A 144,179-nucleotide genomic window follows, 5' to 3' on the forward strand; every position below is an offset into this window, starting at 1 on the left:
TTGAGCCGCTCTATATTGAGCACTTCTGTCCTGTTGCATTTCTCTTTAAATCATTTTGTTGCTGATGTTACTGTATGTTTGCAGGCAGTGGAAGATTATTTCCATGTTCTTTATCAAATGATCATTTTGTTCAAGCTCTGATCGGATCATCTTTTTCTTCCTGTTAAGCTCCATCACAACAGATGCTTCCAGGCAGAATTTGAAAGCCTAATATTACAAGAGCTTAAAAAAAAAAATCATACTTTTTAAATAAGTTCTGAAAGTCTTTTCTGAAGAGTTTTACATCATAACATAATGTTAGTGTTATACCATCATTATATTGGTCTGTTATTATGTAATGTGTTTACAAGGATTTATCAGAAACATTTTCTTGATATTCTGGAGGGATATATATGTATATATACAGTCAAACCAAAATGTATTCAGACACCTTGAACTTTTCATTCATTAATACAGTTTATTCACTATAGTCTAAAAAATGGTAATAAAATATGACAAGATCTCAGAGTTAAACTGTGTCAGAAAAAAATAATCTTAATTATGTCAGATAACATGGTCAGATCAGTCTGAATAATTTTTGGTTCCAAATTTGTATCAGTTTTACTGGTAATGCACTGTATGAAGAATTTTTGGGTATAATATGTCACAGTTTACTTTATTTTGCTATCCTCACTTACAGAAATGAACTATAGTGTCCTGCACACACTAGTAAAAATATATCAAAAATGTCTGAATAATTGTTGGGTTGACTGTATATATATATATATATATATATAAAATGTTTATGGACTAACATGAGAGCTAAATGAAGCAAAAAGTTCACGTGTGACTGTATAAATAGATGCAAGGAGAGAGAAAATCTGCATCAGAATATCATGACATCACATTGGGCTGCAGTGGTGCCGTTACTATGCCAACAGTCATCTTGGCAAGTCTCTTCATCTTAACAAGAGCGTGCAAAGGTTTAGCAGCCCGACAATGACTGAGCCATCTGCAAGACTCAAGTCTTCTGGCTCCATCTCTGGTGCCGCTGAGATCACGGGCCCTTCTCCTTCTGCTGGGAGAAGTACAAACACGGTCTGTCTCATACTGTGTTAAACTGAATTTCAGTTGTAAAACGATTAAATGTTTTGCAAATCTAAGGGAAGAAAAAAGACAAAATAAAAAGACTGAAAATTATATGAAAGGAACAAAAAGAAATATGTGAAAAAATAAATAAGAAATAGAAAAGTAGCTTAGAGCTACTTAGAGCGTGTAGCAAGATCAGGAATCGTTTAAGTGACATTAATCTGCAGGCAGATTCAGAATCGGGGAACTCATATGTATTGTGCACAATGTTTTATTAAAGCTGCAGTCCGTAAGTTTTGCCTCTTTGTCGCCATCTCTGTTTGAAACCTGCAATTGCAGTTATTTGCGGAATTATCATCTTTACGTGGGTTGTGCATCAGCACGGCTCCTCAGCGTGGATGAATCTAATGTAATCACCACATTGGTGTGGATACTGTATATGAATATAATGTCATTTATTACTCACCCTCATGTCATTCTACACCCGTAAGACCTTCGTTCATCTTCGGAATACAAATTAAGATATTTTTGTTTAAATCCGATGGCTCAGCGAGGCCTGCATAGCCAGCAATGGTACTTCCTCTCTCAAGATGCAGAAAGGTACTAAAAACATATTTAAATCAGTTCATGTGAGTTCAGTGGTTGTACCTTAATATTATAAAGCGACGAGAATATTTTTTGTGCACAGGCTTGATGTTTCCGGTCCCAAACGCACGGCAACAAGGAGAAGATGGAAGAGAGATTGGGAACTGTGAGGGGGCTATTTTTTTAACCTAGGTAGATAGATAGATAGATAGATAGATAGATAGATAGATGATAGATAGATAGATAGATAGATAGATAGATAGATAGATAGATAGATAGATAGATCTGAATGTCAGACTCACAGTTCAGAGCTTGACGGATCCAATCTCTTATTTAATTACAGATTCTCATCCATACAGATTGGATTCATGTTTGTGAGGAGAAGACAGAGATGTTCACGGTCTGCTGTTTTGTAAATTTAGCCATGGAAACCCATTAGGATGATGAAGAAGATTAGCTGAGACGGCAATGAAAGTGCTGTTGACCGCTCACATTCACACGTGTCCCTGCCTGACCAGCGGATCTGAAACACACGGACGGGACAATTAGATGAACAGAGGGATTTATTTGAATGAGATCACAGTAATTAGCTTATCAGGACCCAAGAGTCAAGCACAGCCTCAAATGAGATCTCAAATTCATTTCCAGATCAGACTGCAGTGAGTTATTAGCATTAAGACATTAAGTTATTGGTTAAGGCGAGCACCACAACTATTGCACAAAAAATCTGATACGTTAAAGGTTTATATGTATATATATATATATATATATATATATGTAAATCTAAACTAAACTAAACTAAACAGATTTAACCGATTGTTCAAAATCAAGATCAGCGGTCGGAATATTCTCCACATTTATCAGAAATATCTTGATGTTTACATGTGATTTTTGTAACTAAGGTCTCACTTTCATTGAGCTTCATCTCAGCTGGGCTGAAATAGATGATAAAGATATTTCGGTGCTGTGATTGTGTGTCCATTTTGATAATCTTTCACAAATGATCCGAATTTTGAAGCATAAATACAAATGCCAGTAAAAAGCTAAAGTCAGGCAATAAATTACTAAAATCCACAACCATCATATATGAGATCTTGTTAATGTCTCAATTGTTTCTCCTAGAAAACATGGGGTTGAATAAAGAGCAAAAATCTCATGAGCAATGAAAGAGTAACATCTGAGCAATAAGTATCTCCAAACTCAAATGTCAAATTCATCTTTCTGAATCCTAGAGTCATAAGTGTTTCACCGTCAGTGAATTACTGCATATTAAAGTTATCAATGACTCCTCTAGTGTTGTTCGATGGTAATCATAACTGTATTTATACACATATTGATTTTGAAATCATTAATTTCCTGACCTGTACATTCTGAGCTTTGAAGACATTAACAGCCTAAATAAATGATCAAACACTTCAGTAATAATGGACATGATAAATGGAAAAAGAATTCTAAACAAAAGTGCAGTTATTCACTTAATTGTGGCAAAATATTCTACAACTTCATCTTGAAACTGAAAGTCAAACTGTTCAACAATCTCTCTCCTAAGATGTTATGAACTATATAATGCAGCGTTCTGGAATACTGGATTCTGATTGGTTAATCACAGAACTGGTGTAATTGCCCATAATAAAACATTTTACAACCAAAATCAACAATTTCAAGTCCATTTAATGATTTATTTGGCAAAAAGCCATGTAAGTGAGATAATGTTGTCAGCCCAGACATTAATTACAAAATAAACTCCATGATTTAAGATGCTAAAGCGTCACGTTTATTTTGTGATTATGACCAGCTGACCGGACACGATCGGTTACATGCAGAACTGAAGATGATTTTCCCATGATTTCATCTCGTTTCACCCAATGTCTTTCTGTCTGGTGTAACACACTCTTTTTCTCCCTCACGCTTTATTTCTCCTCATAAACATTTCTCTTGTGTGACTTTAAGTGCCTTATTAATTATTTATCTGGGAAGATGGATGGAAAGATCCTGACAGCTCAGACTTACAGACCACAAGATCAGAGCACTGGAGAGCTCAGTCTCATTCAGACTGCTCAGAAAATACATTACGAAAAAAGACTCTTTTTTGCTGTTATTGCTTGAACTTAAATGTACAATATCCTTGCAGATATGTCTGTTTAAAATGACATTCAGCTATTCAGTACATACTGTTCAAAATCTTGAAGCCACTAGCATTTTCTTTTAATACTTTCATTCAGCAAGGATGCATTCATTTGTTCGAAAGTGAATTTATAGACATTTATAATGTTACAAGAGATTCTATTTCATATAAATGCTGTTCTTTTGAACATTTTATTAATCGAAGAATCCTGAAAATTGTATCATGGTTTCCACAAAAACATGAAGCAGCAAAAATTGTTTTCACCGTTGATAATAATAGTGTTAATCGAGCAGCAAATCAGCATATTAGAATGATTTCTGAAGGATCATGTGACACTGAAGACTGGAGTAATGATGCTGAAAATCACAGGAATAAATGACATTGTAATATATTTAATATATTCACACAGAAAACAGTTACTGTTACATTAACAATATTACTGTTTTTTCTGTATTTTTGAACAGTCTTGGTGAGCATTAGAGACATCAAAACATTTAAAAACCATACCGACCCCAAACTTCTGAATGGTAGTTTGCTGTTTTATCCAACAGTTGTGGTCAAACCTCACAGTGACATGACATTCAGATCACATGACCAGCTTAAGTAAGGAATAATTGACTCTGAGTCGTTGAATTATTAGAAAATAATGCACATCTGAGGTCGTTATATTCATTATTTTCCAATAATCCAATAGCCCGGAGTCAATTATTCTGCTTATACTACGGTTACCACACCTCAAGACACTGTTCAGATGTTGTATGTCAAGATATTTGTCAGGTTTTTGTCTTTAAAACACTCTTGTGTGTGGCACTAATTTCACACGCATCTCATCCTAAGCCTCTGTTGCTAATTCCAAAATTTGGCGAAGTGATATGGAACTGTAACGAGGTCAAGACATGCCTGGAACTACTTTAGCTGTGTGTTTTCCTGAAAATAATTGCACACTTTAGAATGTTGGTCAACCAATCAGATTTGAGCATTCAACAGCCCTTGTGGTATAAATAATAATAATCGGGTGTTAAATACATGTATAGAATATGATTCTTCACCACATTTAGTGCTCATTTAAAAGATCCTATAAAATGAAAACTGCAGTGATTTAATATGAACAAACGCAATAAGTGTGCCGTCTCTGAAACATCACCTTTGTGTTTTCTTGTGTCAGCAGTTCCTGATGTCCAGATGCAGTGATTATATAACAGCTGAAAGCCTCATTTATCTCTCAGGTGCCGTTAGAATAACATGACGTGACCTTGAGTCTATAATGACACTGAACTCGCTGCTTTAATCTCAACTACACATATTCACAGTGAAATGAAAGGATTTGAGAGTCCTGGGAAATCTCCTTACAGCGACCTCACGCCTGCAGATCACTGACCTGCTGTCATCAACAAACACACGCTCATGTCCTCTTCGGAGGTTTTAAGCTCTTTTTATGACCTGCTGCAACCCTCAGCAGTTTCTCAGATACCATATTTTTGAAACCATATTCGCAAAATGTTTGCAAATGTTTTTCAATTTAGTCTCTTCTGTTTTTATTCTTACAATTTAAAATCGCTCTTTTCTACTTGAATATATTTCAATTATATTTATTCCTGTGATGCATACAGTACTGTGAAATACAGTAATATTGTGAAATAACTAAAACTATTTTTTACTTAAATATATTACAGTAAAATGTAATTTATTCCTGTGATCAAAGCTGAATTTTCAGCATCATTACTCGTCTTTAGTGTCACATGATCCTTCAGAAATCATTCTAATATGATGATTTGCTGTTTAAGAAACCTTTCTGATTATTATCAATGTTGAAAACAGCTTCATATTTCTGTGGAAACCATGATGTTTTTTTGTTGTTTTTTTTCCAGAATTCTTTGATGAATAGAAAATCCAAAAGAACAGCATTTATTTGAAATAGAATCTTTTTGTAACATTTTAAATGTTTTTACCATCACTTTCAATTCATTTAATGCATGCATTTTTTTTTTTTTTAAACAAATCAATCACAAAATCCACTTTTTTTTGTAAATACACATTCAATTTATTACCAATTTAACACTCTATCATTAGACATCTGACAGTGACTTCATTTAAAACATTCATCATTTTTTTCTTGTTCCTCCAAAGAAAAGAAACATCTGAATTCATAATAACATCTATACAAAGACCAGTTATAGGTACAATAATGGGCTTAAAAAGTGTTCTTAATTGTGTCAATGTAAATTCAATGGTAACAAAAAAAAATGACACGAGCCGTCACATGCTGTGAACGGCAGTGTGTGTGTGTGTGTGTGTGTGTGTGTGTGTGTGTGTGTGTGTGTGTGTGTGTGTGTGTGTGTGTGTGTGTGTGTGTGTGTGTGTGTGTGTGTGTGTGTGTGTGTGTGTGTGTGTGTGTGTGTGTGTGTGTGTGTGTGTGTGTGTGTGTGTGTGTGTGTGTGTGTGTGTGTGTGTGTGTGTGTGTGTGTGTGTGTGTGTGTGTGTGTGTGTGTGTGTGTGTGTGTGTGTGTGTGTGTGTGTGTGTGTGTGTGTGTGTGTGTGTGTGTGTGTGTGTGTGTGTGTGTGTGTGGTGGCTTACATTATGAACTTTATCACAAGGTACAACAGTGTCTGAGTACATGCACTAAAGTGCTAGTGTTTAAAGGCATGCATATCAAACATGATATCTGCACAACTGCTGTCCAAACCCGTGTCAACACATCTGGAAGAAATGTGCGCAGGATGCATAGTGGAATTTCGGTCATATTTGGAACCAATCCTAAAGCATTCTAATATGAAACTTCTTATTTGTTAAGAACATATTACAGAACTGACTGACTTACTGAATATTGGATTTGATCTTTTTATCAACTTGTTTTCTTTCAATTAATTAAAAGACCGGCCATTTTTGATAGAGAACACCAAGTTTCAACACAGCACAAGGGTTAAGAAAGTAAATAGGGTCAAATTTAATCCTGGGTCTGTCTTTTTAACCCCAGGTTAAGGTTCATTTTAAACCTGCGTTGAGCAACACTGCACACTTGTCATTGTGAAAGGGTGTTTGCAGCACTTTTAACCATTTTCTGGTCATTTTCTAAGCAACAAACAACCAATCATAAACTGCCTCAATGGTTCTCTTATTAAATATTCATAAATTTAAAACAGTTGCATATGCTTATAAGTGTTTTCAATCAGACTAGATTTACAGATGAATAATTAAAACTCCTATAGGTGATAATGCAACTGATTTTAACTGTCCTTTATGATTGGTTTTAGTTATGACAGAATTCCCAACTAATCCCGTGGATATTTCTTTCAGGGTTTTGTATGGAAGCTTTTTTCAGCTACTAAATAAAAAAATAAAAAAGGTAATTGCGAATTTTTATCTCATAATTCTGACTTTTTTTCTCAATTGCAAGTTTTTATCACACAATTCTGACTTTATATCTCGCAATTGAGTTTATATCTCGCAATTCTGACTTTATAACTCGCAATTCTGACTTTATAACTCACAATTCTGACTATATAACTCACGATTCTGACTTTATATCTCGCGATTCTGACTTTATATCTCACAATTCTGACTTTATATCTCGCAATTCTGACTATATAACTCACGATTCTGACTTTATACCTCACAATTCTGACTATAACTCGCAATTCTGACTTTATAACTCACAATTCTGACTATATATCACACAATTCTGACTTTATAACTCACGATTCTGACTTTATATCTCGCAATTCTGACTATATCTCGCAATTCTGACTATAACTCGCAATTCTGACTTTATATCTCGCAATTCTGACTATATATCACACAATTCTGACTTTATACCTCACAATTCTGACTTTATATCTCGCAATTCTGACTATATCTCGCAATTCTGACTATAACTCGCAATTCTGACTTTATATCTCGCAATTCTGACTTTATATTTCGCAATTCTGACTATATCTCGCAATTCTGACTTTATATCTCGCAATTCTGACTTTATATTTCGCAATTCTGACTATAACTCGCAATTCTGACTTTATATCTCGCAATTCTGACTATATAACTCACGATTCTGACTTTATAACTCATGATTCTGACTTTATATCTCGCAATTCTGACTTTATAACTCACAATTGTGAGTTTATACCTCACAATTCTGACTTTATATCTCAATTCTGACTTTTTTCCTCAGAATTGCAAGTTTATATCTCACAATTCTGACTTTATATCACACAATTCTGACTATAACTCGTAATTCTGACTATAACTCACAATTGTGAGTTTATATCTCGCAATTCTGAGAAAAAAAAGTCAGAAATGTGAGATAAAAAGTCGCAATTACATTTTTAATTTTTTATTTCATGGCGGAAACAAGCTTCCATAGTTCTGTGACTTGGGAAATGTGCACAAGTATAATCAGAATCAATACACTCTCCTGTCATCGTGTACAGAGTTGAACATTCAGTTTTACATTGGGTTTTAAAATACATTGTTATGATTGACATCATGTATATCATTCGTCCCTGTCGAACTAGAGTGTGTGATTTTCTCCTTTAGTTTTTATCTAATTCTCTTTACAAATACAACTGAGTCTTTTTAAATTCAAGCATCAAAGGTTTCCAACAAAATGGGATGTACGAGGAAAATAAGAAAATAGTTTTATAAACTATATACACAGAACATAAATTAACAAATGATATTTAACCCTCCGAAATAGAGAAAAAAAAAAAAAAAAACATAAAATACATGTAAACTTTTATGCTGTTCTGACAAATATTATTACTATCCAGTTATATTTTTCAGAACATCTGAAAAGAAGTTCAATGTTTTACGACCAACACATATAAAGTCATATGTATTGCATACATGTACATTGACACACACACGAGTACGGGACCGTAGCGAGGTCACGTGTGTGTAGGCACCTCTTATGGAACACTTTGCGGTGTTTTGCGTCAGTACATTCCAGGTCCGTGATAATTCCAAAGCGGAAGTTCTAGAAGGTTTTCCGAATGGTTCAGTTCAGCTGGTGCTCACAGAACTCTGCCCTCTAGTGGCAGTTCAGTGGTTCTTAGAAAGGTTCTCGATGGTTCCGTCGCTCCGGCGGTGTGCGTACGTGTGGTCAGGCTGGAATCGGGGATAGTAAAGGAAAGTGAAAGCATAAAACAGGGGTTTCGCTTTCTGCTTACCTTTTTTTGGGCATTTCAGAAGTGACACAAGAATGCCTTCTAAATTCTGTGGGTCTATTCAATTCATCTTCACACTTGACAACTAAAAGGGGTTGTGATAAACAGGTTGGTTAAAAGAAAGTGCAAAAGGATGTAGTTTAGGCTGGTTAAGGGTGCGGGGAAAGCTCCTGACCGGGCTCCTCTATTTCCGGGATGGTGTGAACCGGTCTGATGGGCGAGGGGAAGCGGAACCTCTCTGTGCGCTCCTTGTAGTTGGGTGAGGATGACGGCGAGTGGGCGGCCCAGCGGGACGGAGGTCGGCGGTTGGCAGGACGAGCCGGACGCAGGAAGCAGGAGTCCAGAGGTGGAGCCACTGGAGAACGTGGCAAGTCCTACAGCCAAAGAAGAAAACATATTGGCTTTCAAACTCTGTGGCTCTGCAGGAACGTTGTTTTAGTCAAGCTAGCTGGTGGTAAGTCTGCAACACTGGTGTTATTGTTAACTAAAATAAAATAAAAAATTTAACATTCTGTTAATTGAAATAAAGCTAAAATAAAACAAATATTTACAACTAACTGAAATAAATAAGTTGAAGTTGAATTATTAGAATTACTAAAATTGAAAAAAATAAAGCTAAATAGAAACTAATAAAAATGACAAAAGCACATAAAATTAAAATGAAAACTGAAAATCTACAAATGAAAGCTAATTTAAAATATTTAAAAAAATCATATAAATAAAGCTAAAAAGAAATATAAAGAACTATAGCTATTAAAATCATGTTCATTATTTAAAATAAATCTGAAGTAAAACAAAATATTAATATTAGCTTGAAAACTGTAACTTAAAACACTTAATCAAAAATAGAAATGTTGACGGCAACTAACTCAAATAAAATAAGTTTAAGTGAAGTACTAAAATAACAAAGTAAAACTGAAATAAAAATAAATTAAAGCTAAATAGAAACAATAAAAAACTAAAACTAATAAAATTGACAAAAGCACATCATTTAAAATGAAAAATGAAAATCTAAAAATAAAAGCTAATTTAAAATATTTAAAAATACTATACATAAAGCTAAACAGAAATATAAAGAACTAGAACTATTAAAAATCATTTTTGTCATTTAAAATAAAAGCTGAAGTAAAATCAAAATTATTAGATGGAAATCTGTAACTTAGAGAACTTGATTGAATCTAGAAATGAAATAAAATAAGTTGTACTAGAATTACTAAAACTAAAATAAAAATAAATTAAAGTTACATAGAAATAATATGACAAAAGCACATAAAATTAAAACTTAAATTTTTAAAATAAAAGCTAATTCAAAATATAATCTATACTATAAATAAAGCTAAATAGAAATGTAAAAAAACTAGAACTATTAGAAAAAAAATCTTTTTGTTATTTAAAATAAAGCCGAAGTAAAATAAAATACAAATATTACATGGAAAACTATGACTTAAAAAAAAAAAAAAATGAAAACAGAACTGAAATAAAATAATTTGAAGTTGAAGTATTAAGTTGAAGTTGAAGTTTAGAAGGATAGAATTACTAAAACTAAAATTGAAATAAAATTGAAGCTAAATAGAAATAATAAAACACTAAAACTAATAAAAATAAAAGCACATAATTTGAAAATCTAAAAATAAAATGCTATACTATATAAATAATACTAAAATAGCACTGGTCTGGAAGTATTAGTGCTTTCAAGGATTAAACTATTGACTAAAATCAATATACTTCCATAGTAACACTTTAGTATAGGGAACATATATAAACTATTAACTACGACTTTTCCCTCAATAAACTCCTAATTTACTGCTTATTAATAGTTAGTAAGGTAGTTGTTAAGTTTAGGTATTGGGTAGAATTAAGAATGTAGAATAAGGTCATGCAGAATAAGGCATTAATATGTGCTTAATAAGTACTAATAAACAGCCAATATTCTAGTAATATGTATGCTAATAAGCAACTAGTTAAAAGACCCTAAAATAAAGTGTCACCCTTTCATTTCATGCATTCTGTAGCAGATAGTAAAGAAGAATATTCAGCTTGTTTTGGACTGAACTTCTGCTTTTGAGGAAATACGTAGTTTCAGCTTGATTTATTCTAAAAAAATCTCTTGAGCGATAAAACAAAAATTAAAAATGAATAAGATTTCAGCGTGAGAGCTGGATATTTTCTGTGGTTTGAATAATTCAAAAAGAGGGATTTACTACGACTACTTGAGTCTGCTTCAGGTTTTGGGCGAGACTTTGAAGCTGATACAAAGTGAATCTGAACAGAGTCCTGCGGTTCAACAGAGGTGAAAACATTCTGTTCATACACTCCAGTTACACCATAAAAATAAAACTATTTCAAATTATTTAAGTCAATTAAAAAAATAAAGCTGAAATTAAATAAAATATAAATATTAGATAACAACTTGAAATGTTGCCTTGTTTAAAGGAACACTCCACTTTTTTTGAAAATAGGCTCATTTTCCAACTCCCCTAGAGTTAAACAGTTGAGTTTTACCGTTTTCGAATCCATTCAGCCGATCTCCGGGTCTGGCGGTACCACTTTTAGCATAGCTTAGCATAGTTCATTGAATCTGATTAGACCGTTAGCATCTCGCTCAAAAATGGCCAAAGAGTTTCGATATTTTTCCTATTTAAAACTTGACTCTTCTGTAGTTACATTGTGTACTAAGACCGACGGAAAATGAAAAGTTGCGATTTTCTAGGCCGATATGGCTAGGAACTATACTCTCATTCCGGCGTAATGATCAAGGAACTTTGCTGTCGTACCGTGGGTGCAGCAGGCGCAATGATATTACACAGCGCCTGTGACCCCCTGTTTGCACAGGGAGTGTTCCTTGCAACCATGGAGACATTTGTGAGAGAAGCTGCGTAATATCATTGCGCCTGCTGCACCCATGGTACGGCAGCAAAGTTCCTTGATCATTACGCCGGAATGAGAATATAGTTCCTAGCCATATCGGCCTAGAAAATCGCAACTTTTAATTTTCCGTAGGTCTTAGTACACGATGTAACTACAGAAGAGTCAAGTTTTAAATAGGAAAAATATTTAAACTCTTTGGTCATTTTTGAGCGAGATGCTAACGGTCTAATCAGATTCAATGAACTATGCTAAGCTATGCTAAAAGTGGTACCGCCAGACCTGGAGATCAGCTGAATGGATTCGAAAACGGTAAAACTCAACTGTTTAACTCTAGGGGAGTTGGAAAATGAGCCTATTTTCAAAAAAAGTGGAGTGTTCCTTTAAAATACATTAAAGTATTAAAATTACTAAAACTGAAATGGAAATAAAAATAATTAAAATGAAATATTAAAAAAATAAAAAAAATAAAAAAGACTACTAAAACTATAAAAATGAAATAAAAAATATTACAAAAACAAATCAACCAAGCATAAAGTTGTTGTTAGATGTGAAGAAATGAGACCCAGCTATAGCAGCAGGTGTTAAACGCTGTAGCAAAGGCACAAACAGCAGCCAATGAACCCAAACCGGCTTTCAACACACCACTAGCACTGCTAGCATGCTCACGTCCTGTTAACACCAGACCGGAAACATTACAGAAATCACAAGACGTTACGCTGTAGTCTCCATCAGTAGGACAGGTGAGGTTAAGACCCTTTGAAATGGACAAAAATAATAAAAATACAAACACACAAACACCTAGCAGCCAAAGGACCTAAGAAAATTTTTAAAAAGTGATTATATATTAATAGTCAAAATGGTAACGCCATCCAAAAAGCCACTTCTGAGTTTGATATACAGTGTCTCCAAAAGTTTTTGGACACTTAAGTCACTTTAAAAAGTGTGCAAACACTATTATTTCTTTGGGAAATTTTTCACTTAGTTTTCTTGTGTTATCTTTCATTAAAATAACTCACATTTTCTTTGACATTTACAAATATATATATTTTTGAGCCACTGTGTATCAGCCAAAGTTTCTTGTGTTTTGGCATATGACATTCCACCCCATATGTATGATCATTTCAGTCCAATAATAGCTTTTTGGATGACTGGTTATTAGTGACGTCAATTAATACCAGACGATGGGCATGCTCACACCTACATGAGGACAAAGAAAGTGTGACCACAACGAAGCACGTACAATATTTCCCATAATGCCTATAGCGGTGATACAGTGTCTAGAAACTGTGTGGCATGCGGTGAGAGAAATCCATTAAAATCAGTGAGACGAAACACTAGTGAGGTCACTGTGAGGTCAAAGATCAAGTAGGATCGGTGGAACTTACTGCACGGCGAGCGCAAGCTGCGTTACAGTCCCCAGGGTGCAGTTAGTAAGACAGTATGGTTCTGGAGACAACCCAGAAAAACAGGAGTCAACACACTTGTCAAAATAACACAAGCACATCAGACTCAGGTTAGCTGGCAAGTCCGGCGAGTCGCACGCATCCAAGGTATAACCTGTAAAAGCAGCCTCGCTGTCCTTTAAATATAAACATTATAAGACAATATAGCAAAATATATATATAATATAAAAATATAATATAATAATTATAATCTATATAATCAAATTGTATTTTGCCTGTAAATTTTGTCCAGTTAACATCACAGCAATATAATATAATATAATATAATATAATATAATATAATATACCGATCGGGCATAACATTATGAGCATTGACAGGTGAAGTGAATAACACTGATTATCTCTTCATCACGGCACCTGTTAGTGGGTGGATATATTAGGCAGCAAGGGAACATTTTGTCCTCAAAGTTGATGCGTTAGAAGCAAGAAAAATGGGCAAGCGTAAGGATTTGAGCGAGTTTGACAAGGACCAAATTGTAATGGCTAGACGACTGGGTCAGGGCATCTCCAAAACTGCAGCTCTTGTGGGGTGTTCCCGGTCTGCAGTGGTCAGTATCTATCAAAAGTGGTCCAAGGAAGGAACAGAGGTGAACCGGCGACAGGGTCATAGTTGCATGTGGGGAGCGAAGGCTGGCCCGTGTGGTCCGATCCAACAGACGAGCTACTGTAGCTCAAATTGCTCAAGAAGTTAATGCTGGTTCTGATAGAAAGGTGTCAGAATACACAGTGCATCACAGTTTGTTGTGTATGGGGCTGCATAGCCGCAGACCGGTCAGGGTGCCCATGCTGACCCCTGTACACCGCCGAAAGCGCCAACAGTGGACACGTGAGCATCAGAACTGGATCATGGAGCAATGGAAGAAAGTGGCCTGATCTGATGAATCACGTTTTCTTTTACCAACACAATATTAGGAAGGTGGTCATAATGTTATGCCTGATCGGTATATATCATAAGGCAATCGCCTCTATTTGAAAACTTGAAGTACAACTTGAAATACTATGTGCTAAATTGTTTATTGAATTCTTCTGTTGTACTGTATGTATTAATGCCTAGTAATATCCATGACGTTTAAAACACAAATCCCAGAAGCATACACTGCTCACAAACAACCATCTGCCCTTAATGATGTTAAAATCGTTCTAAATGTGTCTTTGGCCATTAACAGGGCATCATGGGTTTGTGCAATGGCGCTGCTCCTACAGTAAATGCTGATCTGTCTGTTGACATTTCTCATGCTTTCATGTGAGGGATTAATCTTCTAAATGGATAGAGGTTGGCAGGCACCAAACACTGGATGCAACTTTATTACGGTGAATTAGAACATCCTGCATCAAAAGTAGTTATGTAAGGTAGTTTCACCGCAAAATAAAAAACAATAAGCAGCATGTGTCTGTGCTACTGTTAGCATTGCATCAAAGCAGCGCGTTAAAGCATGCAGCTCAGATGTATAAGACCTGCATTCAGGCAGCATTTGGAAGCTGGGAATGAGACTTCTTGATACTTTTATATAACATGATTTTGTATCTTGAAACTGCATTGTCCAAAGACCAAAACCTTTAACAAGCAGTCAAATTTCTATGGTAATATACAATCCATGCTAAAAAAGGAGACTAAATGAATGTCTGTGTACCTGCAGGATAGAACAAAATCACAAATGAGATATTCTCACTAGACAGCAATGAGATTAGACTAAATGGAGACATTTGCTAAGGTGTCCTGCATCTGAGATGTTTTTCCTGAGAAAAAGACTCCAGTAATCTCACATGTGTCTCCTTTAGAGTTTCAGAAGAGATCTCAACAACGTCTTAAACTGTGCTCAGATTTGTTAACGTCTGAAATCAAAAGTCAGCAATCATCAAAAAATCTTAATTTTGATGAAAAAGACAATAAGACCAGGGGCCTCATGTATAAAACTTTCCGTAGATTTCATCCTAAAAGTGTGCTTTTTCAGGTTTATTAAACCATGCGTACGGCAGAACCTGCGAAAATTCCCTTTATAAAACCCAGTCAACAGAAGATCTCCACCCCGTCTCCTCCCCAAATTTACCATATATTGAGCTTACAACGCCTAGTTTTACCATGCATATAATTTCCATATGAATAGTTCCATCCACGTGATGCCATGTTTATACAAACAGGACATTAAGAAAATAAGACTATATGCCATTTGTGCCATCACATTACATTGCTAAAAAGTACAGTACTGTGTCATCGAACCTATTTAAACCGGCCAGTGGACCGTTCAATCACTGAGCGAGTCTATGTTGCTAAACCATCTGCTTAGACGGAGTCAAGCGCAAATCATTGATCATTATTCACACAAAAAAATATTTTCAAAACATGAGTTCTGCTATTAAGAACACAATTTAAAGCAGAATTATCATGCTCCAAGCAACCCTCGCTGTAGTTAAAACACAGCAGTGTGAGCAAAAACACGCCGTTTTTGTGTGTCCCTTTAAATGCAAGTGGGCGGAGCTTTAACAGCTTGTGCTTCGGTTGCTCAACAACAACAAAACTGGAGAATCTCACGCAGCCAAAATGAGGATTGTCAGTAACAGTGTTCAGCCTTACATTGTTCAAACCGGAGTCGGACACTGATGGAGAGACTCAGGAAGCAGTTACAACCTTTAGAATGAAACTTGGCATTTCTGAATGGTTAGTGGATAAATTTATGTAGTTGCTGTGGAGTTGATTCAACTCATCGACTAGCATGTGCCGTCATGTTAATCTTTTGTGCAAATCCAGTGTTGAATTGACCCTCGTTTGTGAAGCAGTCCGGCGTAAAATGAAGGCATGGCTACAACACTCTACTACAACAACTCTTCCACTTCTCTAAAGCAGCCCAACATGGCCTCACCCCCTTTGTTGCGTGTTCTCGGGGGCGGGGTTTATGTAATTTTTACAGTTAGTGATGTCACTAACCCTGGAAGAAGCTTGTTGTAGTCTAGAGTGTCCGCACGGTGCGCACATATTTATGCTAAGTTTATTTTTTATAAATCCCGATATGTGTGTGGAAGGTTGTGTACGCACAATTTAATGCCTTTTTTGTGCGTACACAATGTTTAAACGTCAGGCCCCAGAAATGTTGCTTAAGAAATAAATAAGGTCAATTTTGATTTCATGTTGACTTTGTGTCTCCTGAGCTATAAAAGAGCAACCTCCGAGCAATAAATTCTTCCTCTAGCACGGGTAATAAAATGAAGCTCTCAGTTACCTCAAGACATCCAGGTTTCTCAGTGTCTCCGGTTCTGTTCGGAGCAGCTGCGGATGAAGCAGAAAGCCTCCTCTCCTCTCTGAAGCTCTGCTCCAGTAGTTTCTTATTCAAGATCCGTGCAGCGTTCTCCGCTAGCGTGTAGCCCGGAGGAGCGGACAGGTCCTGTCTGATGCTAATCCCCTCTGGAGTTTTCTCACCCTGCGTCTCTACAATGAGCTGCACAGGGCTTGGGGACCGGCCCCGAGAGTTCCTTAAAGGCCCCTGTGCAGCACAAACACCGGGAGATTTGGGGTCTGTTGGCCCTGCTTCAGTGGGGCGAGAGCGGCTAGGGGACTTGTTGAACTTCTGCACGGCGTCATAAGCAACGGGCGTGTGGTCGATGATGTTGAAGAGGCTGGAGAGGCCGTCGTTAATGGTGGTGTGAACGGGACTGTCTCTAGTCGTCGTGGAACGAGCCCAAGCAGATTCGTTGTTGCCTTTTGGCTGCTGGGCAGTGGTTGTTGGGGTGGGAGCACGAGTCTGGCCGACAGGTTGTTCTGCTTTGCCAGCATTAGAGGGTTTCCGTTGGAGTTTGGGAGAGCCGTATTTCGGAGAACAGCACGGGCGTTCAAACTTGGCCTGTACGACTGGAGAGTACTGCATCTTCCTCAGGCTCCTAGAAGGGGATGAGATGGGTGTGGAGCCTCCTTTGGGCGTTAGACAGCGGTGAGGGCTGCTTGTGATGGTGCGAAGAGCCTCCGTTTGCAGTCCCACGCTGATGGTCTGGGTGGTCTGCGTCCCCCGCATAGTTAAACCATTCGTCTGGCACGCCATGTCCCGTAGCTGCCTTTCTGGAGGGCTGGATCCAGATGCAGACGATCGGATAGCGTTCCGGGCAGAAAACGCCTTTTCCTTCATGTCGTCACTCAGATTGCGAGACAGCTCCAGCTCTAATGACGAAGTAAACCCGACTGCAGCGCAAATCGATGGATGTTCTCCAGGCCTAAGTCCTGCTTCTAAATGACTCCTAAGCTCACACGGCCACCTTCCTCCAAACACTTCCTCTGCACCTCCTACTACCTCCCCTGCCTTTACGTTAGTCACTTTGGAGAACATGTACTCCTGCTCGGAGGTGCCTGGAGCTGACCGCTCCCCTCGAGCTGGACTGTGGAGAACATGCACCCCAAACGGGTCTCCACCTTGGGTCGCCCTGAGCGGGAGCTTTTGGCAGTACTCGGGGCTACTCATGGTGTTTGTGGTCAAGGTAGCGCTGGTGGTCAGGAACCAGGAGGCTTGCTGGAATGCTTCTGAAGTAGACTCGGCCCTTCGGGATTCTGTCCTCTCTGCCCAGGCCTCCATCACCGGAGAGGGGATTACTGGGCCAGGAATGGGACAAGTTGCCAGGGAGCTGGTGGGCAGATCCCAACCCTTACTATTAAACTCCTCAATGTATTTGAGGTCATCCGGTGAAAGGGGAGGAGTCACATCATCCCGTCCATGCTCACCAGGCTTGCTCTTATCTGGTAAGAAGGGGGAGCTGTCCATTAAACGCTGGAAGTCGCTCATGGAGCAAACTGACTTCGCCCTGTGGAGGCAAAAAGGGTTGAAAAGTTACATTGCTGTTGTTAAACATTATACCTGACACTACTCTTGACTCGTCCAGCATCTTGGATTATTTGTCACACAGCTTAATTCAATGCAATATGGGATTGCCCTATCTGCAAAGGATAGATGCAATGTTCAAACAAAGTATGTTATGAAACAGTGCATGAATGTCGCTGCCTAACTTTTGGAATTGTTTTTGCATCAGGAGGGGTAAATATCTATGTTTGCAGGGTTAACCCTATGTTCCCCTAACCCTATCATTGGGAACATAGGACCCTTTATAATATGTTCATTATTTGGCATGTATATCTGGGGAACACTGGATTCTGGAAACATGGGACAGAACAAAAAATGACTCCAAAAGGTGTAGGGGTTAAACAGATCGTATTTGATCCATGATCTGTACGGACCAGGCCCCACGATTCGGCACGCATGTGTTTTGCGGATTTATTGCTAAGTTTCACCATCAACGCGGTACTCACGCTCTGTTATCTGTGCAAACAGCCGGGAACATAGATATAATATAAAACCGTGGGTTTTGTGATCCGTTGTACCACTTATAAGAAGCATGTTGATGATACTTTAAAACACTCTCTAGGTAGACAGCATGCCTGGTTTAACGTGTCAGCATCAAAGGATAAGTATCTTTATTAAAACAATATCAATGCACTAATACATTTTTTTTCTTTGTTGCTGGGAAGTTTAATCTTCAGCCTACTGAGATTAAACTGTTCGTTTCCATTTGTAATTCTCCTGAGAGGTTGCCGAATCAGCAACAACAGCACAGTCTAAACATAGTTGCTAACCTACACTCAAACAAGGGCAAAGCGAGATCGATTGATCGGTACAGGTTCAAAGTGGGACAGTCAGGAAAAGACACTGAAGCTTATTTGCAGTAAACGAAACAATGTTGAGGAGACCTTTGAAAAGGACAATGATAAATGGACACTGGATCAATAACTGGACTCAGAGGAGTTCACCACCAGATAACAAACCCAGCAACTAAAGGCCTCATATACACACACACACACACACACACACACACACACACACAGACTGGTAACCTGAAGGTTGCGGGTTCGATTCCCAATACCGACAGGAAATGACTACTCACTACTCCTAATGTGTGTGCACTAACTTGGATGGGTTAAACGCAGAGGACAAATTCTGAGTATGGGTTACTATTGGCCTTCACATGTCACTTTCACTTTTAATGTCTAAAATAAGCAAAATAGCAGTATTTTCTGAGACCAGCAGCACTTTTACTATTCATACTTTGGGATTTGACCAACTCACTCCTAACTCACTCCTAACCCTTAGACTAGTAAACTATTTGTACTATGGAGATGAATGACACCTCAAATCATTTGTCTTGTTAAGTAAAGGTGTGAGGCTGTTACTAAGTGATCAGACTTACAGAAGGTACTTAAGCCATATCTAGAGGCTAGAAGATCATGATAAAATAAAACTTTCAAAAATATAAGATTATTTAGTTCATTTATGAGGCTGTTTTGAGGTTTTGTTAAACTCTGCTATTCTTCTGAGAACTTCTGTCTTCCCTAGAGAAGAGCAAAATATTTTAGTCATTTAGAGGCACACATACTTGTACACAAGGACCGTACCTGAGTAGGCTGCCGCTGCTCTTCTCTTCCTCAGGGTAAATGGCAGGATCCACACTCTCAGAAATCTCATTCAGTGCCTGAAACAACAACACAGCTAAAACATTAACAGATCTTCTTAATGAAATAGTGGGGGAAAACTCTAATAAATACTTCCAGGGTATATCATCTTTAATGCTATTAGCAAGAGTTTAAAAGGGGGTCTTATCAGGAAAATTAGTCTTTTTGATTTGATTTTTAATTGATCTTTTGAATAAAAATATATAAATAAATAAAACAAACTTTCAGAACTCAAAGCTTTCTTTCTCATGTTGATGTATTTCCTACTGAAACAGGATGCTGGAGTGGTCTAAAAGCCACAAAACGTTAACTTGACATTTTGTGCAGCACTTTTGTGTGCAGTTTGTTTTGTGATGCTGTTACAATGTAATAATTCTTACTCATTTCACATGCAAAGATATTAGCCAATCACAATAGAGGTCATTTACATATAGAACTCTTGTCAAAAACAACCTGTTTAAATATAAGGGTCAAAAAGTGGACCGATAATGGTCACAATTTTTTTTTTTTTTGCAGAACAACTTGACTGTCATTATAAGTGGACCTTAAAGGGGACCTATAATGCCCCTTTTCACAAGATGTAATATAAGTCTCTGGTGTCCCTAGAATGTGTCTGTGAAGTTTCAGCTCAAAATACCCCACAGATCTTTTATTATAGCTTGTCAAATTTGCCCCTACTTGGGTGTGAGCAAAAACACACCGTTTTGTGTGTGTCCCTATAAATGCAAATGAGCTGCTGCTCCCGGCCTGCTTTCCAGAAGAGGGCGGAGCTTTAACAGCTCATGCTTCGGTTGATCAACAACAACAAAGCTGGAGAATCTCACGCAGCCAAAATGAGGATTGTCAGTAACGGTGTTCAGCCTTACATTGTTCAAACCGGAGTCGACACTGATGGAGAGACTCAGGAAGAAGTTACAACTTTTAGAATGAAACTGGACGTTTCTGAATGGTTAGTGGATAAATTTATGTAGTTGCTGTGGAGTTGATTCAACTCATCGACTAGCATGAGCCGTCATGTTAATCTTTTGTGCAAATCCAGCATTGAATTTACCCTCGTTTGTGAAGCAGTCCGGCATAAAATGATGGCATGATAGCAACACTCTACTACAACAACTCTTCCTCTTCTCTAAAGCAGCCCAACATGGCCTCACGTGTTCTCAGGGGCGGGGTTTATGTAAATTTTGGGGTTTGTGATGTCATTAACCCAGGAAGAAGCTCGTTGTAGTCCCTAACAGCCATTTGTTGTAGTCCTTAAAAAGCGATTTCTGTAAAAGTAAATATCTCTCTTTGCATTGAACTTTGAGCGTCGTAACTTTGCAGATGTTGTTTATGCTCAAACAGCAACATTACACACTAACTAAAGTTAAAAAAGTGAAATCATAATCAAGGACCCCTTTAAGAAAAAAAGAAAAATGCATGATATGAAATGAGCCTCATTGTGCAGTGTGAACTGATGTCTTACTCTGTCTCTTACTTCGTTCAGGTGGGGGAACCTCTTTTCGCTGTCCAGACGTGATGGAGGAGGCACCTCGGCCTCGCTCAAGGGGTCCAGAGAGAGAGCATCCAGAAACAGGCTCTCTGGGGGCCGGTGTCCCTCACAGGGTCTGGATCTGCCCACCGCCCCCTTCTCCTCCAGTGTGGCCTCCGAGTCGGAGTGGGAGCGCATGTGTGCAGTTGTGCAGGGTGAGCGTGGAGATCTAGGAGCCTTACAGGGGCTCTCCTGAGGGGAGAAGACATGCGCTGCGCCTCCTTCTGCTGACTGTAGAATGTCTTTCTGCATCTGGGATGGAGGAGACGAGATATTGGCTCTGTTTCAAGGTATTGAAATGTATAAGTAAAATAAATAGGAATTACCTTTTCCATCTTGTGGTGCATGTCCCGTAAGCTGCGGTCCCATTCCTGCCTCTCTTTCTCAAACCGCTCCAGTAGTTCATTCCGCTCACGGGTCCAGCGCTTTTCTCCATGCTGCAGTTTCCAGCGCAGCTCCAGTGCCGTGCTGTGACTGTCGGCCAGTAGACGGCGCTGCTCCTCCCGTTCCTGTTGAACCGCGTCTGCACCTTCATCTGCGCCTGCAGACTCACCTCTGACATCCTGCAGCTGCATGGACAACAGAGACAAACAACAGCATAAATGCCTGAATATGGTATGTTTGGAATAGAATACTACTCGTACTAGCTTTGCATAACATGCACAGTATGCAAACTGTATGCAAAGAATGACACACTACCAAAATGTGGAGTATACATCCAGAAGCCACTGTGTGGAACACTGAATCCCACAATGCACTAGACTTGACCTTTCATGTACAGTGTGACAAATGAACCGTAATTACAGCCGTGTCTGTAACATCTACTTCTTGACTCATTATTTAATCAGAATGCCACAAGTTAAGACATTTTGATGCAAACAATGGACTAAAATGCAAAATAACCAGATTTATTTCCAATATGACAATAGGATACCATTTGCTGAATTAAACATGCAACATATTGACATAATTTGACAACAAATGCCCATAGAACCGCTTGCGGGAAAGTTATGAAATTTGGCACACTAATAGAGGTCAGTCCCAACGTTAACCACACCAATTTTGGAGTCTCTAAATCAATGCCACTAGCGCCACCACCTGTCCAAAGTTTCACTCATGTTTATGTTAACTTTTGAACCGTACAGGTTAGAAACAAAATTCTTTTTTCCTCTAATTCCTTGGCTCAAGATGATTTGACTGCACTAAATGCATCAACATGTCTTAACTTTTGGCAATCTGATTATATAATAGCATCATTTTCCACCATGAAAATTTTGAATTATCCGAAAAACCTACTTTTTACAAACTCCTACTAGGCTGTTGCCATGATTTTCACGAAAATTGAACCAGATCATCTTCAGACCATGCCGACAAAAAGTCGTGGAATTCAAGTTGATTTGTCAAACCGTTTTCGAAAAACTTGTGAATGAATTTTTTACGTAGCGCTTGCGAAAATAGACATAAGGCTCTATCTCCTCAACGCTTTATCGCATTCAGAACAAACTTGGTCCATTTCATCACACGCATGACTTAAGGTTACATGCTGAATTTCGGTGCAGCGCCACCTACTGGTCTGGAGTTACAAAAAAAATGCTATTTTTGCTTATAACTTTTGAACGGTTTGTCCAAAAATCATAAAAGCAGTCTCGTTAGATTCGGGTCAAATGATATCCAAATGATATCCAATTTTCACATATTGGCCATTTTGGGCATCGCCCATTTTGAATTTTGTAGTAAAATGCTGTATTTTAAGAACGCAACGTAACATTACGAATCACGGTATGGGTCATCAGCATGATGCCCTTGAGTCTGAGAAGTTTTTGGGTCTGAGGACCCCAAAAAATTATTTACATTTGGATGTGGTTAATTTATTTTCACTGGTGTTTCGCCTTATGGTTAGTGCAACGTGATTTAGCATTTAAACAACATTCGCAAATATCGTAGAAACTGTTAGTTCAATTGTGACGAAACCACAGTCAGAAACATAGGTCGTTGACTAAACATTAATGGCCAAATATCAAAATCTTGATAGCAAGTGCAAAAAATTAAATCAAAGTCAGGTGTTGGTAATTTTTTATGTGTTCATACATATAAATGTCTATAACTCCTAAATGAAATGAGATTTTTCACCAAATTTGACACGCTTATGTGTGGGCACATTATGAAGACACACACAAAAAGCAGTGGGACTGCACCACTTGGTGGTGCTATAATTGAACAAAACATGAAATTGGCTTTAACTACAGTACTGTTGGTCTGATTGACTTCAAAATTGACATGCAGTGTCTTTCCCTGCATCTCAATCAGCTCCCTAGCTTCCTAGGTTGTGAATCAATATATCGTGTAAATGAATGTGGCCACTGACTACTGAACTAGGGAGCTGATTGAGATGCACGCTTTGTCTCAGTTGCTGTCATAGTCCATTGTGACATTGTTGGTCTGCTGCTAGCTTCCTTGTTTGCTTCTGTCATTCTTGGCCCCTTAATTGCTGCTTGCAGCTATATTTATTATTATTATTATCATAATAATATAATGTTTTCATACAGTTTTAAATGCTATTTTTAACAAAAAGTATATAGTACATAGTGCATACTGCACAGTATGGGGTAAGCAGTATGCAAGTGTTCGATTCTGAACAGCCATACAAACACAATCATGCACTGACTATATATTTAGTTATTTAGTCTTTTTTAAGTCTGCCAGATTGCCTATAATAAATGTGGTACATGTAGTGCAGTGAAGTCCAAATACACCTCCCTCACGTCTAGCCAGATGTTCCTCAATCTATTCGCTGTCTGAATGAGCAGGGCTTCTCTGACATCTGCTTCCTTTTAATAGACCATGAGTGTGTTTGACGGCTGAAAAAAAATTTTAAAAAAAATTCACAGGTGATTCTGCTGTGATGTAAGTCTTGTTTCTGCACCTTAGTGACATGACTCCTCATTTCAGCCCGCTGAATCTCCCACGCCGCTCTCTCATTGGCTAGTGTCTGCTGCAGCTGCCAGCGCCGCTGCGCCTCCTCACGTAGCTCCGCCCTGAACTCCTCCAGTAGAGAGCGCAGGGCGTGTAGCACACGAAGACTGTCACCTGCCTGTAGACAGAGACAGCGGGAGTTATTTCAGTGTCACTGTTTCTGAACTCCCTGAAAGGCCTCCATTGTAGTCTTGAGTTTTCTTCTGGGAACAAACATGTCACAATATTCCTCATTTAAATAATTCCCGCCCAAGGCATATGCAAAATAAAGGGGCAGGGCCTGGTTGAGTTAGTAGTGTGTTAAAACTCGCGATCATGGTAAGGGGCTTGACCAATTACAACACACTGGTTCAGCCGACCAATCAGAGCACATTGCTCTTTTCAGAAGGAGGGGCTTCATAGAGACAGGAACTAAACAGAGCGTCACTGACTGACTGGGAAGAGAGGAGCTGCAACAATGTCAAATATCTGAAAAATAATGTGTTTTTTGAACATTCAAGCATGAAAACCTGTTCTAGTAGAGCCCAAAAACAAAATCAATCATAATATGACCTTTTTAAATTGCTTTCTAGGGAAAATAAGTGAAATTTTACAAAGATCTCATTTGTGATTTTTCTTTTCAGCATGTGAAAGGCAGTAAAATGCATTTCCAATAAAGAACTCAGTAGTTGTGTGTTTGTATTATTAATTAAGTAGATAATCATGGGACAGAGTTAATCATGATACAATAACAGAGCCTCTCTTAGTCAGCTCCTCTCCTCAGCGGCTTTAATTAAAGGAACAGTTCTGTCATTATTTATTCACACTCATGTCAGCTCAAAGGCATCTTCTTTAAATTGAGAGTGAGTGTGAAGGAGATCTGTGAGCAAAGAAAAACATTTACAAGTGCTGAGACACATTAATATCAAATCTCTTTTAAGTATGAAGTGTGCAGTATCTGTGGCGCAAAACAAAACTATTTTCAAAAAAGTTTCAGATTCACTATTGATTGAAATAATGTTATATTCAGCTCCATCCAAACACACTGCATTTCAATTTAGTCAAGCCAGTGGTGTTCAGCAGAAGTGTCTTATTAAATGGAAATTCACTTGAAACCATGTGCACGCTGAGAAATACATAAGCAAAATGATTTAAAGGGAAAAAGCCATGTCTAAACAAGACGGTGACTGCTTTTAATGATTTGCAAAACTAAAGTGGTTTACAAAATCCTGCACTTAGAGAGGTTAAATAATACACTAGAGCTGAGAGAACTTTATATAGAGCCAACAAACCCCTGCTACTGAAACATTAACACCGCTTTAATATTTACTCCAGAAGACAGAGAGATTTTAAGGTGAGTACACACATTTCTATAGGTTGTTCAAACAAAACCAAGAATATGATTAATAACAACAACCACCATGTCAAAACACTGAAGATTATAGCATTATCATTATTATCATCAGCTGAACACAAAAGAAGATATTTTGAAGAATGTCAATGGGGTCCATTAACTGTTTGATTACTGACATTTTTCAAAATATCTTGTGTTTGGAACAACTTGAGGGTGAGTAAATAATGACATTTTTGGGTGAACTATCCCTTTAAGAGGAATCACTATATTTGGCAGATATGTTGCTGTGGTATTTGACCTGTTTCTGGGGCTGGAATCTCTCTGGAGACAGCAGGAGGGGGCCGGGCTCTGTGAGGTCACTTCCTGAGATTTGGGTGCACACTTTGTCTTCCCTTCCCATCTCTCCATCACCCTGGTCGATAACAATGCCCAGTTCTGGAATGTTCTCCAATCGATCATACTGAAAAACAAGTAAGAGTGAAAGCACAGAAAATGTTTAAAGTTAATGTTGAATCAAAACTAAATAAAACAAAATAAACATATAATAAACTTTATATGAAAAATTAAATATTTTATTTTATTTTATTTTATTTTATTTTATTTTATTTTTATTTTTTTTTTTAAATCCTGACTTGACAGATGGCCAGGACATTTCTTGACAGTTTTTATGAGATTCACCCACTGAGTCTAAAAAAAAACAACTGAAAATGTCTATAATTTTTTATTTTTTTTTTTTGTATAAGAAAAATTAAGGTTGTAATATTATGTGTATATGTATTTTTTCATGCATTATAAATGAAAATAAAACTCTAAAAAAAATAAAAAATATGTATAAAGGTGATTTTTTATGTTTACATTTAGTCATTTATCCATCACATAAGTGACTATTTGTTCTTTCTTTTCTTTTCTTTTTTTTTTTTTAAACCTGTGATTAGTACTGGATTAATCATTATGCATTATGCACAGTATTGATGGGACATATTACTAGTTCATGCATTGCCCAAATTTTGAATGGTAGTGTAAATAACTGTATATATTTTTAAAACAACTTTTTAAACATAAAATTAAACAACTGTTCGCGATGCAGAGCGTTAAAAATCAGTCACTTATGAGGTTTCATGTCAGTAAAGGTGCCATGCTTTAGTGTTTGAGCCACAGGAACAATGAAACATTTTTTCAGTCTAATATTTCTGCACTGGAAATGTTTCTGAGCTTCACTGTTAAACTTCATTGTACTTCAGAAAACTAACATTTGTTTACAGCAAATCACAGCAGCTGTTGTAGATATGACAGATGGACTGTGAAATGAAAAATCATACAGCATGTGCTCACACTAATTCACACTGTTCCACTACTGAACTATTATGGTTTGTCAGATGACCTACTGCCACAAATGAGACAAAAAACATTTAAAAAAAGAAGCAACACAAGTCTACAGGAACTTATCAGAAATGCAAACTTCCCATCATGCATCTTTTGCATATCAGTTAATTATATCTGAGCTCAGTCAATTCAGGATCAACTAGAGCAGTTATTCTGGATCAACCCCTCACCTCAGCATGTGCGCCCTCATCCACGCCATCTGTCCTGCGGCCGAGCCTCCAGTGCATAAGGATCCATCGCAGCTTCATGTAGACAATCACCATATTGTGGCGGAACAACCTCACTTCCTGTTGTAGCAGGACTCTTTCCTGCGGCCATGTTGGTTCATGAGATTGAAGTCCCTGCAGCTCGAGGCCTCGCCGCACCTCTGCACGCCTCCTCTCCTCCTCCTTCACAGGATAAAACATTCAGGATAGACAAAAGTGATGGTACATATGATTATTAATTTGACATAAGATGGATGCATGCTTGCATAGAGAGTAATGAGATAATGGGTGTTTTAAGGCAAGTAGAAAAGTGAATCCTCCTAGAAAAACCAACTAAATCTACTTTTTATTTTCCAGTTTTGAAGTACAGTAGCTGGTCCAAGCTGGTCTATGTGGGAAACTAGCCAGACGACCCGCACGTTCCAATAGCTAGTTTAACCACCTAAACCCTATAAATTCTACTGTATCATATTTGATACACACATTTCTAAGGCCTCTAATGATCAACATGATCAAATCATTGTGAAAATGTTGTACACAATTTCCTACATGCCTTCTGTCGTCTGATTGAAAGTTTATCCTTTTTTAGCAAGTAAAAGGCCTTTTAGTATAATTGTAAAAATGTCCATCTTCAGCTCGTGCTTCACGTGTCTTTCTGCTGTGAAATTTGCACTGATTTTTAAGACGAACACTTACTGGGTTTACTTGGGTTTATTTTCATTTTTTAGAAAACATGTTCAAATGTGAGTATCAAATATGATCATCAGGCTTTTGAGGAAGGTTTATTTGTTCATCTCTCAATCATCATTGTATTGCATTGCATTATATGTTTTAAAACTACAGAGCTTTGACCATAAAACTAAGCATTTAAAAATCATCTTACTAAGACATTATTGGCAGATATAGAGTGATGACTGATATTTATATGCATTTTATGTTAGTAGTCTGGTATACTGTTATAAAGACCTCACTGATTTACATTACAAGCATCAGAATTTAATCTTACTTTTTGGCCACATAAATATCAGCAGATATTATATCAGCAGATAGCACTAGAGATGCACCAATACTAAATTTCTCCACCGATACCGAAAGCCGATTATTCAGTGATATCTGCCGATAACGATACCGATAGTTTGGGGGTTCTGCCTTTTATACCTTCTCTTAAATTTATGATAATTTCATTATAATTAACAATTAATTATTATATTTTGAAAGAAATGCAAATAAAAACTTTATTCTCTCCATTTCATCAGCTTGTTTCAGAGTAACTGGTATCAGTTATAAACATAAACACATTACTCAAATTAATATTAACACACATTAACTAAATTCTGAAGATTAAATTAATATTTCTTAACTTTCTGAATGTTATTAATTCATATAATTACTATTAATATTGAGCATCAAATAGGTTTCTTAGCATTTTCTTTACACAAAGCACAAATTCAGTGTATTTTCCTGCCCTCTTTTGATTGACAGGATATATTGGCCCTGAATATCGGCTGTTTTTAAACAATATGGAGCTTTATTTAAAGGTCCAAACTTAGCAAAAACATGCAATTTGATGCAGTTGCTGATAAAAGATGCACCAATATATCGGCCAATAATCGGTATCGGCCAATAAAAGCAAATTTTAACACTATCGGCTATCAGCCGATACTGATTATTGGCCGATATATCGGTGCATCTTTTATCAGCAACTGCATCAATTTTCAAAAGTCAATTAATTTACTTTTGGTATATTACTTTTGTGCTCTTGGTATATTGTCTGTCTCTCCATAACAAACTATTATTTTCAAATCAGTTTTATATGTGAGGATCTTTTGAATTGATCACTTGTAGCTGCTCTGATCCTCTTTCTCAAAGTGAACCGCATGAACCTGAGTGATGGATGAAGTGAAGCTGTCTCTCTCCTCCGGTCCAGCTCTCATTCTCCTGTCATGGTCCAGGCGTAGTTGTATCTCTCTGGTAGGCGTTCCCATCTCAGGCAGAGCTGGCTCACGAAACTGGACCCCAGCAGAACACAGAACACCAGTCTCAAAATCCCAGCACTTTCAAGAGAGACACCATCAGTTTCATGCATCAGTGACATGCATCAAGGCAGAGGTGAGCTGATTATTTCAGTATCTTCTCTTTCTAGATTCTATCTAACTGTTACTGTTTCATGGTTGGTTAAGGAGGAAAATATGAAATAAGCTTTTATGTTTATAGTAGCAATGAATAAAAATATATTAGGACACTATTCTTATTGTAACTGTTCCATAATAAATTCTCCAGATCTCTGGTGTCAAATGCAAGAGAATTTATTTAGAGGCTCATAATTGATTCAGATTCATTTTTATGGTGAAGAAATATTTAATCTGTGCTTTGTGTGCTGCTGTTTGTAAGTTCTAACAAATGTCTTAAAGGGGTCATGACATGCCTTGATCTTTTGACATAAGAGGTCTTTTTACCATTAAAACATCCTGCAAGATTCATAGCTTAAAACATCCTCCTCATTATAAACAAAGGATTTATTAATCAAGCTCCAAAGACAGCTCAGTTTGATTTTGCGAGATCTGTGACGTCACACGAGCGAATACATTTGCATATGCCTGCCACACCATAGGCCTGGCGTTCAGTCGCTTAATGGCGGACACTTGCCTACTCTGGATGTGAGCGCCGCTTTAAAAGCAAATAGAACCCATTATAATCAGTGACGCTGTCTACACTGATCCAGTATACAGATGCGTGTTCTGTTTCTGTCAACAGCAGGACAAAAGAAAGAGTGAAAGAACGTTCACTTTGAACAGCCCATTTGCGTCTCTGTACAAATGTCTCGGATTGCATCGGAGAATGTTTATGTTTGTTCGGAGCATTTTGTTTTGTAAACGAGGCACAGTGTAATGGAGAGTTCACAAAGAAACTTTTGTTGAAAGATGAAGCAGCTGACTGTATTGGATCTGACAGCAGCTGCATCACAAACTGTAAGTAAACGATTTCATTTTAATGATCTAAGTGCATGGTCTGAAGCAGGTGCAGGTGCACTTAGGGCGTGTGAAAAATCCACTTTTACTAGTTTAACGATGGAAAAAATGGTCCAAAAGGGTTGTACCATGTCTCTTAATGAGTCATGGGTGTGTTTTGGGCATAACATGCAATAAACCAATCAGAGTCTCATCTCCCATTCCCTTTAAAAGCCAGGAGCACTTGCACCATGGTGGATTAGCTATTTACATGGCGGAATATAGACACCTTCAACCCGACGAACCAGTTTAAATACATGTGTGTATTGCCACGATTGGTTTAATAATTAGCCAATTTCATTCGTCATTACTGCAAATAGGTAATTCTGATTCATGCAATGGCTATCCATTATGAAATGTAGGCATTTTTATCTTTATGTACACAATAATAATCTTTTACACTGTATTCCTTTTATTTTTAATATTTGGCATGTTTGTGTGCTGCTGCGTGTCCCTGTGTGTGTAAAAACCAGAGTGTACACGCGTTGTGCACCCACATATAGGCGCATATTATTAACATGCACTTTAAATAACAACAACAAAAAAATTCTGCACCATTGACTTTAGAAATACCATTGACGCAGCAACACGCCAACAATGCACCTGAACACACCTTGTTTTCAGACCAGCACACCCATGGGTGAACAGATGGGCACGAGTGCATTTGCTATTTAAACAATGTGACGCAGGACGTGAAAATGATAACTGCGTCGGGCTGAAACTACCAAAAAACACTTGCGTTGCGTGTCACATCTGGCGTCACATCACAAAACTTAATTAACATTATGAGTAAACCTCAAGGAACATATTAAAATAATAAAACAAATCCATGTCATGACCCCTTTAATTGTAAGAGTGAAGATTCACATACATAAATATCAAAGATATATAATAAGCATATGCTGCCTTCAAGTCACTGTATTAATGAACGAGCGCATGGGAACGGCAACACCAGGTCATAATTACTAGTGAGAAACACTTTTGTTTTTAAGCCCTGAATTTTGAGGGTGAGTCAGTTAAAAAATCGTATTTAACATACTAAGCCCCAAATGGGCTTCTTCTTTTTTTTTTTTTTTCTGTGCTGATTTTAGAGGGAAAATGCTAAATTACACTTACTGGTAGCTGAAAGCTCAAGTTGCATAACTAATCCACATCCTTTGTTCTTTTAGTTTGTTACAATAGTGCTAAAAACATTTTTTCTCTTTGTGAGTAGATGGAAAAAGTGAGAAAATTACCTGCATCCATTTGTTCCAGTCAAAATTACTAAAAAACTACTGTACATAAGATTTCTGCACTCAAAATTATAGGGAACTTCCCAGAAGGACTTGAAGGCAAAAATTTGAAATATTGCATATCGCGAGCTGCTAAATACCTTTCTTTCCGCAGTTTTGGTTAGCCTGTACAGTTTACGCTGAGCAGAAGCACATAAATTGAAGCTTAGACAACCATATAGACACACAACAAATTAAATGCAAATGCATATTAACTGATGACATGATTAACACACATACAGCCGTTATTTTCATGTTACAAACAGTCACAAATTGAACAGAACATCAAAGCTCCTGCATGCGTGAGAAGATGGTGTCGTAATTCATGACAAACCAGTGTGATTTTACAGAAACAGCAGTGGTTGTGAGTGGAGTGAGACGAAACCAAAAGAATCACTGTGAAACAATGGTGTGAATTAAATGATTCAAGTGAACGAACTGCTCTCGGCTCTATCTAGGGTTTCATTAAGTTGCATCAGATGAATGAACGCTGTTGTTTTTGGTCTAATAACCTGGTATAAAATAACTGAAAGTGATATTTTATGACAACTGGCTCTCTTCCATTCAGTTTTATTACATTAAGGATTTATTACATTTTATTAAATTAAATAAAGATATACAAGCTAGGGAGAATTGATATTCATTCTGAAGTGTTTCGTAGGCTTTCCTTTCCCTCTAAAAACAGGCTCTGTTTCAAAACCTAGTGAGCTGCCTTGCTGTCTAATCAATTTTTGGAAATAATAAAAAAAAATAATGCAAAATGAATAATTATTTAATGCAATTTTTTAATCTAATTATATATTTAATGCACTGTGGGATTGCATTTGCCATAAAGAAAGTTATTTTACAACCAGAATAATTTTTTAGGCCTATTGTTTAGAGCAGCCTCCATGTCTATATAGTATGCCTACTGCCTTCAAAACACACACTAGGTTTTGAAATGGATCTAGAGACACAGTAGTAGTCAGAGACACAATGTTCACACACTGTTACCTTTGTGTTCAAACATACACTCATGTCCATTTCAAAGCTAATAAAACTTTTATTTTGAAATCTGGAGCCTTATTCATAAATACTTTAGGCCGACACAAAACCCTTGTGGTTCAGATTTTTTAAGATCTGGTACCTCTGACCACATTGAGGTCATTCTGGTTTCAGGATGGAAAGCTTCATCGTAAAGCCAGTGTGTGAACATTTCCTCTGTTTTGATCTGTACTACACATTTTCACAAGGAAAGGCACTCCAGCACTCTATTTCTCCATACACCACCAAAACATCTCTTACTGGACTGTTTTAATGTTAAAAAGGGGGATTAAAGCCTTGGTTATCTCTGGATAGCTTTGACAGCTGTGGGTTTTCATGTGATATTAAATTTTAAAAAGGAAAACCTCTGCTTTTAACCTTCTGGTGCCCTTCTGTCATTTTTGACCGAAACATTTTACATTTTTGTTTTTTAGAATTTTTTACTTTATCGAAATGGTACGAAACTTGGTAAAGGTTTTGGCACTTGCTATGTGAACACACACACACACACACACACACAAAAAATCATGGACATGATTCTAAAAGGTTAAATGTTCCTGAAAAAAATAGCCACACTTGTACTCCTCGCGTTAAAAAATGAGCACATTGTAAATGAATAGGAAACTGATTTCATCTAGTGGAAGCATTTGGTACTGCGCCCAAACAAAATCTTACTGAAAGCTCATTTTTTGACATATCAAACTCAAATTTAGAACACAACTTGTTCAGATTTATGGCTTTTATTTTCTTACAGTTTTAGAGTAAAACATGTTTTGGAAAATAAATATTTCATATAGTAGTATTTTTGCATATGTTTCATAACAATAAACTTAAGCTTCTATAACTTTTTAAGTTCACTTTAAAAAAAAAAAAATCACTTCAGCAATAATTTGCCATGTGTTGTCTTTAAAAAGAGACCAAACGTAAGTCTGTGCTCCAAAACATTCAATATTTATGACAATTTAGGTTGTAAATTTAATTTTCAGGTCTATGCTCAAAAAGTGATTAAATGGTCTATAACTACTGCATAAATATAATTTAATACCAGAAAATCCCCTAAAAATACAAAATATTAAATAAAAAACATTATCAAACTAAAATATTGTATATTCATTGAAATAAAATAAATCTGTCATTTGGAACCGCCATGCAAGGAGCACCAGAAAATGAATTTTTACATATATAATATTGGAACAATACTTATTATCAATTAAATTAAATGTTATATATATATATATATATATATTATATATATATATGTGTGCTATTTTCATAATATATTGACATCCATTTTTATTTTCAATTAAATAAATATGAATTTAATGCCAATGAGTTTAATAATAATTAAATACATTTTGGTTTAATAAAATAATATTATTGTCAATTTGTCTGCCTATTTTTTTTTTTTTTTGCATTGTGTCACATGCTGCATGACATGTTGCATTACATATGTTACATTTATGCATGCAGAAGATATGCAAATCGTATAAAATAATATAAATCAAGGGATGTTTAAGGCATCTCATGACAAAAACAATGCATGATGGGAAGTCAGTCACTGCGACACTTTTCTTGAAAATACTATATCTCACCATATTATATGGTGTCAACTTCTGTCATTTTCATCCAAAGATAACCAAGGCTTTACAGAAAGTTGTATATGTAATATATCTATATACCCTTCATTGTTCAGCATCTTTCTAATGCAGCACATTACTCTGTCAGCTGTTTCACTGCAAGGACACTTGGAAACGTATCTGGTCTTAAAGTTCAGAGGCAGATGAACGAGGCACTGACCTCGGGTCTGAAACTGTGTGGCCTGGCGTATCTACTGAGTCCAGGGGCTCCCCTGGCTGTGGCGGACCCCTTAGCGGCGCCCTCCGTGCCACTCTGCCGGTCTAGGCACCACTCCTGCTCCTCCCTTCGCCCGTACTGTGAGTGAGGGAGGGGGAGGAAAGGGGTTGGGGAGGTGGAGGAGAGGAGACAGAGGGAGGTGCATGGGGATCGGTGAACGACAAACATAATCGACATACACGAGACGAGAAAGAGTGGGGAAAAAACTGAATGTGGGTTTAAGCGAAACTCAAAATGTGAAATGCAAGAAAGGGTGACACACATTGTACTTACAAAAATGATTATGAATTAAAAAATAATGATCAAATGGAGAAAAAAAAAAGAGAGCCAGCAGGCTACAAGACAAAGAAAAGCGCAAAAAGAAAGACCAACTTAAAGATGATGGCGTAGGAGAGAGACGAGAAGAGAACGAGAATGAGGAGGAACAGAATCATGGGCTGAAACATCTGGGAATGAAATGAGGGACAAAGAGAGAAGAGGGGAAGGGCCAAGGGGGAAAAAAGAATGCAAAACACTGGTTATGAAGCGCATGCGATGGGGATACATGAGTCTTACAACCAATAACCCAAAAATGTGCAGTGACAGCTGGGACTAAACGCTAATGGTGTCATGCCAAATCCAAGCCCCAGACAAAACCATAATCCTTAAAAACCATCCCACTGACTCCAAGAGCTTTTGGGGGTGTTTTACTAATACAACTGTAAAATATAGTTAAATTAATATTTTTCAAAATAAAAAAAAATATTCAAGGTACATCTTCCAGCACAAAATAGTTAAAAAGCCTTTATTCAGTAATAGCTTAATTTATATTAATATTAAGCTAATAATTAAAATAATTATTAGAGTTAAAATAAAAAATATATTAATTATTTAACTATATATTACTTTATGTAAAATTATTTATTGATTAACTATATATATATATATATATATTTAAAATATTTAACTTTATAACTTTTATTTTAATTTATTATATTAATTTAACAATTATAAACATTAATTAAAAGAATTAAAAACAAAATTAGATTTAATAAAATAAATATATTATGATAATTAATAAATATGTTTGATACATAATTTTTTATATGATACACCATTTTGGTACTGTGTTGGGTCACTTATATATATATATATATATATATATATATATATATATTACACTTATATACTTATATATATATATATATATATATATATATATATATATAAATGATTTAAGCAAATAATTAAAGTAATACATTTCTAAATAATATAATTTTAATTATTAGCTTAATTAATATTAAGCTGATAAAGTAAAAACACTATATAATTACATTAGAATAATTATAATAATTTTTTTAAATATTTAACTATATAACTTTTATTTTCATTATATTATTTTAATGATTAACTACATTAATTAATTATTTAATTAATTAGATTTAATAAAATAAATATAATAAATATATTATGATACACATTTTTTTTTATATGATATACACCATTTTGGTACTGTGTTGGGTCACTTGATGTTCAATGTAAAGTCATAAAGTACGTTATAGTTGATAATATCCATAAAACTTATTATATGATACTGTATAATTGCCATTGGTGTATTGTTTAATTTTAACTGTAAGTTCCTGAACAGCACTAACAGAATAATGCTAAAGGCTTTTGGATGAGGCATAACAAACAGCTCCAAGGTGGGTAGGATTTTAACAGGGGCTTGAATTTGGCATGACGGCAGCATGCTGCTCACAGCGAAGCTCAGCCATGCGATGGAAGCTGAAGCTCTTAAATAAACATCCTATAGGAGTGTTCTCAGGTCTGTTGCAGGACATCAAACCGTTCAAGGATGTGAGATGAACAGGCCGTGACTTCATGCTTGATGAAGAGTGTTTCTGTGGTTGGATTGAAGTGACAAGACCCAAAGCAAAGAACCGATGGGTTCCACCAATGAACATGAGCCAAATAAGTGAATTAACCAATCGGAGTGGAGCAACAGGAAAATGTTTGAATTATGACGCAATTAAATTTATATTTTAAATATCAAATTATGTTCAGATGCTGAAATATTCCAAAAGTTCCAGATGCTCAGAATACAATAAACTAAGTAACTAACTTTAAAGAAAAGGTTATTTGTTGGAAAATTGACTCATGTTACCATAAAGCAGTTTCAAAGCACAAAGCAGGAAAAAAAAAGCCACAAGCAGTTCTATGGAAGGCAGCTTTCTGAGACTATTTAGCATATATGACACTTAAACATGTGAAACTCATTCATTGAGACAAAAGACACCAGCAGATCAGCTGCATTATTCCTGAGAATGAGCAAGTCACATAAATATACAGAGACACAGACACTCAGTGTATTCAGAGAATGTATACAGGTCCTACGGAGCCTCTGGAGGTTATTCCGAAAACAAAATAATGCATTGTAAGCATTTCTTATCTGCCATTTCTCATATTTATGGCTGCATGCTCCACATATGTTGCATCAGCATTAACTGTGCAAATAAAAAAAAACTACTCGATTTGCTCAAGGCCAGTACCCAGGTGACGGAAAAGTATGTTTTATTGCCATTTTAACTGATGTTAGTATGCATCATGCCACTGCAACAGGGTCCAAAATTGCCAATAAATTAAAAATAAGATGAATTTAATTACGATATCCTTATTAAGAAGTGCAACATGATAACACATAAATGCATGTCCACATTTTTGTCAGAAGTGAAGTTTAAGGCCAGAAACAGACTTTAAGCAAGTATGCGATTGCTGCTGCGTTCATTTGGCCAGAGGGTGTTCTTGCATTCGGTTATTAGCCTCTATCAACGCAAAATCAACGTGTTGCCACGCAATTTAAAACTGAATGCAAGTACATGCTCCGGCTAAGCGCTCACTTGTGTTCATATAGTACATTATGCTGCAAATCACACAATGGCTTGTGCTATTTGTGACAAAAAAAATAGTTTTCGTTTATGATTTATAGGCTTTTGTGTAGCACCTGGCCATGCACCTTTTCTAAATGACCCTTATATAGCTACCCAAAGGGTAAAGTTAAACTTTTTCTGATGATTATTGACCTATAGAGTCCATAGGTTCGTACTGCACTGGTTTGGTTCCGATCGGGCGAAAAGCCTAGGACTAGTTGGCAAAAGTAGATTTTTTATATAATCACGAATATTTATCGAACGATTCGACTGACAACGGCAGTCCTAGAGGCTAGGTTGCTCAGAATGAGGAGTTATACAACTGGGTACAAACGTCACAGGCGTGTGCGAAAAATTGCATGTTACACAATCCTTTACGCATGTGGGAAAAGTTGAGACGCCCCCCCAAGTGGCTGATTTATTTCGAATTTCTCACAAGCCTCTAGAGCCGTGACTCTCATTCCGATCGACCTCCGTTAACCTTGTCTGATAGCTATTCAAATTCATTGGCCGATGGTGGACATGTTTTTCGAGGTATGTCAACGTCCTTATAGACAATTTTGGCACCTCGGACAAAGACACTACATGCCAATTTTCAAGTCAATCAGACTAACGGTGAAGTAGTTATAGCCATTTTCATGTGTTTTTCCCGTTATAGCGCCACCAAATGGCCGGTTGCCAATATAATACACTTGAGCCTATGCCTAACGGTTCAGAAGTTATGAGCCATTCATACTTTTCACTGCTGTACCAGCCCTCAAAGTTTCAAGTCTCTATGACTTACGGTTTGGTCTGCCCAATCACTTTTAGGGGAGAATGTTGATCCTTGTAAATTAAAAAAATTACTACGTGCTTGAACCCCTAAAAATATGACTGTAAGAGATATTTATGGCAAGCAAATATTTCTCAGTTCACCCGTTATTGGCACAGTAAATTTTGGACCCTGCAAATCAATGACAACCAACATAGTCATGTGAAGCCATGCGGGAAATACCCTCAAACACCTCCCCCCTGCCAGGCGCAAGACAAGGGGATTGTGGGTATGAGGAGAGGGCAGGTACAGATGCAGGTGTTCATGAGCAGCATCGAGGGTAGTTACTGCTGGGAAAGGAGAGGTAAGGGCATGAGCCGGGTGGCACTCTGGCATGTGTGGGTAAAGGAATGCATTGCATTGCATTGCGTTGTGGGATATACTATTCCACGCAGGGTTACCTATTATATTGTGCACATTTTGGCAAATTGGGTAGTCCATGCATGCAGAAAATTAATTTACATAAAAATAGCACAAGTAATATAGTGTTAATGCTGTTGAACAAATGTTGTTCTATGGCGTCTGGCAGACCTGTTCAGCTGCCTACATTTACGCTGAAGGTTATGTTGAGGTTATTAATCTCAAAGTGAATTTAAAAAGCACCCATTACAAACATCTCACCAACTCTGTCTTCTTTTGTGTCTCCTGCCGTTTTACATAAGTCTGCTCACAAAACTCCCATTAATGTTTCACATAGATCTATTTCACACATAACTTATAACAAATGATCAGAAGTATCACTGATATCAGGCAACTGGATAACCAGCTTTGCTAGTCAAATACTCTGCCTAGAGCTCCACATATCAAGTCTCGCCATTTCCCCTTTCATCTCTGAACTGGGTGTTTTTGTCTCTGAGTTTTGTCATAGGTAAGAGAACAGAGACAACTTATTTAGGGTTTTGCATGGATGCCTGCAGTCATAGCTTGATGAAATCACACTTTAGCAAATAGTACAAGTGCTACCAGTGAAGGAAATGTTTACTTCTACCATCTACATTCAAGTGATGCATCCAGAGCAAAGCTTGACTTATAGAGTTATAAAGGAATAGTTCACCTAAGAATTAAAATTCTGTCATCATTTACGCACCCTCATGTCATTCCAAAATTGTAGAATTTTCTTTCTTCTGAACAATACATAGACGATATTTTAGTCAATGTGACTTGCAAAACTTTCAAGCTCCAAGAAAGACATAAAGGTAGTTGGAAATGAATCCATATGACTCAACTACTATCACTTTACATGATAAACAATTAAAAATGCCTTTGTTGACTTTAAAGGGGACCTATAATGCCCCTTTTACAAGATGTAATATAAGTCTCTGGTGTCCCCAGAATGTGTCTCTGAGAGGTTTCAGCTCAAAATACACCAACAGATCATTTATTATAGCTTGTGAAATTTTGCCTCTATTTGGGTGTGAGCAAAAACATGCCATTTTTGTGTGTCCCTTTAAATGCAAATAAGCTGCTGATCCCGGCCCCCTTCTTAGAAGAGGGTGGAGCTTTAAGAGCTTGCGCTTCGGTTGCTCAACAAAAACAAAGCTGGAGAATCTCACGCAGCAAAAATGACGATTGTCAGTAACGATGTTCAGCCTTACATTGTTCAAACCGGAGTCGTTTGTGAATCAGTCCGGCGTGAAATGACGGCACGGCAACAACACTCTACTACAACAACTCTTCCTCTTTTCTGAAGCAGCCCAACATGGCCTCACCCCCATTGTTGCGTGTTCTCGGGGGCAGGGTTTATGTAAATTTTAGGATTAGTGATGTCACTAACCCGGGAAGAAGCTCGTTGTAGTCCCTACCAGCCGTTTGTTGTAGTCCTTAAACAGCAAATTCTTTAAAAGAAAATATCTCCCTTTGCATTGAACTTTGAGCGTTGTAACTTTGCAGATGTTGTTTATGCTCAAACAGCAACATTACACACTAACTAAAGTTAAAAAAGTGAAATCATAATTTAAAACATTGGTTAACTTATGCATGCACAGACTAGATCAAATACAGTGACACAAACCTCTGTTCATCTTCAGAAGAGTTAGAATATACCAGTCGCGATATGTGGATTAATTTGATGCGACCATTATGTCTTTTTTGGAGCTTGAAAGTTTTAGTTCCTATTGACTTTTTATAAAATGGATAGCTGAAACATTCTTAAAATATCATCTTTTGTGTTTTGCAGAACAAAAAAATTATGTGGAGTAAATGATGACAGAAGGTTCAGTGTTAGTTTGGACTATACCGTAACATTTCTTTTTGCCCTACATATATAATCGAGTTGACGAGTCATGCCAGCCAAAATTAGTCGAATAGCTTCCTTTGTGGTGCACTCAGGACTTTCAGGACTGACGGTATATGGCACATGAAGATGCAGAATCAATATAAAGGTGTATGCATTCTCAAAAAGGGACTTTCAAATGAGGAAGCAGCAAAGGAAAAGGGAAGTTGCCATGTCATGTGATCGCATGTGACGGCAAACACTGAATAAAGATGAAGGGTCGAGTTACACATATCTTACCTGGAAGTCCGTCACCAGATCCCTTCCCAGTGTGCCGATTGGCGAGTCCCTTGACATGGAGGTAACGGAGGAAAGGAAGCTGCTAGATTCAGTGAGGTTGGGCATGGGGGAAAGGTCATCGACACGGTCCCGTAGACCCTCCCCTAGGTGGTCCACTTTGTCCATGAATTGCTGGAGTTCCATACGGAAAGCCCTCATGCGGGTGTTGATGGAATCCAGCACCTGAGAATCGGGTTTAGATTCAGCAGAGTCTCCATCGCCCCTGAACTCTGAACCCTCCGCAAGAAGGTCCCCTCCCAGGACTACCAGACGACCTTCGCGGATCAGACTGTCCGTATCCGTGATGAGACGCTCCACCGTTTTTCCAAGCCGCTCAGCTTCACGTCTGACGTTGTTGAGTGTCTCTCTGTCTTCCCGTCTCCGCTGAGCCAACTCGGCCACTCCCAGCTCACCGGTATCTGAGGGTTTCTCGCCACTGGCGAATCCAGAGGTGCCCGTCTTCTCAAACAAGTCCTCAGAGTCGCTCTCACCTCCAACAGGACCCTCACGTTTGGGGTGGAGCAGCAGAAGCCTGGCAGTCTCTTCCTCATCTGGTTCCCTTCGCCCGGCATCACTATCCACGTCGCTATCCCGTGGGCTACTGGTGCGCATTCCCAAGTGTGCTGCCAGGTCGCAGCGCTGCATATTCGAGATTAGCACCCGGTTCTCGTACTGCAGCTTCATCACCTTCCCACTTAGCTCATTGACCTGGAGTCTTGCGGCTTTCAGCTCCTCCTGGAGTGTGGCGCCACTCCCAGCTCCAGAAAAACCTCCGTTACCAGGTTTGAGTGCACCACCACTTCCACCCTCAGCTCCCTCTGACTCCCGGTCGGCTTGGCTGGGCCCAAATTTGAAGCGGTTGAGCTCGGACGTCAATTGTTTGTTGTGGTCCTCAATCTCAGAAATGGAGCGACGCAGCAGCTCTGCCTCCTCTTCAACAAATTGCAAGTGCCGTCGCAATTCGCTTGCAGATTCCAGGGCATCGCCACCATACGGTGAGGTAGGGACACTTGAGAAGGGTTCGCGCCCAAAGCAGTCCCTCTCATATTGGCAGCGTAGGTCTTCGTTTTCCGCCCTAAGGCCACGGTTCTCCACCTCCAGCTCTACAATCTTCCTCCCCAGGATGTTGGCTTCCTCTTCCACCAGTTTGAGCCGTAACCGCAACTCGGCTTCCCGGGTGGTGTGGGGTCCTCCACCGGTCACCTCCGCCAGGGGCAAAGGGCTGTCCACATCGCCATATACTGATTTATACTTCTGCAATTCCTGTTCCACTTCATCCTTCTCACGGCCAAGTTTTGCCATCTTTTTGCGCATAAGGGCCGATTCCTCCTTGGCAAACTGTAGCTGACAGCGCAGATCTGCACTGTCCTCCTGGAAAGTAAGAAATATGTGAATTAATTTTTTTTTTTTATATATATATCTATTTAACAATAAAAATGTTTCAGAGTTTAAAGGGCTGTTTTTTTTGTTTGTTTTAAGTGTAGATTTGCGTTGTATTGAGTTTGAGTATAAGTGAATTGATCTCTGTGTTTGTTTGTACACACCTGAGTTAAAGACTTCTTATCTTTGAAAGTTTCTCTACTGCCTCTCCTCCGCAGAGCAGTCTGAAAGACAACAAGAGCAAATTTAGACAATATAAAGTGACAAAATTTACAAAATGTGCATCTTCATTTCAGTTACCAGTAGGGTTGGGTATCGTTTGAGTTTTATCGATTCCGATTCTGCTTATCGATTCCGATTCATATCGATTTCAATTAGATTCCAGTAAGGTAAAAACTTTTAGTCAAACATTTATATCAAACATATTTATTATGTTTCTTTTGGCAAAACATGTTGTTGCAGCTGATTTCCATGAACAAAAATCAGCAGCCTAAAGAACTGCATAGTTTTGTTTTTATAAATAAAATATAGATTAATAATAGATTATTAAAGTTACAAAAGTTATTCAGTGGAGATCAGTGAGTGATTTTCTTTTTTCTTTTGTTCTATGATTAGCGGTAATGACGGCAGCAGGTTTATTAGGCTGCTGTCACTTTAAGATGTCATGCAGGATCCAATATACTATTACACATGCGTTTTCTTTCTCAATTGTTTACATTCACTTCAGACAAATCTGACTGTGTTTATAAGGATATTTTGACAATTTTGTGAGTGCCAAATTGAGTTTTCTTTTGCGTCTTCTTGCACTTGAAAATGGTTTGAAATCACTTTAAAATGCCTGCACACACAGGAATTGATAAGCGGAATCTAAATTTTAATTTTATTACAAATATCAGATTCCTGAAATTAAGTATCCGAGTCCAGAATTGGAATCGATTTTCAATCCCCAACCCGAGTTACCAGGACTGGTAACCTTCATAAAAAACCGGGACACACAGAAGCTTGGCATCCAATTTTTATCACACCATCAATTTTGAATATCATATCAAGCTCAAACCCATTATGATGTGAATTACAGGTGCTGGTCCTTACGGCAGACTTTTGAATGAAACTCTGCATTGCATTCAAAGTCAAAATCTTTCTTTATATATCAGAAAATTATGTAAGAAATACAACACTTAAAAAAACAACAACAAAAATCAAAAAACAAAGCTGGCAACATTTCCGTTAGCTTTGCAGGTGATCAATTGTCAACAAAGACAAATCTAGAAACTAAAATGCAGAAATTAAACAATGCGCACTTGTTTCTCTGGCGCAAAAGGTTTATATATTTTCAGGTTGTGACATGTGTATGGTGAAATCAAGCCAAATGGACAAGAATGAACCACATCAGTGTTGTCATAAGAGGCGCACACATTAGCATGAACGGCCTTGATAATTTCTCCTTCAGATCAACTACTGTCATGGCAGAGCAATAGTTTGAAGAGAGTCATCTAAGCAAGTTAGTCAAATTTGTAGCTAGCTAACGGAAAAAGAACACATCCAATTACGTTGCTATAATCATGGGCTGACCGCTCTAAATCAAAAGTTAAAGTAGGTAAACTTTGCCCTGCTTACTGCTGGTCTATCTTGAGTCATACTCTGAACTTAAATAGCTGCTGCTGATGGCTGCGTTAGCTTGAATCATTTATGGCCAGACAGATGGAAAGTGTGAGATGGGCACAGGAGATGAGGGAGTTTGAAACTTTTTCATCAACACACAGCAACAGAGTGCGAGAGAACCTAGATACAACTCCAAAACATAGGAGTGGATGAGATGATGAGGTAATTTTTATGTGGGCTGGGCTGAGTCTGCAATATGGTTACAATTTATGGTTCACAATTTCCCCATTCACATTCAGACATCCTCCAATGAAGTCAGTCATCACAAACATCCACAACCAAAGGATGTCAAGTCAAGCATCACTATTACTATTGCTCATAAAGAGGGTTGGTGATTTGAACAAACTCCTCAGACTAACTATTGACATTTAGTGTGTAACTCATCCTGCACAATTCATGCAGCAGACATGAATGATTCCTCAAATCATGTGTCTTGTTGAGGAGAGCTGTGCTGTTATTTACATTTGCATTTTACATTAATTAATTTGGTAGATGCTTTTATCCAAAGTGGATTTTATTGCTTTTATTGTTTTATACATTTGAATGCAATGACCTTGAACCCCTCTAGAATACTCTAGCAAATGCCCAACATGCTAAAAACCACTTAGTGACCACATTGCAGTGCCTTGGAAACCACACAGAACACACTAGGCATTGTGGCAATGACTTTTGTAATCTCCAGAGAGACTGCAATGTGTTTAGCATAAGCAATGCGCACACACAGATCATGTTACGCAAATGTTTTAATGCATTAGTGTGCAAAATACTCTCGGTCTAATTCTCTTCAGCCCTCGCTAGCATGCAAACAGAAATACACAAACACGAGGCAACTATTCACAATTCAAACGTGGAACAAAAACATGATATTTTGATGTCTGAAAAAGGCTCTGTCTCTCTTTCAATGAAAATCTTTGGGATTTTTCCACTGTTTTATAATTTATTTGAGGAATCATTCATGTCTGGAGAACAAAAGGTGCAGAACAACTTACACACTGAACACTGTTACTGACAATCCTCATTTTGGCTGCGTGAGATTTTCCAGCTTTGTTGTTGTTGAGCAACCGAAGCGTGAGCTGTTAAAGCTCCGCCCTCTTCTGGAAAGGGGGCCGGGAGCAGCAGCTCATTTGCATTTAAAGGGACACACACAAAAACAGCGTGTTTTTGCTCACACCCAAATAGGAACAAATTTGACAAGCTATAATAAATGATCTGTGGGGTATTTTGAGCTGAAACTTCACAGACACATTCTGGGGACACTAGAGACTTATATTACATCCTTGAAAAGGGGTATTATAGGTCCTCTTTAATACATAGTGTTAGAAGTTTGATCAGATCACAAACACTAAGCACAAGCAAAAGTCATAGTGATGCTTACCTTAGCAAACAGCTCTAATTAAACATATAACACAAAGGTCTCTTTTATAACAGATAAGCCAACATTTCTTCACTCATCCTCAGTTCTTTGTTTTTCTTATATTTGTACGATTATCTAATTGGAAAGGCATTACAACACGCCTGTACTCTGCAGCCTGTGTGCATGTGTTTTGTAAAGACTTATGTAATGTAACGGGTGTAGCTTAGTGACAATGCCTGATTAAAAAAAAAAGCTGGCAAAAACCTAAAGTGAACGCTTGCTGCTGAAGTACAGCATACGCTCTGAGATGCAATACGGTGCTAACTGACAAATAATATCTCAATTGTTTCTCCTTTAGTAATAAAATTTTATGGAGAACAAATGAAGATTTTTACTGAAGTCTCCTGCATTTGTAATTAAGTCAATATGGACATTTCTCATCACATTTCCCCAAGATCAAATTATCTGAGCTGCTATTCACATTACGTTTATAGCAAATGATTAATGTGTGCTTATTATTATTCCTCCTGAGAAATTTAAGAAACAAAGATTGATAATTAAGTGTATAATAAGTGTCCTCCTTATATAATACTGTTCAAAAGTTTGATTTTTTTAAAGAAATCAAAACTTTTATTCAACAAGGATGCATTAAATTGATCAAAAAAATCCTGAAAAAAAACTATCATGATTTTCACATAAATATGAAGCAGCACAACTGTTTTTTCAACATGTTTCTTGAGCAGCAAATCATCATATTAGAATGATTTCTGAAAGATCATGTGACACTGAAGACTGGAGTAATGATGCATTATTACTGTTTGTATTTTTGATCCAAAAAATGCCGCCTCGGTGAGCATAAGAGACTTAAAAATATTCTAAAAATCAAACCGACTCCAAACTATTGAACAGTAGAGTATGTAAAGAGCAACCTCTGAGCAATACAAATATTATTTTCCTGTGAAAAGAAAAAATGTTCACTAGTACAAGGACAGAATATCAGGAAGAGGCAAGTTACATGGCAGATAGTGCTCACAACAGTGGTGCGTTCAGGCTTAGATAATCACAGTCTATCTACAGTCCACTAATCCTGCTGTCTGGCCTTGTCCCAAATCAGATCACCACCCATCCTCCAATTCCACCCCATCCGGCCTACATCCACAGACAGAGAGCTACTGACGCCTCCTGCCTCAGTTTCCTGAAACAGTCACTACAACAGCTTATACATATGAATGATTTCGTATTCTACCCAAATAGACATGACTTAAAGGATTAGTTCACTTTGAAATGAAAATTAGCCCAAGCTTTACTCACCCTCAAGCCATCCTAGGTGTATATGACTTTCTTGTTTCTGACGAAGACAATCGGAGAAATATTAATAAATATCCTGAAGCATCCGGGCTTTATAATGGCAGTGAACAGGATCAACGAGTATCAGCTGAACAAAGTGCTTCCATCTACATCCATCCATCATAAACGTGTACTCCACACGGCTCCGGGGGGTTAATAAAGGCCTTCTGAAGCGAAGCGATGCGTTTGTGTAAAAAAATATCCATATTTAAAAAAAGTTATGAAGTCAAATATCAAGCTTCCGCCAGACCACCTTCCATATTCAACATATGCAGAAAGTGTAAACCTCTTGCAGTTCACAAAGCTGACACTACGTCATGCGCCTTACCTATTCAACTTACGGAAAAAGTGTAATTGACGCGACGCCAGTTTACACTTTCTTCGTAACTTGTATATGGAAGGCGGTCTGGCGGAAGCTCGATATTTGACTTCATAACTTGTTAAATATGGATATTTATTTTACACAAACGCATCATTTCGCTTCAGAAGGCCTTTATTAACACTCCGGAGCCGTGTGGAGCACATATTTATGATGGATGGATGGATGTGGATGGAAGCACTTCGTTCAGCTCATACTCATTGAACCCTAATCACTGCCATTATAAAGCTCGGATGCATCAGGATATTTATTAATATTTCTGCAATTATGTTCATCAGAAAGAAGAAAGTCATATACACCTAGGATGGCTTGAGGGTGAGTAAAGCTTGGGATCATTTTCATTTCAAAGTGAACTAATCCTTTAAAGGTAGTGTACCAGTGGAAAATCTTATTTTTAAGGTATTTAGAGTATAAATCAGCAGATCTGCATTTTTTTTTTGCAAGATTTTGAATAAAAGATAGAACAGCACTAACCACTGCACTGGAGTAAAATAGTTTTTTTGCTGAATATTCAATGCACTTTTCGTTGATGGTAACACTTTAGTATAGGGAACACATATAAACTATTAACTACAACTTTTCCCTCAATAAACTCCTAATTTACTGCTTATTAATAGTTAGTAAGTTAGTTAAGTTTAGGTATTGGGTAGGATTAAGAATGTAGAATAAGGTCATGGAGAATAAGGCATTAATATGTGCTTAATAAGTACTAATAAATAGCCAATATTCTACTAATATGCATGCTAATAAGCAATTAGTTAAAAGACCCTAAAATAAAGTGTTACCTTTTTCTCACAACTGCGACTTTTCATGTCACAATTCTGGTATTTTTTCTCAGAATTGCGTGATATAAACCCACGATTGTGAGAAATAAAGTCTGAATTGCGAGATATAAACTAGCAATTCTGACTGTTTTTCTTGCAATTGCAATTTAAATCTCGCAATTCTGACATCTTTTCTCAGAATTGTGAGATATAAACTCGTAATTGCGAGTTATAAAGTGTAATTCTGAAGAAAATAATACTGACTTTTTTCTCAGAATTGAGTTTATAGCTTATAACTCACAATTCCTAGTTTATATCTCGAAATTCTGACTTTATAACATGCAACTGCAACTTTATATCACGTAATACTGACTTTATAACGCGCAATTGCAAGTTTATATCTCACAATTCTGACTATAACTCACAATTGCGAGTTTATATTTTGCAATTCTGACTTTATAACTCGCAATTGTGACTTTATATCACACAATTCTGAGAAAAAAAGTCAGAATTGCAAGATATAAGCTTGCAATTGTGAGAAAAAAATAGTCAGAATTGTGAGATAAATCGCAATTACCTTTTTTGATTTTTATTCAGTGGTGGAAACAAGCTTCCATAGTTGATGGATGATTCGTCATCAATTCTAGTTGTCTTTTTGTTTCACTTTTGGTCTGAATAGGCATTTTTAATAGTATCAATTTAATTAAATGCATTTGTATAGCACTTTTCACAAGCAATACTGTTCCAAAGTAGCTTTACAAAGAATATTTGAACCTATAGTCACACCCACACAAATGCTCAAAAGTGTTTTTCCTTCCATTTAAAATGTTTGATCATTCCTATGATGGTGAACAGAGACTAGAATGTGTTTTTGAAGGACTTTAGTTGTGTTAAAACATTTCAGAAGGATGAAATGACACACAACAGAAACACAGTAACACACTCACTCTATTCATCATGAGCACAAAGCTTCAATCATCTGTCTCTAGATAGAGGTTATTCTCTCTCCCTAAAAACGGCCCGTAATCCCAGATCAGAACGTGTCAATTGGTTTAGAAAGGCTGAAGTTGCATCTACAGGTCCAGGATCAGTGTTCTGAAAACTCGGGATGAGGTTCGTCTCCATCTGCCGCCTCCACCAGGAGGTCTTTGTGAAGGAAGCAGAACACATTCAGCCATTCTATATTCAACACTAGAAAAACACTTCAATACACCGGTTATTGAATATGCACAAAAGAAGAATTTGCCACTCAAAGCAGCAGGATGAATTTTCTTTCTTTTTTTTTTTTAATATGCTGTGCATTTCCCCATTAATATATATACACTCACTGGCTACTTTATTAGATACACCTTGCCAGTATATAGCATATATGCACAACTCTCTCTATATACAGCCTGCAGAAATACAGGATGGACTGAACTGAGTCTAATCAAGGTTGACTGATATCTAATATCTAGTGCTGATCAGAGTGACTGACTCTGCAGTCCGGCGCTGTGACTGAGCGGAGATACAACTGAGGTCGACCCAAAGTCACAAACACATACATCCCTGGAGAAACACGGGACATCTGCTGCCTGACAAATGACACAACACAACCGTACACAAGCCCTTACCATCTTTGGATTTGTTCTGAATCTGATACCTGTGCTTTACTGCACTCCACTAACAAAAAATACTGTGAGGCAGGGCCGTAACCACCATAGGCATTGAGGGGGACAAGTCCGCCCCAATAATTGGAAATAGCCAAATTGTCCCCCCCAATATTTGATATTTCTTAATGCTGCTGTCCATTACACACTGCTCTGTTTGTTGTTAGGATGGCAGGCAGTTTAAAAGTGTACATTTTTAGGCTGGTCTGCCTCAGCGCTCTAACAGCGCTCGTCAAGGTCAAAATGATGGCCAATCAGATCAAAGAAGGCGGGGCTTACTATTCACTGAAGATGAGTGTGAATTCCAACGCATCACTTTTAGTGTTTACAGTGAAAGTGTGTGTGTGTGGTAAGATATAAGTAGCTAAACTTTTAATATTTTATGGATACATTTAACAACCCACAGTAACATACTGTGATGTAAACTACTCAACTTTTTTAATCTAATTTTGCCATTTTGTATGAAATATGCAATTATTTAAATGATGTCATTCATAACTGAAGGTGACGAGACAAAAAAAAAAATTTGTTTTTTAATTTTTTGACATATTAGACATGCAAACAAGAGTGAATGTGTGCATATTTTTAAATAAAATATTATTTGCAAAGAGTTTAAATTGATTACTTCACAACTATATGGGCTATAATTAGACCTAGAACTTCTTTTACCATTCTTATTTCTTACTTATTCCAATAAATCAATTTTAATCCTTTAATTATTTAATTTTCTTTAAATAGAAAAAACTTTGGTCCCCCCCCCAAGTCCAAGACATGGTTACGGCCTTGCTGTGAGGATCGGATTAAAATACCATGGATGGCAACAGAGTAGAGGAAAATGTTGATTATAAACATACAAATTTCTCTGAAAAGAATCACTAAAAGTTCTAATTAAAATGCAATATTTTAGTCAATATTTGTGTTGGCTGTTAGGATGCTCCATTAGCAATAGGTTTTGGATCAGAGCTTTGGTGTGTGTGTGTGAGACTCACTGGTTAATAAGCACGTCTCTGTAGCCTAAAACCTCTCTTTACTAACTGTCCTTGCGGTTAGTTGAACATTAGCAACTACAGAGATGTTTCCTGGTTCCTATTTCATGATAAAGCTGTTAGTTCTATGTCAATGAACATTAATGAATGCTTGGGTCTCTAATGGAGGGTAAATATTTATCATCCTGCCTCACATTTCATGTAACCTTGGGATCTAAAGATGGCAAGCATGTGCAAACACATTTTTTAATAATGCTACAAGGTCACTCTCAGTGCTGTTCGATGTCTCACTCTCTGTTAAAGGCTTGTGAAGGACTAGAAAAGCAAAAATACGATGGAACGTCTCTCAAGGGCTTTGTCGCAAAGACAGATGGAGACGTTTGTTTACAGCTACTGTCTGCGTTCCCATGACAGCGGCCTGATTAACCACTGTCTCCTGGACACATCAGAAGTGAACAACAGGACAACGACATTTACAACAACACAGAGTGTCTAGTCAACATGAAACGGCATTCGCAATCTGTAATCTGACATATTTCAGAGTGAAACTGGGAGTTCAATAATGGAAAAAAAAGCATGCTTCCAGGTGAAACATTTTTCCTTACAGACTTTGTTATCAAAATTAACACTAGTTTATGTACATGCTCTCTGAACTTTATTTGCAATATTCTGACTGAGACAACAGCTCTGTTCTTAAAGGATTAGTTCACTTCAGAATTAAAATTTCTTGATAATTCACTCACGCCCATGTCATCCAAGATGTTTCTTTCTTCAGTCGAAAAGAAATTAAGGTTTTTGAGAAAAACATTCCAGGATTTTTCTCCATATAGTGGACTTCACTGGGGTTCAACGGGTTGAAGGTCCAAATGTCAGTTTCAGTGCAGCTTCAAAGAGCTCTACATGATCCCAGATGAGGAATAAGAGTCTTATCTAGAGAAACGATCAGTCATTTTCTAAAAAAAAAAAAAAAAATTTATATACTTTTTAACCATGAATACCCGTCTTGCACTGCTCTGCAATGCGCTACGCATTATGTAATCACGTTGGAAATGTCACAAGTGAAGTAGGCGGAAGTACAGATCCAGCGTCTACAAAGCGAACGTGCAAAGACTAAGTCAAACAGCCTTTACAAAAAAAAGGTAAAACAAAGATGTTGGACGATTTTGAAGTTGGAGGAAAAAATGAGACTTTTTCGCCCTAGCGCGGTACTTCCACCTACGTCACGCGTGACCTTTCCAACGTGAATACGTAATGCGTGGCGCATCGCAGAGCAGTGCAAGACGAGCATTTGTGGTTAAAAAGTATAGATTTTTTTTTTTTTTTTTTTTTTTTTTTTTTAGAAAATGACCAATGTTTTCGCTAGATAAGACTCTTATTCCTCGTCTGGGATCATGTAGAGCCCTTTGAAGCTGCACTGAAACTGACATTTGGACCTTAAACCCGTTGAACCCCAGTGAAGTCCACTATATGGAGAAAAATCCTGGAATGTTTTCCTCAAAAACCTTAATTTCTTTTCGACTGAAGAAAGAAACATCTTGGATGACATAGGGGTGAGTAAATTATCAGGAAATTTTAATTCTGAAGTGAACTAATCCTTTAAAACTCAACCCCACAAACAAACACAGTCTCAGATCAGAGTGTGTGTTTCTGTCTTATAAACACCTTCATCCATCAAAACAGCACTGGGCCAGTGAGGTGTTGTGAAAGTGTGTGTACTTACACTGACACTGCAGTGATTCTCCCACAAAACACTAATGAAACAGTCACGCTCTGTTATTCACGCTCGCTCTGATTGAACTCGATGAGTCAGAACAGCATGATGGAAAAGACAGAAACAAGAGCGATACTGACATCAGAGGAAGATCGGCAAAAACAGATTGCCAAATTTTCTCTAAAATCTTTCAATTTATGCTACATGTCGTGCTCACGATATAACAGCACAAACAGAGGCAAGTTCATTTTTGGCAGTTACATTTCTTTCTATGGGAGTTTTGCTGTGAGCATTTACTCAAGTCACATGTAGCCTCTAGCTGTGGTAGTATAATGGATGTGTTTAGTGATATGGTTGATGTGTGGGAACAGTTAAACTTGACTAATGTGAAGCCAGAGGGTTAAGATATGCTAAACCCTTTCATTTGACTGTTAGCATATTCAAAGCTAAAGAGCAAAGTGATTTACACTGTGAGAAACACTCAAAGGCAATGCAATGTAAAAAAACATGACTGCATCACAGTTTGCATTCTCTTTATCATAAAGCAGATCAGTGTGTCCTAATTCATAATTCATGAATGCTAAAGCATGCATGGATGGTGTTTCTGGTGGATTTTTAAAGCTAGATGCTAATGCTAACATGCAAACAAAATATCATCCATGTTTTGTGACTGCATGTTAGCATTAGCATCTAGCTGTACTGTTCTGACTACTCAAGATTCACTCAGGGTTCAGAAAGTGATCAATAACAATTAAAAAAACAGCTTCAGTGTAAAACAAGATTTGTTTGGAACTGCATATTGTAGGATGCTTAGAAATGCAGTATGCACTTTTTCTGTATGCATGACCTAAAATACAACCAGTTCACATTGTGTGAGATATTGTATCCCACAATGCAATGCATTTAACGTGACCTTCTATAGTGCGATGAATGAACTAAAGGTGATATCAACTACAATCTTCATCTCATTCTTAACTTTTAGCAGCCCAATCACATAATGACATTTTACACAAAATTAAATTAATCATATTCATGTTCAAAATGATATACGCCATTATAAATATATATATAAAAAATCTAACAATATTATTTATACATATGGTCACTGTATCTCCATATTTTGTCATTTTAATTTTTTTCATAAATCATTAATATATTGGTCACCCTTTACATCTGTCTCTGGGTTTTGCAAATATTTAAACAATGAAAAGTGTTACAAAGAACTTGTGACTAAACCCTGTAACTCCATTGGATCCTTAGACTGTCAGTCAAACCTCATAACATCACCCGCCTCTATCGTGAATGAAGTGCCGCACACACTCCGTCTCTGCTTGTTTGCAATGCAATGGTAAATAAAGTACTGGTTAACTACAGGGTTTTCTTTACTCAAGAAACGCTGTATATGAGTCATTGACGAATAAGGTTTTTAAAAGTGTAAAATATAATATAATGTAGATATAATTAATTTTGTAAAGTTGTATTAAGTGTTAACAATGAGATTATGTGGTTTTTATAATCAATTAACACTGCTTTTGTCATTTTTTACAAGATGGACAAAATTTGATACCAAAAAAGTCATTCGATTTAACCAAAATTTCGGTTCTACCGAATGACACTTTTGGTTATACCGAATAACGATATTTTCAAAAAATGCTAACAGGCTGATATCTAGCTAGCTAGCTAGTTAGCTTGCTAGCTCGCAAGCAAAAGGACAATCAAACATTTTATATTTAGTACAAGTTTTTAAAATATTAAATCATTTTCCATGTTTTCTAGCGGTTGTACCGAATGACCTGATGTTTCAGGACATGCGTATGAGCAAGTGAAAACATGATTTTTTCATATAGTTAAGAGAGAGTTAGTTACTTTGCTTCATGACCGTGTGGTCCTTTGCAGGTGTCTGAATGATGTCACATCCTGTCACATGATATTGACAACATGACTTGAACCAAAATGGTCCCTTTATATTGGTTACTCCGAATGACATCAATGAAATTCATTTTTCCGGATATTCTTTCTCATAACAAAGCAACGACTTCTACACAATTTTAATACCATTTTGCACTATGTTGATATATGAAGTTATAAAATCATGCCAGAATAAAAAAATATATGCATTTATTACATTTTAAGATATTTTAATCACAAATGAAATGGCTGTATTGGCCTTTGGACGGTTAAACCGAATGACCTTTTCAAAATCTTTAAAATACCTTTATATAGCAAAATATAATTAAAACCTTTTGGATTTAATAAAAGAGATCTAGCTGTACTACCTTACATACCTTTGTATGTCATATCTTGGTGTTTTATTATTATTAAGGCCTTTGGACAAAAAAAAAAAAAAAAAGACCCGTCACGTCATTGACCGATATATACAGGCTAAAGTTTTATGTATTTAAGGAGAGGAAGAGAGTGTCTTAGTCTAGCATTTGTCATTGAGTCATAGCCAATACCGTCTTAAATAGCCACTTTGTCTTTAATAACATGAGATTTTGGCCAAAAGACAGAAAATCTGAGCACCCACATAGCTACAGTAAACTTTATAACCTGTAGATTTTGGCCAAATGACAGGAAAAAAAGACTGAGAGCCCACATACAGTAGCTACAGTAAACTTTATAAACTGTAAGTTGATGAAAACGTAATATGATGCACTTACTGCCTCAGATGCAGCCGTTCAAATGATGGACAAAACACATGTTCCCGACATTTGCTCCAACTCCATTTGAGCTTGATTTTTGGTAAAATGGTAATAATGTAATGACATATGCAAATGCCTCGACCATATATAAAGCCACAATATCAACGTTGTCAACACAGTGTTTAATTATTTAAAAAATACAGTGTTTTTTTTCCATTTCCTGAAAAGTAGCATTTTTGAAGATACAAGTTTTCGACAATGATGGTATGCATGTTTAATTTAAATGTAAATTTTTAGATATAATGAAAAATATAATTTTTTTTTTAATTTTTATAAATGTATAGAAATATATTCTATATCTATACATTTTCAAAAACTGTAGTGCGCAGTATCTAGTATACACTCAACAGTATGCAAGTATTCCATTCCAACCACAGCTTATGAATTCTCAGTAACTGGTCTGATTCCATTAGCGTTATGTGTATGATGATAAGACGTGTCCACTGTTGTCAGGAGACCAGGAGAATCCTCTAAGCCACTAATCTCCGTCTGGGATTCTGTCGGGAAAAGTCAAAGGACTCTGTGTGTATTACCATCCCCACACGGGGCGTGCACACACTCCCAGAGGGTTTCTAGACACATACGCAGGCCTTCTCCATCACTACAGTGAGCAGGAAACACAATGGGAGCTCTCTCATTTGGCTAAAGGGATGCAGTGGTCTCCGGAGAGTTGGGAATTTGATTGTGTGTTTGTGTGTGTGTGTGAGTGGGGATTTGTATGCGTCCAGCTGGTTAATGAGAGGCCTGTCTTTGCACTCAAAGACAATTCCTCTCGTCTCGCTAGGTCAGTGGGTTCCCTATTGTGAGCCGTTAATAGGGGGGCGGAGCATGCAGTCAAAGCTGTCTGTGTGGCTGCTGACACTGGGCAGCTGGTGAGATTACCTCTGTGCCTCCTCAGCTAATGCCTTAACAAAGGCCCGCTTCTGGAAATCTGTTTAGCTGTTTGAATTTAAAAAAAATTTCACACAGATGAATTTAATACAGTTATTTAATAAAGTATGCATGCTTGTCGTTTCAAGGCTACCATCTTTAAAAAAAAAAAAAAAAAAAAAAGGCTGCTTATATTTTCTACAGTAAACACGAACTGTTTATACATGCAAACATGATGCTAGCAACTAACCAGAGCATATACAGTAATATATATAAATTTTATAACATATAAAACTGATATGCAAATTTAATTGCTATATATTAATATATACACATATATAATTTCAATTTTGAGAAATGTAAACATTCTATCTTTAAGAGTGTAGTCTTGAAATGACGAGTATGCATACTTTATTAAATAAGCTTGCTTGCTCAGATCGCCAAGTGTGAGCAATAGGACACTACTTAACACAACCTGCATTCCCTTAACCCCAATGTACTTAATAACACTGTCAAGACGAAGGACCTGTTCAGGATGACTAAACCTTAGTGGTCCAGGTGGACACCATCCTGTTCATTACGCCTACTCATCTATTAGGCCAGATGGCAGCCCTCTAACCAGCCCACAGAGTGACAATGCAAAGCTTAACTGGACATCTCAAGGGAAAAAGATCTGTTGTTGTTTTACCTTCATCTTATTTTTGTGGCAGGGAGCAGGTGCCTGTAATCAGCTGAGAGCAAAGACTGATTCAATACCAGAGAGTTCTGGCTCGAAAATCTGACAGGATGAGCTACATTCAAAGCCGCTGTAAAATAGATGATATGTGCTAATATAACAGTGTTATAAAATTAAGCTGATAAACTATAATATGCATCAGAAGATTTTTTTGTCATCAGACAGTCTTGTGTTTGTGGGTGTGTGTGTGTGTGTGTGTGTGTGTGTGTGTGTGTGTGTGTGTGTGTATCATGCACACATATACAAGATTGTGTTGATTAAAGGATTAGTTCACTTCAGAATTCAAATTTCCTGATAATTTCCTCACCCCCATGTCATCCAAGATGTTGATGTCTTTCTTTCTTCATTCGAAAAGAAATGAAGGTTTTTGAGGAAAACATTCCAGGATTTTTCTCCATATAGTGGACTTCACTGGGGTTCAACGGGTTGAAGGTTCAAATGTCAGTTTCAGTGCAGCTTCAAAGAGCTCTACACGATCCCAGACGAGGAATAAGAGTCTTATCTAGCGAAACAATTGGTCATTTTCTAAAAAACATAAAAATTATATACTTTTTAACCACAAATGCTCATCTTGCACTGCTCTGCGATGCGCCACGCATTACGTAATCACGTTGGAAAGGTCACGCATGACGTAGGCGGAAGTACCACGGTAGGGTGAAAAACTCCATCTTATTTCTCCTCCAACTTCAAAATCGTCCGACATCTTTGTTTTACCTTTTTTTGTAAAGGCCATTTGACTTAGTCTTTGCACGTTCGCTTTGTAAACACTGGATCGGTGCTTCCGCCTAAGTCACGAGTGACCTTTCCAACATGATTACGTAATGCGTGGAGCATCGCAAAGCAGTGCAAGACGAGCATTTGTGGTTAAAAAGTATTTCATTTTTATTTTATTTTTTTTTCAGAAAATGACTGATCATTTTGCTAGATAAGACCCTTATTCCTCGTCTGGGATCATGTAGAGCTCTTTGAAGCTGCACTGAAACTGACATTTGGACCTTCAACCCGTTGAACCCCAGTGAAGTCCACTATATGGAGAAAAATCCTGGAATGTTTTCCTTAAAAAACTTAATTTCTTTTCGACTGAAAAAAGACAGACATAAACATCTTGGATGACATGGGGGTGAGGAAATTATCAGGAAATTTGAATTCTGAACTAATCCTTTAACAGACCTAAGTGCATTTTCAACATGTTTTATGCCAAGTATAGCGTGTCTACTGCATAAATAAACTCAGCATTAAAAATGCTACTTCTAGTGCTTTTAAGCAAACTGATCTCTTAAATGAGAACACATGGTTTCAGATACACACAGACTATCTGGACCTGTAGAACATCAGTCTGTGTGTCACTGTGTGACCAGGCTAAAACCAACTGCTAAAATCTCAAACAATTGTGTGCTTCTCGCTCTCATTCTCACAGTGATGTTCTTTTTCCCAAGCTGCCCTCAGACTGAGTCAGACTGTTTCTCTCAGTGCCAGATACTATGAAGTAGTTTTGTCCACTCAGGGGAGGAAGGGCAGGGCTTTGTAATAATGTTTACAGCATTACGTCGTCTCAGCACTGCTTTTCCCACTGACTTTAATCTCACTAGTTTCAAACTGCTTCACTCACAGCTGAAAAGAGAGAACACAATAAACGAAGAAAAGGATGCAAGAAAAAAAGAAATGAAGAAAGGCTACATTTCAAATGGCTTACTACTAAACTAATTGTACAATTTGTGTGCAGTGTGCAAAAAGTACGATGAAATTGTGATAGCTTGTAAATCAATGAAATGCATATAAATATAAAACTCTGTATTTCTCAATAATATGTCTTAGAATATATTTTAATACTTAGCTTTATGATCAAAGCTCTGTAGTTTTAAAACATATAATGCAATGCAATACAATGATGATTGAGAGATGAACAAATAAACCTCCCTCAAAAACCCGATGATCATATTTGATACTCATTTTAACATGATTTTTCTAAGAAATGATGAATGGATAATCAAGTAAACCTAAGTTGCTTCAGTCCAGTAAGTGTTCATCTTGAAATATAATATAAAAGGTATTTTTATGATTACTTTATAAAAACACAGCAAAAAGACACGTGAACCACAAGCTGAAGGTGGATGTTTTTACATTAATACTAAAATGCCTTTTATTTGCTATAAAAGTGTAAACTATCAATCAGACGACAGAAGGAATTGTGTACAACATGTTTTTCAGCAAAGTTTTGATCATTTAGAGGCCTTAGAATATCACGTATTAAATATGATACAATTTAAAAAGGCAAAAAACAAGTGATTTATAATGCTGTAAAAGGACATGCTAATGTCAAATCTGCAACATAATGAAAACATGTTTTTTTTTTTTTAAGAATTTAGATTTAAATAAAATGCAATCCTTTCAACACAATGAAAAAAGCAAAGTCACTAGTTGAATTAAACATGCAAAATACTGGTCATGTGTCAACAATGTAGCATATACTATTTCACAAGCTTTTTAAAAAATAGTAGGCAGTATACAGTATATAGTGTGTAGTATGCAGTACTCTAGAATTGCATTCCAAACACAGTCAGAGAAAGAGATGAAGAGTGCTGAGAGTCAGTCTCACACACCGTATCTCTCGCCAAAGAACCGTCACACACTCTCAATATAACCTCTGTGCCGGAAAACGAGTGCACACTTCGCTTTATTTTTAGAAAGTGCTAAAGCTAGGTGCTAACATCAGAACAGAACCTGCAACGTTTCTTTGAATTACAGACAGAATTTAATTAACGGCCCACAGCAATGCTTTGATACGTAGCACAGTGCTTTGAAGATTAGCTGCGTTGTGTATTTTTGTTTTTTACCCTCTTCACACTCAGTGCCAAAGCCATTTTGCCAAACTGGGACACTCGTTCATTGATCGTGAATGAAATTATTGTGAACTTTCAATACAATCTGACTTTGAGAATTTAAAATTAACTCTGGACCTTTGTTCCAATTAGGGGTGCATGCTTTCTTTACAGACCATTAAAGGCACAATATGTAAGATTTTTAGATTAAAATATCCAAAAACCACTAGAACAATGTTATATATATTGTTGACTTGTGTACTTACATACCAAAATGTTTCCAAGAATGTTTAAATCCAGACAAATAAGCAATTTTAACCAGGACAAGAACCATGTCCGTGCGTCGCCTATCAATGACATCATACCCGCGTTACCCTCGGTTTCCGGTTTTATTTTGTAGAAACCATGGAAACACCAAAGACGCTTAATATATTAAAGTTTTATTAGACAGGTGAGCAACTGTTTGGATACATTCATCAACAGAAATCTAATCATTGTTATATAGCTCAACACAGTAAGTCTTATTGTTTAAATCTTGTTTTCTTGATTTACCGCGATTTGATTGACTTTGTGCAACAAGGGTCTCATAGTAGCCACCGAGCAATCGCAGAGTAGCATTATAGCTTACAACATTCAAATGTATCTAATATGATAAACAGTGCTGTGTTACCCCACATATGCATGACCAGAAGAAGCAGAAGCGCTCGGCATAATAAAATATCCGCTGCTCTCAAGCTGTGTGTCGCGCTCGTCTCTCATTAGCAATTGCTCCAGCGGCCTCGTTCCGCTCCACCGGCTTTCAGCCTACTACAGTAATGTTAATAAGTCTTTAATACATTAGCTTATCCATAAATATGATTTCTGCCAGAGTCCCGTCGGATTCTTAGACGTGAAGACAGCACCTCCTATCATCAAGCTATGCCTTTGTTTTGAATAAGCGACCTCTAGCAGTGGAATTTACCAAAGTACCATATTAACATGGTTTCTGGACATGTATTATTGATTTATGCCTCCTATAAAAAGTATGTGAATGCAAACATTTCTAGCCAAGCAAAAATACCAAATGAATACCAAAAAATATCATGATACTTAAATGTTACTGTAAGATATTTTTAAAGAACACCATATTACCACAATGTGAGTTAAAAAAACTAAAACTCGTTTTATATTTATAAGTAGGGCTTCCCCCATCTAAAGATTTTTTTCATTTAAGCCATTAGTGGACTAGTCGGACGTTTATGATATTAATTTAATTACTTAAATATATACTTGGGGAGTGAAAATGGTTTCAGTTTTAGGGCTGAGAAAGAAAAATATTGTAACATCGTTCTACATTACAGAGAAATACTAAACCGTAATAATAAGCAATTATATGTAAATTAAGCATCTGTCCATCATGTAATGCATGACTTCACCATTTCCCGCAAAGTTATTTTTTCTGTGACTAACCGACTAAACAAAATTTGGTCGACTAAGCCTCTTTTCGTTGAATACCATTCATTAAGGGGCAGCACTATTTATAAGTTTATTTTTATATTAATAGTATAGGTACATTTTTGTAAAGGTGTTTAAAAAAATGGCAAAATGTGAGATTAACTACAATGCTATTCTTAGGAGTATTTAGAAGTATTCTTAGAAGTATTTCAATACCATGAAAACAGTAATCATTTAGTACCATTTTTATATTAAAAAAACATCATCTGATATCATACTGTACTGTGGTAGTGCTAGTGTTTTATAAGGAAAGACTCTGTTACGCAGAAGAAACAACCTCCAATTCACATGTTGAAGACAAAACTAAACCGAAATATTGGAATAGTGCTATTGAGCACACTATTATTTGTGTCGATTGGATTAAATATGCTCACAGAGCTCTAATCCATTTAGCCTACATCTTGTTTTGTTTTTACCTCTAAGCAAAGCAGCGAAGATTATAAGAGCTTATCTCCTTCAAATATAAACACAGAAATAAGGACAGCAAAATAAATGACACTTTACATATTACACACTCATCCACCATGAAAACACACATACACTTGCTTCTTAAAGGCTTTTGATGGTCCTCACCATGACACTGTTTAATGCATCTGAACTGAATTGAGCTGAATAATGAGAATATTATCTTCTTACAGCTGCTTTACAGCAGAATTTGAATCTGTCTCATATTTGATGAAGTTTGCATCATTGATTCTGTTCCTTTCCTATACTGTGAAGCTGCATTAAAACAACTTTATTGTATAAAGCACTATAAAAAATAAAGCTGACTTGACTTGCATCTCTCTAGAATCATGCCAACTGCTAAAAGATCACGAATACTCACATATGCCACCATTGCTTTTTGCATAACAGGAATGTTTATGATGTGGCAAGTTTGAGTGATGAAGTGAGAATGAGTCAAATATTCAGTAAATAATTAACTAAATTTCAGTCTAACACTCAAAGAGTAAGCACAGTGCTAGAAACGTCAAGGTCATGGGATTGAATGCAATGGAAGTCGATCTGGATGAAATCATCTGCTTTAAAACAAAACTGGAAAGAGTTGACCAAAATAGAGTATAAATAAAACAAGTCTACAGGTGTTCTGTGTTGAGAATGTGTTCAGCTCGGGTCGTGCTTTGTGTAGGCAGTGTGTGTGTGTGTGTGTGTCACTGCAGTATATTTGACTTGACTGTAGGATCAGACCCTCGTTCCTGCTCTTCCCTGCCGGAGACACACAGAGAGAATTCACTAACTAGGTCAATGAGATCCTCTACTTCAGATCTGCTCCCTGCATCAGCCATAGAAGACGTATTAGAGCTATGAGAATCTGTAGAAATGTATCTCAATTTGTTCCAGCACTTTGAGAATATTTAATATATATCCGTTTTTTTTGTTTTTTTTTTCAATCAGAAGAAACAATTGCAACCAAAAAAACCCCACTGCAAATTAGACTCAAATAAAAAAAAAAACCCTATATAAAACATCTATATAAATATCTATATTAGTATATTATATTAGCAGTACATTAGGATTACAGTAAAGGTTTTTATAAATGAGATTAGGTGTGCAGTTTCTACTTTGACACTGATGATGATGATGATGATGCAATACCAAAAATGATTAGTCTTTTCACTGTGCAAGTTATTTTCTCACTGTGTGAGGGCTTTTGTGCTTTTTTGACTTTTATTCATGAGGATTCAAAGTAATATGAGAGCATCTCAGTGATTGCTGTGGTCATTGATTCTGATTGCAAATTAGGTTTAAAATACTATTTAAAATAATAGAAGTAAAATGCCATAAAAATCTAGTTAATAATCAAGGCATTTGAAATAAATCTAGTTAAAGAAATGTATTCCACAGTTTTCCACTAAATGAATATAAGAATGAAATTTAATCATATGCACCAATATAAAAATAGCAATATATTATTATATTAAACTGTTAAAATTCACAATGAGAAGTTCAAAATGAGAACGTCTCAAGTAATGCTAACTGCAGATCTTATTTTACTCAATAGATACTCGAAGAAATCTGTTGTAAAATATTATTTGAAAATTATTTAAATAATTCCCAACCAAGGCATATGCAAAATAAAGGGGCGGGGCCTGGTTAATTTATGTTGAAACTAGCAGTTATGGTAAGGGGCGGGACCTTTCCCCAACACACTCGAAGTGCTTAACCAATCACAACACACTGGTCCAGCTGACCAATCAGAGCACATTGCTCTTTTCAGAAGGAGGGGCTTCATAGAGACAGGAACTAAACAGAGCGTCACTGACAGACTGGGAAGAGAGGAGCTGCAAAAATGGAGAATATGTGACAAATAATGTGTTTTTTGAACATTCAAGCATGAAAACCTGTTCTAGTAGAGCCTGAAAATAACATCAAGATTTTGTAAAAGGGTATAATATGGCCTCTTTAACAGACTCCTTCTGAAACCAGGTTAAAATGCTTGCTAAAGCACCGTTTCCATAGTATGCTGATCTATCAGAACATCGGACTACAGTGTGAGATCACATTCTGGACGTGTGGTGCAGTATGGTGAATTACACATGACATGCGGTCATTAGCGACCCTGCAGCACACGAAACGACTGAACTGTTTACAAAAACCTCCATAAGCCATTGCCATATCACAGCCTGACAGATATAAACCCATATGAGAGCCTCTCTGAGTATCTGTCTCTCTCCCTCTCTGAGTATCTGTCTCTCTCCCACTTCCTCTCCTCCCCTGTGAGGCAGGAATCTGCCAGGAGGTTTCATAACAGGCAGCTCAGTTGGATTAATGCTGGTCCGTGTGCCAATCCCACTGCAGGAATCAGAGTCGACAGCAAACAGCCCTGGACACCAGCGATAACACAGAGAAAATATTTCCAGACAACAACAGCGAAAGGGTCCTATATTAACTTAAACTGAAATAATAAAATGTAAACATTTTGTCCCAACACAGTGTTATTTTCGCTGAATGTCAATTACATTTTTTCACTGACGAAACGAGACGATAACTAGATAAAAACCAGTTTGTGATAACAAAAGCTATAATGAAAATCTATTGACCTTTTCATCAATGAACAAGTACGAGATGAAAATGTTAGGGAGGGATGATTTGGGAAGAGATTCAATCACAATGAATCTGTGTGGCAGGGAGATTTGAATGGTAACGTACTGATCTACCTGGCGGGTTAATAGCATACAATTGCTGCATGTCTTATAAAATGTTTAAAAATGACAACATCTCTGAAAATGAGAAAAACAGACATGTATAAATTTTACATTTGATGTCAAGGAAAGCAAGACATTTGTAAACCATGTGGAGCGATGTAACAATCTCCGGGAAAACAATAAAGCAATTTTAAACTATTTAAGCACAAGAAGACGCGAAAGAGAACTCAATTCGGGAGGGTTTTCTGCCCGCCACCTCTCTTACGAGTGTTGAATTGAGTTCCCTTTCATGCATTATAGCGCTTGAAAGGACAAATACACACAAAAAATATATCAAACTGCCCGTTTCAGTGATTATTCATTTAAACAGTCGGTTATGTTTTAAGTAAAAGTAACATATTTGGATCCGTGCATTAGTCCTTAAAGGGACAGTTCACCCAAAAATGAAAATTCTGTCATCATTTACTCACCCTCATGTTGTTTTAACCCTGTATGAATTTCTTTTTTCTGTTGAACACAAAAAAAGGTATTTTGAAGAATGTTGGTAACCAAACGGTTTCTGGTCCCCACTGCCTTCCATAGTATATTTTTTTGTTTTCATACTATGGAAGTCAATGGGGACCAGCAACTGTTTGGTTACCAACGTTCTTCGAAATGTCTTCTTTTGCATTCAACAGAACAAAGAAACTCATACAGGTTTAAAACAACATTAGGGTGAGTAAATGATGACAGAATTTTCATTATTGGGTGAACTATCCCTTTAATTATAATTCAAACAACAAAAGAAAAAGAGAATATCACTCAATGCTCCTGACTGGAGTAACCCCAGAGTGCAGTCTGGACGACTGGGGCGGGGCTAACCATGGTGATTTCAGTTACGATCAATTGGCTAATGTTTGATGAACTTAAGACGAATCAAGTTAGATGAAGTTAGTGTAATGTACGCTTGGTACGGCATCTCCGGGTTCTTCAGGCAGAAAATTGCCGTCTAATATACTCTAAATCTGGAGAACAAATTCTTAATTCGTGGCCACGATATAGCTTATATAGAGCCAGGACTACATCAAGTGAAGTAAAGTCAAATTTGTTTGTATAACACTCAATACACATCATGTTAAAGCAGCTTTACAAAAAGTCATATTGTCTATAAGCTTTAATATTGAGCAGTTTTAGGGCTGGGCGATATTACGAAGTATGTTGCTGATATAAATGATACACTGTTTGAGATTTAGCTATATTGCATTTATTATTTTATCCAGCTGATAAGTCAGCGCCACTTTTAGGACTGCATGAAATTATGGCATTGCAAAAGAGAGATATTTTCTATAGGCAGATATATTTTCTAGACTATATTTTCTGCATGTCGTGCAGGGCTCTGAATTTTTACATAATCCATTTAGGCTTCTTCATATTTCCATTAGGATCGGTGGATGCACAAACTATGGGATTTTACATAAATGATGATAATTCTCTGTATTTCAGTCAGTAAGACATCGGACAAACCCGAAAGTGCATTTGATTTAACATTATAAAGCAAAACCGTGGCGAAAAATAAGACAATAGGCTACCAATAACCCACACGCCCTGACCATATTTTTTGTGCGTACAAAGGAAACCTTGCAATGCTGAAAAAAAAATACAGGCATTTATTTTGTATGCAAAGATGTATTTTGAATTTTTTTTATTACAAAAACAGATGTTATTATGTCGATCTAGAGGCCAATAGTATTAATTATGTGCTCAAGTATTTAAGCAATGAATGTTCATATCACTTCTCTGCTTGGTATTTTTCAAGTCCTCACGTTATTGCACAGATTTACAGCTGCATGTGATTTTTCTTTATAGTTATATGGCTATACAGTGAGTGTTAATTTGAATCTATTTTCACTCATAAATAAATTGGATTTTTAATACCACTTATTTAGGCCTACTATAAAATGGGAACCTTTAAAAACTATAACATAGGCCTAGAGAACCAATATATAGGCCCACATATTTTATTAACAGGTAAACAATGAAACATGAGTGTGCCATTAAACATTTTATTAGCACTTTGTACCAAGTAATGCAAGCATTGGACAACAAATCATTTTGTTAAAAAACAAACAAACAAACAAACAAAAAAAAAGCGGTCATGCTTTAAGATGTAAAATCAGTCGTTTGCATTCGGGTTTGTCCAATGTCATAGACCTATTTAAATACATATGGAAATATGAAGAAGTCAAATGAATGAAGCGCTAAATGTAAAACAGCTCTATTCAGCCTGAAGTACCCGTAGGTGCCGTCACCATGCGTTCGTTTGTAAATCTTCATCTATTCTGTGTCTTAAGTACAATAAAACGTTACCCAATAGATCCTAACTAAAATACTAAACAGATAATAAGATATGATTAGAACTAGCACTTAATATTTCTGTGTACACCAAATCATTTACAAAATCGTACATCAAGGAATGCGCATGCTCAGGCTCGCTCAAAGTGTCTACCAATAAGATTTGCTGTATTACAGACCAATGAAATTGGGACACGTGTCGCTCCGCCCCAATGTGTCGCCCCGCCCCATCGTCCAGACTGCACTCTGGGGTACTTGCTTGACTGAGTAACTTTAGTAGCTTTAATAAGGGTTTATACAAGGAAGACAATGCACTGTTATTTTACATTTGATTACTTTATTCAATTTCTGAGGCAGTATTTCTTACCTGAATCCTACTGCTAGACCTACCTGACAAACTGAAAGCACTGTTTATTTCATCTTTGTTCTGTTATATTTATTTGTTCTTATTTTTGTTCCTTATTTACTGACTGTTAGATTTAGATAAAATCTTATGATATTTAATCGACTAAAACTAAAACAAATCAGATGACTAAAATTTGACTAAAACTAAATGGCATTTTAGTTCAAACACTATGACTAAAACTAAATTAAAAAATGCTTTTAAATTTAACACTGTCCCAATAAAACAAAACGTTTTTGCTTATATTTTGCTTAATGAAAAAAAAGCCCATTTCCAGGACCATTATTATTTTTCACACATTTGCCCCAAAAATCTCAATAGCAAAATGCTAAAATTATATATATATATATATATATATATACACTTTATTTTGCTATCCTCACTTACATAAATGAACTACAGTGTCCTGCACCCACTAGTAAAAATATATCAAAAATGTCTGAATAATTTTTGGTTTGACTGTATATATAATTGAATAAATCTAAATGAAATCTCACAGAAACGGATCTACAGTACCAACCTCAAACTCTGTAAAATATAAATACAGTAAAATGTTTACGAAATGCACAGAACGTGAGGAATCTATGTGCTTTTCAGGCCAAGTTCATTAGACAGATTAACAATCCTGAATCTAGAGTTGCACCGTACTGAACTCAGATGACACTGAATGTTGTATTTTTAGTTGCAGAATCGCTCCTTTACTGCCAGATCAGTACTTAGAGCAGAAACAGCTTCCCGTCTGCCCAGCTTAACGACATTCCAATCTGTTTAGCACGTGAACGAGAGCCCTCGCCATCCAAACCTGTGTCATGTGTGCAGGTGGAAAAATAAAGGTGATTAGGAAAGAACTCACTGATCAAGAACCAGTTTTCATTGTATGGGGTTTTTGAGTTGCTATATGCTTCTTAGGGTATTCAAAAACGTTCTTACTGTCAAATCACAGGATCTTCAGAGCAATGTTTTAATTTTTGGGATCTTTAAAACACCAGATGGTTTTCTAAAGAAAAGTTTTAAAGCTCCACAACTTTTCTTTAGGGGCTGTTGAATGCTTGAATCTGACCGGCTGACAAACGTGACAATTACATTCCACTAAACGCACAGCTAGTTCCAGGCAGGCTTTGTCCGCATTACACATCCATATGACTTCGCCAAATGATTTCAGTTCTTTCAAAGGTCCTTACAGCATACAACAGCAAAAGAACCAAAACCCACAACAACACTGACCAAGCAAATAGATAAAACAAACAATAAGATAAAAATGGCAACAACCATTTCCATGTTTTTCCCACTAAATTACATATTATCTATAAAAAGCACACTCTCTTTCTCCCGATCTCTCTCCTATACTCAATGAGAAACAATGTCAACAAACATATTTTTTTCTTAAGAATAATGTGCACCAATAAACTGTTCACAATAAGGCCAGGAATGTGTATTAAAGCAAATAGAGTCAGTTTTGATTTATGTTGACTTTAATATTTCAACTATTCTAATGTCTAAAGCCATTAACGTTGAAACAAGGTTGTCTTCTCTTTTAAAATAAAGACATCAGCTGGAAAAGCATGTTAAGTTAACTGAACACGGCAGTGTACAAGATACCGCATGATTCTCCATTTCATCCACATCTGTTGTGCGTGGGGCGAATGAAGGGATGGGAAAATGAAGGGTATTGTGTGATGAGCGCTGAAAAAGTAGAGTTAGATGCTTTCTAGGGCAAACCTCAAGAGAGAAGCACTATAGCTCACACAGCGCTAACACTCAGTGCTTTACCTCTTTTTCTCCTTCACGCTTACTATATCTGTCCTTGTGTGTACAAGTGTGTTTACCTTTCCAAATGACATTATAAATATTAATGCAAAAATAAAAAAAACAAGTTCAGGTTTATTTACACCATAAAGACTGACAGCATACAATAATCTGTTTTAAAGGAACAGTTCACCCAAAAATGAACACTGACAAAGGTCACCATCTATGAAAAAAAAAAAAGTCATATTTTGTTTGGAACAACATGAGGGTGAGTAAATAATAAAATTTTCATTTTCAGGTGAACTATCCCTTTAAGAAGATTTGCTGTTCCCCCCAGGGGATGTTTTACAATGCAGCAGATCTTAGAGAATCAGAAGGGATTCTGGGACACCAGTGCAATGATTCACTGTTGTGATCCTCTGCTGTTTGAACTGAAATAACAAGAGTAGCATACACAGATACATATTTATAAAGTGGATTGTTCGGCTCTAAAATCGGACTTTGATTTGCCAGTTTGAAGACGTAAAATAGGAGATATACAGAAGATGTAGATGAATTCTATATAAATGCACCAAACACAAACAGCCTAAACTTATGCTAATAATGGCAGAAAGTCAAGCATCAATATTAAAATTGCTCATTCTTGAGTAAGTGATCTAAACCAACCCATAACCGGAACTATAAAGTGCCCCTGTTATCCTAATTTCATTTTGGAGTCTCCTACAATAGGTTTACATGCAAAAATCAGTTTAATGTCATAACATACATTGCAGCATCAGCTCTTTTCTCACAGTGTCTTAAACAGTTCGATCAAAGATTCAGCCTCTCTAAACCCCTCCTTTCTGAGAGTCTGCTCTGCTCTGATTGGTCAGACGGCATGTTGTGATTTTTTGACCAAACCAAACACCCACTACCATATCTGAATTTCAGCTCTTCCTCAGCACTTGTATACACAATGATACGAACAGTAGGTGTTGGTTCTCCCATAGCAATTCCAGCATGAGTCTTCATCTTTTAGAAGTGAATGAAAGTGGAATAGCTTTGGCAGCGCAGAAAACAGCAACTACACAAACCAAGCTTGCCCAGTCCTCAACTACAACTACAGTGTTTGAGGGCAGATCAAAGTAGGCAATTTTCGCAGGCAGCCAATTAAGACCATAGGCTGGCATTATGCAAATTTATTACAAACCTACGCAAGTTGGAGCAGGATGTAAGACTGGAATTACTGGCGACTCATTTCAGACAGTTCAGAATAGGTTCTTTCTTTTGGGAGACAATAACTCCAATTATCTGCACATTGATCTCTGAAACTTTGCAGACCATTTACATTCACAAACAGCTATATTACACACTGCATGAACAGTAATATCCGAAAAAGCATAATAGGGGCACTTTACTTTGGCCAGACATTGATGTTATTCTCCTCCATACTGCAGTTCATCTACATGTACAGACGGTCCTACCAGTGATTCACTCTTTCCAGATTAGTTTAAGATTAACCTCAGCAACTCCAGGATAACTCCTCAGTATCTGATTACAGAAGCAGCAGCAGCAGCCGTATGCACCGCTACAGCCTCTCATGCATTAATGCACAGAACAGCAGGCTTCAAAGTTAAATGTATTCATCCATACTTCAAAGCAACTCACAGTGCACTAACGGTGGGAGGAATTCTAACCTTCGGGCCATCCGGGTTTCAGTGCCTTATTCAACTATTCAAGATGCATACAGCAAGATTTCCATCACAGCTATTTTACAATCTCTGGGTCATTTCCAGGTTTGTCATCGCTGCCTTGAAGTAATATTCTGGGTTATTTACAACTTAAGCCTAATAATGCTGCCAATTACCACAGAAAATTATTAGTCATTTGATGAAAACAAGCATGTCTACTGCACTTACAGTGGAAGTCAGCCGGAATGAAAATAAACGATTAATATATTGGTAACACTTTAGGTTTCATTTAACTAACAATGAAAATTATTCTAAAGTGTTTGATAATCTTAGTTATTGTTAATTCCAACATTTACTAATGCATAATTAAAATCAAAAGTTGTTTTATGGAATTTAATGGACCTAAGCTGACAATGAAAAGTTGCTTTTTTTAATTTTTTTATTAACATTAACAAAGATTAATAAATACTGAAACAAGTGTATTGCTCAGTGTTAAAGTTAGTTAATGCATTAACTAACATTAAATAATGGGACCAAAGTGTGACCAATATATCTAACTATCACACTAATTCAGAGGTATAAGCACATCACATGGGCGAAATATACAGTAGTAGTAATTTTTAGGAAAATGTTATGCATGATATTCGAAAAACGATGCTTTTGATATTAAACAATCTGAGCTGCTTCAGGCTTTCATTATAAGAGTATTACTGTAAATGCAATTCCTACTGGTTTTTACAAACTGAGGAATTTATTTTATGTAGTTAAAGGCTGTACACAGAAACTAAAAGGCTGTACACAGAAATTAAGCTGTAAGTAACCCAGAATATCCCTGTTACGGTTACAACCACTCTCTGATACATGAATAAAAAGCTGCACAATAGCCACACTACTTCATAAATATGCTTTTAAAGAGTCACCTCTTATAAAATCTTCTTGTCCTCTGTTATCCAATTCAATAAAAGTGTGCAATGTGCACAGGAATCTAATATCAACTCAAATACGGTGAGCTGGTGTACTGTACCTCTTTGGCTCTCTCGAGCTCGTTCTGCATGGCCTGTTTGGAGATCTCCACCTCGATGATCTTTTGCCTGAGCAGCTCGTTTTCATCTTCAGCCCGCGTACGCTTGTCTTCCACAGTCTCCAGTTCATTGTGTAGACGCACAGATACATCTTTGGCCACCTGTGGGCAGAGAGAGATGTTTTATTATCCTGTTTTCATATGTGCAACATTAGTTAGAGAGCTCAATACTTATCTTACACACATCAGATATTGAAGCAAATTTTTGACCCCACACATTCTAAACGTTTCCATTCCCTATGACAAAAACACCTTTAGGTCCTGCTCCAGACCGCGTAGAAGCTCTCCGTCGACGTGTCCGGTCTGAGCTACACGCAGACTCTTCTGTTCTGCCTTGCGCAGGCGGTACTGAAGGATCCGGCAGTTCTTGTTGGAGCGGTCCAGTTCCCTGCGTAGTTCCTGGAGCTGGTACACCTCCTCCTCCAGGTAACTGTCCCTGATCTCCTCCATTTCCGCTCGCAACTCGTCCACTTCATCCTAAAGAAAACCGAATCAAGATTAGAATCAGAATCTGAATGAACAGCAGAATGAGAATCGGAATTAGAAACCGAAAGAGAATGAGAATCAGAATCGGAATCAGAATTTAGAATGAAAATCGGAATGTGGATAAGAATCAGAATCAGGATTGAAATCAGTATAAAATTCAGAATTGTACTCAATCAGAGTCTAATTAAAATGGATCTGATTATGGACTGAATTTGCACTGAAATTAATTTCTGTAGGATTAAAATCAGGATAAGAATCAGAATGAACAGCAGAATGGGAATCGGGATTAGAAACCGAAAGAGAATGAGACTCAGAATTGTAATGAAAACTTAGAATGAAAATCAGAATGTAGATTAGAATCAAAATCAGGATTGAAATCAGTATAAAATTTAGAACTGTACTCAATCAGAGTCTGATTAAAATGTATCTGATGATGGACTGAATTTGCACTGAAATTATTTTCTGAAGGATTAAAATAAGGATTAGAATCAGAATGAGAATCGAAATGAGCAGCAGAATGGGAATCGGGATTAGAAACCGAAAGAGAATCAGAATAGGAATCAGAATTTAGAATGAAAATCGGAATGTGGATTAGAATCAGAATCAGGACTGAAATCAGTATAAAACTCAGAATTGTACTCAGAGTCTAATTAAAATGGATCTGATTATGGACTGAATTTGCACTGAAATTATTTTCTGTAGGATTAAAATCAGGATAAGGATCAGAATGAACAGTAGAATGAGAATCGGGATTAGAAGCCGAAAGAGAATGAGAATCAGAATAGGAATCAGAATTTAGAATGAAAATCGGAATGTGAATTAGAATCAGAATCAGGACTGAAATCAGTATAAAATTCAGAATTATACTCAGTCTAATTAGAGTCTAATTAAAATGTATCTGATGATGGACTGAATTTGCACTGAAATTATTTTCTGTAGGATTAAAATAAGGATTAGAATCAGAATGAAAATCAGAATCAGAATTAACATCATGATTAGAAACAGAAAGACAATCAGAATTGGAACCAAAACTAGAATGAAAATCAGAATCAAATTGAACATCAGAATGAGAATCAGAATCAGGATTAGAATCAGGTTAAAAAAAACAAACTCTAAATCATTTGAAATTCACTTGTGCTTACAAATTACTTTCTTTTTATAATCCTGTAAAATTACTTTTAAAATCCAAATGAAAATCGAAACGAAATGAACATTAGACTAAAAGCCAGAATGAGAATAGCGGATAGAAAAAGAATGAGAATCAAAACCAGGATTAGAACCAGAATGAAAACGAGAATCAGAATAGAATCAGAATGAACATCATAATTAGAAACAGAAAGACAATCAGAATCAGAATAAGAATCCTCATTCAGAATTCTAATTTAATTGGATTTTGGAATGTAACAGAACTGAAATCACTGTCTGAAATGACAAGAACAACCTCCCTACTAGAATAAAGAAAAAGACACTTCAAAAAATAAATAAATAAATAAATAAATAAATAAAAGAAAAAAGACTGCAGGTAAAGAAATGTAGTCATCGGTGAAACCCCTGTCCTGAACTGTAATGAATGACTGTCATTTGTGACGCCTTATTTCCCAGTAAATACTGAAATATGCCTCAGTGAATTCAGTGTAAACAAGCTTGAGGAAGAAAGAAAGGCAGGGAAAGACAGACAAACAAAGACAGCGAAGGAGAGACAGACAGTGACAAACAACCCAAACACAATGACCTTCACTGTATGTTGGGGACAGTGTCATGTGACAGCAGCATCCCTGCCATGCACTATATGGATGTTCCTGTCAAACATGAGTTACGGTGGACTAAATGATTAATGTCATATAACATGGAGCTGTTTATATTGCTGTTTAATTGTTTAATTATTGGTGCATACATTCTACAGAATTACTTATAGAGAGATATACAGATAGAGAGACAGATAAAAGAGAGATAAGCACACAGACGGAGACGGAGGGGTGCACATCTGCTTTAGGGAGGCTCCAAACACACAGGTCCGGCTCAGGGTCAGGAGGGACGCGTGTTTGCGAACGGCTCCTGCGGGGGACGCAGCATTACACGCACAGCTACTAAAGCGGATTAACATGCCGTCTTCAGAGATAAACTTATGAAAATCCTGTTTGTGACAGCAGCCGAGCCCTGGCGCATCTGACAAATAAGATAAATCATTTATAGAATTATGCTAATTAGGCCTGCCTTCATCTACCCATCACACTTCACACAGAGAGCAAAGGCTGTGATGCGTTTCCTGCGGGAGTTTTGAGGGTCTTTCTGATGCATGATGGTTGCATCTGCACTCTGTGGACTGATGTGACCTAAAATCAGTCAGAGAGAGATTTATGAATCTAGATCACAGTATCGCCTTACACCTTCACTCATGGTTTCTGTGTAAATATAGGCTTAAAACTAGGGGTGTAACGGTACGTGTTCATCCTGAATCATACGGTTCGGACGTCACAGTTCAGTTCATGCAGTTAGATGATGAATACAGTCAGTCACAGGCGATCCACACTCCAATCCAGAAGGGGGCGTGCGCGGTAATACAACACTGTTTGCTAACTGCCACAACAGGAGAAATAGCAGAAGAAGAACAGCGCATGTGCGAATGACCGCTTAAAAAATCAAGTCATCTAGATGCATGCATGCGTCTTTCTGCACTCATGGACAAAAATACTTTGAAAGGCTCTGGCTCTCAACTGTGGGTGAAACGGAACGCAGAAAATTAAGTATAGGAGGGTTGGGCTTAAGCTTTAAATGTTTAAATAAATTTAAGTGGAGCAAATTGTAACACTCTTAATGCACACGTTTTATTTTTCATTATTCTGTTTATTTTGTATTTTTATAACACAAGATGCTTTTCAGTTTTGTAGCTGATTGTGACCAAATACCTTTTGTTTGTTTTTTTATCAGCCCTGCAAATAAATATGACCTATGCAAGAGTCAGTTCTGTTTACTGCTTAGTGTTTAATACACTATAGGAGGCTGTACTGTACCAACTAGGGGACTAAATGCCACTAGGTGGAACAAACTGTAATTTTCAATACTGTCTGTTTAAAATAAATGAAAAGAAACCGAGCATTGGGGATTTGTTCCTTTTGTCTGGTAACACTTTAGTTTAGGGTCCAGTTCTCACTATTAACTAGTTGCTTATTAGCATGCATATTACTAAGATTTTGGCTGTTTATTAGTACTTATAAAGCACATATTAATGCATTATTCTGCATGACCTTATTCTACATCCCTTAAAGGATTAGTTCACCCAAAAATGAAAATAATGTAATTTATTATTCACCCTCATGTCGTTCTACACCCGTAAGACCTTCGTTCATCTTCGGAACACAAATTAAGATATTGTTGATGAAATCCGATGGCTCAGTGAGGCCTCTATTGAGAGCAAAACCATTCAAACTCTCAAGGTCCATAAAGGTACTAAAAACATATTTGAAACAGTTCATGTGAGTTCAGTGGTTCTATCTTAATATTATAAACAAGAACAAGAATACTTGAATGTGCGCCAAAGAAACAAAACAACGACTTTTCAACAATATCTATATGGGCCGATTTCAAAACACTGCTTCATGAAGCTTCTGAGCTTTATGAATCTTTTGTTTCGAATCAGTGATTCGGATCTCCTATCAAACGGCTAAACTGCTGAAATCACGTGACTTTGGCGCTCCGAGTCACTGATTCAATTCGTAAAGCAGTGTTTTGAAATCGGCTCATATAGATATTGTTGAAAAGTCTTTATTTTGTTTTTTTGGCGCACAAAAAGTATTCTTGTCGCATTATAATATTAAGATAGAACTCACATGAACTGTTTCAAATATGTTTTTAGTACCTTTATGGACCTTGACAGTTTGAATGGCTTTGCTCTCAATAGAGGCCTCACTGAGCCATCGGATTTCATCAACAATATCTTAATTGTGTTCTGAAGATGAACGAAGGTCTTACGGGTGTAGAATGACATGAGGGTGAGTAATAAATGACATTATTTTCAATTTTTGGGTGAACTAACCATTTAATCCTACCCAATTCCTAAATCTAACAACCTTAATAAGCAGTAATTGGAGATTTATTGAGGCAGAAGTTAATAGTCAGTTAATAGTGAGAATTGGACCCTAAAACTAAAGTGTACCGAAATCGTACTGAACCGTGACCCCAAAACCAAGGTACATACCGAAATGTGACTTCTGTGTACCATTACACCCCTACATAAAATACATCTTTATTCTTTTTATACTCTATCTGGCATTTTAGAATATTATTTTATGCTGTTTTATATTATGTATTCTATGTAATTCACTTTGTTCAGCACTTTGGTCAGCTTAGCTTTGTTTGAATGTGCTATAAATCCATTTTACTTACTATCATGGTGGTGCTATGTTACTTTTAAGCATTTATTTACTCTGCCATCAAATATCTGCGAACAGAATAAACACTAAAAAGACTAGACACTTTCAGGGACAAATGATGCTGCAGTACTGTTAGTCTAAGAGGTGTAAATGAGTAGGATGAATTCAAAACATGAGCGAGAATATGAAGAGTGTCATCACGTGAAAAAACAAATCACGGTGTAAAACTGTCACATGGATTTACAGCAGCAGCTCAACCCATAATCCTTCTGAAGAACACTAGACATTAATCTGAACATACATTTTAATGTTGTGTGTGTGTGTGTGTGTGTGTGAATAAATATACATATTTACACACACACATTAATTATATATAAGTGTCAACAAATGTCATGGCAACGCCATATTTTCTGTACATGTCACATATACTGAATGATTGTTAGAAACAACATATATTATATATGTTGATTCTAACAATCATTCTGTACCACAGTATATATCAAAGCTTCACCACTGTCTCATTGTACTACCACTGTACTTTTGTGTAAGGATTAAAAGCATCATCTTTAGGGAAAAAAAAAAAAAAAAAAAACTCTTGCATTGCAACATCATGCCATAGTGATTTATTGGAAGATGATACTGAAAATTTAAAGTCACTTTTAAGAATACCATGGTACCATAGTAGATTTTGGAGTTTGGGCTCACCTTGAGGTAGTCATTTTCCGATCGAAGGTCTTCGATTTCCCTCAGCAGTTCCTCCTGGGCCATTTCCTTGCCCTCCGTTTTGAATTGTTCGTCTTTATCCGCTTTGCATTTGTCCGCGTGCGCACCAGGCGCAGGTGCAGCCTGAGATCCTCCCGCTCCGAGAGCCAGCGCGCGCACGCGAACCCCGGCCGCCTGCTCGCTCGAACCGGAGCCGCTGCCTGACTCCGCATCGCTACTGGCGGCCTGAACGAGCCTTTGCTCGTCGGACAACGGCTCGGAGGGACAGTCGGACAAATCCGAGCTGCTGTCCGTCTGACAGACGCCGCGTCCGGTGGGCACGCGTATCGGAGCCAGCCTCCCCTTGCTCTTGGGGATCTGCGGAGCGGCGGTATCAACCGCTTTACAGGCCGGTTTCGGTTCGGATGCTGCATGCTGAGTGACTTTAACGGCCTTTTTTGTCGCTGAGGGCTTGATGTTGCTTTTTGCAGGTGCTGATGCGGATTTGTCCTTCGCGCCCGGGACGGTGCGTCTCGGAACGCGGCTCTGAGGCGTCACCGGCGCGGCGGACGATTGCTGCTTGTTGAATTTGGGGGATTTTGGCACGATCGGTTTGGCCGTTCGCGAGTGGACATCCTTCAGGACGGGTCTGGCAGGGGACGGCGCGCGGTTTAACCTCTTCTTCTCCACCTGAGGATGAGGATGATGGCTCTGCGGTTTGGTGTCGGAGCCATTGGAGCTCTCCATTATACAACCTGACAGACGGATCCAGCCGCGCGCTTCTGTCTCATCACTTCAGATGGACGCGCGCCCGTAATTCACTTGCCATCACAGTGTCGTTCCTCGCGCTTCCGATCGGAATACGGTGGATGATGTGGGGTCAAGTGAGAATCTCCGTGGTTCTGTGCGTTGAATCAATCCGTCCGTCCATCCCTCCCCCGGGATTACAGTACTCCCATCTCTCCCTGCTGTCCTCTCCACCTCCTGGCCGCCTCTCTCTCCCCCCCGGCTGACGGGAAAAATCTGCAGCCGCTGCGGTCTGACGCTCCCCGTCCTTGTCTTAGGTCTCGTGGAGCGCATGCGCCTGTTTTTCACACACAAGCACGGGCACACCCCTTCTCGCGCTCCGGTACCGGTCAGGCACGCTTGCGTACGCGTGGAGACGCAATGAGCAGCGCACGCGTGCACACACAAATCACTACAACAGAGAAACAGAGAGAGAATGGACTTTTTTTATCATTAGATTGGTGTAAAAACTAAATACTATTTTAATCACTGATTTATATCGTTATAATAAACAATATTTTGAATAAAAACAAAAACCTATACATATAATCCAGTGAGTCTTTAAACAGAATACCACAAAACAACACCATTTTACTACTAAATGTTGAAAAAGAAACAATGATGTTACCAGATAAATTAATTGAATATTTTGGATTTCAGGTTCGGAATAATTTGTTATTAGATTCTGATCTAATACCAAGATGCTGTTGCCATTTGAGTTGAATTACACTTGTATGAAGACAAACTCACACACACACACACACACACACACAATATATATATATATATATATATATATATATATATATATTATATATTAGAGATGCACCGATATATTGGCCAAAAATCGGTATCGGCCGATAAAAGCAAATTATCGGTTTAGTTTAAAAACAGGGCCGATATATCCTGTCAATCAAAAGAGGGCTGAATTTGTGATTTGTGTAAAGAAAATGCTAAGAAACCAGTTTAATGTTCAATATTAATAATTATATGAATTAATAACATTCAGAAAGTTAAGAAATATTCATTTAATCTTCAGAGTTTAGCAAGTGTTAATATTTATTTGAGATACTCTGAAACAAGTTGATGAAATGGAGAGATTATATAAGATTATAATTATTAATAATTATAATGAAATTATCATTAATTTAAACTTGTATTTGTAAAATTCCCAGTGAGTAAAACTTGCATTTACCAAAACTTTTCTTTAAAAAAAGACATAAGCTAGATTGCAGTAGTTATTCATTTAGCTTGTTTATCCAATAGCGCCATCATACTGTGAAATGAAGGCAGTACATGTCAGAACATAAAAGTGAGATCCCAAACACTAAACACAATACATTTTGCTTTCTAAGAATGGATAGCAGAAAATTTTGCACAAGTTTATGCTTACGTAAACAGGAGGAAAAGTATCAGAATACTAACGCACATCTATGTAATAAATATATATCTTTATTTGCACTTCATTAGTTTAAGAATGCCACAAGTTATAAATACCACAAAACTGCTTAACATGCCAAACTGTTTCAAATAACTAATATCAATGTATTAATCGTACAAAGTACTCTTCTATTTTGCAATGTAATGAGGATCTGTTTCATTTTTTTGTTTTTGTAATGTAGTAAATACTGCGATTGGCTGAGAGACTAAAGTTATTCTGTACAAAATGAAGGTTCATAAAGGCAACACGTATTGCTACTAATTGAGAAGTTTGAAGAACGTGTTGGGTTTAACTTTTTCAAGACAACTGATGTCATTGACAGTCTTTCTGCAGAACATGAAGTCAGTTCCTCTGAGGAAGACAAACTAAGCTTCAAACACAGAAACAAAATAAAATATAAATACAAACAAGAAAAATAAAAGGTTTGAGAGAGCGCCTTGAAACAAGTAAATAAAATGGAGAAATAATGATAAAAGTATAGTAAATCTGACTCCAGATTCAGAAGGAATTCAGCTACAATCCAAAATAAATTATACATTTGCCAATCCTGCAGAGAAAGAAAGTAAAAAGCACTTGGTGAAATGATCATTAGAGTATCTCATAAGGTTACAATATGGCACAAGCCTGCAAACATTAACATTTTGAGGTTAGTAGTACAATCTGCCTAACACTGTTAACACAAAACCGACAGGTTTAGGTTGGTTATAAACTTTCAAAGGACACACAGTTAAAAGAAGTTAAATTTGAAAAATATTCAAATAATACAGAAGAAAAGCTACAGCAAAAAAGCTATTTTTCACCTCAGCAGCGGACATTAGTCCGTCAAAAACAGAAAACAGACTCAAGGTTTGGGTTGTTTAGTACACTGGTTTCTGACGAGAAACAACGTAAACTCACTTCCACTACACACGTACATCACCTTTCTATTAGTTGACGTACAGAGGATATCACTAAACCTGTCCAGAACATTTACAGGTCATATTTCACCCCAAACAGAAAAATAATTTTTTTTTATAAAGATAATGACATTATTTTCAAGAAAATTAAACACATTTCCACCTATATCACTGTAATGAGAAAGAAAATTACGCATTATATTTATTTGTAAAAAAAAACAAAAAAAACAAAACAATATTTGGTAATATATGTTGTACTACCATTATTTAAAGATGAAAACGTTTTTTTTTTTCCCACACTATGGTAATTAGAAGGGGAGAGGGGTACTTAACTGTCATTAAAACAATGTCAAATAAACACTTTTGCAATATATTTTTAAGCAAAAAATGTTTTTTCTTTTGATTTTGGGGTCAGATATGACCCACACATATTTTCATGAAATTCACCAAATAAAACAAAAAAGTTTTTTTTTTTTTTTTTTTTGTTCCAGACGCACAGTAACACTGTCAGTCCTCTATATTCAAGGACAATTGCTACTTAAAAATGCATCATATTCCCAAAAACTCAGACAAAAAGCCAGTTGCTACTGCATATCTGGTACCTATGGAAGCTTGTTGCCATGAAATAAAAAATAAAAAAGGTAATTGCGGCTTTTTATCTCACAATTCTGTCTTTTTTCCTCGCTATTGCGAACGCTTGCAATTGCGAGTTATAAAGTCAGAATTGCATGATATATAATGTCAGAATTGCGTGATATAAACCAGAATTGTGAGATATAAACTTGCAGTTGCATGATATAATGTCCAATTGTGAGGGAAAAAAAGAGTGACGTTTTTTCTTCTGACTTCTCGCAACTGCAAGTTTAAATCTCGCAATTCTGAGAAAAAAAAGTCAGAATTGTGAGATAAAAAGTCGCAGTTACCTTTTTTATTCAGTGGCGGAAACAAGCTTCCATAGGTGCCAGCTAGTGAGTTCAACTTCAGTTGAAACAGCATTTCCAATCTAATACCTGTTATAAAGTTTTATATTACACAACATCATTACTATAGTCCTTCATCTAACACAGGCAAATAACTCAATTCAACGAAAATCCAGTAGAATCAGTGTTTTCCAAGAACGCAGAGGCATAGTGATGTTAACTGAAGAGAACGAGTGTACTTCAGTTAGTGACGCTGTCCGAGCATCAAAACGATCCTCTTAAATGTCCCTGCTCTCCACGGAGAAATAGCCCTTTCGGTGAGAGCATTTCAGTTCTGCGATCCAGATCCAGCAAATAAAACAATGAACTCAGTCTGTGTGACACCCAATTAATGACCTTCCTTTATTCTACTCAAGTTAAATGACACTGAAACTGCTAAACAACAAAACTCTGAATGATGAGGTTAATCTTCTGTACACAGGTCCTTCACTAACGTTCTGCATTTTAGCTGTTTGTAAACTAGCTACGAATGGATTGTAGTGCAAAACACAACGGATAACTCAACAGACGCCCACCTCAAAAACAGTAACAATGAACGTAAGGCATAAAGACATTATAAACTTCAACCCCAACCACGCTGGCGATTAATAATGTGCCCGAACAAACCACCTCGCAAACACACAGCTGACAGAAATAAATTCCACTTGGCATTAAATGTAGATCTGCTTTTAATGCCAAATCAATTTGGAAAAGAGCTTCTCAATTTGAGACCAGGAACGTTTTCCATGAGAAATGTCGAATGTGTACTTGAAACGTGAAGAGAAGTGAAAGACAAGGTAGAGTCTCAATTGTCTGATATAAATGGTAGTTTCTTGTTTCTGCTAAGAGTGATTATGTAAAATACATATAAATAGGTGTTGATGGGTTACGACATATGTTTGTTCTCGTATCATGCGTGTTTGTGGCGCGTGTGCAGCGGTATCCGATAGGAAAGGCACGTGTCAGATCAACGTAATCGTGTGCTTCCCAGAAATGAGGTAGTGTATGTATGGGCCGTCAAAAATAAATGCATCTATGTTTGTGTGTGATGATAGGGATGTTCTTTATTGGCATCTAGAGGTACCAAAATATGGACTATAATTAATTGCACAGTCTATCATTTGTGCGTAATCTACAGCGAGGGAACATTAAATGCAATATTGAGTGTTTTGTCTTTCATCTTCTCTGGCCATCATCTCATCAACCATATTGGGCTGAAGTCTCAAGCTCATTGGTGTGAGGGCATCACGACATGGGCCCTTGGTGGTGGGAGTCTGTAACAGCATGTGTTGGATTATAAGAGGGAAGGAGTTGTTGGGTTTCTAAATAAAGCATGAACCGAGTCTCAACAGCAGCGCATGCGAGGTGGAGGCAGCTCTGGTGGGATTTCAGGTTCGGGCTGAAGAGACAGGACACTGTTGGACAGCTCTTTACTGGGGACTTCAAGTGGCATCTGTGGAAAGACAACATTTTGTAAGATTATAAGATGTTATAGACTCTTACACACAAAAATGGCTTTTGATCAAAAGAGATGGGAAACAGGGCTGCACGATCAATCACATAAAACCGAAATGCCTGTGCTCTGAGTTTGGGGCGCTTAAAACAGGCATTCGTGAACGCAACATGCACTTCTTGTAATGAGAAGCACTTATTGTCAACAAAATAGAAGCTTTAAGGGCTTCCTGTGTTTTTCAGCCAAAATAAAAGCTCAACATTTGAAAACAAAGAAATAAAGATAGCCATATTGCAATTTTACAGTTCTTTATTTGTCACATACATGTGCCATATAATATAGTGAAATGTTTTTTTCTTAGTTCCCCGTCCCACAATGCAACAACAAACAGAACCAATAACAAATTAAGGACATACACCAATATAGTAAAAACAGAATATAATAAACTATGAAGAAACATGATATGATGTAAATAAAATAGAACAGAGATTTTTATGAAAAATGTACAAAACTATACAATGTTTACAGAATCTGTACAGTGTGCAATTTTTCCTGTAAAATAAAATAATGATGTTATTTTTCTTAAATACTATTTTTTTTTTTTTTACGGTGAATATTACAATTACAATATGTTGTTAAATATTTTTATTTCATAATAATAATAGTTAGTTACTATTATTAATATAATTATTATTATTTCATAGTCATATTGATATTTAATCACAAAATGATGCAAATAAGCAAAGATTTCATTAAAATTGCAATTGCAAAATCACAATTAGAATTTTTCCCCAAATTGTGCAGCCCTAATGGGGAATGAGGAAGAAATAATAATTAATTATATTAATAATTCCTGCATTTGAAAAAGTTAACGGCATCAAATCTTTGATAATCTGAAGATATTCAAGGTTTTATGGTGCGTTCAAGTCACTTTCTTCATAGGAAGATGGAGGTGTAAGTTCTTTTAATTAACTACACAAAAATACAGCAAGGTTTTTTTTAACCCTATACTTCTAGAAAATGAAGAACAAAGAATGTGCATCAGGTGTTTTGCTTTTTAATGTTTTTAATTATTTATGAAGCCACTGTAAACTTTATCGTTACATATTATATTGGTATATTACAATGCCATTATATTTTGTGCATGTTTCTCACTGAAATGCCCCCAACTCGTAAAGACTGTTACGACTTTGTGGTGGCTTTCATGTGCGTTCAACTCATAAATGCAATCTTTTCAACATGACTTGAATGCACCATTTGTTCAGCATGTAAATGGGATATCTCACCTGCTTTGGTTTCCTAAATGTCATGTACAAAACATACTGCAGTTGATAACATGCAGGTCAGACAGTTCCTTCCTGTCTAAGTGGGTGGTTCTTGGCAATAATAAACTGGAAAGTAGGTCTGACTTTATGCCAATAGTCAAATTCTGGCTCTGTGAGTCTATAGTCATCCTAAAAACTCTGTTTAGCTCTTGATGATACTATTTGGGCCAGAAACACCCATGATAGCCAATGAACGCCACATTCTTAGGCAAAATCACTTTATTTCATGAAGGCCCGGTTTCACAGACTTACTTACACAGACAGGGCTTAAATTAAGCCAGGATTAGTCCTTAGTTCAATTAGGGCATTTATGAGGCTTTTATAAACGTGTCGTAGAAAAAAATATTACTGGTGTGCATCTTGAGACAAAACAACGGCACTGACATATTTTAAGATATGTCAGTTTAAGTTGCTTTCAGTTAAACATGCATTTTAGTCTGGGACTAGCTTAAGCCTAGTCTGTGAAACCGAAGGCAAATGTTTTAAAGTGAATGTTATGGTGGGTGAAGAATTAATCAAAACAGTTAACAAAACAGCCCCACTTACCTTACTCAAAATGTCATCAACTAGTTTAAGGAATATCTCATCCACGTTAAAGTTATCCTTGGCACTGGCCTCACAGAAACGCATCCCTGATATCCGTGAAGCAAACTGCCATTCAGAGAAGAGAAAACAAACTTTATTTCAGGTTCTCCTGAATGGGTTAGATATTCAAATAATTAAATATTTGTTACTTTTCAAACACAATCAGTTGACTGAGCCTCGTTCTCTTCTAGAATGGTAACACACCTAGCTATTGTATGACTTCAGAAGATGTATGAACTTTGGACTGAGCAAATAATTGACACTGGATTGAGTAAATAATGCTTGGGTGAACTAAAGTGTGTTCTCGCACACTAACAGAGTTAGTTTTAGGTTCAGAGGGTTTGGGAAGGTTGGCGGAGGCACTATTTAGAGCATTCAGAGAATCTCTTTGTGGAGCACTCAGGATAATAATGTCCCTGTGTCCAGGGATTTGGACAGACTGAAAGACACTTGCAATTCAGCATCTTCCTCCACTAAACTAAATGTCAAGGTAAACCTGAGACCACATCATACAGCTGAATTTAAAATACTAAATTCAGGCTATACTAAAGCAATAACAGCAAATAATTAACAGGTATCAGACTAAAAATAGGAGCTCTTTGTGTCTCAGAGAACAATTTTCTGCACCACTGCTCTCACCCAGTGTTGTTATTGTTAAAGGGGACCTATTATGCCCTTTTTCACAAGATATAATATAAGTCTCTGGTGTCTCCAGAATGTGTCTGTGAAGTTTCAGCTCAAAATACCCCACAGATCATTTATTATAGCTTGTCAAATTTGCCCCTATTTGGGTGTGAGTAAAAACACGCAGTTTTTGTGTGTGTCCCTTCAAATGCAAATAAGCTGCTGATCCCGGCCCCATTTCCAGAAGAGGGCGGAGCTTTAACAGCTCGCGGTTCGGTTGCTCAACAACAACAAAGCTGGAGAATCTCACACAGCCAAAATGAGGATTGTCAGTAACGGTGTTCAGCCTTACATTGTTCGGACACTGATGGAGAGACTCAGGAAGAAGTTCCAACTTTTTTAGCAATCGAGCAATCGTTTCTTTCCACATGCTTGCAGAGAAAAGCTTGCCAAATCAAAGTTACAGGGTTGTCTTTTTTCATGTTATCTGGGTTGGTAAATGCACCAGGGACCCGATTATAGCACTCAAATACGGAAAAAGTCAGATTTTCATGATATGTCCCCTTTAACTAAAACTATTAAAAATCTCTTGTTTTTTTGGTAATGGAAATAAAGCAGAAAGAAAAGAAAATATAAATATTAGATGAAAAGCTTAAAGGGGTCATATGATGCTTTTCATGTTTTCCTTTAGTGTGCAATGTAGCTGTCTGTGCATGTGTAAGTTACAAAGCTCTGTCTCCCACAAATGCATTTATTCTATCTACCAGAGGACATTGATCCATACCTGCCTAAAATGCCTCGATCGAAGTCTAGAAATCACTCCCTCAAACATCCACATCACAATGTGAAATTAGCATAATGCCTGCTCAAAGGCATATGGAAAGAAAGAAGGCGAGGCTTCATGTCGTGGAGACACTGTGTTTGAAAACTCCAGGTTTTGTTTGGCCTTCCGAAAATGAATGAAATTATTAATCAGAGGTAAAGATTTATTTATAAAGCTGTTTCTGAGCAGTACAACCTAAAAGATTGCTTGTGCACAGCACATTTTATGGAGGACCTGGGAGAGCACAGCGCCAGCTTTATACAAAGACTACTTAACACTGTGAAATGTTCTACTCAAGTCATGCTAGCAAAGTTTGTTTCAATTGATCGGTTTGATCATCCACATTTTTAGAATCTGACTCCGGCTCGAACTGATAAGGTAAAATCAATGACATTACTAACGGTGTGTTTACAATTGCTTAAAGGGTTAGGTCACCAAAAAATGAAAATTCTGTCATTAATTACTCACCCTCATGCCGTTCCACACCCGTAAGACCTTCATTCATCTTCAGAACACAAATTTAGTGATGTCTGATTTCAAAACACTGCTTCAGGAAGCTTCGGAGCATAATGAATCAGCGTGTCGAATAATGATTCGGATCACGTGTCAAACCGCCAAACTGCTGAAATCACGTGACTTTGGCACTCCGAACCGCTGATTCGACACGCTGATTCATAACGCTCCGAAGCTTCAGGAAGCAATGTTTTAAAATCGGCCATTACTATATAAGTCGTTATTTTGTTTTTTTTGGTGCACCAAAAATATTCTCGTTGCTTTATAATATTAATATTGAACCACTGTACTCACATGAACTGATTTAAATATGTTTTTAGTACATTAATATTCCTTGAGAAAGGAAATGTCATTGCTGGCTATGCAGGCCTCACTGAGCCATCGGATTTCAACAAAAATATCTTAATTTGTGTTCCGAAGATTAACGAAGGTCTTACGGGTGTGGAACGATATGAGGGTGAGTAATAAATGACATTATTTTCATTTTTGGGTGAACTAACCCTTTAGAGCCTTGAAAGCTGAACCTCGCAATTATGGCAAAAGAGTATTACATTTCCAACACACGCTTCAGGTGTTTGGCCAATCATAACGCACTGGGTCAGCTGGCCAATCAGATCACTCTAGGCTTTTCAGAAAAAGGGGCTTTATAGAAATCAGCACGTTTCAGACAGACTGGGAAAAGAGGAGCTGCAATAATGTACAGTATGTGAAAAATAATGTTTTTTTTAACATTAAAGCATGTTAACCTATTCTGTTATACCCAATAATCAAAATAATGAACTTTTAAAATGGCATCATATAACCACTTTAAAAAAAAAAAAAAAATGGAAATGAAAATTAGAAATGTTGCCTTGCCTAAGTTTAAATTGAACTGTACTAAAATTACTAAAACTAAAACTGAAATAAAAACAAATTCATGCTAATTAGAAATTAACTAATAAAACTAATAAAAATGACATTTTTAAAACTTGCACTAAAATTAAAATGAAAACTGAAAATATAAAAATACAAGCTAGTTCAAAATATTAATAAAAACTATAATGGTATGTAAATACTAAAACAACACCGGTCTCACCCTCTCCGCTTGTTGTCGTGAGATGGCGCGATCAGACTCGCAGTCCAGTTTGTTCCCAACCAATAGGAGCTCAGCATCCTCTGACGCATACTGCACAGAACCAAAACAAGTTCACTGGAAGCAGATATTTACTGCACAACAGAAAATGAATCAGTATTTTTGATGTTTGAGCACCTTGTCTATCATCTTCATCCATTTAGGCAGGTCGTCAAAGGTTTCCTGCTTGGTGATGTCGTAGACCAGCACGATGCCTTTTGCGCCGCGGTAATACGCTGAAGTGATGCTGTTAAACCTCTCCTGACCTGCTGTGTCCCTGAAATTATTCAACGTTATTAGACTCACATGACATTCAGAGTGGGGAATAAAACATATGCTAGACTATAAGAGAAAGAGCACTGATTTGACAGTGAAAAGTGTCTCTATAATCACAGGCGGTTGGAGGGGAGAAGTTGAAATGGTAAGAGGGATTTATGGCGTCAGCTGAAAAAGAACGTCAATTTATTTTCATTTTTATGAAGACAACATGCACCCAATGAATCACTCACAGTAAAAAAGGAAGGTGCATTATGTACATGTGATCATATAATTTGCTTTACCAAGTGCTTTTACTTTAATTATTTCAAAAAGCATTCATATATCTCAGCAGTCTTTCATGAGATTTTTCACATCGTGATTCAAAGGAAAAAGAAAAAACACATTACTGCACGTGACAGATGTTTATCTCCTCGTTTTTACTGTACCTTATCCACCCTAGTCTGGTGCATTTTTCCAAAACAGGATATGATGTCGCAAAGAGGACCGGTGAGGCGTCACATGTCAATGAGCAGTTAAGACGGACAGTGAAGGAGCCGTGGATGCTGGGTAGCTGGATGTGAGTGGACATGTGTTACAGACGTGACGTTCAAAAGCACAGACATCTGCAGAAGTGTGTTGTGAGAGAAGCCGGCGTGTTTCAGGGTCAAAAGGAAATAAAATAATCATAAAGTGGGTGGGGAGGGGATGGGTTAGTATTAGTTTGTGATTAGTTAGTAGATGATGACTGACCCAGACTGCACTGGAACAAACAAGTTATGGAATAACAAAGATTAGTTTACACTAATACAGAACAGAAGAGAGTAGAATAGAACTTCTAAGAAACATATAAAACTACATAGAACAGAACTAGTGATGTTCATGATTAATCTATGATTGATTTATTGTTGTTGTTAATTTAATTGACTATTCTAATACATTGTTTTTAAACTATTTTGTGATTTGGCTTGTCTATAAAAATTAAGTGGACTCAACATTCACAACAAGAAAGTCTTGTATCTGTATTTTCTATAGGCTCCACATTATTAGTCATAAATGAATGGTAATTTAAACAAATTAAATTTATGCTAAACAGCCAAAATATATTAAAAGGGAAAATGCATATACTCAGAGTTTATATTTTTTATTTGGAGTCCTCCACATGTGATTTTCTGTATTAATTTTAAATCACAATCAACAATGGCAATCAAACATTCCTGAAAATTAACATCCCAACATAGAACTGAATGAAGAAAACTCTATCTGAATAGAATTGTACAGAATAGAACCAAACAGAATAGAATACAACAGACCCAAAATAAAATATAGCTGCGAGCAGCAAATATTGGGGTTCAAGCGTTTTAAGGCCTTTAAGCACATGCGTAAAAAGATATGTTTTATTTAGCAAGCATGTAAGCACGATCATAGATGTAAAAGACCATTTACAGCAAATACAGGCAATTTACCATAGGAAATTTATGGTTTATAAAGCTTTTTAACAGTTATCAAGGTTGAGCCAAAAACCTAGGACTAGTTTGCCAAAGTTAGTTTTTGAAATAATCTCCAATATTTAGCGAATGATTCAATGGCGGTCCTAGAGTCAAAGTTGCTCAGAATGAGGAGTTCTACCATGTGGTGTGCGAAAATCACGCGATACACGATCCTTTACGCACGTGAAAAACACGACGGCGCCCCCCCAGTGGCCGTTTTCTTTCGAATTTCTCACAGGCCTCTAGAGCCGTGAGTCAAATAGGCCCAGCGAGTTTCATTCCGATTAGCCTTTGTTAACCTTACTGCTCAAACTTCAGTAGCTGATGGCGGACATGTTTTTTGAGATGCGTCAATGTCCTCATAGACAATCATGGCACCTCAGACGAAGACACTGCAAGCCAATTTTCAACGGTGATATAGTTATAGCCATTTTCATGTTTTTTTCCTGTTATAGCGCCACCAAGTAGCCAGTCGCCACATCCTTTTTCACGCAACCACAGAAGGAGCTCTTACACAGGTGTGCCGAGTTTGGTGAAAATATCTTATTCTGTTCACGAGTTATAGCCATTTTAGTAAAAGTGGCTCCACCCACTTCGAGCATTTTGGCGGCCCTTAGGGACCGTGAATCGGGATTTCAACTTTTTTTTTTATATAACTATTGACAATCAGACTCCAGAGAATCTTGCTGGACTAGTTCTCAAAAGTAGGTTTATCAAAAAATCCGAAATACCTGAAAATTACGAGGAGCGAATCCGACAAACGGTTTAAGAGTTATGAGCCGTTTCGTACTTTTGACTGCTATAGCGTCCCCATCAGGCCGATCAGGCCGAGCCTTGCTGACGTTGTAGATGGTGTGAGTACTACCAGCCCTCAAAGTTTCAAGTCTCTATGACTTACGGTTTGGTCGGCCCGATCACTTTTAGGAGAGAATGCTGATCCTTGGAAATTTTAACAATTATAATAGGGTTTCAGCGCTACACGCTTGAATACCTAATAAAACATAACAGAAACAAGTAGAATATAATATAACAGAGCCAAACCAAATAAAAGAGAATAGAACAGAACAGATCAGAACAGAGCAGAGAAGACGAGAATCAAATAGAAGGAACAGAATAACATACAATAGAACCAAACCACAAGAGAACTGGACAAAATAACTGAATAGGAAAGAATCAAAATGGAATAAAATATAATTAACAACCAGGGGACGGTGGGATTGATGAAGAGTAGGTGAGAAGGGATGTACATGGACATACATTTCAGTTAGTGAGATGATATTAGTGATATCACACTTAAAATGCACATATTTACATTCATTGTTGAATTCTGGGATGCAGCGAGCGTGTAATCACAGATTTAATGTCACAATAATAAAAGTTATGAGTTTACTGTAATGCTTTAATAACACTGGATATGCTTTGTGACATAATTTCGAATCTCTCTGTGAGTTTCCTCAGTGCCACAGTGTTAGTTAATGACTGGTGATTAAATCTCAATAGCTGCACATGAAAGATGTTTGACTGAGTCTCAAAGACTCTGATCTGGAATTTATGACCTGGTGCAGAACGACTTGATCTCATGTGCTTCTGAGACACAGGAAGTGACATGGTGGGCTGAGTCAATGATAAGGACACAGCACTTCCTCTCCACTCACCAGATCTGTAACCTGATCTTCTTTCCTCTCAGCTCCACCGTTTTGATTTTAAAATCCACACCTTCAAAACCACAGACAAAATGAGAAGAAATAAGATGTAAGATCAGTCAGCTTTAAAGTTCCTCACAGTTATCAAACACATGATTGAAATCATTAATATTTAATGTATATATTTGGGTCAAGTATGTTTTGGGCCTAATTGTGTCCCTGTGTTTATGACAACAAACAGCCACAGTGAAAGCACAGCTCATGTTCTCTGGATTTCACAAGCGTGACAGAGCAGAAAACCGCGGTCAGGCATGTTGCGGCAGCTGTGTGAACGTGTGTCTGGCTATTCTGGGATATTGGGATAGGTAGCAGCATGAAACTAATCTGATGTGAAGGTCTGTTATGAGTGACTGAAAACCTTGCCATAACAGTTTTCATGTAGTTCATGTATTGGCTAAAAATCACTGATTTTGTACCAAAGCGTTTTTAATATTTTAATCTTGTGTTCTCTAAACGTGTTGCTGTTCACATGACTGATGCAGATTGATTCAGCGCTTGGCAGATGTCTCGTGTAATGACGTTACAGAAGAGCTGGGCACGTGAATGAGGGATGAAAACAGTTTATGTTCACATTCATGTTAACATAAAACTCTTTTAAATCATCTGAGTTGTTTTCATCCATATGTGTTATGATTATTATTATTATTAAATTAAATGTTCTCTGATTTACATGGTCACAGGCCCAGAAGTGATTTTCTAATGATTCTGTTGACACTTTCAGGACCAAAACTCCCTGACCAGACTGACCCCTCTGACCTCTGAAGTGTTGTTGAGTTCTCATGTTACAGTGGTCAGTACTTTAGAAAGTAAATTCATTTGGCTTTTTTTTTTTTTTTTTTGACTTTTTAAGTTATCTAAATTAAAATATCCATGACAAAACACTATGCACAGTTCACTAGTTATGTTGTAATAGTATGTAATAACTGATAATAACCAACTACAAATTTGATATATTTACATATTATATAAATACACTGCCAGTTATTTAAAATCGTAATAGTATTTCTCAATATTACTGTTTTTACTGTATTATCATCAAATAAATGTAGCCTTGGTAAGCATCAGCAACTGTAGAGCATATATTATACACACACATATATATGTATTTATGTGTGTGTGTGTGTGTGTATATATATATATATATATATATATATATATGATAGATACATGCCTCCACAATAAACTTTATCCATCTAAGTGCCAATTGCTAACAATCTATAGTTTATAAATGAATCAATGTTAACTACCAAGGCTATCCAAACTAGCTATAGTTATCAATCTAAACTAAACTAGTATGTAAAGATAGCTATCTAATCTTTAATAACTGTCTATGGTTTCCTAAGTACACTATATCTGCAGTTTACAAATTATTCAGTTACATATATTATTTCATACTGTCCATAGTTTATTTAATTAACTAGCTATACTAAACCAATAATATTAAGTGTATTAATTACCCATAGTTAGCAATCCAGTTTACTAATCATTAATAGTTCACTATTTATACTATAGTAAACTCATTATCCATCTATAGTTAACTATCCATAACTTGGACAGTTGAACTGCAATTTATTTGTTTTGTGAGCACAATAATGTGGTATGTATTGATTGTTATATTAACGTATATTACTAGTATATTACTAGTACACAAATAAACTGACAGTCCTTGTTGTTGACCATCCAGACTGACATCTCTGTCAGTTTGTCTTACCCACAGTAGACTTGCACGCCTCGCAGAAGGTGTCATCCGTGAATCTTTCCATCAGGCTGGTCTTTCCCACACCACGGGAGCCGATGATGATCACCTGCAGTTTATAATCAGCGGCTCTGGGCGGCATCTTCCTGCGGCGCTGCGACGCTCCCACAGCGGGCGAGCCGCCGCCGGCCCTCCGCTGGACACCGAACCCCGACTCCATCCACCACTAACAGCCAGTCCACATCTGCCACACGGCCAGCCCGCTTTAAACACGCCCGCGCATCACGGAGGGAAACTTTAATAAACTTTAAAGCGGCTTTTTGGAAGAGTTTGTCAAAGTTTTCAGTCTCCTCAGTCAGTCAGTCAGTTGTTGTCCTGCACTGGGAATACGAGAGCGACCGTGACGTCACCACCACTTCCGGTTCCGACGCATTCCAAAGGAAGAGCAGAGCAGAATTCCCTTTAGAATAAACACACTTGGAAGATTCATCACTTACAAATAATATTACATAGCAAATGTGGGAAAATAAACGGCATTTTTTGCATTTTCAACAGTTATTTACAAGAAAAGAAAAGCATAGTCAATAATAGAAACAAAAACATAATTACCTATTTCAGCTTCTATTAACTGTAAATATTTAACATTATAGGCTAGTCTTCATTTTTTTTTTTTTTTATTATGCTACCAGTTACACCTTTTCTTTATTCTTTGAAAGTAAAAAATGTGTTTTTACTAATATAATCTAAATATTGCACACGTAAGTAAACTAAGAATATAAGTTTAATCGATACAAAATTTTATGAGTGTTGCAAATAAGATTGTTAAATAAATTGCAAATATAAAAAAATGTAATTAAAACTAAATACATTTATACTAATATACTATCTATATTCTATATAACCACATAAATAAAGATATAAATAATAAAAATAAGGCAAAACAATATATTATTCTATATAATTATAAAAATAACAAATATATTCTATCCATAAACACATTAATAAATAATAATAATAATGATAATAAATATATTCTACTTATACATAAATTAATATATAAATAATAAAAATAAAGGCAAACAATAAATTATTCTATATAATTATAAAAATAACAAATATATTCTATCCGTAAACACATTAATAAATAATAATAATAATAAAAATAATAATAAATATATTCTACTTATAAATATATGAATAATAACAAAAAGGCAAACAATATATTATTCTATATAATTATAAAAATAACAAATATATTCTATCTGTAAACACATTATTAAATAATAATAATAATAATATATTCTACTTATACATAATATATATATAAATAATAAAAATAAGGCAAAACATATATTATTCTATATAATTATATTCTATCCTTCAACACAATAAATAAATAAATATATTCTACTTATACATAAATATATACATAATAATAATAATAATAATAATGGCAAACAATATATTATTCTATATAATTATAAAAATAAATATATTCTATCCGTAAACAATAATAATAAATACTTTATACTTATACATAAATTAATAAAAAATAAGGCAATTGTGAATCGCAGATGTTGCAGGGTGCATTGCAGCTTCCCACTCGGGCTCCCGTAGAAAAACACCGTGACGTGGATGAGCTCTAAAGAAAATCTGGATAATCTACGTATAGTACGTAACGGTCCATCATCATCATCATCATCCTCCCGAGCAGCGGGTCGGTCTGTGTCCTCTTCATCCGCGCAACCGTGAGCCATGGCCGCACAGAAGATCAACGAGGCGCACGAGCACATCGCCAAAGCCGAGAAATGGTGAGATATGGAATATTCTCTTAAAGACACAGAATGAGCGGACAGGTCAGATCTCATGCGTTATGATCGGCCTGCTGTCGCTGTCAGGGAAAATGACAATAGCCTAATATGCTACTGCTAGATAACGGGATGCGTTTTGGTTTTAACTCATTTAACAGTGAAATCGCGTCCAGATTATTACATGAGATGCTGAAGGATTCTGATGCGCGTTGTCGCTCCATCATGAAGATTACAACACCGCGAGACAGATTGCGTAATCGCGCGTGCAGTGCTGGAGGTTACCTTATCGACAGCTGCAGTGGTCCTCATTATGAGGGTTCCGAAACACTGATGATGATGATGATGTGGACATTCTTGCTACGCAGTACACGTTCGAGTGCACATCATGGGGCAAGTTGTCACAGACTACATCGCAGTAGATTTTGAGTCAAAAGTCCAATTACACAAATGTGTTTGTTCTAAAAGTGGCTTTGTATGTTGTTTTCAAACAATTAGTTACTAAAACTAGTGTTAAATTATTATGGCACACATATTTTTGTAACATCTCTTACCTTGGGAAAAAGAACACCTACTTGGAAAATACTTTAGGAGATATACTTAATTGCATGTTATGTACAATTAAATAAAAAAAGTATTATAGTTTAAATTTACATTACAAGCAATTATTTGAACTTAAAAGATTAGTTCACTTCAGAATTCAAATTTCCTGATAATTTACTCACCCCCATGTCATCCAAAATGTCTTTTTTTTTTTTTTCAGTCGAAAAGAAATGAAGGTTTTTAAGGAAAACATTCCAGGATTTTTCTCCATATAGTGGACTTCACTGGGGTTCAACGGGTTGAAGGTCCAAATGTCAGTTTCAGTGCAGCTTCAAAGAGCTCTACATGATCCCAGACGAGGAATAAGAGTCTTATCTAGAGAAACAATCGGCCATTTTCTTTAAAAATTATATACTTTTTAACCACAAATGCTCGTCTTGCACTGCTCTGCGATGTGCCACACATTACATTGGAAAGGTCATGCGTGACATAGCTGGAAGTACCGCAGTAGGGTGAAAAACCCCATCTCATTTTCTCCTCCAACTTCAAAATCATCCAACATCGTTGTTGTAAAGGCCGTTTGACTTAGTCTTTACACATTTGCTTTGCAAACACTGGATCGGTACTTCCACCTACATCACGCGTGACCTTTCCAACATGATTACATAATGTGTGGCACATCGCAGAGCAGTGCAAGATGAGCATTTGTGGTTAAAAAGTATATACATTTTTTTTTTTTTTTTTTTTTTTTTAAAGAAAATGACAGATCGATTTCTCTAGATTCCTCGTCTGGGATCATGTAGAGCTCTTTGAAGCTGCACTGAAACTGATATTTGGACCTTCAATCTGTTGAACCCCAGTGAAGTCCACTATATGGAGAAAAATCCTGGAATGTTTTTCTCAAAAACCTTAATTTCTTTTCGACTGAAAAAAAAAAAAGACAACATCTTGGATGACGTGGGGGTGAGTAAATTATCAGGAAATTTTAATTCTGAAGTGAACTAATCCTTTAAGAGTGCTTTTTGATCCACTTAAGTACATCTTTATATGTAAATTCATACTTACTTCTATTGTCTTTAAAATATGTTTAAAGTGCACTGCCGAATACATTGACAAGCATTTATATGTATGTTTCTTAAATGTCATGTATTTAAATATATGCTTTAATTACACATTTCTAACGATGAAGTTGCAGTTAGTGCATTTAAAATACATTAACTTTAAATGGAATTTCAAATAACAAACTACAAATCAAGTACTGGACATGTGTTAATCAACACATCAAAATAAGTGTACTTCTTTAAAACATTATGAAAGATTATAAAAACATAATTTGAAATGTACTTTAAAGTAACTTTTAATTTGGCAATATACACCATAAAATGATTGTGTTTTATGCAGCTTAAAGACCAGCATGACCAAGTGGAAACCTGATTATGATGGAGCAGCTTCAGAGATGGCAAAAGCAGGTGATGTAAACCTTGAATAAACTTGTCTTGCACTGATATTAGTGAAGGAAATGTAATGCCCATCACAATGATTGCTTTTTAACAATGTCTGTTGGTGTTATATTAGCTGTGGCTTTCAAAAATGCGAAACAGCTTGAACAAGCGAAGGACGCGTACCTGAAAGAGGCCGAATACCACACAGAAAACAAAGCGTATCCTTCACGAATAACACTGTGACTCCAGTTACTAGTTTAAGACAGAAGAAGAAATCGCAACTGCAAAGTTAATCCACCAAATAAGACTAAATATTGTGCAGTACAGCAGGATTTTGTAGTACATGTAGTATTTTAAGTTTGATTTTATTCTCTCATTTGGTACTTATATTTACTTAGCTAAAATTCACAGACTCTTCCATGCAGCAAAGTAAGTGAATGTTTATAATTCAAATAACTATTACTCTAAATCTATAGTTTACTACCTATCTATGCTAAACTAATTCAGTTTACTACTTTCATACTTTTAATAGTTAACAACATACTACAATATTAACTAATTATACATCATTAACTGCCTATACAATACTCATCTTATTGCCATCCATTATAAAACATGCTTTTCTTCTTCTCAGAGCATATGAACAAGCCGGCATGATGTTGAAGGTGAGTCGGTCCGTACAGTGATTGTTATGGATGGCCTGTAGGTTTGAGACGGTGCATGAATGACTCTTGCACACCTGCAGGACATGAAGAAGATGCCTGAGGCCATCCAGCTGATAGAGAAGGCCAGCGTCATGTACGTGGAGAACGGCACCTCTGGCACTGCTGGAATAGCCTTGGACAGGGCTGGGAAGTGAGTATACAGATGAGCATATACCGATGACTAATCAAAATCGGACTAATCGGAAATTAACCTCTAGTATAATCTTGCAGTATTGGAGGCTGCAGTTTCAGGACCACAGACCTAGGACCGCATTTCTAGGACCCTAGTTTTTTGTGACAGCGCCACCTAGCTAATTCTAGTCCATCAGAGCAGACCTGATTTAAAGGGGACCTATAATGCCTCTTTCACAAGATGTAATATAAGTCTCTGGTGTCTCCAGAATGTGTCTGTGAAGTTTCAGCTCAAAATACCCCACAGATCATTTATTATAGCTTGTCAAATTTGACCCTATTTGGGTGTGAGCAAAAACACAGTTTTTGTGTGTGTCCCTTTAAATGCAAATGAGCTGCTGCTTTAAATTGAAATGTAAGTCTTGCACATTACACAGAAAACAGCTTAATTCCACACTGAAATGTGAGGTCTTTCTTTCCAAAAAAAAACAGAATATAGGGGGTCATATATTGAAACAAATTAGGTAAAAAATTTCAAGAGGGTTATCACGGTTATTTTTGGGGTTAGGAGTTGGTTAAGAGAATATATCATTTAAATTTAAATAATTCAAACATTGAATTGAATAGTAAGTGTTATAAAGTAGTATATACAAAGCTAAAACTGCAGTCTCCAGGATCATGCTACTCAAATTAACAGGGCGTGGGCTCAGGCTTGGGGGAAAAAAAAAAAAAAATGCCACAAAATGAACATGAATACCTCCCAAATTCTGGATACAGGGCAAAAAAAAAAAAAAAATGCATCTGCACAAACTAAAACAAATACAATTGTTGTTATTAAAGTGAAATGTAAAAAATAAAAATGAATAAAAAGTGTCGATTGGGGCATTACATGTAGATCTGCTCACATTGCATCAAATATTTCTTTGTAGTGTAGCTTTATAACCAATCAAACACGTATCTGTTGAGCACATGAATGCATTGGCCAATCAGAGACATTTAGATTAGTCACCGGTGAAGAAGAAATCCGCTGAAATGCTTTTGTTTAGTTGTGTTTAACGTGCGCTCCGAGAGTTCTTGCGAATTGCAGATATGATGTACATAAGAGATTAATTTTGCAGATTAGACAGCTTCATTAAAGGGATAGTTCACCCAAAAATGAAAATTTGATGTTTATCTGCTTACCCCCAGCACATCCAAGATGTAGGTGACTTTGTTTCTTCAGTAGAACACAAGTGATGATTTTTAACAACAACCGTTGCCGTCTGTCAGCCGTATAATGGGTGTCAATGGGAACTTCTTTTATAAGAGTAAATAAAACTTGCTTAGACAAATCCAAATGAAACCCTGCGGCTCGTGATGACACATTGATGTCCTAAGACACGAAACGATCGGTTTGTGTGATCGGTTTGCGCTTATACTTCAATGAGTGCGAGACATCACTTCCGTTGTCAGAGCGCGATCAGACCTCACTAACCGGAAGCTGAATGCAGTTGGACATAGTGGTGTTTTAGAGATAAAAAATGATATAAATACTGTTCGGTTTCTCACACAAACCGATCGTTTCATGTCTTCATCAATGTGTCGTCACGAGCCGCAGGGTTTAATTTGGATTTGTCTAAGCAAGTTTTATTTACTCTTATAGACAAAGTTCCCATTGACATCAATTATACGGCTGACAGACGGCAACTGTTGTTGTTAAAAATCATCATTTGTGTTCTACTGAAGAAACAAAGTCAACTACATCTTGGATGCGCTGGGGGTAAGCAGATAAACATCAAATTTTCATTTTTGGGTGAACTATCCCTTTAATTATAACAGGAGTTCTTGCGAGAACTAAGACTTGCGTTGAACTCACTGATAGGGAAATTTCTTCATAATTTATTCCTGCTATGAATAATCGTTTTGTTTTTCACGCTAACAAAATAGTCAATGTAAAGTCTTGATTTTCTAATACATAAAAAAAACCCAATAAACTAACTCAAACGGTTCTCGGCTTGTTTTTCCTGTGTAGAATAAAAGAATATGTAGTTTCTTCACACACACAAATGTTTGTTATGTATTCCATTAATTGACATCATTATATTAAGATCAGCTTCTGATGTTGATCAAATTTGATTGGTAACAGACTATAGTGTACTGATTGATTGAGTTAATTGAGTACATTTAAATATCTGACATAAAAACAACATGGATATGTTTAGAGTATCTATATTTAGTTTATTAATACTAATTATTTAAGATAATTATAAAAATGTCCCTTACTAGGGTGAAAAATGCTCCAGGACATTACTTTTTTAGTGGGCAAATGTTGCTCCTTACCAGCAAACAAAAATCTGTTCTAAAAACAGTTAGCTAACGTTCTCATTAAGTTATGAAAACGTTATTTCTGAATGTTCTCTGAACGTTCAAAATGTGCAGTTCATAAATTTTTCTTTTTTAAAAACATTTTTTTTTGATTATACAAATGTTAAGAGGACATTCCATTTTATCATTTTGCAAACATTATGGGAATGTTACTTTTGAATGTTCTCTAAACATTCTAAAGCAAGTAGTAACATTTAAAAATGTTAGATGAACATTCAACGTTTCAGAAAGAACGTTAATACGTTGCTAACGTTTTGAGAACAATATTAGAGACCAGATAACTTTGAACAAACATTCTATTAACGTTACCGGAATAATGTTTGTTCATAACTTTGAGAGAACCTTGCCAAAACGTTCCCTATTAGCTGGGAAAGTTAATTTCTGATTCTCCCACTTCTTGAGAGGTTGTTTGTGTACTATCTTTGGATTGAAGTGTGTAAACAACTGTATGCATGTGAGGATTCTCTTACCATGACCAGCATTAACTAGTGCCGTCTGCTTCTTCAGACTCGTTGAATCGATTGATCTGGAGAAAGCCGTGGACTTGTACCAGAAGGCCGCATCTGTGTTTGAGGTGAGAAAACACCAACATGATTAATATTTTTAGCCCTGTGACATAAATGAATCCTGTAAATGATCAGAAATCTGTTTGTTGTGGATATTCATGCATAACCCATGTGGCCTGGTTGTTGATGTGTTCAGAATGAAGATCGTCTCAGACAGGCCGCAGAGCTTCTGGGTAAATCGTCCAGACTTCTGGTGAGACTGCGCAGGTGCGTCCTTAAGCATATTATGCTCATTTACAAGTTCTTAATTTTAGTTTTGGGGTCTGTTACAATACATTTACATGATTTAAAGTTCAAAAAAAGACATTGTTTTTCTTATACTGTACATTTTACATACACAAACTTGTTCTTGCCGTTGTGTTTTGTTGTCGTCTTCAGGTTGGACGAGGCCGCTGTGTCCCTCCAAAAAGAGAAGAACATGTACAAGGAAATTGAGAACTACCCCACCTGCTTTAAGGTGCAAATACTGACATTCATCTGAAATTTATCTTGTGTTTTAGACATAGTTTTTCAGGACGAGGTCATGTCACACACCAGTCCATGTTGGCATCTGTCCAACTTGACAAGCTTCTTCCTATTGAGAAATTCCACTTTTATCATGAAAGTTTGCATTTGTGTCCATAATGTTTTCAACAGATGTTTGATATAGTTGTTCTTACCTGCAGAAAACCATTGCTCAAGTGCTGGTCCATCTCCACCGAGGTGACTTTGTTGCTGCAGACAAGTGTGTCAGAGAAAGTTACAGGTACAAACAAGTGACACCGTCCCTCAAATCCACTGCATTATCTGTGAACGGTATGAAATGTTGTGTTGATCCCTCCCTTCAGTCTCCCAGGGTTCAGTGGGAGTGAGGACTGCGTTTCTATGGAGACGTTACTGGCGGCTTATGACGAGCAGGACGAGGATCAGTTGGCACGCGTGTGCAACTCACCTTTACTCAAGTACATGGACAATGATGTGAGTGTTAGACCTCATTCTTCACACCGAACAGAACAATACTGTTAATAATATATATATTAGTGCTGTTAATCGATTTAAAAAAACTGAAAAAAAAAAAACTGCATGCGTTAACACGCTAATTTTGACAGCACTAAATATTTAGAAGTCTCTTATGCTTTCCAAGCCTGGATTTATTTGAACAAAAATACAGTAAAAATAGTAATATTGTGGAATTTCATTCCTTTTCATGGCATTCATAGAATTTGGAATAGAATTTATATTGTAATATATTTTAATAGAATTTAAATTTTATAGTGTAATTTATTCCTCTGATGCGAAGCTGAATTTTCAGCAGCCATTACATTTAATTTATTTGAAATAGAAATCTTTGTAACATTTATAAATGTCTTCCTATCATTTAGTTTGTTAATTTTTAGTTAATTTTTACCAACAAAATCAGCAAACAAAAAGTACAACTTTTAGAAAAATAATATTTTAGCTTTCTGTTAGAGAGCTCATGGAAATATTAAAAATCTACTAACATCCCAAGCAAACATGGAACGTTACCAAACCATTAGTACTTGGTTCCCTTTTGGTTATTTTTTTGAGAACCAAATAATAACGTTCTAGGAACGTTCTTTTTAGGTTTAACCATAAAATAACGTTCCCAGAACGTTGCAGGTTGGTTATTTTTAAATAACCTAAAAATAACTTAAACAAAAAGTAACTATTAGGGAACGTTCTGTGTATTATTTTGTGTGCTGGATGACTACTGATGTACACTGGGGTAATGATATCGGAGTGAAGAGGTTAGGGGAACATTCTGGGAATGTTAGAATATTGTTAGAATAACATTCTTCAAACCAAAAGCTAACATTCTATTTCCATTAACAAAACATTCATGGCTAACCAAAAACAAACCTTAAAAAAGAATGTTCTGGGAACCAAAACCTAACATTCTGGGAACCAAAAACTAACATTCTGGGAACCAAAAACTAACGTTCTGGGAACCAAAAACTAACATTCTGGGAACCAAAAATTAATGTTCTTGGAACCAAACACTAACATTCTAGGAACCAAATACTAACATTCTGGAAATAAAAAACTAACGTTCTGGGAACCAAAAACTAACGTTCTGAAAACCAAAAACTAACGTTCTGAAAACCAAAAACTAACATTCTGGGAACCAAAACCTAATGTTCTGGGAACCAATAACGTCTCGGTTACATATGTAACCCTCGTTCCCTGAAGGAGGGAACGGAGACGTACGTCAGTAGTGACCGACGAATTGGGATATCGCTAGAGAGCCCTATCAGCTTCGAGTGAACTACAACAGGCCAATGGAGTTGGCGTGCGATATTTGCATAATGCGCACCGCCCCCGCCAGGTGGTATAAATAGGGGAGCAGATGCAATCGCACTCTGTTTTTCGCTGAGGAGACAATCTAGTCCGCACTACAGCGAGGGTACAGCAACTGTGGCGACGGGACGTACGTCTCCGTTCCCTCCTTCAGGGAACGAGGGTTACATATGTAACCGAGACGTTCCCTTTCAGTCGGTCACGTTCGACGTACGTCAGTAGTGATCGACGAATTGGGATCCCAAATAAAGCGCCACAGTATGAACCCCTTCCAGTGCCCAGCGCAAGCTCTAGCCACCCGGCGCACCAGTGGGACGGGGAAGGGGGCGAGCTTACGCCGAGAGAGTCTACTGCTGTTCCGATATACCCACTAAGTAAACTAGACTACACTGGGGAGCGAACCCGTAGGGGACGCTGCGGAGACCACTACCCACCCGTAGGGGAGGAATTTACGTGGAGAGTACACATATGGACTGGCCGTGGGCAGTACGCATATGGAGTCCCTGGGATGGCTCCACCTGGTAGGGGGAGACTCATCTGACAGGTGACAGCAGAGCTGGCTCTGCTAGGGAAAGACACGGGCTCGCCGTAGGGAGTTGACCGTGGACAAATACACACATGGGACCGCTCACGTGGAGGGGTCACGACATGTGGAACCCAGCCAAACGTCAACGTCGGTGACGGAGGTTGGCCTGGCATCAGACACTCCGCAATGTCCGAGCCGAAGGGGGAGGCGGAGGAACTCGACAGGGTTCGCCAAGCGGGGAACTCGACTGGAGTAAAAAGGATGCACGTATCCGGCCCAGGGGGCGGGAGTGGCATTGCAAGCCGACACTAGAACGGGCTCTTCGCGTCTACCGGCTGGAGGAAGCGAGTACACGGGAAGATACCGGTTCTACACGAAGGCTATAGAATCTAGCGAACGTGTTAGGTGTCGCCCAGCCCGCAGCTCTACAGATATCTGTCAGCGAGGCGCCGTGCGCCAGCGCCCAGGAAGAGGCCACTCCTCTGGTGGAGTGGGCTCTCAACCTGAGCGGGCAAGGCACGCCCTGGGACTCATACGCCAGGGCGATGGCGTCCACTATCCAGTGGGCCATCCTCTGCTTGGAGACAGCCTTTCCCTTCTGCTGGCCTCCGTAACAGACAAAGAGCTGATCTGAGGTCCTGAAGCTTCGCGTTCTGTCCACGTACAGGCGCAGAGCGCGGACGGGACAGAGCAAAGCTAGGGCTGGGTCTGCCTCCTCCGAAGGCAGCGCTTGCAGGTTCACTACCTGATCTCGAAAGGGAGTGGTAGGAACCTTGGGCACATATCCAGGCCGGGGTCTCAGGATAACGTGAGAGTCACCGGGCCCGAATTCCAGGCACGATTCGTCAACCGAAAATGCGTGCAGGTCCCCTACCCTCTTGAGCGAGGCCAATGCAACCAGGAGGACGGTCTTTAGGGACAGTACTTTTAACTCGACTGATTGCAAAGGCTCGAAGGGACGACCCCGGAGAGATGTAAGAACCAGGGTCAGATCCCAAGAGGGTACAGAGGGGGGCCGGGGAGGATTCAGTCTCCTCGCCCCCCTCAAGAACCTGACGATCAGATCGTGCTTCCCTAGCGATTTACCATCAACTGCATAGTGATGTGCGGCGATAGCGGCAACATACACCTTGAGGGTGGAGGGAGACAGCCTTCGCTCCAGGCCCTCTTGCAGAAAGGAAAGCACGGTTCTGACCGAACATGATCGGGGGTCCTCTCGCTCTGGTTGAGAGGAACACCATTCGACGAATAGGTTCCACTTCAGCGCATAGAGGTTCCTAGTAGAAGGAGCTCTAGCGGAAGTGATGGTGTCTGCGACCGCTTGCGGGAGATCACTCAGAACCTCCGCGTCCCGTCCAGGGACCACACATGGAGTTTCCACAGGTCGGGACGCGGGTGCCAGAGGGTGCCCCGTCTCTGAGTCAGGAGGTCCTTCCTCAGAGGAATGGGCCAGGGAGGTGCTGTCGCGAGGAGCGTGAGGTCTGAGAACCAGGTCCGAGTGGGCCAATATGGAGCCACTAACAAGACCTGCTCCTCGTCCTCCCTGACTTTGCACAAGAGCTGTGCGAGAAGGCTCACTGGGGGAAACGCATATTTGCGTAGGCCCCGGGGCCAGCTGATTGCCAGGGCATCTGTGCCGAGCGTGCCGCTGGTCAGGGAATAGAACAACTGGCAGTGGGCAGTCTCCGGGGAGGCGAACAGATCTATCTGTGCCTCGCTGAAGCGCTGCCAGATCAGCTGGACCACCTGGGGATGGAGCCGCCATTCGCCCGGAAGCGGAGGCTGCCGTGAGAGCTCGTCGGCTGCACGGTTGAGCACGCCTGGGACGTGAATGGCACGAAGCGACCTCAGATGCTTCTGACTCCATAGCAAGAGATGGCGGGCGAGTTGCGACATACGGCGGGAGCGTAGACCACCCTGATGGTTGATGTACGCAACGGCCGCAGTGCTGTCCGAGCGGACCAGTACGTGCTTGTCTGACAACAGCTCCTGGAAGCGGCCCAGTGCAAGACGTACTGCTAGCAACTCGAGGCAATTGATATGCCAATGCAGTTGGGGCCCCGTCCACAGACCCGACGCTGCGTGCCCGTTGTACGTGGCCCCCCACCCTGTGGCAGAGGCATCTGTGTGGACCACAGCATGCCTGGACACTTGTTCGAGGGGAACCCCAGCCCGCAGGAACGAAGGGTCCGACCACTTGGTGAGGGTGCGACGGCAGTTCGGTGTCACGGGGACACGGAACGTACCGCGCTGTCACGCCCATCTCGGGATCCGGCCGCGGAGCCAGTGTTGAAGCGGCCTCATATGAAGCAATCCGAGCGGCGTGACTGCGGCTGCGGATGCCATATGCCCCAGGAGCCTCTGAAAGAGTTTCAGTGGGGCCGCTGTCCTGCGCTTGAGCGTACTCAGGCAGGTCAACACTGACTGGACGCGCTCCTCGGTGAGGCGCGCAGTCCGGGCGACCGAATCCAGTTCCATACCGAGATAAGAGATCCTCTGCCCGGGGGAGAGTTTGCTCTTGTCCCAGCTGACCCGAAGACCCAACCGACTGAGGTGAGCTAACACCATGTCCCTGTGTTCGCACAACTGCTCCCGCGAGCTGGCCAGGATGAGCCAGTCGTCGAGGTAGTTGAGGATGCGAACGCCCTGTTCCTTGAGCGGAACAATGGCCGCCTCCGCAATCTTCGTGAAGACGCGGGGCGACAGGGCCAGCCCGAAGGGTAGGACTTTGTACTGATATGCCCGACCCTCGAACGCAAACCGTAGGAAGGGTCTGTGACGAGGCAGAATCGAGACATGAAAGTAGAGGCAGTATCGAGACATGACCTTCAGGTCGATCGCTGCAAACCAATCCTGGGGACGGACGCATTCGAAAATGCGCTTCTGCGTAAGCATCTTGAACGGCAGCCTGTGAAGGGACCGGTTCAGGACACGCAGATCCAGGATTGGCCGTAGCCCACCGCCCTTCTTTGGTACAATGAAGTAGGGGCTGTAGAACCCTGACTTCATATCGGCTGGAGGGACCGGCTCGATTGCATCCTTCGCCAGGAGGACAGCAATCTCCGCCCGGAGAACAGGTGCATTGTCCAGGGACACCTGAGTGTAGTGGACACCCCTGAAGACCGGGGGACGCCGGGCGAACTGAATCGCATAGCCGAGTCTGATAGTGCGAATGAGCCAGCGGGACGGGCTGGGGAGCGCTATCCAGGCTTCCAGACACCGAGCCAGCGGGACCAAAGGCACCACAGACGCACCGGGGGTGGGGCAGCGAAGCAGAGTGCTGGAACCCGACTCGGACGGCGCAGCGGCCCGAAGTGGGGTCAGACTCTGCGAGGTGACAGTGTGAATGGGAGACGGCTGGGGGGCGGCCTCGACCATCACACTGGGACCTGCTGGCGAAGTGAGAGTGGGCTGCGAGTGGCAAGGCGGAGCCTCGCGCGCTGACAGCCACAGTCTCTTGTGACCTGGAGGATTGGGAAACTGCTCTTTTTGTGATGAAGTGGGTACCGCTGGACTCCGGAGAGCCAGCGGCGGGACAGACAATTTCACAAATTCTCCCCGGCCCTCCTCCGGGGGTGGGAGAGACGATGGAGTCCTCTCCCGAAGAGCAGGAACCTTCCCCTCCAGGTCGCCCGTCTCAGGGTCGCGTCTTCCTCGACCTCTTGCCACCTGGCTTGGCCTGAGCGGGCTGGGCGCCGCGTCCGCGACCGGCACCCTGCTGTTTGGCTGGTGTAGGCTGCTGCTTTGCCAACTTAGCAGGGGCGGAGGACGACGCAGGCGGGCGCCCTCGGCGACGAGCGGGCTGAGGCTGTGCTGCCGGCGGCGGGGTGGAGGCAGCAGCGGACCGCCGGGGCAGGACGTGTTTGATAGCCTCAGCCTGCTTCTGGGCGGCAGAGAACTGCTGGGCGAAGCTCTCTACCGCGTCGCCGAAAAGGCCGACCTGTGATATGGGGGAGTCCAGGAACCGATATTTGTCGGTATCCCTCATATCAGCAAGGGTCAGCCAGAGGTGGCGTTGCTGGACCACAAGCGTGGCCATCGCCTGACCAACAGAACGTGCCGTCACCTTAGTCGCCCGGAGGGCGAGGTCCGTGGCGGCACGCAGCTCCCCAAGCAGCTGCTGGTCAAGACCTCCCTGGGGCATTTCCATCAACGCTTTTGCCTGATGAACTTGCAAAAGGGCCATGGCATGCAAGGCGGAGGCAGCCTGTCCGCAGGCTCTGTAAGCTTTCTCTGTCAAGCCTGACGAGAATTTACAGGCCCGGGATGGGAGACGCGGCTCACCGCGCCAGCCAGAGGCCGTTGGACACAGTTGCATCGCAACAGACCTCTCGACTGGGGGAATCCGCGTATATCCCCTAGCCTCCCCGCCATCCAGGTTGGTGAAGGCGGACGAGGGACCAGGTCTCGCACGAACGCTATAGGGCGTCCGCCAGGACCTGGTCACCTCATCATGCACCTCCGGGAAGAATGGCATCGGGGCGGGGCGCTGGGGACCAGCGCGGGCCGCCCCGAGGTACCAATCATCGAGCCGAGAAGGTTCGGGACACGGTGGAGGGTTCCAGACGAGCCCGACCTTCTCGGCAGCCCGGGAAAGCATAGCCGTCAACTCAGGATCAGGCTCGGACAACGCTACGGTCCCGGAGGGAGGTAACGCAGCCGAGTCCTCATCTCCCGAGGACTCTTGCTCACCTTCCGATGCCGCGATCGACATGCAGTCATCCGCCGGTGCTCCGAAAGAAACGGCTGGTCGCTCCGTAGAGGGACCAGCACGCTCAGTCGGCAACACCACCGGTTGCAGTGAGGTAGAGGGGACAGGGGCCCGCGGAGCGGCGCTCGGCGGGGAAGCCCTGACTGTGATCCTCAGATCACCCTGCCTACACGCCGGCGCACCGTCACCCCGGCCGAAGCCAGAGAAAACGGCGGCACGGGGCATAGGGGAGGGGACCCCCGCTCCCTGAGAACCAAGGAACGAGAGTCTCGATCTCAACACTGCAATAGTCATGTTCCCACAGTGAGAACATGAACTATCCACAAAAGCTGCTTCAGCGTGCTGAACGCCCAGGCACGTGATGCAGCGATTGTGGCCGTCAGCGGGGACCAATGAACGACCGCATCCAGTAACGCACAGACGAAATGACATCTTGAAAAAGACGCAGGGTTCGTCTGTGAAGCTCTTTTAGGAGGGGAAAAATTCAGCTCTCTTGTGCTGAAGCACACAGGGAGTGTCACGATGTGTTCGGGTACACCACTCCCCGAACACAACGGAGGAACCGGCCCAAATCGCAACAGACACAATGCTGGGAATTGGAAATTGTGTGCTGTAAAAACAGCAGTTGAGAGCTTTAAGCTCAGGCTCCTCGGGAAGCTCGCGACCTCGCTGAAGTGCCGTCACACCAACACAAGAAGAAGAAATTTTCCTTTCTTTTTTTTTTTAGCTTGAGAATTCACTGAAGTCTGAGGCTGGAAACACACTAGATGGCTCCGAAGCGAAAGACAGAGTGCGATTGCATCTGCTCCCCTATTTATACCACCTGGCGGGGGCGGTGCGCATTATGCAAATATCGCACGCCAACTCCATTGGCCTGTTGTAGTTCACTCGAAGCTGATAGGGCTCTCTAGCGATATCCCAATTCGTCGGTCACTACTGACGTACGTCGAACGTGACCGACTGAAAGGGAACTAACGTTCTGAAAACCAAAAACTAACATTCTGGGAACCAAAAACTAACGTTCTGAAAACCAAAAACTAACGTTCTGAAAACCAAAAACTAACATTCTGGGAACCAAAAACTAACGTTCTGGGAACCAAAAACGAACGTTCTGGGAACCAAAAACTAACATTCTGGGAACAAAAACTAACATTCTGGAAACCAAAAACTAACGTTCTTGGAACCAAAACTTTTTAGCTGTTATTTACTGTTGTTCTAAAAAAAATCTCAAAATTGAATAATCAGCCTGGCTGACAAATCAGTGTATTACTAATAAATCTCTCTCTCCTCGGCTCTGTTCATGCAGTATGCCAAGTTGGCCATCTCTCTGAGGGTGCCGGGTGGAGGTGGCGGGAAGAAGAAGAAACCTCCTGTTGCTCCTCAAGAGGGCAGCGCTGGACCACCAGCTGAGGAAGATGACGATTACGAGGGTGGTTTGTGTTAACTGAGAGAACGGCCTGACTATCCGTGTGTGTGTGTGTGTGAGTGAGCGAGCATCTTAGTGTTTCCTTCCTTTGTGCAATGTGGAGTCATTCCTGAGGAATTCTCTTCCTGTGGGAGGGTCCAGTTTTCTGTGCGTTTACACATCAGACACACAGAAACGCTTGCAAACACAGGCTGTGGACATCAGTTTAACATATTTAATACAGAAGAGGTTCATTTCTTTGCCACTATCTGCACCAAATGGAATAGAGAAATGCAGTGATGACAAATTTTTGTAGTTCGCATCACAAAAACCTAACAGGATTTTTCCACTGGCTTTTGGATTATTGCAAAAAATAAGCTCTGTGACCAACAAAAGTTTATGATTCTACACGTTTAGTTCATCATGGTAATCTTCACAAATGATCACACCTTTTATGAATTTTGAAGCCTAAACAATCACCAGAAGTAAAAAGCTAAAAGTAGGCTATAGCCAGGTCAAAACCCGCCCAATTGCTACTCAAAATTAGCCCAAAACTAGTCCAATGGCATTTCAGGGGGGTCCCCTGGTAACAGTTGCTTTCCGGGGGTAAAATCAGCTTTTTGGCAGGGTTCCTCTCATAAAATTTGCGTTCCAGAGGATCAATATCATGTTATTTGGGGTCGCTTCAACCCGTGGACATGAAAAACAACCCGCAACAACAATGTTAAAGTAGCCAAATTGCAAACTGCAGACTTGGCAACACTGGCTTTAAACGAACAACACTATGGACGCATGACTTCAGCGTCACAATCACTAAGCTACAACTCTTTCAGTCTTTATTTAAAAACATTTTCCCTGAAAGTTTGAGTTGGAATAGTTTGCAAGAGTGCGATTATAAACACAATGAGGCTGTGAAAGCGACTAGCGACCGTGATGATGTTTAATGTTCCCAACAACATCTGTAGTCTCTCATTTAGCCACTTGTAAGCAAAGTAAAAACTTTAAAAAGATCACAAAAGGGCGTTACTGATGTATTTTATGTCTTAGAATAAAATGTGAAAATATCTTGTGTTCACCACAGACCTTATTTCAGGCATTTAACCGAAAACCCATTCAAAAAACCCAGTGACTCTAGTGACTTGTTTTCATGTTTTGGCATACAAAAATTCATCATCCCTGTTGCTCTCTATTGACTGCAGTGTTTTTAAGCAAGTTACAAACACTCATCTTCTATTGGTCAAACAAACAGATAGTCCCGCCCTAAAACTCACATCATTGGTTGAACCAGTGTTCCACTCAGTTGAACCGCTTGAAATATCATTTCGATGCTGCTAGTGGTGCAGAAATATAAAGACAGTCTTAGATAATAAATATGTGATCATATTGTTGCATAAAATATGTTTGAAAAATGTTTTCTTTTAATTTGATAAGAAAAATGTGTAGTCGTGTGTACAGAATCTGTTACTTATTTTTATGTGTGAATAGTCTGTGATGTCAAAGTGATTGATACAATTTGTAAAATACTATGTAATTGTCCATTATGTACAGTAACTTATTTTAAGTGTTGTTGAAATTGTCTCTGTCGAGTGAGGTGTCATGCTGCGTTTCCAAATATACAACCTGACAGACATAATGATCCAAAAACTACTTAATTAAAAGTCACAATCTATAAACTGTTTGGCTGTGTACTGCTAAAGGTGTTTTCCTGTGAACCGTGAACTACTTGATGCATAAAGTATATTTTACAAATAGAGGGCTGCACCGTTTACAACCCATGTTACAGTATATAGAGAAACTAGGAGAGAGAATAATTCCAAGCTGAAATCTGAGCATATTAACCCTTTGTATTCTTTGTCTCTGAACATGTTTTATTTATTGTACACAGCAATAAACAGCTCTACTGGTGCACAATGACATCATTGTCCTTTATATAAATGTGCAGTTGGACGGTAAAGATTTATATTAAATCCAATGGTATGTTGATTACATCTGTATTCATCCAAACATAGACCTCTATATACACTGAATTAATAAATTATAAATGTGTTCAGCATTCTGCAATAAATATTTTTAGGATTTTCTAGACTATTTTAAGTCGTAAAGTGAGTAGGATATATTAAAATGTAGCACGAGGATTCGGCAGGCATATATTCATGATACTAAGTGGGGCAGCTGGTCTCGGAGCCCTCCCAAGCGCTACAGTAGCCCACAAATTTCCAATGTAAATCTATCGGGAAAAATGGAACTGCAGCACGCTTTGATAGAGAGCCATTGGGGCAGATTTTTTGCTGCCCAGGTTATTTTCACGTTAGGTAAACACGCGTTACGCAAACCTCGCTCCAGACCACGACGATATCAGTCCACTTCAGATATGTGTCTGCATCAGGTCAGTAACTAGTTGGCATGTCTGCTCTTCCTATGTGGAGTAGCATATTAAATGAATGAGAGTGCAAACCCTTTCATTTAAATGTTCTCATGTGAATAGCTTTTATATACAGTAGTTCTGTTGTGTTTGTTTTATGTTTATTCTGAGAATAGGCATCCAGACTTTTTATCCTCACTGGAATTCCTACACATAACTTGCAATATTCTAAAACAACATTCGGAAGCAATAAATACTACATTAAGGCAATTCTAAGATGGCATTCTATGTGTCTGTTGTGACACATAGAATGTGACACATAGACACATAGAATTATACTGTTATACTGAAGTCTGTCGATCATCATTAGCTTGACACCCTCAGGCTGAATAACGCAAGGACATTAGAATTCTGCCAAAAGTGTGTTTGATGTGTTCAGCAATTAGAATATAAAGCTTACAAAATGGTTATCATAAATTAGCGCTAAGACCCAGAATCTGCCCTACCTAAATTTATGGCCAGGAGCCGCTACAGTGACACTGTGCAAGGTCAGGGATGACGAGGAGCAGGTCGTAATGGTTGCGCCTTACTGGTCCACCCAGACCTGGCTTTCGGACCTGATGCTCCTCGCGATAGCCCCTCCCTGGTGGATTCCCCTAAGGAAAGACCTACTTTCTCATGGACGGGGCCCATGTGGCACCCACATCCGGAAGACTTAAGTGGCCTACCACCGGCTCTAGTAGACACTATCACTCAAGCTAGAGCCTCCTCTGCCAGGCGTGTTTATGCTATGAAGTGGAGTCTGTTCGCTGAGTGGTGTTTTTCCCACTGGGAAGACCCCTGGAAATGCCCAATCAGCTCTGTGCTTTCCTTCCTGCAAGAGAGGTTGGAGCAGAGGTTGAAAGTGTATGATGCTGCCATCGCAGCACATCACAATGCTTTTGATGGCAGGTCACTTGGAAAGCACGACCTGGGCATCGGGTTCCTGAGAGGGACCAGGAGGTTAAATCCTCCCAGACCGCGCCTCATCCCCTCCTGGGACCTCTCTGTGGTCCTTTCTGGTATACAGAGAGCTCTCTTTGAGCAGCAGGAGTCAGTTGAGCTTAAAATCCTGTCTCTAAAGCTCCTAACCACGCTCGTTTCCTTCAAAAGGGTGGGGGACCTGCAGGCATTTTCGGTCAGAGAATCATGCCTTGAGTTCGGGCCCGGATATGTGGCCAAAATTCCCACCACTCCTTTTAGGGACCAGGTGGTGAACTTGCAAGTGGTGCCCCCGGAGGAGGCAGACCCAGCCCTCGCATTGCTGTTCGCACATTACGTGTTTACATGGACTGCACGTGTAGCAGATCCGATTCTGCACATAAGAAAATCCACTCTCGAGACAACAGGCCAGCTCCAAAACAGCATTTATTTACCTGAAACACATGGGACACTTGATAAGAGATGGAAGAAGAGAGAGAAAATATGTGCCTCCTGCCTCATCAGCGTCCACTCGCGGTCTGAGGCTAATGTTACAACAATTTATGTTTAACATTGTGTAATACATTTAAACCCATAAAATAAGGAAATTAAAATAAAGTTACTGATTATATATCACTGTGTCAATTGTTGTCTCCATCATACACATTCACAATGACACTATAGAAAAGTGAAATCAGTGCATTATACAAATGCAAAGCAATTAAATGCATTATAGAAAAGGGGGATAGAAAAATAGTATTGATAATATATTCAAATTTAGTCCATAACATTATAAACCAAATTACACAAATTCTATAATTTTATACAATGAGTTAAAGAACTGAACATACCTGAAACACATGGGACACTTGATAAGAGAAACATCCGTTGCGCTAACTTCTTCCGTTAAACGCTGTGAACAAACCATGAGTTAATTAGCTCCACGTGCGTCAGACAAGAGTTGCATAAAACTCGCATAAATTGACCAATACACAAAAATACATTTGTATACTTGACTCAGAACACATTTCGTTTTATATTTCATGAACTTTGACCAAATAAATAACTTTAAACATACCAACTATGGCTGGAAGAAGAGAGAGAAAATATGTGCGTCCTGCCTCATCAGCGTCCACTCGCGGCCTGAGGCTGACGCAACTCACGCACTCCCAAAAAGAATAGTGCGCAACACAGACAAGCATCCCAGCTACAAGCTACAATCAATGGTTCCCACTCACAACATAACATGGCCTGTGCAGGAATCCAACACTCAGTGAAATTAATTGATTTAAAATAACTAGAAAAATAGTTTTGGGAAGTTCATAGCACAAAAATAAAATATAATAAAATAAAATAAAATAATCTCTTCCCAACAGGCTACACACGCATAGCTTCAGAAGCTCAGAGCAGCGCTTTGCCTGCTTTGGAGGTCAGCAGAAGGGAAAGGCTGTTTCCAAACAGAGGTTGGCCCACTGGATAGTGGATGCCATCACCTTGCCATGCCCCCTCAGAGTGAGAGCTCACTCCACTCAGGGTGTTGCTTCCTCCTGGGTGTTGGCACACGGCACCTCTCTGGCAGGCATCTGCAGAGCTGCGGGTTGGGCGACACCTAACACATTTGCGTGTTGCTGGGTACTGGGTGTGCTGGGTACAAACAGGTAATGTGCAGGAAGGCTGGCTTGGTGTCTCGCTTGTAGTGCCATTTCCCCCTAGCAGGGGCGATACGAGCACCTACTTGCTCTTCAGGTGAGTTCCCCACTTGGCGAACCCCGAAACGAGTTCCTCCAGCATCCTTCAGCAGTCAGACGCGACTGGTATTTGACGCCAGGCCCAGTACTCGTGTGCATGCCTGGCCAGTCAGCCCTTGTACTGGGATAGATGCCCATATGTTGTGATTTCCCCTCGGTAATCCCATATGTGTATTGTCCACAATACAGTTTCCCTGTCGCCAAACCCGTGTCTTTCCCTGAGCAGTTCCGCTCTGCCCATCTCTGTATCGGTGGTAGCTCCTCCATGGCTATGCAGGACCTACCACAATGATCTTCCATATGTAGTACTGCCCCACAAGTCAGTTCCGTATGTGTATCCACCACACGTTACCTCCCTTTCGGCAGGGTGTGGTCTCCATAGCGTCCCTCTCCATTAGACTAGGCATGCTTTCCCAGCGTTAACAACACTGGTCATCATGGCATCCCGTTGGTATGGAGGACTCTTTTCCTTGGGCTTACATGGGGCGCTGGGGAGGTTATGACTTTGTAGAGGGCAGTTGCCAAAAGGGCACGCAACAGTTTGCCAGCATCTGTGTCTCATAACACAGTTCATTGTTCTCACTGGCCAATGCTCCTTGGCTTGTTTAGTTACCACTTGAAGGTGATTGGGCTCCCTGGCGAGACAGTAGCATGGGAGTATCAACGTAACGTCTACGTTCCCTCCTTCAGGGAAAGGGGTTACGTTATTAACCTAAACATTCTTCAGTGGCACCACTGTGAAAACCCCCTTTTAGGACATTTATTTTTAAGAGTACGCTATGCAATTCCAATTTCAATTAGCTATGAAGGCCACCAGAAATGTGACTTTTAATTCAGTCCTTGAATCAGTTCTTGCTATTTTTAAGATTTATATGATTTTAATGAGCAAATGTGTTTAGTCAGCTCAGAGTTTTTGGTTGAGGGATGACTCAAAGGATTGGTTGTCATAATCATTCCAATCATTATACCCAAAAAGTGAAAGTCAGCATTTACAGAGGGAGGAGGAGGAAGGAGGAATACTTCAGGGAGAGAATGAGTGATCTGAGTCAGTCTGGCCAGTACAACCTGAAGTCATGCAGACATGATTCTCAAACTGGGGAAAGTGTGTATTTTATTACATTGTAGAAGAGAATTTCATACTTCTGTATAACTTCAAGGTGATCATTCATGACTCATAAACTAAAGAACATCAAATACTGCTGTTGATTTAATGAAATAGTGAGTCTGTGAGTTGAACTTGAGGACTTGCTGCACTGTTTCAACTGCACCTCTTCATTTGACAATTGTTATGTGAAGTCTTCTGATATAAATATAATTGATCAAGTCAGGCAAGATGCAATCCAAGTCCAAGGCTAACATTTATTTTCACATTGCCATGGCAATGTTATGGAGAAATCCCTCAGGAACGTTCGGGTATCAGTATTCTCACGTCTAACAGAAAATAGAATCAGCTCATATAATATTGGCGTCCCTAAGGTTGTTGATGATGATGATGATGATGATAAAGTTTACATTTTTATATTTATTAGTGCCTCATGCAAATGGTTGCAGATTTGTATTCATCATATTTTTAAAAATGAACAGCCTTGTATTGGACAAGACAGATAAATGTGCAAAAAAATATTCGATAATTTGTGTAACATTTTTGTACTTTGCACAGAACATTTTCTTTAAAGAAGCTCTGAAGAAAAGAGTTCCCCAGTTGAGTAGTTTTACAGGAACTGAATGATTTGGCAGCATCAGAGAGATTAAACTGTATATGTTACCCATGATGGACAACACGAGTGATTATTCATTTGACACGCCTACCAGCCAAATAAACCTATCAAACTAAAGGTGCTTATTAAACCTCCGTCTGCGTGTGTGATTTGATGTGATGAATTGGTGGGATGGACGGTCCACTCCCAAGTTTAGAGGTGGATACAATATTGCTATAAATAACCGGATCATTTTATCACTGATCACATCGTTAGTTTTAGTGAGTTGAATCTCAAGTTAGGAACAATGTTTGCAAAAGGATTCATCGTTCTTCTCTGCGTCCTAGGTGAGTAATGTAATGATTTCATTCACAAAAACAACTGATATTAGGATGTTGCTAATTTGTCACATGAGGATCTGCAATATACATTGATACACTGCATTCTGTTTTTGTCCAACAAAATAACATTAGACCTCACTGACTTTCATTGTATGGGCAAAACAAGAAGTTAACGTGTATCATGATAAACTTTAATCCTTGTTTATTCTTCTTGACAAACAGTGGTCATATCTGATGGAGCAAGACTGGTGAGTAAATAAAGACTGTAGAATTGCTTCCCTCCAGGTGCAAATAACTCAAGGTTTTTTTCTTTTTTTGTGACCAGCCTAAATGCAAGAACCAGCCTAAAAAGTGCCCAGAGAAACATCGTCCCTTGTGTGGAACCAATGGGAAAACATACGCCAGTGAATGCGCTCTGTGTGCTGCAATCAGGTGAGTTTAAACATGCATGCATTTTCAAACAAAGTACTGTATGTCACTTTTCAAACTTTAATCTTCAATTTAATCTCACTCTTTTTTAGGGAAACAAAGACTAAGATCTTAATCCAGAAAGAAGGCCATTGTTAAACATCTGCAGGAGGAATGGCACCACAATTCAGCTACTCGTGTCTCATTCTGAATGTGTAACGGATTAATCCGTAAATAAATGTTGCATATTGAAGCTGTTCTGTTTGGTTCTGTTTTCTCCCTCAATTCATGGAAAGACAATATGATAAAATAGGTGAAAATAGGTGAAGATTTACTTTGAAGGAGGCACCCAAACCATATCTAGAACATCAGAATATCATAAATCAGAATATCAGAAACTCTGCAGTCTCAAAGCCATCAGTCATCAGTTGGAAACCGGCAGCTCGGGTGAATGATCAAGCAGACAGAGACAGTGTATTACCATAACATTCTCAAGTTTATAAAGGAAGAAGGGTCATATTTTGTTTTGGAAACTGATATTGATATTGCTATTTACCTGTTTAAATGTTGTTATTTGCTTGCTTTTAAGTTTGGTTTGGTTTAGTTTTGGTTTAGTTTTATTTGCACAAATATAAAATATATACAATAAAAACGAAAGTACAATCCATATACTGTGCAGGGAGAGGCAGAAAACCAAAAGGGCTTATTTAGCTTATCTTAAATTGCTCTGGAATGTTACCTTCACCTGAATATATCTTATAAATAAAGACACAAATTTGAGAAATGTTAATATCATAAACGGTAAGTAGATGAAGTATGTGCATTTGATCGGGCTGCAATCCTAACAAAACATTTCTGAAGGATAAAGATTTTTTGAAGAGTAATAGGAAAAGTGCTCATCCAAACTATATTACAATATGAAAGATACAGATAAATTAAACTATAGTAAAGAGTAAGAAGACACTCTGTTGTAACAAGATGCCTAACCCTTTCTACACCTGTAAGAGCTTCGTTCATCTTCCAAACACAAATTAAGATATTATTGATGAAATCCGATGGCTCAGTGAGGCCATTCAAACTCTCCATAAAGGTACTAAAAACATATTTAAACAGTTCATGTGAGTTCAGTGGTTCTATCTTAATATTATAAAGTGACAAGAATACTTGAATTAGCACCAAAAAAACAAAATAATGACTTTTCAACAATATCTATATGGGCCGATTTCAAAACAATGCTTCATGAAGCTTCTGAGCTTTATGAATCTTTTGTTTCGAATTAGTGATTCGGATCTCCTATCAAACGGCTAAACTGCTGAAATCATGTGACTTTGGTGCTCCGAGTCACTGATTCGATTGTTTTGAAATCGGCCCATATAGATAGTTGAAAAGTTGTTTTTTTGTTTTTTTTTTGGCGCACAAAAAGTTCTCGTCGCTTTATAATATTAAGATAGAACCACTGAACTCACATGAACTGTTTCAAATATGTTTTTAGTAACTTTATGGACCTTGAGAGTTTGAATGGCTTTGCTCTCAATAGAGGCCTCACTGAGCCATCGGTTCTAATTTTTCAACCATTTATGTAATATCATGAAAACCATATTTATACAAATTTTCCAATAAAATGTAATGATTAACTGTATCAAAAGCTTTTGACAAGTCTATAAAAATACAAGTAAATTCATGATTTTCAAGGGCAAGAGTAACATTGTCAATCAGGTGAAGCAAAGCCATATAAGTAGAGTGTTTTTTGTGGAATCCATACTGATGTTTTTAAAGAATAGAATCAGAATCTAAATGAAAAAGTAAATTACATTTTTGAGCTATGTCAAATGGATTTTTAAAAGAATTGTCACCATCCACAAAGTCTGAAAGTAGTAATCTTCTCTTTTTGCAGCAGCTGATTTATTACTTTCCATGCGGTTTTATTATCATTCTTAAATTTTTCACTAAAGTATTGCTTTTTTGCAGATCGATTATATTTATTTCTGTAAGATTTATAAACCCCCTAGGTGAGAGGGGTAGGATTTAAAACATATTTTCTATAGAGTTTGTTCTTAGTCCTCAACATCTTTTGTAAGCTAGCTGTGTACCAAGGCTTATTGAAGTCCTGATTGAGTTTCTTAACAGAGCTACTAACTGGAAAGCATTTATTAAAACTAAAGCTAATAATGGTCATAAATTGTTGATGTGCTCTATCCGCATCATATTCCTCATACAGATCATCCCAAGAGGTGCTAGCAATCAAATCTTTAAATTTAGAAATATTTAATATTAATTAATATTAATAATAATATTTAATTTATTTATGTTATGAGTAACATAATTCTCTTTTGAAAGTTTAACTCTGTTAACCCTAATTTCAGAATAATGAAATATGGGAAAATTAGTCTGAATATAGAACACCAGATTTCATTTGTTAAAATGTTATCAATCAATGTTGCTGAGTTTCCTTTAACTCTTGTAGGTTTATGAATAAGAGGAAAATAATAACTAGAATAAAGAATATTAAGAAAATCTGGAGTAGGGGTATCAAATTTCTTTTTTAAGAGGTGATATGTTAAAATCACCTAAAATATAACAGTATTTATGCTCATTATTTATCAAATCAAGTGAATTGGCCAAACTTTCATCAAAATCTTGAATACTAGAATCAGGTGGTCGGTAAATAACACCAACAATAATATTCTTTCCTCCAAAGCCAGCAGAAAGCTCAACAAATAAAGATTCCACTTCATTTCTATCTGATTTTAAGGCGAGATCATCCCTAAATTTAAATTCATACTCTTCATAAATAAAATAAATTCATACTCTTCATAAATGAACAGTTATATTTGGATAATTTAAAAAAATCTCTAGAATTCTCTGTAAGCCATGTTTCAGATAAAGCAATAACAGAAAACTGGTGTTTTATTAAAAATAAATAGTGAATGAAATTGTCATAATTCCTAGAGAGACTTCTTATGTTCAAATGAAAAGTAGAAAAAACATTAGCAGGCAGAGATCTACATAAATCATTAAACTGAGTTTCAGTATAAAAGCTACAAAAAATTTGAAGCACCCAACAATTAAAAAAAGTTAAAATCTGGGTCAACATCAAAATTATAAGAATCAGATGTAGAAAAATCAAAAGGCTTAAAAGTCTCGGCTTCAAAATCGAATTTGTTGGAATCAATAGTGTATATAAAGAGTAGTATACAACAGATATGTGATTAACTAATCAAAATGCTGTAAGTGGCTGTGGTATTAAATCTAATGAACCAAACTCTGAACATTTGGTTTTCTTTGTTTTGGTTGATTTTGGATAGGTGGATGAACAATAAGTTTGTCATATCTCAGATACTCAATATCACCTCTCTCACGGGCTGCCTTCATTGCTGGAAGTAATTCTCTCCTTCTTTGCCGGATGGTTTCAGGGAAGTCCTCATTAATGAAGATGCCTGAGCCCTTTAAGTTCTTAACTTTATCCAAAACTGCAAGTTTGTCTTTCAGCCGCAAGAATCTGACAACAATAGGTCGGGGCTTCTCTGATCATGCAATTTGCTTCCCAATTCCATGAGCTCAATCCAACTCTATTTTCCGATGATCCAGCTGTAAATTTTCACTAAAAAGTTTTCTCACTTTTTCTTCAGGTTCAGACACCTTTTCTCTTACGGATTCTTTCAAGCCATCCACAACAATATTATGGCATCTTGACTGGCCCTCCAGATGTTCTGTCTTGTCTGAAATTGTGATCAAACTTTTACAAATTGTGTCCAGATCTGTCCTGGTTTCATTACAATTTGTAGACCAAGTTTTACATTTGAATTTAAGATCGTCAAGCTCTTTTTGAGTCATTTCTAGACTCACCTTAAAATCATAAACTTGCTTTGACAGGTCATCAATACTCCTGTTTGAAGAATCAACTATGATTTGTACACAGGTTTTGAAACTTTTTTCTTGTTGTTCAAGCAAGGTTCTGTAGAAGACTTTTTGCTGTTCCAACAATTCACGCACTTGAGCCATGGTAACATATTCCTCGGTAATGTTGTTTGTTGCTTTAAGCCCGGAATACACTGCACGATTTTAGCAATCCTATAAGATCATTACTTTATCACACTGTGCGACATGGATTTATTAAACTTGGGCACGACATGCATGTAGACTGTACGATCATGACACCTATTGACTCGTAGGCTGCGATGCAAGTTTCTATAGAAGAATAAAACATCATCAGCATGCGACAGTGGTAAACAAAAAGACCATGTTGAATCACACTTGGGCAGTTGTAGTTTTTATGTGTGCTGAAAAAAAGGAAGCGGCGAAAGAAGAGGGGAAAAGAGCTTAAGGTAAGCAGTTTTAAGTTTTAGCGCCATGTCGCGTTGATTTCATGTTGCATTTTCATTGGATGGTCAGTAGACATAGGTCGTAGCAGCAAACACACTGTGCGTTGATCATGCTGAATTTCTGACACTGTCAGAAAATGATTGTAGGCTATCTTTGGTCACCAGACCGGGAAAACGGCTGTCTTTTAACCTCTCTCACTGTATGACATAGGACCACCGATTAACAGCCACGATCACAGAAATCACCACGATTGTTTCACGATGGCAATCATTCGTTTGGGACAGCCAAAAATCGTGCAGTGTATCCCGGGCTTTAGGTGGCATGGTTTGGTCATCAAGGCCTGTTAGGCCCAAAGTTCAACTGAAGCCAGAAACCTCCACAAAATACAGTTAAAGTCCACAATTTTCCTATTTAAAGTTTATTTATCTCTTCTTAACACGATCTTCAAAAGAAAAATGTAGTTTTGGACAGGATTCTTTGGATTATTGTTTGATTGAAAACCTTGCACAAGTTCTATCAAACTCAAAAACCTAACTTTAGGCCATATATGTTTGAATGATTATGAAATTAAGTAACTGCAATACTTCTTTTGTTTGTTATAAGATAAGATGACTAAGCAACAGTTGTGAAAGTTAGATTTTTGAGTTTGATGTTTGTAACCAACCACAAAGGTTAACCTATAAGGATGAAGAAAGCATGTTGCAACCTCAAGCGGAGGTGAGCCAGACGAAGACTTCATTGTAGAAGAGGAAGATAGATAGTAGTAGACAGCAGATTAAGCAAAGAGGAAAGACATTCGGCTTAGTAAGCAAAAGATACAGAGACAGATTGGATCATACAAGGCATTGATCAATTGATGAGTAATATGAAGCTGAAATTCCCCAAAAAGTAATATAAAAGTCTGAGGAGTAAAAGGCCTCCTCAGCAGTGTTACCAACTGCTTTCAACTGAAAGTAGCTAAAACTGGTAGCTAAATGTCACTAGAGGACATCATAATGGCAAATTCATTGATCTACATAAATGTGAATAGAGATCAGTGGGCAAAATAAGAATCTAGATAAGGTTTGTCCAAGAAGTTGCTAGATTTGTCCCTAAACTTTTGAAAAAAGCCTTAAAAGGGGTGGGGAAGTCACTAAATCTAGTGACAAAATCCCTAAATTGTCAACACTGCTCCTCGGATGCTGCCTGCATTAAGCATAGAAGCACCTGATACCCTAATGAGGGGCGCTTAACAGCATCTCCAATATTGCTGGATAAAGCTAGGTTATAGAGCTTTTTAGCTTAAGCTGATTTAAGTTTTATTTTGTTTTATTTTGCATTAACTGCTTTGTATTGTAACCAATAAAAGAGATTGTGGCGAGGGGGGGCGTGGTTCAGCGGAGTCAGCAGCGGGAGAGAGAGTCAGGAGACGAACGGTGAGTGAGTGGGTTAAATGCAAATGACGAACACCTGTCTCTTGTTTCAGTAATTGGTGTGGAGAGAGTATATAACACCAGGAGAAACAGGAGTGGAGGAGAGAGAGAAGGACTACTGACTGCTGCCCCGCTGGATATGTCTTTTTGAGAGAGAATTGTGAATGATTTATGACCGCTTTGTGCCTGTCTGCACCCCTTTTGTTTTGTATATGGTGAATTAGTGCAAATAAAAGCAGTCAGTAGTCAAGCCGACCCTGTCCTCTTCCTTCCTGAATCCTGAACCTTGCTACAGAGATATTTTATTGTTACGATTGCCTTCCGTGAGACTTTACTTATAACTACAAACTGAGCCTCAATAAAGAACAACCACAAGGTCAATTCCTGAAGGACTTCAACCTGCCGGCTGGTGAATACTTTATGGTTTAGGCAAGATTTGACTAACCTTACCCTACCTGAATAATCCTAGGGTTGTACTATAAAAAGGTCATAGTACTCAAAGATCAACCCCTACCATATGGCATACACTGTAAAATGTAACAAGTTGACTTTACTTAGAAAAAGTGAGGAAACCGATTGCCTTAAAATTCCCAAGTAAAGTAGTGTATTAATTTTTAGTTGTCGTAACTTAATTCAGTTAAGTAAAGAGAACTTGTTGGTTAAGTTCTGTTAACTCAAAATCATTAGTTGGGTTAACTTATTACTAGTGTTCACATTACTAGGAAAATCTTAGGAAACCGATTGCCTTAAAATTTTCAAGTAAGCTGAACTAAAAAATATAAGTTAAGACAAAAAGCAACAACAGATCTTAGACAAAACATTATTTATTGCTCATCAATTTTCTTGAGACACTACAATGTACCAAACAATGCCATTCTGGCACCCCTAAATTCTAAACATTTTTCATTAATGTAACAATATGGATTACAAATCATGACTGACGAATAAACCAATAATACTAACAGTCTTTTGACAAGAAAATGAATAGCTGACCATGAAACAAAAATCAATGTTAGCTTAATTTTGACAGTTTAAACTTTGGCAGGTGACAATTTAACACTTTAATTAAAAAGAGTGTTGACTTTAGTGCAACCACAAGATTAAAGAGATAGTTCACAAAAAATGAAATTCTCTCATCATTTACTCACCCTCATGACGTCACAAACCCATAAGACTTTGGTTAGACTTTGAAACATAAATGAAGATATTTTTAATGAAATCTGAGAGGTTTCTGTCCCTCCAACTGAAAGTCCAGGTAACCAAAACTTAAAAGATCCAAAAAGTTTTTTCCAGCCTGTTTTCTTTACAAATATCTAAATTTGTGTTTGAAAGACTAACGTCTCGGTTACAAAGGTAACCCTCGTTCCCTGAAGGAGGGAACGGAGACGTACGTCGGACAGACCGACGAATAGGAATCTCGCTAGAGAGGCCAATCTACTTCGAGTGTAACTACAACGAGCCAATGCACATTGGCATGCAATCATATGCATCAGCTGCTCGCCTCGCAGCGCGGGTATATAACGAGCAGCAGGTGCGTTGCATCTTCAGCTTTTCGCTGAGGAGCCGAACCGGATAGGCGGCAGCATCAGCGGGGTACAGCGACTGTGGCGACGGGACGTACGTCTCCGTTCCCTCCTTCAGGGAACGAGGGTTACCTTTGTAACCGAGACGTTCCCATTCAGTCGGTCACGTTCGACGTACGTCGGACAGACCGACGAATAGGAATCCCTACCAAAGCGCCACAGGGGCTGCCCTCTTCCAGCGCTCTGTTGTAAGCCACCTGAACCCCCTTGCCTACGGACGGTGGGACAGGGCTAACACAGAGAGTGTCGATCACTGCTGTTCCCCAAAACCCATTCAGTGAGACTATTGGATAACGCTGGGAAAGCGTACCCTTCCGCTGGGAAAGGAACGCTGCGGAAGCCACATCCTTCCCGAAGGAGTAAAGTGGAGAAGTACATATGGACTAACCCGTAGGCTGTACTACATATGGAAGAACTGGGGTGACTCCAACTCGATGAGAGGTGGGTTCTCCCAGAGGGAAAGACACGGGCTTCGTTTAGGAGCAACCGTGGAACTAGACATATGGGATCCCAGTAGGGTCACACATATGGTACCCAGCCTGAACCCGGTTCTCAAGGATACAACGGAGTATAGGCCTAGCGCCAGACGTTCCGCCGCGTCGGCTGCCGAAAGGGAGATCGGAGGACTCAACAGGGTCTGCCTTGTAGGGACTCTCTGGAGAAAAAAGCGCATGTAAGCGCAGCAAGCCGACACTAAGCCGGGGCCTCTCCGTGCCTCTGACCTGAGGTGAGAACACGGGAGGAGACCGGCTCGACACGAAGGCTATAGAATCTAGCGAACGTGTTAGGTGTCGCCCAGCCCGCAGCTCTACAGATGTCTGTTAGCGAGGCGCCACGAGCCAGCGCCCAGGAAGATGCGACGCCTCTCGTGGAGTGCGCATGCAACCTGAGCGGGCAGGGCACGCCCTGAGCTTGGTAAGCCAGGGCGATGGCATCCACTATCCAGTGGGCCATCCTCTGCTTGGAGACAGCCTTTCCCTTCTGCTGGCCTCCGTAACAGACAAAGAGCTGGTCTGAGGTCCTGAAGCTTTGAGTTCTGTCTATGTACAGTCGCAAAGCGCGAACTGGACAGAGCAAAGCCAGGGCTGGGTCTGCCTCCTCCGAGGGCAGCGCTTGCAGGCTCACTACCTGGTCCCTGAAGGGAGTGGTAGGAACCTTGGGCACATAGCCAGGCCGGGGTCTCAGTACCACATGGCCGTCACCCGGCCCGAACTCCAGGCACGATTCGTCGACCGAAAAAGACTGCAGGTCCCCTACCCTCTTGATGGAGGCCAATGCAACCAGCAGCAAAGTCTTCATAGACAGAATCTTTAAGTCTGCTGATTGCAAGGGCTCAAAGGGAGCAATCTGAAGTGCTCTCAGCACCAGAGCAAGGTCCCAAGAGGGTATGGAGGGAGGACGAGGAGGATTTAACCGCCTCGCCCCCCTAAGGAACCTGACGACCAGGTCGTGCTGACCAACAGATTTGCCATCTATGTGGTCATGATATGCGGAGATAGCAGCAGTATGAACTTTGAGGGTGGAGGGGGACAGCCTACGCTCCAACCCCTGCTGCAAGAAGGAAAGCACGACACCGATCGAGCATCTTCGGGGGTCCTCTCGACGAGAAGAACACCACTCGACGAACAGGTTCCACTTCAAGGCATAAGCCCGTCTCGTAGACGGAGCACGTGCCGAAGCGATGGTGTTAAGTACCTCGGGGGGTAAGTCACCTAGAACCTCCGCGTCCCGTCCAGGGACCAGACATGGAGTTTCCAGAGGTCTGGACGCGGGTGCCAGAGAGTGCCCCGTCTCTGAGAAAGAAGGTCCTTCCTCAGAGGAATGGGCCAGGGAGGGGCTGTCGCGAGGAGTGAGAGTTCTGGGAACCAGGTCCGGTTGGGCCAATAGGGCGCAACTAGCAGAACCTGCTCCTCGTCCTCCCTGACTTTGCACAGGGTCTGTGCAAGTAGGCTCACTGGGGGAAACGCATATTTGCGAAGGCCCCGGGGCCAGCTGAGCGCCAGTGCGTCTGTTCCGAGTGTTCCCCGGACAGGGAGTAAAACAACCGGCAATGGGAGGTTTCTGGTGAGGCAAACAGGTCTACCTGAGCCTCTCCGAACTCTCTCCAAATCAGCTGGACCACCTGGGGGTGGAGTCGCCACTCTCCTGGCCGCGCAGCTCGTGATAGCTCGTCGGCCACACGGTTGAGCACACCGGGAATATGAATGGCACGAAGCGACCTCAGATGCTTCTGACTCCAGAGGAGGAGATGGGGGGCGAGTTGCGACATGCGACGGGAGCGTAGACCACCTTGACGGTAGATGTACACAACGGTCGCAGTGTTGTCCGTCCGGACCAGTACATGCTTGCCCCGTAGCGGCCCTTTGAGGCGGCTCAGGGCAAGGCGTACCGCTAGCAACTCGAGGCAGTTGATGTGCCAATGCAGATGGGGGCCCGTCCAACCCCTGACACTGCATGCCCGTTGTACGTGGCACCCCAGCCTGTGGCAGAGGCATCTGTGAATACCATAGCATGCCGGGACACCTGCTCTAGGGGTACTCCAGCCCGAAGAAACAAGGGGTCCGACCACGGGCTGAAGGTTTGGCGGCACTCCTGAGTGATTGCCACCCGGAACGTGCCGCGTTGCCACGCCCATCTCGGGACCCGGCCGTGGAGCCAGTGTTGAAGCGGTCTCATATGAAGCAGACCGAGCGGGGTTACTGCCGCTGCGGCTGCCATATGCCCAAGGAGCCTCTGAAAAAATTTCAGTGGAACCGCTGTCCTGCCGTTAAACGTATTCAGGCAGTTCAACACCGACTGAGCACATTCCTCTGTGAGGCGTGCTATCTGTTCGACCGAATCCAACTCCATACCGAGAAAAGAGATCCTCTGCACCGGGGCGAGTTTGCTCTTTTCCCAGTTGACCTGAAGACCCAACTGGCTGAGGTGTCTGAGCACCAAATCCCTGTGTTCGCACCACTGATCCTGGGACTGTGCCAGAATGAGCCAGTCGTCGAGATAGTTAAGGATGCGAACACCCTGTTCTCTCATGGGAACAAGGGATCCCTCCACGACCTTCGTGAAGACGCGGGGAGACAGGGCCAGCCCGAAGGGTAAGACTCTGTACTGATATGCTCGACCTTCGAACGCAAAAAACGCAGGAATGGCCTGTGTCGCGGAAGAATCGAACATGAAAGTACGCGTCCTTCAGGTCGATCGCTGCAAACCAATCCTGGGGACGGATGCACTCGAAAATGCATTTCTGCGTGAGCATTTTGAACGGTAGCTTGTGAAGGCTCCGATTCAAAACTCGCAGATCCAGGATCGGTCGTAACCCACCGCTTTTCTTGGGTACAATGAAGTAGGGACTGTAGAACCCTGACCTCATATCGGCTGGAGGGACCGGCTCTATCGCGTCCTTCGCCAGTAGGACCGTGATCTCCGCACGCAAGACACGGGCATCGACAGCCTTCACTGTAGTGAGGTGGACACCCCTGAACTTGGGGGGACGCCGGGCGAACTGAATCGCATAGCCGAGCCCGATGGTCCGAATGAGCCAGCGAGACGGACTGGGGAGCGCTAACCAGGCTCACAGAGACCGTACAGGCGGGATCAAAGGGACCGCAGGCGTACCCGCAGTGAGGCAGCGAGGTGGAACACAGGGACGCAGCTCGGGAGGCTCTCTCTGCGAGGCGGCCCGAAGCGGGGTCAGAGTGTGCTGTGCAACACCTACCTGGTTCCACGGTTGGGCAGGGGGCGCAGGAGAGGCTTTGCTGCCTTCTCGACTGCACGCTGCTGCCCTCTGGCGAAGGAAGAGGGGGATGAGAGTGGTGAGGCTTTTCTCCTCCCACTGCTCTCCAAGCCCTCTTCAGACCCAGAGATGGAGGAACTGCTCTCTTTTTGAAAATTTGGGTACCGCTGGCTGTTGGACCAGCGGGAGAACAGAAACAAACCCAACCAACAGGATTTACCACCCGGCCCTCCTCCGGGGGGGGGGGAGAGCAGCCCCACCCATCTCTGGGTCACCCGTCTCAGGGGTGATTTTTCACTAACCACTTAAACAGTAGCAGAGACGGGAGGCGTCATCTTCCTGCAGCGGACACAGTAGAGCAGACTGGGCCGGAGTGTTTTTTTTTTTTATTCTGCAGGGGACGACACCCTTGGCGATGAGCAGACTGAGGGCCCACGAGGAACTCAATGGTTTGTCGGGGGAGGCTCCCCGGTCTGCCACTAACTGAGGAGAACTGCTGGGCTCAGTCCCCGACAGTGTCACCGAAAAGGCCACCTTGTGAGATGGGAGTGTCGAGAAAGCGTTTAGCTTGACGACCTCTTGCACCTCAGCAAGGTAAGCCAGGGGGGCGCTTCTGGACCACTGAGGTGGACATCGTCTGGCCGAAGGCCTGCGCCGTGACTTTGATCACGGTTAGTCAACAAGCGCAGCTCAACCCCGGCTCAGAACTACCCTCATGCATAAAGAGTGCCTTGGCCTCACATGCAGGGTGGGTGTGGTCTGTGAACAGCCACCCCACCCATAAGGGTAGTGAGAGAGTAAAAACTTATGCAGATTTTGGCACTTTTGGCATTCCATATTTATGGCACCAATATAGCTCCATACTGCCAAGTTTTTCATGCACATCCGGAACACCCGGGAAAGCATGGCTGTAAACTCTGAATCTGAGTCAGCATAAGCACACACCATTACAGTGGGCAGCGTCACCCTCATTTCCAGAGCATAACAGCCCTCTCTCCGATGCTGCAATCGACATCTGACCCTCAGCTGGAGCCCTAAATGGAATGCTAGGTTCCCCTATGAAAAGGACCAGCAATCCAATCCAGAAGCTGCGCAGCATGTAATGCGCTAGAGGGAGGGGCCCTAGGGGGTTGGTTCCCCGAAGGAACCCCTCAACCTCAATACACCCAAGCCATTTCACCAAAGTAGACCTCTTCTGGTGCACCAGAGAGGGCGCTACAATGGAGATTAGGCAAGGAGACCGCGCATCTAGAGCGCCGAGCGAGCGCTGGGTTGCCGTGACAACCCGCGCTGCAGCCAGACAGCTCGACGGCACACGACACGCAGAGGAGCGAGAGGTTTGCTCTCGCTGATCTCCGCGGTCTCCCAGAGTGTCGGGCAGACCCGCGGCTGTGCTTTTACACACAAGCGGCAGCTGGCCAACAACAGAGGGGACTCAAGCTTCCCGGAGAAAGAAGAGTCACGACCGGCGTGTCGACGTGATCATGTTCTCATACGAAAACATGAACCACCCACGAGCATCGTTTCAGCACGCGCCCAGACATGTGAAACAGTGATCGTGGCCGTCAGTGAGGACAGGAAACGACCGCATCCAGAAACACACAAATAGAATGTCATCTTTAAAAAGACGCAAGCTCTATTTGTGTAAGCTCTTTTAGGGACTTTACTCTTTTAGAGTGCTGAAGCACGCAGGGGAACGGCCGCCGCAACACAGACAGGGATTGTGTGCAGCCTGTCGTGTGCTCTTTCTCTCTTTGAAGGCGCTCACTCTTACCAGCCGTAAAAACGGCTTTCAGCGCTCGAAGCGCACCGTACCGGCCGTGAGAACAGCCTTCTGACGCTGTCAAAACAGCTATTTGCTCTATAATGGCAAACGAAACAAAAAACAGAAAATAAAGAGAGGACTTTGACCCCGCTGCTGTGCTGTTCGCCCGCACTCGAAAAAAAAGAGAAGTTCAACCAAAAAGCTTGACTCGTCTTCTAGCAGACACTTGCTTGCAGAGAACAGGAACAAACACCGTTCGGCTCCGAAGCGAAAAGCTGAAGATGCAACGCACCTGCTGCTCGTTATATACCCGCGCTGCGAGGCGAGCAGCTGATGCATATGATTGCATGCCAATGTGCATTGGCTCGTTGTAGTTACACTCGAAGTAGATTGGCCTCTCTAGCGAGATTCCTATTCGTCGGTCTGTCCGACGTACGTCGAACGTGACCGACTGAATGGGAACCAAAGTCAAACAACATGAGAGTGAAAAACTGATGACAGAATTTACATTTTTGGGTGAACTAAGCCTTTAACGATCTCAAACAGCCTTTGCTTACATCAACAGAAGGGTTTTAAGTGAATATAGTTTTGGTTTCAGAGAATTGTGTCCAAGGGAAAGAAAAACTCCAAATTTGGCACATATCAGCCCTAAAATTAGTCACATGGCACCTGGAAGGTTTTCAAGTTCATCCATGACAATGGCTCAGTCTAGAATAATGCTGTGCATGAAGACTCCAAATGTAGTTCTTGTGGAGGAAGAATCCTGGCTGTCCTCTGTTATCACGGTCAGAATCCCCAAGAAGGGTGTGTCACAATCACAGTCCTAATAAAAAGGGAACAGCAATATCACAATTCTGGTTACATTACAAATTAAAATCACAAATGTACATAATACAAAGTACCAGGTCTATGTACAACTAACAGAGATTAATTATGGTTGTTAAAGGGTTAGTTCACCCAAAAAATTTCTGTCATTAATTACTCACCCTCATGTCGTTCCACACCTGTAAGACCTTCGTTCATCTTCGGAAGACAAATTAAGATATTTTTGATGAAATTCGAGAGCTCTCTGACCTCTTCATAGACAGCAATTTAATTACCACTTTCAAGGTCCAGAAAGGTAATAAAGACATTGTTAAAATAGTCCATGTGACTGCAGCGGTTCAACCTTAATGGTATGAAGCGACGAGAATACTTTTTGTGCGCAAAAACAAAACAAAAATAACGACTTTATTCAACAATCTCTTCTCTTCCCTGTCAGTCTCCTACTCTGTTGACGTAGTAAACACAGTCCACAGCTTCCGTGTTCTACGTCAGAATGCCGGCTCAGTATTGGCCGGCTCCTGCATCAGCATCACACACGCATCATGCTGCTCACGTGAACAGCGTCAGCCAATACTGAGCCGGCATTCTGACGTAGAACCTGGAAGCACTGAACGTAAACAGCGTAGGAGAATGAAATGGAAGAAAAGAAATTGTTGAATAAACTCATTATTTTTGTTTTGTTTTTTTGTGCACAAAAAGTATTCTTGCTGCTTTATAACATTAAGGTTGAACCACTGCAGTCGCATGGACTATTTTAACAATGTCTTTAGTACCTTTCTGGACCTTGAAAGTGATGATTATATTGCTGTCTATGGACGAGTCATATACCTCTCATATTTCATCAAAAATATCTTAATTTGTGTTCTGAAGATGAACGAAGGTCTTATGGGTGTGGAACGACATGAGGGTGAGTAATTAATGACAGAAACTTCATTTTTGGGTGAACTAACCCTTTAAAGTATTGTCTGGAAGATAGACAAAATAAAAAAAAAAACTGTATAATGATGACAGAACTTGCATTTAACAAAATGCTGGATATAAAAAAAAGAAAAGAAAAAAAGAAATGAAACAAATGCAGAGTTTGAATGTCTGATCCAAGATAAGAGAGTTAAATGAAGCATATTGAATATGTAATGTATGTGTGGGGAATCATACTTTATAATGAAATATACAGAGAAAGTTACCTGTCAGCACTGTTTAAAAAAATCAGAGGTTTCTTCTCCAAGAATAAGAGGAAGGCCATGAAGAACTGTGCACTTAGCAGTGATGACGGTGCTGTGAGGAAAAAAAAAAAAAATTAGACTGAAATATAAAATGAGCGAAAAAATCTAGTATAAAAAAATCAGTGACATCAGTGCCCTGATAAATGTTACAACATCGAATGAAATATAAAATTGAGCTAATACAGTAACAGAATTTTGATTAAGAAAGAAGCATTGATAAGCTTACCATAGATTTAATTTGCGCAAGAAACTCTCTTTTCAACTGCCACTTTCTTTGTTGCACAAATTTCCGAAAATCAAGCTGCAAGTTGATAAAGCGCTGAGAAGAATTCTTGATTGAGGCTTCTGATTGTGATGTGATTGAACTCTGCATTGATCTGTGACAGGGAAAATAAAAGTTAAATGTACATTGGGTTCACAGTTAGTGTGTTCAAGGCATACTTGTTTATTTTGTATCAACATGTTTAGAATGATTTCTTGTTAAATACCCCTTCAATTAATTAAATAACTTGAATGAACACAAACAGTCAGTGTGAAGGCATGGAATTGGACTAGTTCTGGTGCAGCTTCCATGTTTTAAGCGACATTGCTACAGTAGTAGAGCTCTATTTTCAAAGGAAAAATACAGCAGGCTACTTACATTTCCAGTGCATATCTCATTCCACAAAACAGATCCTACAATTGTTTATTAGATCCAATACCCACTAAACTACTGAAAGAATTGTTACCTGTAGCAGAAGAGCCTCTTCTCAATATTATTAACTCGTCTTTATCTCTAGGTCATGTTCCAAGACCGTTCAAGTTAGCAGTTATTAAGCCTCTCATTAAGAAACCACAATTAGATCCAAATGTATTGGCAAATTACAGACCCATTTCAAATCTTCCATTTATATCTAAAATACTAGAAAAAGTGGTGTCGGTCCAATTGTGCTCCTTCTTGCAAAAAAATGCTATCTATGAAAAATTTCAGTCAGGATTCAGGCCTCATCATAGCACAGAAACTGCGCTCGTTAAAATTACAAATGACTTACTTCTAGCTTCTGACCAAGGCTGTATCTCAATACTAGTGTTACTTGATCTCAGTGCTGCGTTCGACACTATAGATCATAAAATACTCCTAGATCGACTACAGAATTACACTGGTATCCAGGGACAGGCATTACGGTGGTTTAGGTCGTATCTATCAGACCGTCACAATTTTGTTTATTTAAACGGGGAAAAATCTAAGATAACGATAGTAAATTATGGAGTGCCTCAAGGATCTGTGTTAGGCCCTCTGCTATTTTCAATATACATGCTGCCACTTGGTAATATTATAAGAAGACATGGAATTAGTTTCCACTGCTATGCCGATGATACTCAGTTATATATTTCAACACAACCAGATGAAAACTCTAAATTATCCAATCTGACAGAGTGTGTTAAAGAAGTAAAACATTGGATGACTAGTAATTTTCTTCTATTAAATTCAGATAAGACTGAAGTATTACTTATTGGGCCAAAAACCTGTACACAGAATCTCTCAGACTACAATTTGCATTTAGAAGGATGTACTGTTACTCCATCCTCGACAGTTAAAGACCTGGGTGTTATATTAGACAGCAACTTGTCCTTTGAAAATCATATTTCATATGTTACAAAAACAGCCTTCTTCCACCTCAGAAACATTGCTAAGATACGGAATATGTTATCTGTTTCAGATGCAGAAAAGTTAGTTCATGCTTTCATGATGTCTAGACTAGATTACTGTAATGCATTACTAGCTGGTTGTCCTGCTTCCTCAATAAACAAGCTACAATTAGTACAAAATGCAGCTGCTAGAGTTCTTACCAGGTCAAGAAAATATGATCATATAACACCAATTTTATCATCTCTTCACTGGTTACCTATTAAGTTCCGTATCGATTATAAAGTATTGCTAATGACCTATAAGGCTCTAAATGGTTTAGCTCCTGTGTACTTAACCGATCTTTTATCGCCCTACAATCCTTCACGCTCTTTAAGATCACAAAACTCTGGACTTCTGGTTGTACCTAGGATATCTAAGTCCTCTAAAGGAGGGAGAGCGTTTTCACATTTGGCTCCTAAACTCTGGAATAGCCTTCCTGATAATGTTCGGGGCTCAGACTCGCTCACCCAGTTTAAATCTAGATTAAAGACACATCTCTTCAGCCAAGCATTCACATAATGCATCTCATATCAGATCAATTGCACATGACTATCTTTGCTTAATGTTATGAACAGCAGCTATGCTAATTATTCTCCATTTGCTTTTCCGTGACTAGAGAGTACATCAGTTTCAGTTTGGATCCAGCCTCTTAAGAAGACCCCAGATGACCAACACTTTTGAAGAGACGGCGCCAACTCCTGCGAGGACTTCAGAAGATGCAACATCTGGATCAACACGCACATTCGCAAATTTCTATATATCCTAATTATTGTTAATATGTATTTCATTTTTCCAGGAGCTCATTGCTTCTACCTTCAATTAAATTGCAAACAGTGATTGTATATTAATCGCCTAAATTATTACATTATTAGCTAACTGCACTCTCCAAATTGTAATGTTGACATGCATTCTCTGTAAAGCTGCTTTGAAACGATATGTATCGTGAAAAGCGCTATACAAATAAATGTGAATTGAATTGAATCCTGCAAATGAAGAAAAATAGCCTTATATTAATCTACATGTCTCGTTCCACAAAACAAGCTCTGAAAATTAAGAAAATAATTCTTACTATATAGATTTAAATATTAATTACGAACCATTGTGTAGTCTTCAAACACTTTAATCTTAAGAAATCTAAAATAATGATAAAAAAAATTATAACATCCCTGTACAGCACACCTAAACTAGCATCCAAATATAAATCAGCAGAGTAATTAGTAAGTTTTCCCCAGTCTACATTGTACACATAATGAAAATATCTAAAACATAAAAAAACGTTCCTTTATTCAAAACATGCAGCCAAAGACCAGTAACTTGGAAATGCTAACTGCTAATTTCGATTAGCACAATCAAACACACTCAACAATTTCAATAAAATAACATCACACCCAGTGTCACTGTGTAAATTGTTTAATCTGATTATATTACACTATCGATTAATGTATATTAAACAATTCAGAAATTTTAAAATATGACAAACAAGCATCAACTCACCGTTCCATGTGCTTCTCCCCTCAGAATACGTTGCAAATTGCCTCCACCTACAGGTAGAACTGCGCATGACCACTCAAAAACATTTTGTACTACTCATTATTTTAAGTAGAGGATAATTGAATCTATTGAGTTTAATATCTTTCAGCTCTAAAAAGTTGTCGTTACTTAGTTAACTCAGTAAGGTCAACAAACTTACTCAAAATAAGTTAAAATCACTTAATTTTATTAGTAAGATCATCAGTTACATTTTACAGTGTGGTGGAAAAGAATTGGGATAGGACTCTGGAAGAAATCATGTTCATGGATGCGATTATTAATGTTACTGTAGTATGAAGCAGAGCAGGACCGAGTGTTGTGGAGCTGAACGAGGCCGCTGGAGTGATTGCGCAACACACGTCGCGATCAGCGAAACTTTTATTATGCCACAGTCGCCGGTGCTGCTTCCGCTTTTCCAGTCATGAGTATGAGGTAACAGCTCTGTTTATCATATTAGATACATTTGAGTGTATAGAAAATTATGTTATAACGTTACTCTGTGCGTTTGCTCGGCGGCTGCTGTGAGACACTTGTTACACACTGCAGTAAGATAGATTGATATTAGAATATCATATTAAATGCTGGATGGATTGTGTTGATAAATGGCATGCAATTAATTTTAAAACGTATTGTATGATGGAGAAAATGCTGTATTACTGTTACTAAAAATAAATCTGCATCTGATTATGCTATGTTAGCTACTTGACAAAATAGTGTTTTTCTCTGAGGCATGGTAAAGCATTGTACTCTCGGAAAATCAAGAAAATTAGATTTAAACAATAAGACTTAACGTGTTGAGCTATATAACAATAATTCGTTTTCTGTCTATAAATATATCAAAACAGCTGTTCCCTTGTCTATTAAAATGTAATATATTAAAGTGTCTTTGGTGTTTCCATGGTTTCTACAAAATAAAACCGGAAACCAAGGGTAACGCGAGTATGACGCAATTAACAGGCGACTCCTCACACGTCCCGGAGCCTTGGTTAAAATTGCGATTGCAATTGCAAAAAAAAACAAACTTAAATCAGCTTAAGCTAAAAAGCTATATAACCTAGCTTTAGAAATATTGGAGATGGTGTTAAGCACCCCTCGTTAGGGTATCAGGTGTCCTTCTACGCTTAATGCAGGCAGCATCTGAGGAGGCCTTTTACTCCTCAGACTTTTATACTACTTTTTGGGAAATTCCAACTTCATATTACTCATCAATTGATCAATGCCTTGTATGATCCAATCTGCCTGTTGTAGGCGTATCAGTCTCTATATCTCATGATTAATCCACCGGATGTTCTTCATCTGTCGCCTATGCTGTTGTCTTCTTCTAGCACTCTTCCTCTTCTTCACTGAAGTCTTCGTCTGGCTCACCTCCGCTTGAGATTGCAACATGCTTTCTTCAACCTTATAGGTTAAACTTTGTGGTTGGTTACAAACATCAAACTCAAAAATCTAACTTTCACAACTGTTGCTTAGTCACCTTATCTTATAACAAACAAAGGAAGTAGTGCAGTTACTTAATTTCATAATCATTCAAGCATATATGACCTTAACATTTTAAAGCAAGCAAATAACTACATTGAAACAGGTAAATAGCAATATCAATATCAATATCCAAAACAACATGAAGGTTGAGATAGAGGGGTACGTGACCAGGAAGTGTCCCTGCATAAAGCAGAAGAAACCCACTGCACACTTCCGAGCGCCTATGGGTTGTATCACGACGCACTCACCTATGGAGCTGGTGTGTATAGACTACCTCCACTTGGAGCCGAGCCGAGGAGGATATGAGTATATCCTGGTGGTCATTTCACCATGTTCGCCCAAGCCTACCCAACTACAAAGAATTCAGGCTAGACTACAGCAGAGTGCTTGTTCCAGGACTACACGGAAGTCACTCCCACACTACTCCGTACCATCCCCAAGGGTTCAACCGGACCTTCTTGCAGATGCTGAGAACACTAACAGACAGGGAAAAGAAGAAATTGAAGAACTTACCTCAAGTGGTGCATGCTTACAACTGCACACAGCACGAGTCCACAGGATACTCTCCCTTTTACCTGCTGTATGGCCGGCATCCTCACCTTCCAGTGGATCTGATCTTCGGCCTGGTGGAGCAAGTGGAAGAAACAACACCAAAAGGGTACGTGGAGCATTGGGCAAACAGAATGACTGAAGCATACAAGATCACGGAAAGCCACAGTCGCCAGGCAAGCGCGAGAGGGAAAGCACAGTACAATCGAAAAGTGAGAGGAGTGGTGCTGAAGGTAGGGGATCGAGTACCGGTCAGGAACCTCGGGGAGCGAGGAGGCCCAGGAAAGTTGCGGTCCTACTGGGAAAAAGCAGTATATGTGGTAAAAGAACAAGTGACAGACAACCCTGTATACACAGTATACCCTGAGAACGGAGACAGCAGGAAGACCAGGACGCTGCATTGAAACCTGTTGTTACTGGTGAATGACTTACCTGTGGAAGGTAAGACAGACAAAAAGACAGAAAAGGACAAAAAGTCAGTGAACTGACAGACTCGGATGCGGAAAGTAGTGTCAGAGGATACTGGTTGAAAGCTCCAGTCAGCTTGCCAACAGCGGGGAACAACCTACTCCCAGAGCGAGCACCTGTAAGAGAAAGCACTCGCTTAAGAGCTACAGATACTTACCTTGAGACAGCATGTCTGGACAACACCGATAAAGAAAATGGTGTGAATCCAGAAAGTGGGTCCGAGGACTTAGAAAGAGCTCGGATTTTGAGGATAGAAGAACAGACCAGTGTGAGAAGGTCAGCCAGGGAGCGGAGGCCGAGACAGATTTATACGTATGAAATGTTGGGACAACCTGCAATCTACCCCTACCTCACAATGAACTCAGTTACTGCCTACCCTATCCCACACATGCCTGTTTGGGGTTTACCCAATTACACCATGCCTATCACTTACCCTCACTTATACTTACCTCCAGTACACACACCTTATGTGGTTACAACTGCTGTTTATTAAGAGTGGTTAAAGTGTTTGGTTATGGCAAGTTACATTTCCTTTTGTCAGGGAGATATGTACACAAATATTATAGAGTGACTACAATATAATAACTATATTTCTTTTGCACCCCAAAAACAGATATTGAGGGAAGAACGCATACATACATGCAGAGAAGCTGGAACAGAACAAACTTGATCAAATATCATTACATCTGTTTAATTACAGTAGGCAAAAGTTTGGGGTCGGTAAGTTTTTTTTAAATGTTTTTAAAGTCTTTTCTGCTCACCAAGGCTGCATTTATTTGATCAAAAATGCAGTAAAAACAGTAAAATATTATTACAATTTTAAAAAACTCTTTTTTTTTTACGTGAATATATTTCAAAATGTAATTTGTTCCTGTGATCAAAACTGAATTTTCAGCATCATTACTCCAGTCTTCAGTGTCACATGATCCTCAGAAATCATTCTAATATTCTGATTTACTGATCAAGAAACATTTATTATTATCAATGTTGAAAACGGCTGGGCTCCTTCATATTTTTGTTGAAAAATCTTACTGACCTCAAACTTTTGAATGGTACATGAAAAAAAAAAAAAAAATACAGGCAACCAAAAGTCTTTAAAGTCCTTTAATCGTGTGCTTTATTTGATGTCAATAAACTCCCATTTCCGGTTTCATTCAGGTACAGTTTTATTTCCCCCGTTTTTTGATGTTGCTGTAAAAGTTCTGCACACATAAGGTAATGAAAGCGTTTCATGTCAAACATTTTTTTCATTCATGCTACATTGTCTTTAATGCATAGTTCAGAGATGGACTCAAAACAATATTCAGTTCTCCTCAAGCATCACCACAACACGATCCGCAGCGTGGAGCTCACGTCGATAGTCATATCATACATGATCCGACTGTAAATCTACAGCCTAGCGGAGACTCCACCTGTATATCCATGAGACCCTGATCCATAGAAAGCTCTTTCCTGAGTATGGCTGCCAAAGGTGTACAATAAAAATGGATTTCATGTCCTTTATGGTCACCCCGCCCGTCGTATTGCTCAAAGTACGTAGTACAAATGTGAGTCAGATTATTCCCCATGTACAAACAACTTTCTGACGAGCACAACTCCCAGGCCTGGCGAAGCACAATATCTCTACTGTACTGATCTGCGAATCTCTCATGCCTTCAAGGATGTAGTCTAGCTGTTAATAACTAATATTTATTATTCACTTTCACCACATATCAAATGTTTCAACTAAAAGCAGAACTAACCTAAAATGCTGACCTTTCCTGACTGAAACCCACTGACCAGAACAAACATCTGTTTAAAACACTGGCAAACCATTTTACGTAATTGTTGCATTGTGAAAAAGTAACAATGGTTTAGCAAACAATTTGCATAGAAATTCATTTTGAAATTCAAATTCCATGAATTTATGCACACTTTTGAACAAATTTCTGTGAATCATTCAAAAGAAGCAAATTGATTTATGAATAAATATACAAAGAAACATTCAAAATTCATTCCAAACAAATTTCTGTTTAAATAATTCATAACATCACTTGGATTTATGAAGAAATGTACACAGAATTACATTCAAAATTCGTTCTGAACAAATTTCTGTGTAAATAATTCATAAAATCAATGAAATTTACAAAGAAATGTGCACAAAAACATTCAAAATTTGTTCTGAACAAATTTCTGTGTAAATAATTCCTAAAATTTGCTTCGATTTATGAAGTAATGTACACAGAATTACATTCAAAATTCGTTCTGAACAAATTTCTGTGTAAATAATTTCTAAAATCAATTGAATTTACGAAGAAATGTGCACAAAAACATTCAAAATTTGTTCTGAACAAATTTCTGTGTAAATAATTCCTAAAATTTGCTTCGATTTATGAAGTAATGTACACAGAATTACATTCAAAATTCGTTCTGAACAAATTTCTGTGTAAATAATTTCTAAAATCAATTGAATTTACGAAGAAATGTGCACAAAAACATTCAAAATTTGTTCTGAACAAATTTCTGTGTAAATAATTCCTAAAATTTGCTTGGAATTATGAAGAAATGTACACAGAATTACATTAAAAATTAGTTCTGAACAAACTTCTGTGTAAATAATTAATAAAATCAATTGAATTTATGAAGAAATGTGCACAAAAACATTCAAAATTCGTTCTGAACAAATTTCTGTGTAAATAATTCCTAAAATTTACTTGGATTTATTAAGAAATGTACACAGAATTACATTCCAAATTTGTTCTGAACAAATTTCTGTGTAAATAATTCCTAAAATCAATTGAATTTTTGAAGAAATGTACACAGAAAGACATTTAAAATTTGTCCTGAACAAATTTCTGTGTAAATAATTAATAAAATCAATTGAATTTACGAAGAAATGTGCACAAAAACATTCAAATTTCTGTGTAAATCATTCATAAAATCACTTTGATTTATGAGAAAATGTACACAGAAACATTTAAAGTTCATTCTAAACAAATCCCTGTGTACAGTAAATCATTCAGAAAATCAGTTCAATTGACAAAGAAACGCATACAGAAACATTCAAAATTCATTCAAATGAGGCAATAATCAAACAATAAACTAACACAAAGTTGCTGAAACTGATTCATCGTTAATGTAATGTGATAATCTCCCTTAGTTACGAAAAAATCATTATAATTCAAGCCTTATAAATCACCAAACGTCCTTTTTATGTCCCAAATCTGTGTTCATAAATTATAGATGATCTCCTTAAAGTCCCAAAGGAGAAAAGCTATTACTGCTGTGTACGTCCCTCTTCATACTTTGTTGTACATGAGAAAAATGGTTGATATCCCGTCGTCGTGAAATGATCCGTATGTATTCCTGAGAAAGGTAGTGAATAATGATGCGTTTAGTTGATTGTACAAATTAAATAAGGCAAATAGAGATTGTCCCATAATTCACAGCGCCTCCTATAGGGCTTCGGTTCTGCTTCCTGCAAAACAGTTTTTGTCCTTTTCAGAATTCAGAAAGTCATTAAAAATCGAGCCGAAGTCTAAAGTAGATTCAGTATTTTCCGTCTTTGTGTCCGCCCTCATGTCGCATGCACTCCCAAAGGTCAAAGTCGTATTCAAAGTGGCGCATGCCTGGAAGCCCTGAAGTTCATCACTTGTCAAGCCCTTTAAAACACTAGCGAGTGGGTGAAAACCACACATCATGAGTGCTAATGTTTCATCAGTTAGCGTGAAGAACAACGGTTCTCCGGTTCAATCCGACCGAAGCTCAATTCCTGCTTTGTGCTTCTCAGGGTTAGTTTGGAGTTACTCCAAAGGTCACCGTCCTCATCTTCACTCGCTCTTCTCTCTGGTCCATTTGATCATGGTTTCTGGAGAGCGGTAGAGGAAGATGAGCTTGGCGTAGAGGTCTTCCTCCAGGTCCAGTTCGCCCGTCTCTCGGACCAGGAAGATGTCGGTGCAGAGCTTGAGGATTCGGTCCACGTTGGGCAGCTCTTCGAACATGATGGTGTGTGAAATCCCGCTGAAGAACTCTCGCACAAACTTTCCGATAACCAGAACCACCGACATGTACAGACCCATGATCCTGTGCACACACAGAATATGCTTAACTTAACACAAAGCACACGAATTACATACAATTTAATAATCGTGCTCATTTGGTTCAGATGGATTTAATTAGGGATGTACACATATCTGTTATATAGTGATTTTATTTTCATCGCATTGGTCAATTTTGTTTAATTGTTGAACTTATGTCGTAATGTAGTGCCAATTTATATGGCAAAAATGACATTCAAAAGTTTGGGATCAGTAAGATTATTTTAATGTTTTTGAAAACTCTCTTCTCTTCACAAAGACGGTTTATTTGATAAAAATTGTAAAATTGTGAAGTATTATTACAATTTAAAAGTAGATAAAAAAGTTTGTCAAGACAAACTTTAAGTTGGCTTGAGAAAGCAGGACCAGAAAGTTAGCATGATGTTAACATGTTGCTTACATGATTAGCACATTGCTAGCATTATTTACCTTGTTGTTAGCATGATTTAACACATTGTTAGCATGTTGCTAACATGATTAACAGATTGTTAGCATGATTAGCACATTGCTAGCATGATTACCATGTTGTTAACATGATTTAACATGCTGCTAGCATGTTGTTAACATGATTAGCACATTGCAAGCCTTAGTTTAAAGTAGTTTAAAGTTGGACGGTTTTGAAGGCAATACAGTCTATCAGAAAAACAGACAGATAGATAGAAATGGTCAGATTAGATTTAACATGTTGGCAACACGATCAGCACATTGTTAACATGTTGTAAGCATGATGACCAAGTTTGCTAGCATGTTACTAGCATGATTTTGCACATAGATAGCATGTTTGCTAACATGATTGACATTGCTAACATGTTGCTACCATGCCATGTTGTTAACATGATTAGTACAATGTTAGCATGTTTAGCATGTTGCTAGCATGATTTAGCATTTTGCTAGCATGACTTAACATGTTTTAGCATGCTAACAACGTAGATGGTTGTTTAGATGGTATTTGCTTACTGCATCCTACCTGAATAAAAGTATAGTTTCTTTTAAAAAAATCATAGTGATCCCAAACTATTGAATGGTAGTGTTTAATATAAAGATTTTCTATTTAAATTTCGTTGCATCTCTGTATTCAATTTAACTCAGCTAAGAAAGTATTCTTAAACAGGTGCAACACACTATAAATCTCTTTAATGTTAGTACTGAGTTTTAGCTGTAACCGATCATGACAAGCATGTCTTTAGAGCACAACAGTCGGGTTCCAGAAGTAAAAACTTTGAACATTAACTTATAAACCTTTAAAGTCAGCCCTACTGTAAGCCATGAGGTTGTTAATCGATAGTATGTGCTTCTGCTGAAGCCGTCAGCCTGCATTATTCCAGCTTATTTTCAAAATAATCTTGTTTAACAGTGAAAATCCTGGTGAAAAACTACATTATCCATGATGCTGTACAGAAAATTACACCAATCAGAGAGTCAAAAAAGCAACAAGATCTCTTTAGCTCTGCCCACTCCCATGAAGCACGGCAAATGACGTAATCGAGCCAATCTCTCTATGATTTCAAAATACTTGTTATATATATATATATATATTGCAATTAATTGCATCCCAAATAAAAGTCCATAATTTACATAATATAGGTTATGTGTGTACTGTGTATAATTATTATGTATATTTAAATACACATATACGTGTATATATTTAAGAAATACTTGCATGTATATACTGTATATATATTTTTATAATATATAAATATTTTATATAAAAAAATAACACATTTTTCTTAAATATATACATGCATGTGTGCGTATTTCTATATACATAGTAATTATATATATTCTCGAGTATTCTCATAAAAGCAGTCTTAAATGAGTTAAATAACACCTTAAATGAACTTGAATGATCCATATGTTCGGCAGCGGCAGCTCTTAAAGTGACAGCAGCCTAATAAACCAGTTGCTGTGATGTCTCTCATTAATGTTAATCAAAGAACAAAGATAGCAGAGAAAATTGTACCTTCAATAAGGATTAATCTATATTTAATGTATAATTTATGCAGTGAAGGCTGTAAAGTGCTTGATAACTTTATTAAATTTCTGTATATGTCTAACAGGTAGGAAGGCCACAGGTAAATATGACATTTATTATAATGGGTTTATGTAAAGATTGTTTTAAGTTCATTTAATTAAAAGTTATTTTTTAAAGCCTAATAAATGTTGAAATTGATAGCTTTTATTTATACTGTAATGTTGAATGTCTATAATTAATGTTTTTAAAAAAAAAAAAAATCAATTTCATAGAGACATCAGTATCAGTGAAACTGGCCTTCACTCATAAAAAAGATTCCATTAAACAAATATTTAAAATATACTGTCTTTAAGTTGTTTTTTCATTACTTTGGAGAGTAACTAAAATTATTACAATATAAAAACATTATTTTTATATTACATTTTTATTATATATATATATATATATATATATACACACATACACACACACACACACACACTATATTGGCAAAAGTATTGGGACACCCCAGGTGTTCCAATCACTTCCATGGCCACAGGTGTATAAAATCAAGCACCTAGGCATGCAGACTGCTTCTACAAACATTTGTGAAAGAATGGGTCGCTCTCAGGAGCTCAGTGAATTCAAGCGTGGTACCATGATAGGCTGCCACCTGTGCAATAAGTCCATTCGTGAAATTTCCTTATTACTAAATATTCCACGGTCAACTGTTAGTGGTATCATAACAAAGTGGAAGCAATTGGGAACAACAGCAACTCAGCTACGAAGTGGTAGACCACGTAAAATCACAGAGGGGGGTCAGCGCATGCTGAGGCGCACAGTGCGCAGAAATCGCCAACTTTCTGCAGAGTCAATAGCTACAGACCTCCAAACTTCGTGTGGCCTTCAGATTAGCTCAAGAACAGTGCGTAGAGAGCTTCATGGAATGGGTTTCCATGGCCGAGCAGCTGCATCCAAGCCTTACATCAAGTGCAATGCAAAGCGTCTGATGCAGTGGTGTAAAGCACGCCGACACTGGACTCTAGAGCAGTGGAGACGTGTTCTCTGGAGTGACGAATCACGCTTCTCTGTCTGGCAATCCGATGGATGAGTCTGGGTTTGGCGGTTGCCAGGAGAACCGTACTTGCCTGACTGCATTGTGCCAAGTAGGGATGCACGATATTTATCGGACAGATAAATTATCGAGCGATATGAGTGAAAATGACATCATTTTTATTGCTACGTTAAATAAATGAAATCCGATGACTAGATCGATAAAGCACTTTCTGGTAAATCAATCAATTAGTCTGATTTATCCAAGATTCATTCACTTTCTGAGTGCAAGTGACTGCAGATTTAAAACTGCTCATTATGTCATCACCTTTGAACATGTCTTTGTCGGTCTGGAAATTTTACTCGGTGGCAGCGGAGGACAATGCCATTGCTATTTGCAAAGGTTGTCATCGCGGCGAAGCTGCATTAAAAGAATATGAAGCAGTCTATATACCTTCCTCATGCACTGTTCCAACATGACTGCGC

The 144,179-nt window shown here is 38.7% G+C and overlaps 4 protein-coding genes and 1 long non-coding RNA gene across 12 annotated transcripts in view; 1 reads left to right on the forward strand and 4 right to left on the reverse strand.

The window, feature by feature from the left end:
* Window positions 1-6,244: 6,244 nt before the first annotated feature.
* On the reverse strand, window positions 6,245-77,618 carry LOC127499482 (microtubule cross-linking factor 1). Of its 6 annotated transcripts, XR_007926135.1 has the most exons (17): window positions 76,386-77,618; window positions 71,077-71,301; window positions 70,768-70,926; window positions 42,139-42,198; window positions 40,556-41,965; window positions 34,270-34,404; window positions 29,054-29,224; window positions 27,135-27,353; window positions 25,880-26,041; window positions 24,199-24,366; window positions 21,602-21,844; window positions 21,210-21,527; window positions 19,691-19,767; window positions 16,485-18,048; window positions 7,593-9,312; window positions 7,389-7,491; window positions 6,245-7,304 (listed from the first exon to the last, which is right to left on the reverse strand). XR_007926135.1 is itself a non-coding variant. In XM_051869859.1 (16 exons), the coding sequence occupies exons 1-15, from the start codon at window positions 77,127-77,129 to the stop codon at window positions 13,214-13,216; spliced, it is 5,694 nt and encodes a 1,897-aa protein (XP_051725819.1). In that variant the 5' UTR covers window positions 77,130-77,617; the 3' UTR covers window positions 9,081-9,312; window positions 13,192-13,213. The 6 variants fall into 6 exon arrangements, 2 of the variants coding, with proteins under 2 accessions (XP_051725797.1, XP_051725819.1); XR_007926134.1 differs by having other exon boundaries at window positions 6,245-7,470; XR_007926131.1 differs by having other exon boundaries at window positions 6,245-7,491.
* A 982-nt stretch (window positions 77,619-78,600) lies between these two features.
* rab12 (RAB12, member RAS oncogene family) lies at window positions 78,601-92,594 on the reverse strand. Its single transcript, XM_051914049.1, has 6 exons — window positions 92,058-92,594; window positions 90,299-90,359; window positions 87,037-87,175; window positions 86,863-86,952; window positions 83,789-83,893; window positions 78,601-81,917 (listed from the first exon to the last, which is right to left on the reverse strand). The coding sequence occupies exons 1-6, from the start codon at window positions 92,260-92,262 to the stop codon at window positions 81,810-81,812; spliced, it is 708 nt and encodes a 235-aa protein (XP_051770009.1). The 5' UTR covers window positions 92,263-92,594; the 3' UTR covers window positions 78,601-81,809.
* A 1,039-nt stretch (window positions 92,595-93,633) lies between these two features.
* Window positions 93,634-110,455, forward strand: napgb (N-ethylmaleimide-sensitive factor attachment protein, gamma b). The gene is made up of 12 exons (XM_051914036.1): window positions 93,634-93,853; window positions 95,795-95,862; window positions 95,969-96,053; window positions 96,247-96,264; window positions 96,470-96,500; window positions 96,581-96,690; window positions 99,543-99,609; window positions 99,738-99,808; window positions 99,980-100,058; window positions 100,267-100,346; window positions 100,429-100,558; window positions 108,443-110,455. The coding sequence occupies exons 1-12, from the start codon at window positions 93,798-93,800 to the stop codon at window positions 108,578-108,580; spliced, it is 933 nt and encodes a 310-aa protein (XP_051769996.1). The 5' UTR covers window positions 93,634-93,797; the 3' UTR covers window positions 108,581-110,455.
* Window positions 110,456-122,598: 12,143 nt separating this feature from the next.
* On the reverse strand, window positions 122,599-134,157 carry LOC127523404 (uncharacterized). The gene is made up of 4 exons (XR_007932873.1): window positions 134,082-134,157; window positions 131,145-131,295; window positions 130,880-130,970; window positions 122,599-129,693 (listed from the first exon to the last, which is right to left on the reverse strand). It is a non-coding gene; the product is annotated as an uncharacterized LOC127523404 (long non-coding RNA).
* Window positions 134,158-137,703: 3,546 nt separating this feature from the next.
* The window catches only part of LOC127523379 (piezo-type mechanosensitive ion channel component 2), a 102,700-nt gene continuing 96,224 nt past the window's right edge, over window positions 137,704-144,179 (reverse strand). For all 3 annotated transcript variants that reach the window (XM_051914020.1, XM_051914029.1, XM_051914011.1), the window contains one exon: window positions 137,704-140,675. In XM_051914020.1, coding sequence (XP_051769980.1) covers window positions 140,423-140,675 — 253 coding nt within the window. In that variant the 3' untranslated portion in view covers window positions 137,704-140,422. The remainder of the gene's footprint in view (window positions 140,676-144,179) is intronic.

The sequence above is a fragment of the Ctenopharyngodon idella genome, chromosome 2 (assembly GCF_019924925.1).
Source record: "Ctenopharyngodon idella isolate HZGC_01 chromosome 2, HZGC01, whole genome shotgun sequence".
Lineage (NCBI taxonomy): Eukaryota > Metazoa > Chordata > Actinopteri > Cypriniformes > Xenocyprididae > Ctenopharyngodon > Ctenopharyngodon idella.

What these genes read in the sequence shown, in the direction of transcription:
- LOC127499482 (XM_051869837.1), bottom strand. Translation starts at nt 77,129, where the DNA reads ATGGAGAGCTCCAATGGCTCCGACACCAAACCGCAGAGCCATCATCCT. An exon ending in GTCTGGAGCAGGACCTAAAG is followed by an intron (nt 70,927 to 71,076) that starts GTGTTTTTGTCA and finishes CTCTGCCCACAG; the next exon opens with GTGGCCAAAGATGTATCTGT. An exon ending in TGCACCACAAGATGGAAAAG is followed by an intron (nt 21,528 to 21,601) that starts GTAATTCCTATT and finishes CCTCCATCCCAG; the next exon opens with ATGCAGAAAGACATTCTACA.
- rab12 (XM_051914049.1), bottom strand. Translation starts at nt 92,262, where the DNA reads ATGGAGTCGGGGTTCGGTGTCCAGCGGAGGGCCGGCGGCGGCTCGCCC. An exon ending in GGCGTGCAAGTCTACTGTGG is followed by an intron (nt 90,360 to 92,057) that starts GTAAGACAAACT and finishes GTGGTTTTGAAG; the next exon opens with GTGTGGATTTTAAAATCAAA. An exon ending in GGATGAAGATGATAGACAAG is followed by an intron (nt 86,953 to 87,036) that starts GTGCTCAAACAT and finishes GGTTCTGTGCAG; the next exon opens with TATGCGTCAGAGGATGCTGA.
- napgb (XM_051914036.1), top strand. Translation starts at nt 93,798, where the DNA reads ATGGCCGCACAGAAGATCAACGAGGCGCACGAGCACATCGCCAAAGCC. An exon ending in ATCGCCAAAGCCGAGAAATG is followed by an intron (nt 93,854 to 95,794) that starts GTGAGATATGGA and finishes TGTTTTATGCAG; the next exon opens with CTTAAAGACCAGCATGACCA. An exon ending in ACTACCCCACCTGCTTTAAG is followed by an intron (nt 100,059 to 100,266) that starts GTGCAAATACTG and finishes TCTTACCTGCAG; the next exon opens with AAAACCATTGCTCAAGTGCT.